Source organism: Opisthocomus hoazin, chromosome 3 (genome assembly GCF_030867145.1).
Source record: "Opisthocomus hoazin isolate bOpiHoa1 chromosome 3, bOpiHoa1.hap1, whole genome shotgun sequence".
Taxonomy (NCBI): domain Eukaryota; kingdom Metazoa; phylum Chordata; class Aves; order Opisthocomiformes; family Opisthocomidae; genus Opisthocomus; species Opisthocomus hoazin.
In genome coordinates, this window is record NC_134416.1 from 2,288,769 (window position 1) to 2,427,468 (window position 138,700).

Genomic DNA, 138,700 nt, shown 5'->3' on the forward strand with positions numbered 1-138,700 from the left:
TAAAGTCCTTTTTTCAATGGTTCTTGTGCTTTCTACACATGTTGGCCCCCAACGCCAGCATCCTACAGGACTCCTCCACCTCCAGGTCCAGATGGAGAAGACAAGAATGCAGAGATCCAGCTCCATATCCTCTCAGGGAAGAGGGAGGGAGCATTAGGCTTTTGCTGATGAAGCACACATGTGAAAATGTCATCACAGGAGGAGGCGATCCCAGCTTTGGAGTCACGAGTTTCCTACATCAGAGGAATATAAGTGGGAAAAGGATCTACTGCAGCAGAACAACTTACTGTGGGTGTTTTAGTAAACTTCGTATGGCTGTGAGGTTGGTGCTGGGTGCAGGAGGTCTGATGAAAGGGAAAACACTTTAAATTACAAAAATATGTCAAAGTCAGATGCCATTTTAACCCTGGCTTGGTAGATACGAGACAAAGAGGCTCCCTACTATCTTTTATATATTAACCCAACGTTGAAAGCATTGACCCTGGTTCACCCCCATCTAGGGGGGTTTAAACCCAGCTCTGAGTCTCTGAAGAGAAGTTCATCTGTCCTTTCGCCTCCTGTGGGGTGCATTCTCCCTGAGCGAGGGACTTGTCTGGCTGCCAGGACCCCCAGTCCAGCCCCATGGGCTTGGTCACCCTGCAAAGATGTGGAGGGGGGAATGAAAGCGTTTCCAGTGAAACACAGACCCCCAAAGGAAAATTGAGGGAGGGGTGTCCCATGTTAAGGCTTTACTGTTTAATAGCTACCAATGAGCTCCTCGAGCACGAGTGATATCTTTGTTCCCATTGATGTGCTCTTCCAGAAACCCTTAGTGGAAACCCCCTTGGAAACCCAAACCCAGCAGATCAAAACATGCTGTGTGAAGCAGAGATGACTTCCTTGAATGATTTCCTTTTTTCTCCCAGGAGACAAGCTCCCAAAGGATCCAGCCCGAGCCCCGCTCCTCATCCCCACCTTACTTCCATGAAATAACTCATGCGACAAAGCCACCAACTCCCATTACACCATGCTGGAGATGGAGACGATGGCTCACAAAGGGCTGTGGGGCTGACCTGCATGCTTAGGCGCTCAGTTTACCTTGGATTAGATCGTACAAGAGCCAAATGATCTCTCCCAGCCTTAACAGGTCCTGATTTAGGTAAAAATGACCAAAACTCAACCCATTTGCAAGCCCAATCCAGGGCTTGTTCCTCTCCATGGCTGGTGCACCCAGTCCACCTGTGGTTCGCAATAGAGATGCGCGACAAAGTGTTTTCAAATCAGTGCTTTTTAATCCATAAAAGGTGAGAGTCCATGTACAAATTAACAAAAAAAAAAACCAAACAAAAAAACAAAAAATCAAAAGCCAAAACAAAACCATCGCTGTTAGGGAAATTACCCAGCTCGCACAAAACACAACACCTCTGCCAACGGCAACGGAGGAGTTGGGTGGTGCGGGTGGCAACGCAATGCGCAGGCTCGCCGGTTGTGCATGCTGCTTCGAAATAAATACATCTCCAGCTTGGAGACGTCGGCAACACATTTGGGATCGGGGGAAGATGTTGCCGGGATGCTTTAATGGCAAGGTGGCCTTTTCTGTGAACCCATCTCTGCTTCCTTACCACTCCCGCGCCAAGCAGCTGGCAAGATTATGTAGAAAAGCTGACTGCACCAGATGGCCTCGTGGTGGCAGCCAGATCCGTAATCCGGTCTGATGATGTCTCGGTCTACAGAGAGGCCTCTCGGTCAATAACACAGAGCTAGAAGCCCTCCTTTAATTCTCCTTAAATAAAACTGGGGCCAAACGCTTGGCACACGGGCATTGAACCACCTACAAGAAGTCATAGTACAACCCTGGCGGGATGCCTTCGCGACGATATCCCGCTGCCAGCGTGCGTTCACTTCAGTAAAATACCGCTACAAATTTGTCACGACTTAAAAAGTACAAAAATACAATTGCATCTCTGAAGGGTATTTTATACCTACCAAGATCATCCAAGCACTGAAGACCAGACAGCTCTTTAGCCTTCAGAAAAATAATGCACAAGGCAGAAATGGGATTGAGAAAATTTTGCCAATATATCTAAGCACTTATTCAGAGTCTCCCAGCATTTCCAGTACAATTACCAAGATGTATGTATCCATCAGCCCAGCTCGGGTACGAATGCTGACAGCACAGTGTTAGGGTATTAGCAACGTGTGCAAGATCCAATACTAGCACAAATTTAGTAGTTTAATAATCTGGAGGAGCTATCTTCCTGGAATTTTAATCTCATACCAAGAAAAAAAGCAAGGCTCTTAGCTATTAATCTACTCACATGTTTAGGGCAATCCACCTCTACTGATTAAAAAAGCGAGACAACAAATGCACGTTAAGTCTTTCCCTTTTCTTCCAAAGAAGCACCCTGTGCAGCTGGGCTGTATTTGCTGGGCCAACCAGGGTATCCGTTAAAAAAACCCTAAAAAGCACTAAAAAATAGTCAAACCCATCCTAACTTCAACCCATTTCATTAGGACATTCCCAACTGGTACCGTGGCAGTGCTGCCTGGGCACGTCTGCGCTCAACCCCATGATGGGATCACCACGAGTCATCCATGTCCAGGCTATCTGCCCTCCTGAAAAGGGGGAGTCGAAGGTGACCTCCAGCTGGAGCTGCTGAATGATTCAGCTCTGCCAGCAGCTCGCGGTGAGTGGTGGCAGTGATGCCATCTTCCACCTTGCAGAGAAAGCCTAGGAGACACTAAAGAAGGTTACAGCTTTTGCTTTAATGGCTGGGGCTTGGTTTGGCTGTTCCTCGCACTGAGCAGAAGACACAAACCAGTCCCTGCTTCATACCAAAGCACAGCTCCCCCCGACCCCTTAAGAGCAAAAATACAAAAAAAAAAAATTAAAATTAAGAATAAATCAGTGTTTCCCCACATTGTTTAGCTGAGGATCATTTAACGCGGGAGTTGGGAGATGGAAGAGTCCGGTACTGTGCATCGCTCGCCTCTTCGGAGAGGATCCGACCAGCGGCATGTCCCCGGGATGGGGTGGGGGGGGTCCTTGCAGCACCGACACCAGCGCAGCCTGGACAGGCCACCAGTGCTTGCGAGGGTCCACGGGCAGCCAGCCCCGGAGCTCACGGGACATGACCTAGCCTGGCTGCCGCTTCAGTACATGGCCTCGTTGTCTCCCACCGTGGTGAAGGGGACGCCGTAGGTGCTCTTCTTGCTCCGCTTGCTCTTCTTGCTCCAGACCAACAGCGTGCTGGCACTTTTGCTGTTCATCAGGCTCTTTCGGCTGTTCTCCTTGTTGCTCTTCAGCATCCCGCTGCCCGAGGACATCGCCGCTGCCTTCTTGTCTGCCTGTTTGGGGAGTGGAGAGGGGTGTGAAGCTGGACAGCTTCCATGTCACAGGATGTGGTTTAGTAGGCATGGTGGTGATGGGTTAATGGTTGGACTCGATGATCTTAGAGGTCTTTTCCAACCTTAACTCGATGATCTTAGAGGTCTTTTCCAACCTATGATTCTAAGCTAGGGTAGCATCTGGGCTGCAAACGTGGTGCTTGACTTCAGCCCTGCACCTCCATCCCACAAGCAAGACACTGGGGAACCTCTGCCCCCCATGGAGCTGCCTGCTTCAGTGCTTGGCTCGACACTAAGAGTGAAAGAGCAAAGCTTTCAGCCCCTGGAAATCCTGCTTCGTATTTCCTAAGCCAGCTGCAAACAAACCTGCCATGCCGGACACAGTGCAGAGCCTTGTTTAAGCAGACCACAGACCATTTCTCCCCCCAAGACCTGCAATGTCCCACCTAAGGCTTGGGACGTGACTTACAGCTTTCGGTCCCTCCGAGCCTTGCAGGGTTATCACCCCGATCTCCACTCCCTCTTCCCCAGTGCTCTTCAGAAGCTGCACCACCTCAGCGTGCTTGGACCACTTGCAGTCCTTGCCGTTCACCGAGATGATGTAGTCTCCCTCCTTCAGCCCAGCTTCCTGCGGGGGAAGGGAGAAGATGCACATTTGAGCTCATGGATGCTGTTGCATGAGGTCTGCTCAGCATCCATCCCTCTGTAGGACCCAGTCCTGTGGAGATACAGGCCACAGGGAGGGCTGGGGTCCACCCTCCACGGACAGCACAAGACAACCGATGCCTCCACCACCCTAAAGACTTTACAGCTGCTTTGCAGTGTGCACGCAAAAGTGGGATGCTCTATGGACTAAGGAGCTTTTTTTGAAGCTATGGCGATTGCCACACTTGACATCCAGCATGCTATAAAATCCCAGCCCCGTGACTTTTTACAGCCTTGGAAAAAGTGCATCCAGCTCTGAGTCTGACTCTTACATAAAGATTAAATGCCGTGGGTCTCCAGAAAAAGATATAAAAAAAATATTGCCTGCAAGCCTGGATCCTTGAGGAAACACAGCAGGCTCAGCAAGGTTCTCTGCACACTCTTCATTCATCAAGGCATCAACAAGGCTCTTGACATGCTTGAAGGAAAGCACATGGCAGCTTGGGGCTGTGGGGCCAGCATCGGAGCTAGGAGAAACCCAGCCAGGACATGCTGGACCAATTGCAGTGGAGGTTTAGAAACTTGTCCACATGGGGACACTCGCAGATTGGCGACCATCTGGAGACCAATCCCACCCCAGCCAAGTGCAATGAATGTTAGTAGCCCAAGGGGACAAAACTGCTGTCCAGATATGGACATATATGGTCTTTCAGATTATTTTAGTCTCCTATAACAGGATGTGATCCTGCTGCTAAGCAGCGTGTTGTTACAGAGATGCTGGGCTCTGGACGGCAGGGTCGACGCTGAGCAGTGCTGAGAGGGGAGACCTTTCGGGCATCCAACCGGGATGCTCCAGAAAGCTTCTGCTGGAAAACAAAGTTGTCCTTGATCCATCAGAAAGCCCATACAGTGAGTGTTCACTGAGATAACTGGCGTTTCAGACTTGCCATCTTGTTCCATCCACTGTCACCTCCCAAAATGGGGGAGAAGGGACCTGGGTGCTTGCCAAAGAGAGGCTGCCAGCAGTTAAAAACGGAGCTAACCTCCGTATTTTTTCCATTGCTGTCTCCTAAAAAACTCTCAATTCTTTCATGACACCCATCTGCAAGCCCCGGGTTGAGATCTGACAGGGATAAGTCTCCACTTGAGCACACCAATGCAGTTGCCAACTGAGTGTAAAGACCTAGAACCACCTGGTACCCCTCAAAGCAATGCCCAGCACCCCTTTTCCAGCATCCCCATGGGGACAGCAAAGGCCAAGGGTACTCACAGCCGCGCAGCCCCCCGGGATGACACCGGCGATGAGGACAGGGGAGTCTCCTCGCAGTGTAAAGCCAAAGCCGTTCTCTCCTCTCATCAGGTGGACTCTCCGCACCGGGTACCACTTGTTTTTGGCCGAGAAAACCGAGAGGGGCCCCTGGGGTAAGGCAGAAACACGGAAAGCACCTTTCAGTGTCAGAACAACATCCCGAGGATGGGCAACCTTGCAAAACACCCACTGATAGGGAGGAGGCAGACCAAGAAAGCTTGTCTTTTGCATTTAACGATGTGATTTTGAGCCTGCCCAATGTTTTACCGTGCCTGCACGTCCAAAAATGCAGATTTATGCACTATAAGCTACAGGTGCTTAAAGGTCCATGTCAGACACTGGCTTTATGAGCAGTACCACAGGTCCGTGCAGGTTGGGAAGGACCTCACGAGGCGTCTCATCCAACCCTCTGCCCAGAGCTTAGGTCTGGACATCAGCCCCCAGCACTGCCCCGCTCCTACAAGGCAGGAGGATGTGGTCTCAGGACGGTCAGCGAGCTGGCATCAGTTTAGACACAACAATCCTGAAACAGAAAGCTCCAGTGGGCAGAGCTGGCTCCTTAATTCAGGAAATAAAACCCATTGCCCAAGAAGAAACAACGAGGCTTGAGGTTTTTCACCGCTGCCTGGCTCTGGGAGACACAGCCCAGCTGGGGTGGACAGCAGTGTGTGTGAGGTGGTGGGTCAGGTCACCTCTTCAGGATCCACACACCCACCCCCTCAGAATCACAGAATGTTCGGGGTTGGCAGAGACCTCTGTGGGTCACCCAGTCCAACCCTCCTGCCGAAGCAGGGTCACCCAGAGCAGGCTGCACAGGACCGCGTCTAGGTGGGTCTTGAATATCTCCAGAGAAGGAGACTCCACAACCTCCCTGGAAACCCTCCCCAATCTTTCCTATTTTCCTGTCTTTTTCCTACTTTCCTATCCCCACAGGAGCAGGATATACCTGCCTGTCCTGGGGCTGCTCAAAAGCAGAGATGCCCAACGTCTCCCGGGGCTCAGCCAGGTCCCACAGCAGCCCTGAAGCTCAGCCCTGATCCCCAGGACCCTGTAAGCCTAAAGAGGGTAGGGGCGAAGGTCCAGTGGGATTTTCCTAGTGCCTCCCAGCTGGCACCACCCTGCTCTGCTCCCCCAACAAGCTTCCACTACAGGGTCCCTTCGGTCCTTCTTGAGTAAAGCCCACCCAAAATGCCTCTGTCCACTCCCCTGTGCACTGGAGGATCTTCATGACCCATTTAGATCTTGCTGAGACAGATCTGTGCCCTCCCACCCCTCCTCCTGTCCAGGTCCGTGCCTGTGAGGAGGCAGCTCGCCTTCCTTGGAAAGCAGCCTGCAAGCGCAGCGGCTGCACCGGGAGAGGGAGAAGAGGCTTGCGGGGAGGAAGGAAACCAGGCAAGCAGAGCATGCAGGGGAGGGAGGAGGAGATGTCTGCTCCCTTGGGGCAACCTCCATCCCGTAGCTGTACGTACCAGCCTGTGGAAGAGGTCGGTCACCTTCACCTGGGAGAAGTTGGGGGATTTGATCTCTGGTTTCTGGTGCGTTTTGGCTAGCGGTAGGGAGAGAAAAGCACATATGTCGGGGTCAGGTAGTTGCGGGCAGCTGCTGCCTCTCCATCATGCTCCCCAAGAAGCGGTGATGTGACCCACAAGAGCTGGGACCTGCTCAGGCAGCTGCCAGACACTCAGCCCGAAACCCCGACTCCCACCAGTGATGCTCCACCGCTGTGGAGGGAGCTCTGGTCCGCAGCGACATGCCACAAACTCACCGCGGAGTTTGCCCACCCCATGGAACCTGCCACAAATCCCCTCCCCAGGTACACCCCCAAAAAAACACTCACGGTGAATATCCGGGGCATCTCCGGTTTCAAAGAAGTCCTCCTCATGGTCGATTTCTGAATACTTGCCCAGCGAACGTTTGTGGGCGAAGGAGAGGACCTCCTGGAGGATATCCATCTTCCTCAGGATCTTGCACAAGCCGTGGATCCTCATGGCTTCCTCGTGCTTCATGATGGCTTTCTTCAGATGAGCTTTGCCTGCAAGGGAGCAGAGAGATCGCAGCCCGAGCAGAGCGGAGCAGCCCCGTCGCCGTTCCCTCTCCGCTCGCTCGGCTGCCCACGGATGACAGCAGCCTCCGCGGCTGTGTCACCCGACGTGACTCAGGGACAGCCCAGTCACGTTCGCAGCCCTGCCAGGCGTTCAACGTGCAGTAAATGGAGTAGGTCCCAGCCGTCAGCTCGAGCCCCCGATGTAGGGCTGGGAAGGGACCTTGAAGGGTGACCTACTTCACTCCCCTGGTGCCGGTGGCGGAGCTGGCAGATGTTCCCAAAAACCACCGGTGAAGGAGCCGCCACCACGTCACACCGCCCCCAAAGTCCCTCCTAACACTTAACCTCAATCTCCTCTGCAAATTAACTTCTCTCCATCGCCTTGCGTCCCCCGAGGCAGGGACATGGAGGACAATCGAGCTCTGTCCTCCCGGTGACAGCCTTTTAGCTTCGGGAAGATGCAACACGTCTCCCTCATTTCTAGGCTAAGAAAAGCCTTCTCCTTCCCCTTCAGGTCCTGCTTTCCACCCTTTTCGGCCTCTGCTCTTGCTTTTCTTCTCTCAACTTGCCTTCAAAGTGTTTCCACCCTTGTGAAAACGGAACGGCCGAAAAATGGCCAGAAGAGATGAAATCATGACGACCCACAGATATCAATGCAAACATCTCCTTTGCGACAGACTGCAACCAAGATACCCGTATCCAGCGCTAAACTACCAAAAAAGATATATATATACACACACACACGTATCATAGAAACACGTGTGCCTGCAGCAGCTCCAGTTTTAGGACACACGGTGGCAACATAACCCAGGGAGACGGCTGGAGTTTGCTCCAGACTCTTCTAAGAACCACAGCCAGTGGCCTGAAGACCTCTGCTTTCCCCCACGAGAAATTGCAATCAAGGAAATATACTGAGGCTGGATGGAAAGCAGGGAGGAAGAGGCTCTCTGAAATAACTGTATCAAACGCAATCAATCGTATTTTACCAAAGCACCCATAGCCAGGCCCATCCATGGGCAAGCAAATAACTACATTTTACTGATTTTCATCAACGCCTGCAATTTTCAAGAGATCACTGGGAACAGAGGTCAAGCATGGAAGCTGTGAAAGCTTTTGGCTCCCCTCTGTTCAGAGGAATACATCACATCTGATAAAACATAATGTTATAATACTAGGAGACAAGGGAAAAGGAAAAAAATATCCTTTCAGGGAGATGGTTTTGATAGTGCAAGTTTCTTGCCTTCCTGTAAATCAAAACCAGAGCTGAGGCTGGTGTCTGCATTTCATTTTTCACTGGCAAATGTTGAATGGAGCCCGTTCCCCCCAAGAACGGGAAGAGCTGGAAGCTGGGTTGATGCAAACTGGGAAACCAGATAACAGCAGCTGAGGGTGTTGGGGTGGTGTTACCATCACACTTTGGTTTTGGGGTTCATTTAGGGAGTCTCCTCACGCACTTCCTCCAACTCCCATCCCCAGCAGTGAAACCTGGCCGAGCAGCTGGAAGGAGTTTGCTGGGGTCGGCGACACGACAAACGCATTCCTGGTGGGACCCATTTCCTTTCCTACATGTGCAATGAGGGGAAAGAGCACCGAAAGGCAGCTCATGGAGGAAGCAAACAGGAGCTGACGCCCCAAAATCAGGGCGCTGAGCTTGCTCTCATTGGAGCCTCCTTGGGGAGAGGCTGCCAAAACATGACTTCAGCTGAATAAGCAACGCTCTGTTTTTACCCTGAAGCTGAAAATCTGCATGGGAGGAAGCTCTCGTCTCCCAAGCCTTTCGATGCAGCTAAAAAGCCACCCCCTAGCATCTGCTGTGTCTTCTTGTCATCAAGCCAAATCAGCAGCGAGCCCAAGCCAAGGAGCTTCCAGGATCAGCGTGTCCCTACGGATTTCTCCATGCTGTGAGGTGACATTACCTGGCTCAGAACACCTCGGCATTTGAGGTTTTATCGTCAAACTTGGCTGGACAGGTTGGTGCAAGCACTGTGAGTTGGTCCTCAACACCGTAATAAGGAACTGTGACACTGTCTTGTCTTCCCAGGGAGGCTTTTCTCAAAGAAGGCCAAAAAAAAAGGTGTCTTTGCATGGAGACATCCCCCGACAGCTCATCACATTCTTTTGTGGAGACCATGCCTACATGGGCAGCGTTCCAGCGGGGCTCACTGCCCGTGCACCAACGGTTGATCGCAAGAATCAGGGTCTTTGCCCCAATGGATGCACTTACCCAGCTTCCTCCTCTCCTCAGGGTCCTGCAGCAGGACACGGAGCGATGGTCCCTCTGGCATGGTGACGTGGAACTGGATAAAAACCTTCTCCTGCTCTGGTAGTTCAGCATCAGATGCCGCTGTGTGAAAAATGTGGGTGGGGATGGGCTTAGACAGAAGTCAGGGTGCTGCCTGGCCACCCACACCCCATGGCAGTGGTGACAAGGCAACCACGAAGCCACATACATGCTCATGTGGCCCTGATAACTTCAGCAGCAGCTTCCTCTCACCCAACCACAGCCTCCAATGACCACCAAGACATCACCGATGGAGAGGGATGAGTTATTACATTCAAAGCTGCACCAGGCTTTGAAGCCAAGTGCAGGATTTCTCCTGTGTGCAACACAAGTATCCGGCTCTTTCGACTCCTTCCATCCTTTGCTCCGGTCTGGAAGCAGGATTGGAAATCAAGAGCCCTGGGTTTTGCCCACCTGGAGGTTGATAACATGGAGCCAAGTCTGACAACAACTAAAACACAAGAGCTGGGGAGATTAAAGCGGAATTTGGGAGCTGAGCTCTCCTTGCTGTGCCTGGGACCCCTGCATGGGCAGAGAGCTTGCAGTGCAACCAAGGTGGTCCTTCGATGGAGAAACCAAGACTGACAGAGCTTGCATAGGCACTCCAAGCACCATGCTGGGCTCTGTATGCGTGATTTTTACACCTTTATTTCCAGCCAAAGCTGTCCCTAATCCCCTTTGGCTGACAGGGAGCTCAGGGTTGGATGGCAGCCTCCTCATCTGCGCACAGAGTGTGATACGAAGGAACCCAGCGGGCTCCAGGGAGCTTTATGGACTTGCTGGTCTGAATGTTAGGAGATCTCAAAGCTTGATGAGCACCCCCAGCACAGGCACCCAGCAGGCTGGGAACCAGCAGCTCCAGGGCTGGCTCTCCCCATGCCAACCCTCCCCGTGCCAGCATCCCTGGGGGATTAAATTGCAGCATAAGGAGTTTATTGCTGGCTGGTTGTGGGAGTAAAAGTTTTGTTATTCTAAACAAGGGGGTCAGGGAGAGGCAGCGAGCAGGCACGTGAGATCTCAACAGCATGCTCTGGATGGAGCAAAAAAAATCCCCAAACACCCAAATTAGGCATCTCCTGCAGATCTGTGTTTCCCTCAGCACCTAAGGTCAGGCAAACAGCCTCAAAATTTTAGGGGAAAGGTTTGTCCTGTCCCTTGTAACCCCATACAAACCTGGCCCCAACACCATCCTCTACTATTTCTGTCTTTAAGCTGCTCCAGCCCCACGGGTACCTCTTTCTCTCTCCTGTCTCTGCCCCAGCAGATCTTCTTGCTCAATCCTGCTTCTGCAACGCCTACACGGCACAAGCCCGGCAGCAAGATTTCGGGCAGGCTCCGGAGCGGGGGAGGATGCTGGGACAGTCTGGCAGCCGTTGCCGTCACCGGCACAGCACTGCTTTCGGCAGCCATCCCCCAAAAAGTCCCCCAGCCTGTCCTTGGCCACCCCATCAAGTGCTGGGTTGGCATCACAGGTCACAGCATGCGTCGGCTGCCCACCCCCAGATCCTCTGCCTGATCTGAAATCGCTCGCACGGGTGTCGGCGATGGCGCAGACGGAGATCACGGGTCACATCCTACGTCCACGCTCCAGCTGGCTTCATGGAGCCACGTCAGCCCGGCTCTGCGACAGCCACACGTACCCTGCTGCCAGCCCCTCACCACCCTGGGGTGCCCAGGGCAGCCGCTCACGAGGCTGGCAGTTAAATCTGAGTTGCCCAGACCAGTTTGTCCAGGGATATCCTGGGGTTTTTTGAGGTTTATTTTTAGTTTTTGAAGCCCCTGGCTGGACCACCACAAGGACCAGGTGCCTCAGAGGATGCTCAGCTGAGGACATCAGCACTTGTGTGGTCAGCAGGCACCTGACCCCCTAATTCACCCATCAAGCCCCAAAGGGGACAGCAGGTGACATCCCTACAGCACCTTGTTGCTCACCTTCTTGGAAGGACTTTGCAAACCAGAAATATGGGGGAAATCTGCCCTGTGCATGAATCGCTGAGTCAGTAAGCGAAATCAATAGCTCAGAGAATCCCAAAAATTTCAGATTTTGTATCCATCTACCCTGTGCATATGCCCTTTCACCTCGGTTTTTTTGCAGTCCTCCCAGACACCAGGCTACCACTTGGAGCCAGAACTTGGCTGAGCAGACAGCTGCCTCCAAGCTGTAACACTCACCTGGGCAGTCGCAGAGAGCAATGGCAGCGAAGTAGTGGGAGAGGGCTTTGAAATGCTCCGACTTGACGTGGACCATGGTAGTCCAAGAGAAGGGAACGTAATCCTTCACGTGGGCTTGGGTCATTGTCTGATGCACCAGCGAGTAGGCGCCTTCCACCTGTGGGGTGTCAAAACTAAGCCACGGGTTGGGATGGAGGATGTCCATCGTGAAAGAGTGACAGCAGGCTCTCCTCTCCTTGTGGGTCTGCTGACCAGAGAAGGAGCTTCCCCAGCAGTGATAACCCCACCAGGTCCTCTCCTCCCCAGGGCGCTCACCTTTGCCGCCTCCTGGGCAAGCTGCAGCCGGGAGAGGAAGTCGTGCTGGGCACACAGCAAGGTCATCTTCTCAAAGACGCACTCCTGGACCTGGGCAACCATCAGCCGCACCAGCATGTTCAAGGAGGCTGCGCTCATATCCAGGCTGGGAGCATTGGAGAAGTTTTCCTTCAAGTAGTTAAAGGCACCTGCGTGAGGGAGAAGTTCCTGGTAGCTACCGGGCTTGTAAGCAGGAGGGTCAGACTTTTGGACCATGAAGGTTTTCCCACCAGTGGTGCAGGAGTAGAAGAGCCACCAACCCTGCTCACTTATCAAACACCTCACCATAACTGGCGGGTAAAAAGGTTGGGTGACACTCCCTTGCTATCTAAACCACCTTTGTGCCCACAGCTTTCTTCTCCAAAGACCTGTGTGATCCCAGTCCCAGGGTCCCTTTTTTCCCAGCTGCTCACAGATGGATCAGCATCTCTCCTCTCCCTAGCTCAGACATCTCCCAGCTCTCCTCTCCCTCGTTAGGATGTCCCAGTGAGGGAGAAGAGAGATGCTGATGTACCCCCTTCCGGTCACTGTCAGGTCATCAAGGTTCATGGTCCCTTGGAGATGCACTGACCCTACCTCACAGAATCACAGAATGTTAGGGGTTGGAAGGGACCTCTGTGGGTCATCTAGTCCAACTCCCCTGCCAAAGCAGGGTCACCTACAGCAGGCTGCACAGGACCGCTTCCAGGCGGGTCTTGAATATCTCCTGAGAAGGAGACTCCACAGCCTCTCTGGGCAGCCTGTTCCAGGGCTCCATCACACTCAGAGAGAAGAAGTTTTTCCTCATGTTCAGCTGGAACTTCTTCTGCTTCAGTTTGTGCCCGTTGCCCTTTGTCCTGTCACTGGGCACCACTGAAAAGAGTCTGGCCCCATCCTCCTGACACCCACCCTGCAGATATTTAGAAGCATTTCTAAGGTCCCCTCTCAGCCTTCTCTTCTTCAGGCTGAACAAGCCCAGCTCCCTCAGCCTTTCCTCAGAGGAGAGATGCTCCAGCCCCCTCCTCATCCTCGTAGCCCTCCTCTGGACTCTCTCCAGTAGCTCCTCATCTTTCTTGAACTGGGGAGCCCAGAACTGGACACATCTCTCTTTGCACGACTGCTCCCTCCCTTCCTTGCACTCATGAGGATTACTCCTACCCCATGGAAATGCTGCCTGCATGCCCCCGGGGAGCTGGGGAATGAAGGAAACCCACGTACCGGCCGCCTTCTGAAAGGCGTCGATGGCCTGGTTGAGCCCCGGCAGGGATGCACGGTCCTGCCGCGCTCCGATCTGGGTGTGCAGGGCTCCGATGTTGAAGAGCACGCTGCCCTTCTCGAAGGCCAGCGCTCGCTGGTGGGATGGGACCCCTGTCAGGGAGTCGTACCTGGGGGAGGGAAGAGTCAACGGGCTGCCCATCCCCGGATCCTCACCCACGGATGCAGGAGGGGCCTGGAGGGGTTTCAGCACTCTGCATGGGCTTGCAGCCATCATTCCCATCGTGGCTCATCCCCATGGGGCACACACTTTCCAATGCCTCCCTTAATTAATCCACCCAGGGCAACGGGAAAACCCAGCTCCTTGCATCTGCTGGCTGCAACTTTGCTGCCAAGGAAACGTTCGCATCATGGAGGCTTGGCCCTGGCTCCCTCCCGGCTCGCGAAGCCCCAGGTGGGATGGGGAAAGCTGCACAAACCAGTGGAAGAAGACACCCAGGCTTTTGTTGGGAGGGAAGAAACGGTTGTCGAGGAAGTAGAGCTGGTTATAATACTCCATCAAGAGCTCAAGCCCTGCTTCGTTGCGGCTCGGGGTGCGCATCGCCTGCGGAGGTGGGAGAGGAGACACGTTGGTGGGAAGAGAGGGGGAATACGGAAGGAAAAGTCAGATTTACAGAGCTGCACACGCTGGCCAGCCCAGGGGGAAGAAAATCCACCGGAGCTGTTAGATCAACAGGATCAGATCAACATCATCAACATGATCAGATCAATAGTGGATGAGGGGCAGTCCCTCGGCCCAGGTTCAGTCATGGGAAAGGTCGAGGAGGCACCAATTCGGTGCTGGGGCACCCAAATCCAGAGGCAGCAGCCTGGGAGCTGTGTTGGAGGCAAAGCTCATCTAAAGCAAGCTGGGATTATTATTTTGAGAGAGAAACTCATGCAAAGTCTGCTGAAATAAATGCTAGGGAAGAAATAGGATTTTTTGCTCTTAATAAAACCCCTTGAGCTTTTGACTTGACATAAGGAGGAGGGTCAGAGCTCTCCTTATGCCTAGTTTTAATCATGGGGCTTTTCACAGCTTCTGCCTTTGCAGGGCTCCCCTTCCACAGCCTGAAGAGCACACATCAGGCACTTCACAAGGGATGAGCAAGCCTCTTTCTTTCCACTCTCCCAGATCAAAGCTTCACGGCAAGGTAAAACTTGAAGTCACTTAAGAGAGTTGTTTCATAGGAAAGGAGAAAACTCACCTTTACTGGACTGCTTTATATTTCCTCTCCTCCAAGCGCCAGCTGGAGAGACAGCAGTCATTTAGCCTTGCTGGGAGGGAACTAATATTCATAAACCAGTAATAGATTGCATTATAACTTTTATTACTCTTCAGTTCTGGGTTAGCAGGGCATTAAAGAACCGGGAAAGAAAACAACCACTGAATGGTCTGCAATGTTTTGTAACCTATGAACTGAAGCCAAGGTGCTCTAGCGTAGGAATCCCGCACTCCGAGACACAAGAATAAGTGTACACTTTGGAGACAGGTTGAGGGAACCCTGGAGTAAATGTGGCACCTCCAACGAGCATTTCTGGACAAGCCAAATCAAGACTTTGCAACTCAAGGGACACTGACCTGCCGTAGCTCCATGAACTCTTTGATCTCTTTTTCAAACAAGACGCCCTCCTCTCCATAGTGTTCACTGATGAGATCCTGGATGGGGAAAGAAGAGAAAAGAAAATCCTGATTCACCCTTGGAAATAGATATTCAAGCTTTAAAGGGTGACTTTGGGCAATTCTGTATAGGCAATCTGCAAGCTCCCTCTGCAAGGAAACTTGTGCCAGGGAAAGCCATCTCCTCCCTTGCCTGGCTCTTGCTCTCCAACATCTCCAGACCCTCATCTCCCACTTGTACCATGTTTTAAGTCCAGGTCCTCCTCATAAATCTTTTTTTTTTTTCCCACTGTTCCAAAAAAGAAAACATTTTTCAGCTGCAGCATCTCCTGTACAGCGCCCAACCATACCTGAAGAGCACGATTGCTCCCCTCCATTGTCTTACATCGCATCGAGCGTGCAAAAACCCCGATGCTCACCTTCAGCGGTACCAGCAAGTCCAGCTCCTTCGTCTCCTTCAGGCCCAAAGGGATCATGGGGACGCTGATGGACTCACTGGAAGAAGACAGCAACCTATTTGGTGGTTGGTTTAAAAGCCCTGGAGAGACCTTGTGTGTTGGGGGCTAAAAATCAAGGAGCTCTTTGCCCTAGGCTTGTGCTGCTCCTATTAAAGGGTAAAAGTAGAAGATGACCCAACTCCGCTCAGCAGAAGGATTCTCTTCCTAATGTGATATTGGGAATGGCAGCGCAAGAGGATGGGTAGGCAGAAAATAACCTGAAACCATCACCCTTCTTCCTCCAGCTTCTGCTTTTCTCTCCATAGCAAGTACAATAGCAACAAAATAGGCTCCAGTAATGAAGCTGTTCTAATTACCAGCAGGGAACTGGGCGTGCTGTGAGCACAGGTCATGGATTTACCCACTCCTACGTGCTAATCTGGGCTTCGTCGCTGATAAGGACTTGCTCGGGCTGCAGCCCTGCAGCTGATATTGAAATTGTCTCCCTCTATTACAAGCAGTTGTCTAAGAATAGCTCTTCTCACAGAGTTTGATACTGTAAAACACTGAAGATGACGACGACTCTGGGAACACCCAGTTGGGGAGGGGTTTGTTGTGGAACATTAAAACAGGGCAGCTGCGCAGCACCGAGGATGCAGCGCTGCAGGATGACAGCCAGGAAGGACCATCTTTGGGGGGATTTAGCAGCTATTTCGATTTTCTGCTGCCAAGAAGTAAAGAAATGGTCTGCCCAAGCAGCAGAGCCTGGAGCACGCAGAAAATTACAGTCCTGTAGAGAGTCCTAAACTGGACCCCTCATCCGACTAATGTACACTGAGATGGGGAACAGGAACCCGCCGCGGTACCTGCAGCTCACATCGGCTCCACAAATGCTTTCCCTGACACCCATCTATCCCTCGGGAATGTCCCCAACGCCGGCACTGAGCCATGTTACGGCATCCCCAGACACTTGGCCTCCCAGGGGACTGGTTTAGAGAGACAAGAAAGTTTGGCAGAGAGTGAGATGGGAGGCGGGTCAGGCAGGATCAAGCCCTTGCCAACTCAGGTTTCCACAGCAGCCCCCTCTCTCCAAAAAACATTAATAATTCATTATTAGCTCATCACTCATCAGGTTAGGGAAGAAAAGCGGCAAAAAAAGTTGCAAAAACCTGGGGAGCACGGCAGGAAGGTTGCACCCACGTTTTCATCTATTCATATTGAATAAACAGCTTCAAGAGCTACAATTAGTGCGGAAAAGCCATTATCGCTCCTTCCTTAACAAGATTTCCACTTGAATCCAATGCCCAGAGCAAACAAAGAGGCTTTTGTTTGCCCTGGGAAGGGTTTTGGGGTTGCCGCTGCTGTTTTCTTTATAAACTAGGACAAACAAGTGGCAGGTTGGAAAAGCCGAGCATCACTGATAGAGAAGAGCTTGGGGAGGACACCTGTAACACGGGAGAGACCATTCCTACTTCTAGCACAGAAGAAAAAGCACCAGCATCCAGGATTACATTACAACAGAGCCTCTGGGTGCAGCAAAGATGCAAGGGTGGTGGAGATACAGGCTCCACTGGCTTTCTCCCCATGGGAGACCCCGCAACCCTAACACAATCCTGCATCCAGATCATCCTGGTCCTACATTTAACATCATGGCAGCAATCTGCAGGATGGACTCACTGACGTTCTCCTGGTCTTTGCACCTCTCTGTCACCAGCAGCACAGAAAACCTCCCCTGAGAAGGACCATGCACCAGGAAAAGTACGTGGATGGACAAAGAATCAAAGAACAATTTGGGTTGGAAGGGACCTTTAAAGGCCATCTAGTTCAACCCTCCTGAAAGGAGCAGGAATACCTTCCCCTAGACCAGGTTGCCTGGAGACCCGTTCAACCTGTACTTGAATGTTTCCAGGGATGGGGGCATCTCCCACTTCTCTGGGCAATCTGGTCCAGTGTTTCACCAGCCTCAAGGCAAAAAATTTCTTCCTGCTATCCAGTCTAAATCTCCCCTCTTTTAGTTTAAAACCATTATCCCTTCTCCTATTGCTGCAGGCCCTGCTAAAATGTCTCTCCCCATCTTTCTTACAAGCCCCCTTTAAGTACTGAAAGGCTGCTACAAGGTCTCCTTGGAGCCTTCTCTTCTCCAGGCTGAACAGCCCCAACCCTCTCAGCCTTTCCTCGTAGCAGAGGTGCTCCAGCCCTCGGATCATTGCTGTGACCTCCTCTGGACCCGCTCCAACAGGTCCCCGTCTTTCCTGTGCTGAGGGCTCCAGAGCTGGATGCAGGACTCCAGATGGGGTCTCACCAGAGCAAAGCAGAATCACCTCCCTCACCCTGCTGGCCACGTTTCCTTTCGTGCAGCCCAAGGTATGGTTGGTCTTCTGGGCTGCGAGCGTATATTGTCAGCTCATGTGCAGCTTTTCATCCACCAGTACCCCCAAGTCCTTCTCGCCAGGGCTGCTCTCCATCCCTTCATCCCCCAGCCTGTATTGACACTGGGGGTTCCCCCACCCATGTGCAGCACCTTGCCACTTGGCCTTGTTGAACCTCATGAGGTTCACAGAGGCCCACTTCTGGAGCTTGTCCAGGTCCTTCTGGATAGCATCCCATCCCTCAGGCGTGTTGACAGCACCACTCAGGCTGGTGTCATCTGCAAACACCAGCCACCTTGGGAAGGGAAGGAGTGGTAGTGGTTCCCACGTTGCTGTAGTGTCCCCGGTCTATTCTGCCTCGGGGACTTCTGCTTTTCTCACCCAGCAAAACGGTGCTGCCGAGCCACCACAGAACATTGGTTTGCTGCTGGGGAGCGTGCTAGGATTACCGCTTCGGTGAGTCAAGCCCGAAGTGTCTGGGTAAGCGTTTCAAACTGACAGAGCGTTTCAATTAACAAGAGGTCTAACCTTCAGAAAGAGAGAAAAATAACCTAATACCCTCGTTGGCCAAAGAAATCAGTGAGTGATCCACTCCGGACACAGACAGAATAGGAGGTTGGGCACCTCAGCAGCCATATTTTTAATTGCTTCTGATAAATACCCTATTTCACCTGCTGGAAAATTCCCATGCTCTGGTGGGATGGCTCAGGAAAGTGGGACAATGCAGTTGAAGATGGTTGCTTCTGACTTTTCCATACTGCTTTGGGACTTCAGTGTCAAGAGAATGCACCATCCATCCCCAAATGCCTCCTAAGTATCTGCCAGGAAAAGCTGTTGAGTTTGCTCTCCTTGCAGCTCTATAGATGAAACGTGGATGTTCCCAGGATGAAAAACTGTTTCCAGCAAATCTAGCCCACGCCCAAACCCTCTTCTATTCTCCAACCTCTACTTCATGGTCCCTGCCAGAGGGCCAAACCTTCTGCAGAGCAATGGGTACAACAAAAGAGGCTGCCTCGCTCCCAGAAAAAGCAAAAATGAAATAATAAAATCCCAGCTGAACAAGCTACTGTTCCCACGCTGCAGGCAGGCGCCTGCCCAGCTCAGCTGCCTGGTCTACCTGTCGTTCTGGTAGACATCCACGCTGCTGTTCAGCTCCTCCAGCTCCTCCTTCAGCAGCTGCAGGTTGGAGTTCACGTAGCTCAGCTCCAGGGCGACCGTCTCTTTGACCTTGTGGTTGCTGGTGGCCCTGCAAAACAGCACCATGCTGAACAAACCTCTTCCCCTTTCACCAACGACTTTATTTATCAACATTTGACTGCACTGATAAACAGCAATGAAGTTATCCAGTGGTGCAATACCACATGCATCCATTCAAACCTTCTCGCAGAGCCGTGTCTCTTGCTGTGCACATGATGGGAACCAGGGAAGCCTGAGCATCCAGACCACTGTGCTGTGGAGGTCAAATCCAGGCACAACTCATTATGGTGTTGTAACCTGCTCTTTTCTCCCCCAGACCAACCTTCTCCTTGCCCATCCATGCTCTCACTGCTAGTACTGTCTCAGAGATTTCACAGAATCACAGAATGTTGGGGGTTGGAAGGGACCTCTGTGGGTCAACTAGTCCATCCCCACTGCCAAAGCAGGGTCACCCAGAGCAGGCTGCACAGGATCGCATCCAGGCGCGTCTTGAATATCTCCAGAGAAGGAGACTCCAACACCTCCCTCAGAAGCCTGTTGCAATGCTCCATCACCCTCAGAGGGAAGAAGTTCTTCCTCATGTTCAGATGGAACTTCCTCTGCTTCAGTTTGTGCCCATTGCTCCTTGTCCTGTTGCTGGGCACCACTGAAAAGAGTTTGGCCCCATCCTCCTGACACCCACCCTTAAGATATTTATAAGCATTTGGCTATAAGCACTCAAGGTGATCACCCACAACCAATAGAAGTGCTTTATAGCTGGGTTTGAAGAAGAAAAACTTCTTTTTGTGTGCAAATAACCCTTCTGCAAGAGCAGAGGCTCCCTGTGCTCGCTCATTAGCAGAGCCAGGCCCTGCCCTCCCTTACTCTCTCATGCACGTCAGGAGATGTAAACACCACGGATTGATTTCAGCTGCCTGCTCCCCCCAAGCCAAGCTCCCAGGCTGATTATACCCTTCTTATCTGCTCCGAAGGAAAGCAAGGAGAGATAACCCAGAGCTGACAGCGTCCAGTCCTCAACTGAAAGGGGCTCTGGCTGCTCATGCTAAAATCACATTGGGATCCAGGAAAAACAACACAGCTCTGCTCGGCCGGGGCAACGCTTCCCCCCAGTTTTGCAGAGCACGGTGCCTTTGACTTGTGTTTTTTGTAGACAGCATCCTTCAGGGACCTTGTCCTCACCTGGCTCAGGACAGCAGCAGGAGCTATGCTGTTTTTCCTTTAAGGTGCTGGTGCTTTAGCATCTCCTCCCCTGACTCCTCTTTGCTGGGGTTTCCCAGAACTGATGCATTTTTTTATTTTAAACAAACAAAGCAAAACCACAGCTGGTCCAAAGATCTCCACAACCGCCTTCATTTAAACATCCTTTGGCATTTCTGCTATTCCCCATATAGTATCAGCACAACAACCCCCCTTTTTCCCCTATAAACCAGTATTTAGTCACTGTTTTAGCCCTCCATGCATCACAACACCTCCAGGACACAGGTGCATCGCTGCTGTCCCTACAATTTTCTTCCCATTGAGTTAAAGAGTTTCCCCTTCTTGCTCCCAGCTGGCAAAAGTGTCTTTCTCTTCCCCCCCCCCCTCAATTTCTTGTGTTACCAATAGCTGATTTGTAACCCAGCAGTACCAGGGTAACATATATATATATTTCTGGCCAGTGCTCTCACCCCTGCTCTGTAGCAGAAAGCCTATGTCAGCTTCCAAAGCCCGATTTTGCTCTGCAGGATTTCGTATGCACGGGTGAGTTTTTCCAGGGCTTGTCACCAGGTTAAGGTTTTAAAGCCCAATGCCACTTCAGTCTGTGCTCTGCAAGTACCACACGCAGCAATTAAGAGCACTGTGCCCTCAAATAGTTAATTTTGGGGAGCACTCGATCCTTTCCATGAACAACCCTGCTACTTCACACTCCCCATCCTGGGCAAGATCTCAGCGTGAGCACGCAGAGTCTACGTGTCTCCGTCAGCCTCCTCCATGAAGTTATCAGCTGCTTGCTTAGCTAACACCAAACAAAGATTGCTGATTTTTTTTTTTAATTTCTTTTTAAGAAACTGGTTTATTGGCGACACCTTTATCTCCACCATTCCTTTGCTCAGCCCCAGTATTTGAACAAGAACGGAAAAGCTTTCTGCTGCCTCTGCCCATTTATTTATCCAGCAAACACCGCGTGCATTTCTTCCAACATATCATTCATGGTAACCTCCGTAGGAAAAGGAGCCGATATACTGAACAGAACAGTTCAGGAGATTCTTTTTTTTAAAGCATTGAGGTTTTAGTTTGCCTTTTTTTTTTTTTTTTTTTGCAGAGGCACAGAATCCAACAAGTTCAGCTGCAAACTCCGCTCCAAGCTGGGCAACCCACAGCTTTTTCCATTTGCATTTAGCACTAGCCTAGAGAGATGCAGAGGAAGTTTCTCTGTGCAACTCAAGTCTATAATTTTTAAGCAATAAACTTTAGACTTACGACATAATCCCCCCCCTCAGCCTTTAATTTCAGGCACAAGCTTGGTATTTTTTTCCCTGCCCCCAATTTCCCATGTTCCATAAGCTCCAAGCACTGCAGCGCCCAGAAACCCACATTATTACTCAGCTCCAAAGTGGACTTGTGGGAGGGAGGAAAAGTGGCTGCTACCAAAGGACATTCAAACTGCTGATCCAGCTAAAAAACAAAACAAAACAGCACCCCCCCCATCAGTGTATTTCCCTGGCCGAGTAATTAAGATGTGTTTCACATCACATTTTTGCTCCCTCCCCTGCATGCGGCTTCGATTCCCACTGTTTGCACCAAAACCACGGCCAGGCACGTTTTTGCTGAGCCAGCACATTTCCCTTCTTTTTGTAATAAAGGGGAGTTGCATGGAGCAGCACACGCTGGGATTTCATGGCTTTTTTTTAATTAGATGAGGCATGGCAGCCTGGTTGAAGCAGCAGGGTACAGGGGCTGTAACCTCACCTCCCCCAGGAAGCCCAGTAAAATACCATTTCTTCCTATAGTTTGGTGGAGAAACTATTACTCCCTTCTTCCAGCTGCATACACCACTGACGTTAAATCATTCGAGTTCAGAAGTGAAAAGTCAATCTTCGCTTTATTGGGGGGGGAAAATAATCAGCAAACTGGAAAAATGCACAAAATCAGCTATTTTAGGGCAGCCTTATGACATTTTCTTATATAAACAGACCTGCCCACCCTGCATGCGTCTTCCAGTATCCTACAGAAACATGAGAGTCACAAGTGACAAAAAAGGTCATCCTCAGGTTAAAAAAAAAAAGATAAAACAGCTGCAAAAAATCACACAATTGTTCATGATGGACTGTACATGGGAAGGCATTAATCACAGAATCACAGAATGGTAGGGGTTGGAAGGGACCTCTGTGGGTCATCTAGTCCAACCCTCCTGCCGAAGCAGGGTCACCTACAGCAGGCTGCACAGAACCTTGTCCGGGCGGATCTTGAATATCTCCAGAGAAGGAGACTCCACTACCTCCCTGGGCAGCCTGTTCCAGTGCTCCGTCACCCTCAGAAGGAAGAAGTTCTTCCTCATCTTGAGCTGGAACTTCCTCTGCTCCAGTTTGTGCCTGTTGCCCCTTGTCCTGTCGCTGGGCACCACTGAAAAGAGCTTGGCCCCATCCTCCTGACACCCACCCTTCACATATTTGTAAGTATATATTAGGTCCCCTCGCGGCCTTCTCTTCTTCAGGCTGAACAAGCCCAGCTCCATCAGCCTCTCCTCGTAGGAGAGATGTTCCAGTCCCCTCCTCATCCTCGTAGCCCTCCTCTGGACTCTCTCCAGTAGCTCTTCATCTTGCTCGAACTGGGGAGCCCAGAACTGGACACAGTACTCCAGATGAGGCCTCACCAGGGCAGTGTAGAGGGGAAGGAGAACCTCCCTCAACCTGCTGGCCACACTCTTCTTGATGCATCCCAGGATCCCATTGGCTTTCTTGGCAGCCAGGGCACACTGCTGGCTCATGGTTAACCTGTCATCCACCAGGACACCCAGGTCCCTCTCCACAGAGCTGCTCTCCAGCAGGTCCACCCCAAGCCTGTACTGATGCATGGGGTTGTTCCTCCCTAGGTGCAGGACCCTGCACGCTGGCTTTGCTTGTGCTGGACCAGCTACAATGCGAAAGCTGCGCAAAGGTGGCAGCTTTTGCACCATCCCATAAATGCATCTTCCAACAGGGTGGAGAGCCACTGGACTGCGCCCATCTGCAAGGAAATGCCTGAATTTTCAGATGCTGCTCAGGTGGAAGCACTGGGATGGGGATTTTTTTTGGTACTAAAGCTGGATTTGACCCACCTGCTGGAGGCATCAGGCAGGAGCTCTGCAGTCCAAGCTCAATCCCAATTAAACGAATAGAATCCCAGAATCATCCCGGTTGGTTGAATCTTCTCCAAGATCATCACGTCCAACCATTAACCCAACACTGCCAAATCCACCACTACACCATGTCCCTAAACTCCACATCTATAAGTCTTTTAAATACCTTCAGGGATGGTGCCTCAAGCACTTTCCTGGGCAGCCTGTTCCAATGCTTTACAGCTCTTCCAATTAAGAAATTTTTCCTAATATCCAACCTAAACCTCCCCTAAGCACAATATGAGGCCATTTCCCCTTGTCCTGTTGCCTGTTACTTAGGAGAGACCAACACCCACCTCACTCCAACCTCCATTCAGGTAGTGGTAGAAAGCAATAAGGTCTCCCCTGAAATTATTCCCATTATTCCATCTGCTCACATCTTGTTTTGTACCAAGCTTTGAGCTTTCTGATGCAAATAGTGGAGGAGCCAATGAGGAGAGGTGCTCTGCTTGACCTTGTACTAACGAACAAAGAGGGACTGGTTGAGGATGTGAAGGTTGGAGGCAGCCTTGGCAGCAGTGACCATGAAGTGGTGGAGTTCAGGATTGAGCGTGGAGGAAGCAGGGCGATAAGTAGGATCAAAACCTTGGACTTCAGGAGAGCTAACTTTGGCCTCTTCAAGGACCTACTTGGAAGAATCCCATGGGTCAGGGCTCTCAAAGGCAGGGGGGTCCAAGAGAGCTGGTTGCTGTATAAACATCACTTCCTCCACACTCAGGATCAGTGCATCCCCCTGAGAAAGAAATCTAGGAAAGGAGGCAGGAGACCCGCATGGTTGAACAAGGAGCTTCTAGTGGAGCTCTGGTGGAAGACAAAGGTCCATGGAACGTGGAAAGAGGGGCAGGCCCCTTGGGAAGAGTACAGGAAAGTTGTCAAAGCATGCAGGAATGCAACAAGGAAGGCGAAGGTCCACCTGGAATTGAATCTGGCAAGGGATGTCAAGGACAACGAGAAAAGCTTCTTCAGGTACATCATCAACAAACAGAAGAGCAGGGATAATGTGGGGCCGCTGCTGAACGAGGTGGGTGCCCTGGTGACAGAGGATGCAGAGAAGGCAGAGCTACTGAATGCCTTCTTTGCTTCAGTCTTCACTGCTAAGGCCAGCCCTCAGGAATCTCAGCCCTGGAGGTAAGAGAGGAAGTCTGCAGAAACAATGACCTTCCCTTGGTCGAGGAGGACTGCGTGAGCGATTATTTAAGCAATCTGGACACCCACAAATCCATGGGCCCCGATGGAATGCACCCACGAGTGCTGAGGGAGCTGGCAGATGTCATTGCTGAGCCACTCTCCATCATCTTTGAAAAGTCCTGGAGGACAGGAGAGGTGCCTGACGACTGGAGAAAAGCCAGTGTCACTCTAATCTTCCAAAAGGGCAAGAAGGAGGATCCAGGGAACTACAGGCCAGTCAACCTTACCTCCATCCCGGGAAAAATAATGGAGCTCATCATTAAGCAAGTGGAGGAAAAGAAGTTTCTCAGGAGTAGTCAACACGGATTCACCAAGGGGAAATCATGCTTGACCAATCCGATAGCTTTCTACGATGGCAGACTGGCTGCGTAGAGGAGGGGAGAGCAGTGGATGTTGTCTACCTCAACTCCAGCAAGGCTTTTGACGCTGTCTCCCATAATATCCTCCTAGGGAAGCTCAGGAAGCGTGGGCTGGATGAGTGGTTGGCGAGGTGGCTTGAGTACTGGCTAAATGACAGATCTCTGAGGGTTGTCATCAGCAGCACTGACTCTAGTTGGAGGCCTGTAGCTAGTGGTGTCCCTCAGGGGTCAGTACTTGGCCCAGTCTTATTCAACTTCTTCATCAATGACTTGGATGAAGAGTTAGAGCGTACACTCAGCAAGTTCGCTGATGACACCAAGCCGGAAGGAGTGCTGGATACACCAGAAGGCTGTACTGCCATCCAGCGAGACCTGGACAGACTGGAGGAACCTGATGAAGTTCAACAAGGGCAAGTGCAGGGTCCTGCACCTGGGGAGGAACAACCCCATGCAGGTTGTTCAGGCTCAGGGCAGACCTGCTGGACAGCAGCTCTGTGGAAAGGGACCTGGGTATGCTGGTGGATGACAAGTTGACCATGAGCCAGCAGTATGCCCTGGTTGCCAAGAAGGCCAATGGGATCCTGGGGTGCATTAGGAGTGTGGCCAGCAGGTTGAGGGAGGTTCTCCTTCCCCCCTATTCTGCCCTAGTGAAGCCCCATCTGGAGTACTGTGTCCAGTTCTGGGCTCCCCCCAGCTCAAGAAAGATGAAGAGCTACTGGAGAGAGTCCAGCGGAGGGCTACGAGGATGATGAGGGGACTGGAGTATCTCTCCTATGAGGAAAGGCTGATGGAGTTGGGCTTGTTCAGCCTGGAGAAGAGAAGGCTGCGAGGGGACCTTAGAAATGCTTATCAATACCTTAAGGGTGGGTGTCAGGAGGATGGGGCCAGACTCTTATCAGTGGTGCCCAACAACAGGACAAGGGGCAATGGGCACAAACTGAAGCACAGGAAGTTCCATCTGAACATGAGGAAGAACTTCTTCCCTCTGAGGGTGACGGAGCACTGGAACAGGCTGCTCAGGGAGGTTGTGGAGTCTCCTTCTCTGGAGATATTCAAAACCCACTTGAAAGCGGTCCTGTGCAGCCTGCTCTAGTTGACCCCGCTTTGGCAGGGGGGTTGGACTAGATGATCCACAGAGGTCCCTTCCAACCCCTACCATTCTGTGATTCTGATTACATTAAAATTATAGTTTTTCATTAAAATGCATAGCATTTCCATTGCACCAAGTAGGTGGCAGGCAATTCTAGGATGAATGCTGCAAAGGCAAGGGAAGACCGAGCAAACCCCAACCAGAGCCATTGAAGTGCCAGCATCAGCTACCTCCTAGACATCAAGACCATATTTCCATCCGCAGCCAAATCCCAGGACCAGAGGGATGTTTCAAGGATCAGGACTCACCTGAAGAGGTTTTCTGCTCCCGCCCGCATCCTCATCTCCTTGTTGATCTGCTGGTTAATCCGCGCCCGGCGATGCTGCAGTTTGCTGCGCTGCGTCTGGGCAAAGGGGTCGCAGCCCTGCTGAGAGAGAGGGGCAGGGTCTCACCAAAAAAAACCCCACTATTTAGGAATTAAAAAGGGCACTTTCAGAGCCCGACATTGCACTTGAAATAAATGTTTTATGATCTAATACAACATGATGCTTACAGCAGTATCTTTTCTCGGCTGTTCAGAAAAGGCTTCCCAAATGCAACCATGAACTAAGCATCTCCTTTCCATGGTCTCGCCATCCAGACATAAGAAAAGACCCAGGGGCCTACAGATGAGTTCAACAGAACCCTCAAACTCAGGAACAGACGTGACCCCACGTCTATAAGTGCTCCCATCTCCTGCCGGCTATAGGTGATTGAGCGCAGGCAGCAAGTCAAGAGTTCACAGGGGTGGAGAAATAAGTTGCAGAAAGCAGTAAATTAATTCCATCCCCGTCTCCTTCCTCCGCTTCAGCTCGGAATTTCTGCAGACAGGGAAACATGTTTAATCTCTGAGTTCAGGAAATAACAGACAGCAATATCCCTCTGTCTCGCGGGGGCAAGAGGTTATTATGGGATGCCTCAGGCAGAGAGGTTGCCACAAGGAAGGTCTCCAAATCCAGGGCCACAAAAGCCCTGCCCAAGCAGAGATGTTTTCCATTGCATGAGCAGAGGTTCAGACAGATAAAAGGAGTTCCTAAAAGACCCCTAGATAAAATAAAAATAAACATGCTGTTTGGGACGACACAAAGCTGGGCAATTTAAGAGGATGAAGACCACCGAGCCTGCTGTTCATAGAGCAGCACAAAGCATGGGCAGATCCCTCTAAGACCATATTAATATCCACTGCAACACTGAAAGAAATTACTCCAAGCCACTCTTTCACCCTCTTAGATACGCACAGCAAACAGGTTTTCTATCTTACTTTGCTCCCCACTGCTTTACCTCTATTACTGCTGGTGGACCCCTTGCCTCCACATCAAGAAAGGCTTTTGCCACTCAAGAGACTACAGAGCTCCAATACTACCCACTCCCGTCCTGTCCAGAACAGTTTCTCAGCTAATTTCTTCCATGTAGAGATCTTGGTGGGCTTCACCAGGTCTCACATCATCCATAATATGTTACAACATTATCAAATCCAAGAAGCCAGGGCAATGCTTGGTTACCTCTCCAGAAGACACTGTAGGTCCCAGTGTTACTCTGGGAAAACTTACTGCTAAGAAATTATTTGATTTTTCTGAGGAAGCAGGAAAGGGGGGAAAAAAAGCAATCCTTGCTCAAAAAAAGCATGAGATCAGCTTTGACTAGTAAGTAGGGAATAGAAAATTCTGTATTTTCGTGGACTTCAGCTTTCTGAGAATGAACTTCTTGTATTTGAGGTCCACTAAGTGGTGCCACGTTAGAAAAGGGTCCAGGATTAACATTGTTGTTTTCATTTCAGTGACAGATTGAAGCTCCTAATTGGTACATTGAGACTGAGGAGTCAGAGTCACTCCATCTGGACTATAAATCTGCAGGCTGAGTGCTTTACAGTAATCCATGAACTTGTTGAAATTACTTTAAGGGACAAGTTGCAAGCAGGAGGCCCCAATTATTCTGGAAAAAGCAATTAAGTGAAAGGAAATTAAGGAAAAAAACCCCAACAGCTGCACAAATCTTGGGTCTAGACACTCGGGAGCAAATACAGGAAAGGTCAATCCAGAAGAGCCACTTCTGGATTTGCCCTGGGTGAACTCATCCATTCTGCACACATTGTTGGTGGATCCCCAGGGAAAAAACCCAGAAATTTTAAGAAAAAGGGAAAGGATGAGGAATCCCACACCACGACGCTCACAAAGGGACCATGGCAGGTTTTCTCCAGCAAGAAGGAGCTGGGTCATTGCTGAGCATGGCCCTTGGGAAAAGAAAAATCAAACCAAAGAAACGTAACCATGCAGGCATTACTCAAATCTGAGCACCCAGAGGCTCTCAAAGCAAAGGAGACAGCACCAAACTCTTCTCTAGAAAGTAGGCGCTCATGCAGATATAGTCCAAGATATTGCACAAGTATTTCTTTTATCAGTTAAAGGCTGATTACAAACATTGTGCCTTTAATGATGTTACTTCGGATACTGCGAGACATTAACCTATATATGGAAATAGGCTCCATTTTTCCCTTAAGGGGAAGAAAAGAAGCTGTAAAGAAAAGGTGATACTTATTAAAATTTCAATAGCTCCTCAGGTTTATGGATGAGAGCTGTGTGTGCTTGTCAGCTCCAGGGACATGCAAGGCAAATGCATATGCAAATATATCCAAATACATGCAAGCAAGCAGCATCCAGGCCCCTTCTCTCCATCCGGAGCCCTAAAAATCTACCCCAAACTCCACAGCCCTGGTAGCAACTATTGGAGGTGGAAAGCACCTCTACTCTGCCTCCAGCTCTTCATACAGAAGCTTTCATCACCTTTGAGACCTCTCTACTTCTTGCAAAGGTCTGCTTGAAAGTGGTTAGAGGATTTTAAGATTTTTTTTTTTTTTCAGGGGAAAAAATGAGCAAAGACTACCTGAATACATAGACGGGAGGTCAGAGGAACTGCAGGTGACAGATGATGGAAGAGGCATAAACAGAAGGACTATCCAAAACCACAGAGAAGGTCCATGAACGCCTTCTTGGGTGGAGGCAAGATGAGAAGAAACCAAGTAAGAAAAGTAGTGAGATGCAGAGTGGCACGAGAAGATGCTAGTTTGGCTCTACAAGATGTTCAAAAACAATGTTAAAACCTCTTCACTGCAAAAGCAATTAAAGGGTTTAGCCAATTGACTTGGCAGCTCCCCAGTTCTCCCAGGCCCAGCTTGAGACAACACCAAGGGGCAAAATTAGAGGTGCTGCTGAGTCAAAGCTGATGAACGAGACCCCTCTCAAGCACGCAAATAGAGCAGCACTGAAAATCTTTAACCATATTGGCTTTCCACAAGGACACGAAGGAGCTGCCCTCCAGGAACACTTGCAAGCCCTGATGCAGCTGGGGACCAAACATGATTCAACAATATCCAGGACACCACAGCATTCAGATCTGCCTAGACTTTGAAAGGGAGGCGCTGAGCTCTTCTTCCTGGTATCCAGTGACAGGACTCTTGGAATGGTTCAAGGCTGCATCAGGAGAAGTTTAGACTGGACATTAGGAAGCATTTCTCTACTGAGAAAGTGGTCAAACATTGGAACAGGCTTCCTAGAGAGGTGGTTGATGCTCCAAGCCTGTTAGTGTTTAAGAGGCATTTGGACAATGCCCTTAATATGCTTTAACCTTTGGTCAGCCCTGAAGTGGTCAGGTAGTTGGACTAGACGACCATTGTAGGTCCCTTCCAAGTGAAATATCTAGTCTATTCCATTTTCCCTCTGAGAGACACTAAGCCATTTGTAGCGCTGCAAGGTTCTCCCCACCCATCTGAACACTGAGTGTCTTTTCAATCTGATTTAGTGTGATTAACTATCAACTCCCATCCAGGCTCCTAAGCCAACAGCAAAAATGTACGAGAAAGGCAGGTATTGGAACACCTGATACAGCACCAAAGCCTTGTGAGGATGTCGAGTCAGGATCTTGAGACTTGCTGCCCTGAAGGACTTCATGTGAAGTCCCCGCACCTTGCTTTCCTCCTCGCCCTTTATGAAGCTGGGTAATTGCAGTAACCCACAGGACTGCAGCACATCTCACCTCCAGAGGATCTGCTGTTGGTCCCAAAGCATCATCTCTAGCTGGCATGGAACAATATAAGCATTATGCCAAGGCCACCACGGGGAATAACTAAGCCTCATCTGCAGCTGCTCCTAGAGCATTGTAGAAGTGATGTTATTTCACCACTATTGGAGCAAGAAGGAAATTCAGCTCCAGAACAAGATGCTTAGCCCAGGTTAACTTACACATGAAAGGTAACATCACCACAAGCAAAAAAGCCCATATTTAAATCTAAATGTAGATAGTGGAGATAGTCAAGAGCAGAGCACGTCCATCCTCCAGCAGCTTGCGTTCAAAGGAACCCAGTGCTTTGCTTGTGCCCATACTCTCCGAGTTGCAACCAAAAGCTAAAAACTACCACATAGAGCTTCTAAAGTAATTGGTGACGGATTTAAGCATACCTTACATAAAGGGGAAAAATACACCAAAACCCACTGTTAGGTTATAAAAGGGATTTTCTTTGCCTAATTCTTCTTTGTACAAGCTCTTGAGGTCAACTCTCCTTTGAGGTCAGAAGAAAGATGTGGTATTTTAACCAGCCTCTTGGGCTTTGGGGTGCACCTAGCAACATCAATAGAAGAGTCAAGTTGGGTGCTTAAGAAGTGGCCAGGTTGAATGTGCGATTTCTTAGCTTTCCTAGTTTAAAGCTTTCACAAAGGAGACATGAGCACATAACTCTTCAGGAAGAGGCCATAAATTGTGTAGCAGCCAGGGAACGGCACAGCTTCTATGTACGCAGAGTACAACATACGTTAAGAAAGCCATTAAAATGAATGGGGTGTGGGTCATTAAGTTATATGAGTTGTATCCAGCTCTGAAGTTTATTGCCTCTGACAAAGCAGGATTAGAGCCAGTATTATTGTAGCATGGCCATTTTATGCTCAGATGACATCTGCCTGATAACATTGCGTTCAACTCTGGGCGTGGAAAGATGACAGCATTATGGAAAGCACTCAACCCATTCCTTCACACAAGAGAGAGGAGAGAAGAGGTCAGAAGACCCCTTCCAGAGGAGGCCAAGACAAACACATCCCCTTTGAGGGACCGTCAAGGCTTCTGCCAACTGAAACCCTGTCTTTGAAGGGAACATAAACAATGATATAACAGTGTTAGTAACTCCCCGACACCTCTTCCAGTTCAAGAGCACCCATCTGGGAAGTTAAATAGGACAATTAGCTAGGTTTCCTTTTATAAGGAAGTCTTCAGGGAATGTTTGCTTAGAGATGATCACCAAGTGTACTTTGTACTTCATATCTCCAGTAAACACAAGGAGATGAAGCCTGGATACATCTTGGGTGACAGGACACACCTAGAGCATTATTTGTGGCCCTGGTGCCAAAACAAGGCCACCACGTCCCCGCTTTCCCAGCACTCGTGACAAAAGAAGCTAATCACCTGTAGGAACAGGTGGATGCCAGCAGTCCAAAGGTCAAAGCCACACACAGAGGGACTAATTCTTCCTCTTTCATTTCTGCTAGAAGAACAGGAGCTCTGTGACTGGAAGCAATAAAGCAAAAGCAAAACTCAAGCATATGAAGTAATCAAAGGATGACTGAGCTGTTGGTGACACCTGTGAGAAGGGAAAACATGACCCTAGGATATGCTGTTAAAGTTATAAGCAAGAGAGAAATGGAGATGCAGATCCAGTTGCCTAAGGAGATTCTGTATCCCTGTCTGGTGGAACAGGCAGAGATCAGGAGCATGCTGGTAAGAGCCAGTCATGGATCTCTTCAGAGAAATGGGGAAGTGGTCTGTAGCTGGGAGTTAAGTTATAGCCCCAACAGGTATCACAGCAAAAGCTCTCACCTACCTGCAGAGCTTGGCTGGATCACAGGATGTGCTCCACACCCTACCTGCAGAAACATGGACCAAGCTGTGCCATCTCCAAGACCGGCTTTAGCTGCAAAACTGTCATAGAATCACAGAATGGTAGGGGTTGGAAGAGACCTCTGTGAGTCATCTAGTCCAACCCCCCTGCCCAAGCAGGGTCACCTACAGCAGGCTGCACAGGACCTTGTCCAGGTGGGTCTTTAATATCTCCAGAGAAGGAGAACCCACAACCTCCCTGAGCAACCTGTTCCAGTGCTCTGTCACCCTCAGAGTGAGGGAGTTCTTCCTCATGTTCAGCTGGAACTTCTTATGCTTCAGTTTGTGCCCATTGCCCCTTGTCCTGTCGCTGGGAACCACTGAAAAGGATTATTGCCAGTTAGAGTCGCTGGAGACTGCCCACGGAATAGCAGGAGAAACTAAAGAAGCTTAATTTGCACGTAGACTGAGACATCCATAATACAGCAGTGGTGAGATGAGTCGTCACCTGGTGCTGACCTAGGCTACAGAGCCAGCCCCGCCAAGCAGACAACCTTCACATCCCCAAGGACAGGGAAGTCCAAGGAGAACGCTGCAAGGAGAACAGAGCACCAGCCAGCCTTGTATCGCTGTCATGTGGGTGTACAGACACAGACCCTTGGTGCCAGACAGTGCCATACATCATAGAACAGTTTTGGTTGGAAGGGACCTTAAAGATCATCCAATCCCGTCATGGGTGAGGGACACCTTCCACCAGACCACGTTGCTCAAAGCCCCCTCCAGCCTGGCCCTGAACACTGCCAGGGAGGGGGCATCTCATCACTGCTGAGATCAGCTCAGGAGGTGGTAGATACCATGAATACGTTACGCACAGCCCAGCTACATCTAGCAAAGGGACCAACAATGCTCATCTGCTACATCCCCTGCAGCCTCAACTGCCTTCAGCATTTCCATTATCCCAAACTGCTGTATATGTGCCTTAAAGCCTCAGGGATTATTTTGTTCTAATTTTTTAAGTTATCCCTCCCAGAAAGTCAAAAGGCATCAAAAGTGTTATTATTCAAACCTTCCCCAGGGAAAGAAGAGGACATGGTTCAACTCTTCTGTCGGACAACCCATTGGGATTTCACTCATTTGACCTCTCCAGTGCCGCCTTGCTCCCTCCTCACACCAACCAGTTGCTGAGGTTGGCTGCTTCGGGCATAAATAACACCCCTCAGATGAAATGGCAGGAGCTCTGCTGGAGCCTGGCTCCCCGTGTCTCACCTCCCCTTCATCTCCTCCTACCCAGACAGTTTCCACAAAAGCCACCCCAGGTGCTACTTCTACATGGAGAGAGAGAGAGAACTGGCAGTCAGAATAAAATAATAAAAAACCCTTTGGAGCCAAACATGAAGCCAAAAAAGGGTACAAAACAAGCGTGAGGTATCTCATTTGGACATCCGATAACCACACGGACCACTCTTCAGTTAGAGCCACAGCAACCTCTGGACATCATGAGTCACACCATCCACAAACCGTTCTCTCATCCGGAGGGGAATTCCTTTAGGTAGGACTGGGATTCACCAGCAATGCCAAAGCCGTGTCAGATAGGGTTTGCTGCTAACCCTAAAGGGTCCCATCTTCAGAGCGGTCTGCTTAGCAGGTCCTGGGTGGTGAACTCCTACAGCATTCACCACCACCAAGTGAGTGGCCAACCAACATTTCCAGCTCTACCAGTCTACGATCACAACGCAATTAAAGAAAATAGCACACGAAGAAGCATAAGGTGCTAAAGCACAAGGAAACCAGATGTCTTGTGCCCAGGAAACCTGCAACCCCAGCAGGGATGGTGAATGAAGAGCCGAAGATCAGCGCTTGGGAGGGTCAAGCACCAATCCCCATATATAACTCGGGCAGAGGTGGGCAGCTCCATGAGAGCTGGTCAAGTCGAAGCTGCATTTACTCACCACTAACTCACCCAGCTTGCGTCAAGACACGTTACAGAATATCAACCTTTGTTCTGCAGTTAAAACGAGAGCAAAATACCTGCGCAGAGACAAGAAACAGCCAAACATGACAAATTCCACAGCTCTAGCAAGCGCTGACGCACAAGCTAGTGCTGTCATTAACTGAGGTACCCTTGATCCATGATCCCAGCTCTGTGCATTGAGCACACGGTCTCCAGCTACAACTTCGTCCCTACAGGTTTTACCCAGCAATTGCTTACAACATCTCCCACTGGAAAATAAAGAACAAGGTAGGCAGGTACTTACTTTCACCCACTCTCAGAAGCAATAATCACAGAATGTTAGGGGTTGGAAGGGACCTCTGTGGGTCATCTAGTCCAACCCCCCTGCCCAAGCAGGGTCACCTACAGCAGGCTGCACAGGACCGCATCCAGGTGAGTCTTGAATATCTCCAGAGAAGGAGCCTCCACAACCTCCCTGGGCAGCCTGCCCTAGTGCTCTGTCACCCTCAGAGGGAAGTTCTTCCTCGTGTTCAGCTGGAACTTCCTCTGCTCCAGTTTGTGCCCATTGCCCCTTGTCCTGTTGCTGGGCACCACTGAAAAGAGTCTGGCCCCATCCTCCTGACACCCACCCTGCAGATATTTATAGGCATTTCTAAGGTCCCCTCTCAGCCTTCTCTTCTCCAGGCTAAACAAGCCCAGCTCCTTCAGCCTTTCCTCATAGGAGAGATGCTCCAGCCCCCTCACCATCCTCGTAGCCCTCCTCTGGACTCTCTCCAGGAGCTCCTCATCTTTCTTGAAGTGGGGAGCCCAGAACTGGACACAGTACTGCAGATGGGGTCTAACACAGAGTTTTGTCCCCAGAAAAGGGATGTTTCCAAGCACACAGATGCTCCAGCAGCTGGAAAACTTGTAGAAATAAGGTAACCAGAGCATCAAGCCCTCAGAGCCTATTTTCTTTCCAGAACCACACTGGTCTAAAAGATATTTTGATAGAGTCAGAGCTGTCAGCTGGGATTATTATTCATCTTTGCAACTCATGAGTTTGAGTCAGGCCAGCACAGGACAAGCGGCCAAGTGACCCTGGTTTGGCCACATTAGCCTGCGGGATAGAGAGCAAAACAAAAGCCACAGAACCACCCCACACACAAAAGCAGGCTTGAAAATTCTCTTATTCGAAAGATTATCGATAACTTCCTTCTCCTCCAGCCAAGGGCATTTCAGAAAGTAACATGCGCTGTTACTACAAGACAGCCAGTAGGTCACAACAAATGTTTTTGCTCCCTGAACATCTATTTATATAAAAAAAAGTCCTTCTCACCAAACTAATCTCCTGGAGCACTCCAGCCGCAAGCTGTTTTTCTGTGGGAGACATGACCAGCTAAAACCTCTAAAACCTTTTATTGAGAATATGGTTACATCACGCAGTCTTTTAACAAACGAGCGGAGGATTAAGGTTTTAAAATTTCCCAACAGAGTGCCCTCACTGTTGGCTAACGCATTCAGTGAGAGGAAGGAAAAACTAGAACAGGGGAGGAAAAAATAAAAATATGGGGCACTGTGGGTTTTAAACTGCAAAACCTGCATCCAGAGCTTGAATTTTAGGAGCGTGAAACTGCTCTGGGGAGCTGGGGGAGGCACAGGGCATCGTGAGAGCCGGGGCAGGGCGCCAGCAGGAAACAGATGTATTAAATCTTCAGCCCCAGTACATGAACTCTGGCATCAAAAAAAAAAAAATTAAAAAAAAAATAATCACCATCATAGCAGCGCTCAGGACCCCCTGCAAGGGAGGAAACACGCAGCCACCCCATCCACAGCCCCGATGTTCTCAGGGTGAAAAATTCTAACTAGCAGAGGCTACATTGCTAGTTTTTTTAAAATAAAAACCTGATATCATTATTAGGAAATCTAATCAGGTGTTTTGTTTTTTTAATTAAAAGAAGTTATCACGTTATGACAGATGCTGCATATCCCCTGCCTGTTTTTCCCCCCTCCTCTAAAACTCTGCAACATTTTCCTATGTTATTCTCCTCTGTGCCACTGTCCGACAGATCCACACAGAGTAAACTGATTGCTCACCCAAGGGAAACAGTCAGTCTGTATGCAGAACAAATTGGAAAAAAACTCCTATTAATCTTCCCTCAAGTGGCACCTGCTATTTAGACAAGGCCTTGGGTAAACTCCAGCCTGGTTTAAGGTTGCAACCTCTTTAGCTGCAGTCAGAGGCCAGGCTCAAGTAACTCAAGATCAGATTGATCCTTGTTCGGATGAGGTTGCAATCTCAACCCTTGCTCAGGGAAAAATAAAAAACAATAAAAAAAATAAAAAACAATCACACCTGAGTTTTGCTTTTTCGGTTGTTGGGTTTTTTGGTTAGGTGTTGTATTTTTTTTTGCCAAACGGCTGCAGAAACACGGCGCTCCGCTGAAGAACAAGTTTCGAAAATGATAGACTTGCAAGAAGAGATCAGATTACAGGGCAAACTCACCGCCGGTTTCTAAAGCTGGCGGCCAGGCGACAGACCTAACGGGAGACACACTTCACCAGCCCCAAAAACTAATGTTTACTCATCTTTTCTCACAACACAGCGCTCTTTAAAGCCTCCTCGAGCCCAGGAGTGTGCACGGATGCCCAAGGAATGGTGGGGAAAGTCAAGCAGTGGGGTCGCTGGCAGCCCCAGGACAACCCACGTTGGTTGCACCTTGCTGTTATTAATTAAACGAGTGACGCCAGCGCAGCTATCGGCCCCATCTCGCACGCATAGCCCAGGCTGCCGTTGCACCCACTTTCCTTGCGGGCAGCTCCCCAGGGAAGAAGCTTGTCAGTGAGCAATACTCTGCCCGGTACCTCTGACTGTGAAGTGGAGGACAGAGAAAGCTTGGCTGGACCATCTTCCTAGGGGCAGGAAGGAGAAAAAGCCAAAATACAGGAGAAATTGGCTCAAAGGAGTCAGTGAGAAGCTTGGAGATGGAGCCAGCAGAGGAAGATGTGATCACAGAATCTTCGTGGTTGGAAGGGACCTCTGGGGATCATCTAGTCCAACCCCCCTGCCGAAGCAGGGTCGCCTAGATAGCAGAGTGGAGCTGAAGAGATGATGAGCTATGAGATGGTTGTGTAGGTTTGCTGATGGATGAACTACTGGATACATTAGTACCCCACATCACACACCAACTCCTTCCCCAGCCAGCTCCTTGCCATGCCCTGACACCCTCAGCACAGTTTGATGGCCAAGATAGACCTTCACCACCCACAGGGACCACCATCCCTATGGACCAGACAGGGACACCCAGTCCCACTGAGCACCAGCTGGGTACTTTGCCATCCCACTCCCACCCACAGCCCCCTACCGCCGTGTCTCACCTTCCGGGTGCTGCCGCTCTTCAGAGCTTGCAGGACAACAAAGCCACTGTCCCGGTCCCCCTCCCCACTGCCAGCTGGGCTCTCCTCCTCGGGGGGCATCATCTCCAGGGGCGCAGCATCCACGGGCTGAGGGCTCCTGCTTGACCCCACGGGGTGGCTCTGGGGCTCGGTGTCCCCTCTCCTTGGGCTGTTCTGGTTCTCCTGGCTTAGTCCCATACCCCACCAGCTCCCCGGGTGGGGGGGGGGGTAAGTTCAGAGTCCGGTTCTGTCCTGGGTGGGGGCTTAAACCCCCCCTACCCTTGCTGCAAAGCCCCCCACACCTAACTTCTGGCTGGATGCAAGCCCACAGCCTGCTTCCCCCTTTGCAGAGCTACCCCAAATGGGGGGGGGGGGGCAAACCCCACAGACCCCCCCCTTTGCAGAGCTACCCCAAACGGGGGGGGACCCCCACAGACCCCACTTGCAAGAGCAACCCCAATTCAGGGGGATACAACCCCCCCCCCAAATCCCCTTCACAGAGCTACCCCAGTTGGGTGGGGTAAACCCCGAAGACCCCCCGTTTCGAAACCTATCCCAGACGTGGGGGGCAAACCCCCACACCCCCCCTTCCAAAGCTACCCCAAAAGGGGGGAACTACCCCAAACTCCCTTATAGAGACGCCCCAGCCGGGGGTAAAACCCACAAACCAACCCTCTGCAGGGCAAAGCCCCCCACTCCCCGGCGACGAAGCACCCCCCGCTCACCCCTCCATGCCCCCGCACGGCCCCGCCGCCGGGCCAAGGAGTGAAAGCAGCGCTGGCCCCGCCGCGGAGCGGGGCATAAGCAGGGTGGCGGGGCGGGGCGAAGAGCGGTTGCGACCAATGGGAGAGGGGGAAGGCGCGGATCGGCGGCGGCGCTGTCCAATAAGAGGGCGGGGAAGAGGGGGGCGGGGCAGAGGGAGGCGGGGTGGGGAGGAACGGAGCGGCTCGGGGAGGGGCGGGGCCGGGCCGGGCCGGGCCGGCAGGGGCTGTCGCCCGTGGCAACGATGGGAATTACAACGCTGAGGACGTCACGGGCGGGGCGGGGCCTCTCGGGGGGCTGCGCCCCTCCCACGGCCCAGCTGAGCGCGCCCCCCTCTCCCCCCCACATCTGGCTGCGCGTCCGCTCCGCCCCCAGCCACATCTGGACGACCCCAACTCCAACCAGGTACACCCCGCAGCGTGCCCTGGTTGCCCAGAAGGCCAATGGGATCCCGGGGTGCATTGAGAAGAGTGTGGGCAGCAGGATGAGGGAGGTTCTCCTCCCCCCTCTTCTGCCCTAGTGAAGCCCCATCCGCAGTACTGTGTCCAGTTCTGGGCTCCCCAGTTCAAGAAAGATGAAGAAGTACTGGAGAGAGTCCAGCGGAGAGCTACGAGGATGAGGAGGGGACTGGAGCATCTCTCCTACGAGGAGAGGCTGAGGGAGCTGGGCTTGTTCAGCCTGAAGAAGAGAAGGCTGCGAGGGGACCTTAGAAATGCCTATAAATATCTGCAGGGTGGGGGTCAGGAGGATGGGGCCAAACTCTTCTCAGTGGTGCCCAGCAACAGGACAAGGGGCAATGGGCACAAACAGAAGCAGAGGAAGTTCCGTCTGAACATGAGGAAGAACTTCTTCCCTCTGAGGGTGACGGAGCACTGGCCCAGGCTGCCCAGGGAGGTTGTGGCGTCTCCTTCTCTGGAGATATTCAAGACCCGCCTGGACAAGGTGCTGTGCAGCCTGCTGTAGGTGACCCTGCTTGGGCAGGAGGGTTGGACTAGATGACCCACAGAGGTCCCTTCCAACCCCGAACATTCTTGGATTCTGTGATTGTATGAATATCCAGTTTCCAGCCAGACACGGGAAAATCCCACCCTGCTTTTCCCCGCTGAGCCATCTTGTTAAGCCATGGAAGGGTTTTACTCTCAAGCGTGCTCATAAAATAATGGTTGGACTAGACAACGGCATGAAAGCCAGCAAAATTTTATGGAAAAATGTCCAGACGTTGGAAAAATCCGAATCCCAAGACGCACACGGGAGCCTAACGTGTGCTGAGCTGGGTTGTCACAGGCGTGTGTCACAGTGAAAAGGTCCTTTAGTCTTCACTGGTGCCTGGCTTCGTTTCTATAATGAAGTTAATGAGACCATGCTTGTGAATGATGATTCCTATTCACGTCAAGAAGACATGGGGCACACCGTGCAGATTTAGCTGTTTAACGAGGGGAATGAAAATTAGCCCGGCATACATTAAACCTTTTAGAGTGCATGAATTTATTTTATAACTGCCTGAATATATTAAAACATTTTCACATTTCCCAGCCAATATTTTCCTCGTCGGGGCTTTGAGGGTTGCACGTGATCCCGGGAAGTGTGTACGTTAGGAAGGATTTTTCTCTCCCTCCTGGATTTCCCAATCCAAAAGGAGTCCTTGGACTAGAAAAGCTAAATTACTGTTTAATCCATGGTGTCACAGAACCATGCAGGGACCCCATTTACAGCCTGGTTTTCCCCGAGGATGAGCCAGATCCCCTTTGTGGTCCATCTTTCCCCACCACAGAGCCCTGGATGGAGCCATCCTGCTCCCCTCTCCCCCATTCAGAAGAGCATCTGTAAAGGGAAAATACATTAAAAAATATAACAGCTATCTTATTATTAAGAATTTTAATTCAGGTTGTGCTTGGGTAGGATGTATGAGCAAACAGGAGCTGGTCTAGGTTAGGACAGGTTTCTCCCAGCTCACCCACCCTGCAGATCCCACTGCTTCCCATCATGGACATCTCAGCCGCTGCGGAGAGCTTGAGAGATACTTTCACCAAGCATCAGGGCTGAAGAAATCTATGAGAGCCGGAGTGAAAATAGAAGAAAATCAAATATACGCCAGTCCCCGGGCTGGCAGAAGGCGGCTGAGAGAAAACAAGCCCTGGCATGAAGTTGTCCTCTCCTGCTCCCTGCCCCGGGGCCGGCTCCCATCCCTTGACAACTTTTACTCATCTAGCAAGAAAACTGGCTTGGATGCTTTTACCCTGAGTGGTGCAACTGGGATCAAAGAGGCTTTCCCAGAGCCAGCCCTGCCTCCCGGGGTTTCCGCTCCCAGCCGCGAACCGGGCGACATCTTCCCAGGAGAACGCGTGGCCCCGCTACTCGCCCCGGCTGGGGGATGTCAGTGTGTGGGCAATGCCTTTTTTTTGCCCCAAAACTCCAGTGCTTTTGGGAAAGTCTCCCCTGCGGCGTCTTTGCACCAGCCCCTTCCCAGCAGTGCTGCTTGCACTGGGTTGAGGATGGTTGAGACCTTTTTTGAGGCTCAGCTGCGATGAGGTTCTTGATGGCAACGTGGGCAGGTGATAACAATAGACTCACCTGCATGAATAGGGCTGGAGAGGAGGGGGGTGGGTGACTGCTTCAGGAGGAGGGTTATGGGCACCAGCATGCAGTACGCTGCAGGATCTGACCTCAGCACCCAGAGGCTAGGCTCAAAGACCTATCCAAAGCCAGCCATGGGGCTCTAATGGGTAAGAGGCAGATGAGAAAGGCTGGATTTTGGGATTAATTTAATCATATAGTTGAAGATGGGATATATCCTTGAAGGTAGATTTCCCTAAGTTGTTTTCAAAGCAATGCGTTTGGCCTATTTCTCCACCTGAGCTGTGCAAAGAATTTCCTCCCTAGCAGGTCTCCTTACTAAGGAGCTGCTGGCTAGGGTTTCTCCTCAAATTCAGCTTTTGGACTAAAACTTCATTTCCCAGGGTGCATCTTGGGGTGGGAGCCTCCAATCAGGGCTGAGGGAGTCTTTAAATAAGCTGCTTGGAGAAGAGCATTGCCCTTAGGGAGGCAGCTGGGTAAGTGGTGGGGTCTTTTCCAGTCTGGGTGGCTTGGAGGGAACATGTTGCTCTGTACTGAGTGAGTGTGGTCCCAGCAGCAGCTGTGAGTGCTCATGGCTTGGCAAAGGCTGGTAAAATACAGAGGCTTTGAATGGGTTTTCTACTCCTTAAAAAGTTTGCAAGTTGTCTCATGGTACTCTGTAGCTTGTTCTTCTCTCTTTGAGAAGTCCCCTTTTTTCTCAATGTTAAAAGTCTTTCATGGGTGGGGACTACCTTGGCTTTGTCTGAATATGACCTTTATTTCTTGAGTTCTTTGAGGCCTTGAGTTGCCGGGGGGTTCAGTGATTTGGGGGGGGGGAGATGTGTCTGGCTCCTCCAGCCGTGAGAAGGAGAGGAGAGGTGATAGCTGGGTGATGGTGGCCCAGCTGCCTTGCTTTGGTGATGGAGTCAGTATGTCCATTTTGCTCTTGTTTCTTTGCTGTGTTCCGCTATTTTTCATTGTGGTGGCTTTCTCAGCGTAACTATGTCCTGGATAACACATACTACATAACCTGGGCTGCTCCAAGGGTGCGAATCCACCCCAGCACACAACACCATCTACCCACAAGAACCTGTGAATTCCTACACTATCTGGGGGGACTTTCCTTTTATTTTAGCAACAATTTTATTTTTGCTATCTCCAACAGCAGCTCTGGGACTGAGCTCAAGCCTTCTCCATTTGATGTTCTACTTGGGTCCTTCTTAAAGCTGAGCTTGACCCTGTGGGTAACTGTGAACTTCTGGGTTGAGCTGTGGAGCGAGAGCCTATTTGGGTTTCCCCTGAGAGCAAAAATGGGGTGCTACTAGCCATGCGCTGTCTCCATATTGTTCTAGTGACCATCCTCAGGAACACTGCCTTAACACCCCGTCTTGCATCTTTGAAGAGCTGGTGGATGACAGAGCCATGGGGGTCTCCAGGGCCAGTGGCGCGAAGAAGAGCAGCAGGTGGGTACCATGGGGTAGGGCGGGGGATTCTGGGGGGCCTCCAACATTGTGTTATCGTGTTTGCTGCAGCTGGCTCTGTTGGGCAGCTCAGCCCTAATGTGGTCAGCAGGGAATCCCTCCACATTTCCTTTTGGGAGCCCTTCTTTGGTGCTGCTGACATAAGGATTAGGTGGTGTGGTATCACACCATAGCTTATTTCCACCACTAAAGGGTTTGCTGCAGACATTGCGTGCTTGGTCTCAGTGGGATGAATTTGCTCTTGTCCCCAGGAAGCGAAAGAGTGAGTCAGAGAAAGGGCAGGAGGTACCAAAGGTGCCCAGGAGAAAGGCTGCAAAGCAGGAGCCGGAGGAAACACCATGCACAGTGCAGGTACCATCCAGCCCTCTCCATGCCCAGGCATTGGGGTGATACTTGTGACTGTCCCCAGTGTTTTGTGGGCATCAAACTCACTCCATGAGCTTCCTTCTGTCTTCCACTGCTCTGTCCTGACATGCAGCTTCCTGCAGTAGAAGGGAAGAAGAAGAAACCACCAGAGGTCAAGGAGAAGCCACTGCAGGAAAACATCATCAGCAGGTAACTCCTTGGCTGGTTGGGGGAGGTGATGGTGGCAACCAGGGAGGAGATGACATCAGTGGGACTTTGCTCCCAGTGTGCTGGGGATCTCCATCTGGGCTCACCCCAGAGTCAAGCATGAGAACACCACATCCAACTCTTCTCTCCTTGGGCTGCTTTGGCTTATCAAAAAGTTTTTTTAATCAGAAAAAAATTGTGTTCTTTCTCCGTCTTTTTTTGCCAAGAAGCTCTCTGAAGCAAGAAGCTGCAGAAGGAAAAGTTCTCAGCTTGAGCCTGCAGGATGGGATCCAAGCAGAGGAGGATGCTACGCCTGGGTTTGTACGTGGTGGTCTCTGCGCCAAAGGATTAAGGAGCACTCATGTGGTTTGCTCTCAAGGGAGCTGTGAGGATGTTGTCCTACAACTTGTGGTTGTGTGCAAGACCCTAAAAGGAATCCTTTGAGCGTCTTGAATTAGAGTAAATTGCTTGAAGCTCAGATGCATGTAGCATTAGGGTTGAATCATTCACGTTTTGGTGTTGGACCAAGAGCATGAACTGGCACTAACGGGGAGCACCAGGATATGGGTGACTCCATCACCTCCCAAGCATGAGGTTGGGATTGGTCTTGTCCTGACAGCATCCCTTTCTGAGGCATTTGGTCTTCACTGCTGTGCTTGGATGATGCTGGAGAGCACGGATCCTAGCTGGTTGCCCCTACCCTTTGCTTTGTCCACGTTAGCATATTGTCCTCTTCGTGTGCAAAACCAGCAGAGATGCTTTTTCGCTGCCCCATGATGAGTCCCCATCCCTCTTGCAAACAGTGTCTGAAATGTCAGCAAACTCTCCTGGGTGGATGCAATTGGAGTTGCAACCTTGAAACCTCCCAAGAGTGTCTGTGGTTGGTGTCCTGGTGTTGCTGGTGTTCCTGGTGCAAGCACCAGGTGTTTGCACGCAGCATCTTTTTTGGAAGATTATGACTGTCTGCTCTTGAATTTACCAACCTGGTTTCTGACAGTGGCTGGAGGATTGTGAATTTGAGAGCAGGCATATTCCCAGGGAACGAAAGTGTATATTGCCATAACCAACCTGTAATTAACTCAGGGTTTTTCCCCCTTTAATGAGTTAACCCAGCAGCTTCTCAGCAGCAGCTTTCAAGAAAAATCCCTGTGTGGTTTTGGCCTCCCTTGAAAGCCTTCAAAAGAGAAACTTGCAGAAGTCAGAATTTGTAACGAGATCCTCGATGCTTGGCAAGCATCAGGTGAAGCTGTGATGGGTTTCAGGGTGCTGTGTGATTAGACGTGGCCTTGCATGGCTAGGAGCAGAAGAACCTGGCTTCAGCTTTGAGAACAAGCATGTGAAAAATATGATAGTATTTCTCATGGCCACGGTGGGTCAGCTCTCAGGGCTTTGTTTGAGTCCCCTCTGAGCTCATTTTCTTCTAGATCCTGTCCTCATTTTCCCTATACTTTACTCTTTCTCCTTGCCCTTCTCTTCCTTGCCCTCTGTTCACCCTTATTGTATTTCCCACCTTGTGGCTCTGCTTCCCACCTCTCTTTCCCCCCTGCCATCTGCCATTAAATGACAAGGGTCATTTAATCTTCTAAGGACCAAGCTGGTGTGGATGCCCATAAGCTGTCATTTGATGCATCTTTGTTTTGGAGCCCTATGTCCCTTCTGCTGTCCCGGACTGATGTTCCTGATAGCAGCAACACATCTAATGAACATGATGGTTGAGAAGGGGTGATAGTTTTCATATATTTGCTCTATAAAATACCTTCTCGATGTTGTTGGGAGTAAGACAGGAATTTTCTAACCCCATAAAACCTCAAAGCTCTCCTTGTGGTTGGAAGAGCTTGCAGTTTTGAGCTCCTGGTTTCCAGCCAAGTTGGCTGAGGAAGGGCAAAGTGATCCCAATGGGTCATGGGTACTGTAGCCTACCTGGCTGCCATCGCAGGGGCTGGCTGATTGCTTGGGGCTGATGCTGCTTTTGGGGTACCCATGCCAGCTAATATCTCTCAGATCAAGACTGTTAATATCTTCCAGGAGGAGACTGAATCAACCCTCTGCCAAGGGCCATCAGTGGGGCTGAAAGAATATTCAAGGTAAGTTGGACTACTTTCTGAATGCTTTTTGCCCAGAGAACTGGAAATTTTTCCTTTCTCTTCTCGCCATGGGGTTGCACAACTCTGGTTTTCCCTCCTGCATCACTGAAACCACCCTGCTGGTGATGCCTTCACTGGGCAGCTTGGCTGTGTCCTGGTGCCTTGCTTGCCAAAAACATCAGGAGTGGAAATTGAGGCCCCATCCTGGAATTTGAGGGTGGAGAGGGAGGCTCTTGGCCCCATCCAACCTCCACGAGGATGCTCGAGTCAGCAGGGCGCGATCGCTCAGATGCACATACCTACATAAATATGGAGGTAGGCGGTGGGGAAATGCTAGTGGGGACAACCGGCCTCACAAAGCCTGGGAAAAGGGTGTTTCTTTCCCTCATCCCATGCTAGATCTGGGCAGAGATAGGAAACTAAATTCATAAAGCTGGCCCTTAGCAGGCTAATCCTCTCTGTCTTAGAGGCAGGGGCTTTCATGTCCGGTGAGAGGCCTGTAATAAGACCTTCTGGGGAAGGAGCTGATCCCAAAAGGTGGCAGGACTTTGCCTTCTGAGTCATGAATCTGCTTGGCTGCTAATGAGATCGGAGGGGCTGAGCGTGTTTTGCCAGGCCATTTGCCCTAATGAGTTTAGTGGAGATTGTGCAATGTGTGCTCTGGCTGTGTGGAAAAAGCATCTGGCCCCTGGTTTTTTTGGGAACTTGCTGTCTCTGTCCCAAACAGACTCGAAGGCTTTCCCGAGCTTTGCGTTCCTCTGATGTCCCACAGCCTGGTAATTTTGTGTCAGCCTAAATGATCTTTTAGAAAACGGCCAAAAATCGCTCTGTTTCAGAAATGTTGTCTGTGGGATGTTTTGGCTAAAAGTAGAAGTTGTGGCACTGCTTTCTTTGTGCTCACCTGGATGTGCAGGACAGATGTCACCACGCTCCTTGGATGGAGAAACCTGGCTTCCCAACTCCCTTCTGGGGGACACTGGGGCAGCTGGCCGTGCTTCCAAACTGGTCCTGCTGAGGCATGCCAGGAGGGGGGAAGAGGCAGGCAATGGGTCTGACCCATGGGCTGCTGAAAGGGCCTGAGATTGGCTCTGAGTTTGCCTGGCATGTGCTGGAGGAATGTGGCTATGTTTGCTTTTCACCTGCTGGCCTGGATAAGTTTGTGTTTTTTTTGTGGTGGTGCTGATCACAAGCTGGGGATGTGATGTTCTGCAGCCTGGCAGGCATTTCACTCAGTTGGGAGGTGGCAATGACCAATCAGGGACAGCCCAAATTTCTCTATGGGCAAGGGGACACCATCACCTCAGCCCTGTGGAGAGGCAGGCTCAACCCACAAGATGTAGGCTTGGTTTGGGCTGTGCTTGCTACTCCCTCATTCATCTCTTGCTCTGCTTTTTTGGAATGTGGGCATCTCAAAGATGAGGTTTCCAATTCCCTGCCTGGCTTGGAGAAGCCTTGGGAGAAAGTAATTTATAGGAGCAGGTTGGTGCTTTATAATCTTTGTGTGTCCCACAGTTTCCTGACCTGTTTGCTGAGCAAGGAAACATTCCTGTGTTCCCCACCCATATTTCTGATGGTGAAGGTCATGGAATTGGGTGTTCCCGGTCCTGCAGCTTGTTGTGATGATAATGAGACTGTGTCCTTCTCCATCATGTGAATGCTCAGGCTGCCTCCTCGGTAGAGGACAGTCGGGGAGCTTGTCCATACAGTCCCAAGTGATGTGTCCGATCACAAGGTCTCCTCCACCAGCGTGTCTACAATGCTCAGCCTGATGCCATCTCTGTCCTGCTTTCTGCTGGTGCTGCCAAACCTTGGAAACCTGTCCCCTTCTTGGGACAGACGTGTCTCTGGAGATGTTTCCTTGGGGCCTCCTCCACTTGATCTGGTGACCTTGTCCTGCTCATTTAAGCTTCCTCATTCCATAAGTTGCAACCTGGGGCTGGTTCCTATGGGGGACAGTCACTGCTGCTTTGGGATGCCTCCATCTGCCACAGCACCCATGGGGCTGCCATGCTTGAAGGGAAACAAGGGCTTGTTTGGGGAGCAATCCCTTAATTTTGCATGTAAGAGGTGGAGGCTGCTGCTCCCCAATGTGGTGAGAAGTGGCTTTGCTTTTGCTGTAGGTCGCAGCGCAAACCTCGGGGAGCAGGACCTGCAGCAGGACGGCGTCTCTCGGCAACCAGGGCTGGAGTTGGGGTAGGAAACCCAGGGAGAACTGTCATTCCCCAGAGCCAGTCCTGCATGGGGCGCATCCCTCAGCACCTCCTGTATGCAGCTGGGCTTTGGGATAATTGTCCTCCATTCCCAGCTTCAACACTTCTTGCCTTCTGACTTCTTCCCACAGGTCCCAAAGCCAAGCGATGGTGGGGCTGCATCCCTTTCTGGAGAGCCTGGGGCTTTGGAGGTGGATGTGGGGGTCACTGATATGAGGGGGGGTGAGGAGGAGGACCTGGATCCCCCTGTCCCACAGCAGCAAGGGGATGCCCGAGACTCTAAAAGGAAAAAGGAAAGAGAGAAGAAACAAGAGCAAAGGAAGCAGCAGGAGAAGGGATTGCTGAGAAAAGCAGGGAGAAAGATGGATGAATTTGAGGAAAGTCCCAGGGATGTGATGGAGGTCATCAAGGATGAGAGTGCTGATGGGGACAGGAATTTGGCAGTGGGACAGGGCAGAGCCAAGCGAGGGAGCAGAAGCACCCGGGAAGAGGGTGATGGGAGGCAAAAGCAGAAGAAAGTGAAAGCAGAGAAGTGCAAGAAGGTGAAAACAGAGGAGGTGGAGAAGGTGAGGAAGAAGAAAATAAAGAAGGAAAAAATGTTTGAAGATGAGCAAATGCTGGAGAAGACAGATAAGGAAGGAGAAAAAGGAGTGGGAGAGGGACAGGAGGAGAGACATGGGGTGAGAAAGGAAAGTGAAGATGGAAAAGTAGTAAAGGAGGAGGAAGAGGAGGTGGAAGAGAAAGGGGATGAGGGATGGGGAGAGACCCAGAGTGCAGAGGTTGGGCAGGAGGTGGAGGAGGATGAGACAGGGAAGGGAGTTGTGCCAGGGAAAGAGAAAAAGCGGAGAAAGAAGGAGAAAAAGCCAAAGGAGGAAATAAAAGAGAAAGGGGAGAAGAGCAAAGAGATGAGTGAAGAAGAGGAGACCCCGAGGAAAACCCGGAAAAGGAAATCTAAGGAAGAAGGAGAACAAAAGCACAACAAAAAGGCTAAAAAGGAGAAAGAGGAAGAAAAGAAAGAAGAGGCAGGAAACAAGTGGAAATGGTAAGTGTCCTGTGTGCCTTTGGCCTGTGGGCAGGTCTAACGCTCATTTGAGGTTTTAGTTTTATTTCTTAGGGTCAATCTGTGAAAATTCTTTGTTTATTACTATTTTTAACTGCGTTGCTGTATGTTCTTAGGCCCTGAGCTCAGCACTCTTGGCAAGGAGGAGGGGTTGAGAGATGATGAGTGGTCCTGAATACAAAGTACTATTTGTACAATATTTTTTTTTATTCCTACACGGTATATAAAATATATATTCCTCCTGAAATAGCTTTGCTGCTGCCCAGCCTGGAAAGGGAGATGCTCATGGCTGGTGGAAGATGATGATCAGCACAACCTCCTGTGATAGCTTCCAAGCCATATCGGGGAGTTGTAAAGGATAAAAGGAGTTGCAATTTCTTCCCCTGCCCTTTGCAGCAGTTTTTGAATGATCCAGGCAGGCTTTTTGGTAGGAGAACGTGGGGAAAGGGTATACGAGCGAGGCGGATGGATGCTTTATTTTTGAGGTGGTGGGGAGCGGTGGCTTTAGCCACTTGATGTCACTCTCTCCCAGAGCACCCCAATATCTGGGGTAGAGAAGGAGCATTTAGGGGGCTGGATGGTTGTTGCAGTCCTGGGCTGTAGGGAGCTGCTAGGATGTTTCCCCAGACACGGATGCCCACAGGTGTCTGGACCTTTGGGACAGCTCTTGTGGGGCTCAGGATGGCATGAGGAGTGGAACTATGCAGCTTTTTTTCCCCCCAAAGTGATGCCTTGTTTGAGGGGCTGAAGCCTGGCATGGAGGCGAGAGGCTGGTACGTAGCATCAGCTCGATTTACAGCAGTTTTGCCCCAAAACACGTGCAGGACTACATTTCCCATAAGGCTGCACTGCCCTGGCACGTGATGAGTGCCACAACCCGGACTGCTTGGACACGGTGGTGGCTTTTCATGGCGATGCCTTGGGCACCACCATCAACATGCCCCAGTGGGTAGCGGGGCGCTGGGGCAAGATGCTTGGGGTGACCTGGGCTTCCACCAGCCTTGCCATCTCTCTGGGTGGTCTGCAGCATGTACCGGCATCTCACCTCCTCACTGCTTGGCCACAGGGTCTGTCACCCTTGGCTCACCCCCATTTGCCTCCGTCCAGGCTTGGGGAGCTGCAGCAGGTTAGTGTGGGCGATGCGTTGCTGGGATGGGTGAGCGCGTGGCTTTGGGAAGAGAGACGGAGCCCTCGCAGCGTCCCGCAAATCACCCTGGCCGCTGCCTGTCTCCGAGACGCTTTCAGCCAAGATTTCTGTTGCTCGGTGATTTTTTTCTTGAATATATTTTTTCTATATTTTCCCGGCACAATGCATCTTTTGCTGCAGCTGATTTATTCCACCCCACTTCCCGTGGGGTGAAGAAATGTCAGAAATACTTCCGGGGCACCACCGAGCAAGAAACACAGTGGGATTTTTTTTTTTTCTTCTCCGGGTTGAAATCTTGCTCTGACTTCCCAGCAATCCTTGTTTTTCCTGGAGATGCTGGGGTTAAGGGGCCGCTGCCAGCCTGGTTTTCGCTGAGCTGCAGGGCGCAGATCCCCTGCGCTGCTGCCAGCGATGCTCTTCCAGAGGACTTCTGCTTCTGCACCTGACCTGCGTTGTCTCTTTTTAATGCTGTTCTCTTGATCTTCAGGGTGGGTGTTTTGGCTACTTTTTTAATATTTGCTTAAAATTGTTTTTAAAAACCTTCATTTTCACAGCTAAGACTTGCAGTGACTTTAAAATCCCGTTTGCTATGGAGGAGGAAGAGGTGCATTAAGATCTTATTTGCATTAAAATCATAGATATGAATATTGCATGTTGCATGTCTCCAGCATATGCACCCGTACCTCTGAACCTCTGGGGTTTTTTTTAGGTGCTCTTTAAAAAAAAAAAAAAGGAGACAGACAGTGAGGGCTGGGGAGGGAAGGGAGGGTACATTTTAATGTCTGGAGCCCCTTCTGTGCAAACTGAGCAGACTTCGTGGCTCAGCAGTGGGGTCTCTCCGCGTGTGCCCGTGAGTTTATCTGACTGATGCATCCCTTCACTCTCCCCTTGCATCCCTCCGTGTCGCTGCACCGAGCTTGTCCCCTTCCTCAAGACGCCTTTCCCATGTCAAGGAAGGTTGCACTGCAGCCTTCCTTGTTTGAAAGAATAGGGAAACTGAGGCAGTAGCAGAGACATGAAGATTCCACTCAGGTTTTGTGGGAACCCTTGCTGGTCACAGAGCATCTTCCTGGTGTGACATTGGGCGAAGGTCCCAGACCCCAGGGTGGGGTTTCTCTCATGAGTCCTTGTGCATCTGTCCCAGGTGGGAAGAGGAGAAGAAAGAAGATGGGGTAAAATGGACACAGCTGGAACACCGAGGACCCTACTTCGCCCCCCTCTATGAGCCTCTGCCTGATGATGTGCAGTTTTATTATGATGGTATGTCTGCCTTATGATGGGACCTGGGGCATCTGGAATTGTCCTCTGCCTGGCCGAAGAGCCAGTATCTTCTGTTGTATGGGGGGAAGTATTGCAGACCACAAATTGTTAAAGGGCCTAAATATCTCATTGGATAAACCCTGAACCATGGGTTAAAGCTGGAGAGTTTTGCATGTGGTAGAGGTTGTGGGGTTATTGGGGAGCTAATTGGGGAGCTTCCGTCTGAACATGAGGAAGAACTTCTTCCCTCTGAGGGTGACGGAGCACTGGAACAGGCTGCCAAGGGAGGTTGTGGAGTCTCCTTCTCTGGAGATATTCAAGACCCGCCTGGACAAGGTCCTGTGCAGCCTGCTGTAGGTGACCCTGCTTCAGCAGGAGGGTTGGACTAGATGACCCACAGAGGGCCCTTCCAACCCCTACCATTCTGTGATTCTGTGTGATTCTAATGAGCCCCTGGCAGTTGCAGAGTGCTTCATGCATCTCCTCCATGCAGAGCACCCTGGGACAGGGTGAGGGTTCCTGTGTGACAGCCTGCAGTTGGCTTGAGGGTGCTGTAATGTGTGGATCTGGGACTTGCACCTCTGCTCACAGTCTCTCCTGGCTGCAGGAGATGCAGTGGTGGGGCTGGGCCCTAAGTTTCTTGAGAGGAAGCAATGCATCTTGATGTTTGAATGCATCTTGATCTTGAAGTCCTTGTGCACCTCTTGTGAAGATGGACTGGAGGAAAAAAGAACACTTTTTTTTTTTCCTCTCATTAATATGCCTTTTGAGTTTGAGCTTTAAGTCAGATCACGAATGGTTTCCCTGCAAGCTCGGGAAAATGTGATTTTTTTTTTTTTTTTTTTTTGTTTGTTTGTTTTTGAGAGCTGTAGTTGGCCTGTCCCATGGCCACAGTCACTGACACATCGCTTGCCCTCCAAGACATTGCAGGGTCTGGCTGGGGTGCTTTGAGCTCTTGGTCATGGCTCCCAATAGTGTCCCCAGGGCCACTGCACATCACCTTACAGTAACTCAGTGCACCAGTGAAGGGGCTGAGAGATTGGCAGGACATGCTGTCCTGCTTGGTTTCCCACCATGCCTGCTGGGCTGTCTTCTGCTCCCTGCTCTTGGCTCCATCCCCTAACGGTTTTTTGACGGATCAAGGGAAGGGGAGGCAAGGACCTTGGGACTTCTCCAAGAGATGCTGGGAGGGGACTGCGCTACCATGGGGTCTTGGTTCTTCTCAGCTCCCTCACTGAGGCTTCCTGTTCCTTGTGGGGTTTTTACAGGAGGAAAAAGTGGCCAGTTTGGGGAAATGAGGTGTCTGGCAACGGTGTCACCAGAGGGCACTGCTGGGACATAGATAGGGTGTTGGAGACTTGGGGTGTGTTTTTTTTTTTTGGATCTGTGAGGAGGAGCCCTGGCAGCTGTATGTAGTCCTGTGTAGGATTTGGACCTTCTCTGTGGCCTCCGAGTTGTTAGAGACCCATCTGTGTTGCATGATTTGGGCTGATGGCTTTGGCCTGGCATCTTGGATGACATTGGCTCATTTGCTAAAAGGTGTCATTGTTCCTGCGTGAAAACAGATTTGTGCCTAGGCAACAGCCCTGAGTAGAGAAGGGACCATGGCTGAGCTGGCATATGTAGGTTGTCGTGGGGCTGCTATGAGGCTGCGACCCACCATGTCCTACAGTTCAGGTGGAGACCAGGAACTCCAAAAACCAGAGTGCCTGGTGCAAGTAAGATCGAATCATCCCCTGGAACTCTGCAGGGTTCTTTTCCTGCAGCTTGCCTAGAAAAGCTGTTTCAAAGTACTGGCTTCCTAGGAAGAGCCACGATGTTCCTGGCATTCACTAGACCTCATTGCTCTAACTAAAGAGCTCAGGAGAGGATGGTGGCTTTGCCATCTCCGAGAAATGATCCAGGATCCACTGGACAACCATGAGAGGCTCTTGCATCTGTATCTGTTGCACAAATCTCATCTCTGACCTTCCCACAATTGCTCTCTCCGTGTGGGAAAATACTTGAGATGAAACCTCTCCATGTGGGATCCTGGCTATTCAGCGTGGTCCTGCAAATGATCATGGTCAGAAAACAAACCTTTCTGTGTTGCCCTACGGAACCATTAATTTGGCGTGGTGGCCACTGAAAGCCCTGCGGCTCAGTGACCTTAACGTAAATCAGGATTTCCATTCTCCTGGAAAATAAGATGAAGTGTGGGAAGATGAGCTGCAGCAGCATCCTGCTGTGACAAGTGCCCTGGGTACTGATCTGCAGACAAGGCTGTACCTGGTGCAGGAGGTAGCTGAAGGCTTGCTGGTGTCTGTTCTCACCCCATGTCCCTGTTTTGGCACTGTGTTGAGCATGGGGATGTGTGAAACATCTGCCTGGGGCTGTGGGGGTGGGCTCTCCCCATAACTGATGCTGAAGGTCTTCTCCCTTTCCTAGGCAAACCCCTGAAGCTGAGCCTGGCCTCGGAGGAAATTGCCACGTTCTATGCCAAAATGCTTGATCATGAATACACGACCAAGGAGACCTTCCAGAACAACTTCTTCAATGACTGGAGGAAGGTACCTTCCCTGTGAGGGCTTCCTTGCTATCTGTCCTCCTCATTAAACCTCTCATCCACAGGCAGACCCTAGGCCACACTGTGGGATGGAGGGGATGAAGGTTTTTTGTGGCTTAGTTGTAACTATGAGATTCTAAGTTATGTGATTTATTTCCTTCCTTCTTGTGGGTTTGGGCTGGGGCTTGCTCTCTGCAGCATCCCTGAGGTCTTCATGTTGGTGCTTGTGCTCCCTCTGAGTTTTAGCGATGCTACCTTAGAAAGCAGGTGCTGGGTCTTGCATGTAGCTTCACAAATGCTTTGGGGCATTTGTCCATCTGAAGGATTGACTTCATGGTCCCGCAGCACCACAGCTCAGTCACCAAATAAAAGCAAGACCCCTACTAGGGCAAGTTTACATGCCCCTAGATATCTTTGGTGCTGATTCTGCAGACTTCTTGTAGTGATGCTTCGGGAGTGCTGGTTTCTACAGTAGAGGTTAGAGGTTGCCACGCCACAGAGCTGTCTGCGTTTTGCTTCTCTGTGGGTGCAGGCTCAGTTGACCAGAGGCAGCCTGGCCTCCTGCTGTGGCAGCTCAGTGGATAGGGTAGCTGGGGTGGCTGCTTCCTTCTGAACTTTCTGAAGAACTGGCATGTGGGTTTCCATTTCCCTTTCTGTGAAAGACAGGCATAGGTGTCGCCTCCTGGCTTTACCCAGCCCCTCTCATCTCTTGCTTAGGAGATGACCTCGAAGGAGCAGAACATAATCAAAGACCTGGACAAGTGTGACTTCAGGGAGATCCACAAGTACTTTGTGGACAAAAGTGAGGCACGAAAAGCACTCTCCAAAGAGGAGAAGCAGGTGAGGACTGTTTCCTATGATGTCTGGGGCTGGCTGATATGTTTTGGGACCAGCTTGGGATATTTCATTTCCTGCTTGTCTCCTTCCCTGGTGTTATGCCCTGACCTGGGACCTCTTTGGCATTTGGACCAGCTCCATTTCTCCGTGACCATCACATCCCTATTGGTTAAGTTTATCTGCAAAGACTGCAGGTTTCATGGCTTTGCAGGGGACCAGTCATCCTCAGACCATAATCCGGTGTTCTGTTTAGAGGATGGTGGACCCTGCTGAGGGGCTGGTGGCATACAGGCTTTGTTCTATCAGCATCTCATGCGGGGACAGCATCACCATGAGGATTTACAAAGTTGGTGGAGATAAGCTATTTATTGGGAGTGGGCTTGGACCCGTGCTCATGTCTTCCTCCAAGCCCTTGAGCTCTGCCTTTCCAGCCTTGCTTTCTCCATGGAAAGGAGGGTAGTGAGAGGCAGGCACAAGTAGTGGGGCTTGTTTTCATCCTGTGGGATGATGGTGACATGGTGTTCATTTCAGAAACTCAAAGAAGAGGCGGATAAGATCCAAGAGGAGTACGGGTACTGCATCCTAGATGGGCACCGGGAGAAGATAGGCAACTTCAAAACTGAGCCGCCTGGGCTTTTCCGTGGCCGTGGTGACCACCCCAAAATGGGCATGCTGAAGAGGAGGATCATGCCAGAAGATGTTACTATCAACTGCAGCAAGTGAGTTGCCACATGAGCTTGTGGGGTTGCTTTTGGAGCTGGGGTAAACAGCACACCTCCTCTGCCTGGAGCTGCTGTGGGGTTTTGCTATTTCCTGCAATCACTACTTTGCACACCCTGAGGCTTGAACTCACTGGAGCCCTTCTATCACCTCCTGGTCAACTCCAGATATCTACTTAGCAGTTAGGTCTGACTCTTAGTTTCTCTGTGGATGTACAATGGCCAGAAAGCTGGTCAGCAGCTCCCAGCTCTCACTGGTGCCCACACTGTCCACCCAACACCAACTGCAAACACTGCAGTGCTCCTATGACCTCTCTGAAGAAGGGATAACTCTGTGCTCCTCTTCCAAATAAACTATTCTTCCTTATTTTGTGGGTTCATTGTGTTGGCTGGAAGCATCAGGATACTCACTGGAGGGAGGAAAAGCAATGATTTCATTAGGAGTGTTTGCCCTCTAAATTCTGTGAGTTGGATTGGTCTTAAACCACCTATATGAAGACCTTGTGGCCTTGATTCAAAACACTCCCCACCAGGCCAGAAAGTTCTCCTGTTGTCCCCAGCATCCAAAGGATAAAGGTCTGATCATGTTGTGGAGCGGTTTTGGGTGGGTTGTACGTGTTCTGTAAGTAATGCTGCAATGTGTTAGCTGTCCTTGGCTCACTGAAGAACCAGTCGAGCTGACAACCTGTTTCTTCTCCTTCATCTGAGGGCTGTAACCCTACTCTGCCCACAGGGACTCCAAGATCCCAGAGCCACCAGAAGGGCACAAGTGGAAGGAGGTGCGTTTTGACAACACAGTTACCTGGCTGGCCTCGTGGACAGAAAACATCCAGAACACTTTGAAGTACATCATGCTGAACCCCAGCTCCAAGCTGAAGGTTGGAGTGATGTTGCTGTTCGGGCAGAGCTGTTGCCTTTTGAGCTGCTGGCTTTTTGCCAGCTGGAAAGATCAGGGGAAAGCAGAGTTGTGGCATGTCAACAACAAATAGTGTACATACCCTGCTTCTCCCTCCCACCCCCCTCAAAAAAAAAAGGGGGGGGTAAACTAAATTAATTTGTGTGCCATTGGGTAGTGAGGGGAAAAGGACAGAGATGAGCAGTAAGTATCAAGCCTGTTCCAGGGGATGGATTGCTACTGGCAGAGCCATCCCTGTGCTGTGCAGCTCTTGTCCAGGGAAGGTTATCGAAAGCTAGGCAGGGGCTGAGAGGGTCCACAGGGGTTGTACTAATTTATGCCGGTAAATGGAGGGTAGGGGGAGGTGGGATCACCATCTGTAGTACCCTGGGAGGGTGGGAGTGAACACCATGGGGAGGGAAAAGTGATTTAAAGTTATTTCCAGTCCTCAAAGCAAATAAGGACACTGCATGCAAGTTGGGCAGAACTGAGCGAGTGCATTGTGTCAGTCTGTGTTGGTGGTGTCCAAGCAGCAGTAGCCACATCCATGCAGTGCTCAACCACTTGGCTCCTTCACTTGCTGTGTGCTGGCTGCCAGCTGGTGGAGCACACCTCCAGACTATGAGCAGCTTGCGCTCTTCCCAGGATCCCAGGTCCAGCACAGCGAGCAGAGGGCACAGAAAAACAAGATGATCTGGTTTTGCTCTGATTTTTCCACTTTGTGGATTTTTGTCAAGAAAACGATGGAGTTTGAGCAATATTTAGCTGCTGGAGGTGTTGCCAGAACAGGGTTTTACTGGTAGGGGTGGGAGGAAGATGAGGCACTGGGTGAAAATGTCTCAGCTTCTCTTTCCAGGGGGAGAAGGACTGGCAGAAATATGAGGTAGCCCGGCGCTTGAAGGATGTTGTCCACAAAATCCGTGCTCAATACCGAGCTGACTGGAAGTCCAAGGAGATGAAGAAGCGGCAAAGAGCAGTGGCCCTCTATTTCATTGATAAGGTATCTGTGGCCTCACCCTGACCCCCAGGTCCCCCATCCCTGTGGAGGCTGGGATTTAGCTTACCTCATCCACTCCACCCTGTAGTTTTTTTTTGGTGTCTGCTGGTTCTACTAGCCAGGGTTGGTTGCTCCTCGTGAGGCATCTAGCAATGATCATGGAGAATGGTGACTCATACTATCTGCTGATGCTTGTGTGAAGACGTAGTTATGTGGCAGGGCAGGGGCTGTACTGTCCTTCCTGAACTCTGCCAGCATGTGTGTCTCTGCATGATGGCAAAGGCCCCACTGGAGAGCTGGATAACTTTATTCTGGGGGGATATTTTAGAATTTTAGAGCAACAAAATAATCTGCTGGGGGCAGTCATTGCTTGTTTTCCACCAGGGTCCCAGCAGCCATTCAGTGAGGTGTTTTCCTGAGAAAGCATCCTTTTTTCTCCCCCCTGGTGTCCACACCCACTTTAATATCCTTGGAAAGGGGAATTGAGATGGTCTGGGGTGGATGACTTGCTGTGTTCTTCCAGCTGGCCCTGCGAGCTGGCAATGAGAAGGAGGAAGGGGAGACTGCGGACACCGTTGGCTGCTGCTCCCTGCGTGTGGAGCACATCAAACTGCACCCCGAGCTGGATGGGCAGGAGCATGTGGTAGAGTTTGACTTCCTTGGGAAAGACTCAATCCGTTACTACAACAAAGTGTCAGTGGAGAAGCTGGTGAGTGCAGAAGAAATGGAGGCAGCAGCCAGCGTGGCAATTTTGGTGCAGGGTTAGCTGGGTGGCGCGATTCACTCAGTGCTGAGTGAACCATGGCCTATGGCCATACCACCCTGAGATGACCCAGTCTTGTCATCAGTCCCAAATCTGTATCTGAAACCTCTTGCAAAGATGCCTTATGTGCTTTCACACCATGGTGGCAGCATGCATGTGAGATGATAGATGATAAAATGGTTTGGGTGGGAAGAGACCTTAAAGATTATCCAGTCCATCCCCCCTGCCATGGGCTGGGACACCTTCCACTAGACCAGGTTGCTCACAGCCCCATCCAACCTGGCCTTGAACACTTCCATGGAGGTGTCATCCACAACTTCTCTGGGCAACCTCTTCCAGTGCTTCACCACGCTCACAGTAAAGAATTTCTCCCTGTGAAGACACAACAGTGCTGGGTGATGAGGATACACACATGCTGACCGTGTCCTGGAGAAGGGGGAGAAACTGGGGTAGGGCTTTAAAGGTTTTTCTAGCCCATGAACCATGAGAGAGAAGTCCTACCTCCTACTGGAGCATCCTCACTTGACTGGTGGGCATTAGGACTTGAACTCCCCTTACTGATATTTTATTTTTTGCTGTGCCCATGGGATAGATGATTTTAATGGTGTTTGTGGGGAAACTGGAGTGCCAGGGATAGCAGAGATGGGGGAAAACAGCTTGTGGCACCAGTGGCTTTGAGGTCTCAGCAGAAACCCTTGAAGTTGAGGAGGCTTGCTGTGTGGGTAGGATCACAGAATGTTTGGGGTTGGAAGGGACCTCTGTGGGTCATCTAATCCAACCCCCATGCCGAAGCAGGATCACCTACAGCAGGCTGCACAGGACCTTGTCCAGGAGGGTCTTGAATATCTCCAGAGAAGGAGACTCCACAACCTCCCTGGGAAGCCTGTTCCAGTGCTCCGTCACCCTCAGAGTGAAGAAGTTCTTCCTCATGTTCAGCTGGAACTTCCTATGCTTCAGTTTGTGCCCCAATGTGTACTCCATGAGTCTGAATCTGAGTCTATTGGGATAAGGAGGCAGGTGGAGATGAGGGAGATGTCTGGGAGCAGTTTGCTCCTTGTCCCTGAACTGGGGCCATCCTTTCCTTCTCTCTAGGTGTTCAAGAACCTGCAGCTGTTCATGAAGAACAAGGACCCAGGAGATGACCTCTTTGACAGGCTCAATGTGAGTTGTCACTCTTAAGCTTTTGATACACCACTGATGGCCCAGAGGGAATAGAAGCAAACCCATGACACCCCGGTCCAGCCTGCAGGCTCCTAGGCTGTAGTGATGCATCAGCGTCATCCCTTACCCTGGTTTTAACTATCTCCCCTCCACAGACACCACTGTGACTCTTTGAATACCCTGTTGGGATGCTGTGATTTTTATTTATATTTTTATTTTTTTTCCATCCTCTTTCTGCACCAGTAGCATCTTTGCTTCTCTGAATGCAGGCTGCCTGCCTGCACCCACGAGTAACCTATGTCCCTGCTAAGGAGGCGGCTTTCTGCTCCTTCCCTCCTCTAACTCATCTGCTTAGGCTTTTTTTAGCCTAGGAAGACCTGCCCACGCACAAGTTGCTCGGGGCATCGCTGGAGGTGTCAAACCTCAGCCGGCTGACGCTTTTGCACGTCGCTGGGGCTCAGCAGAAGGGTGAGAAGCTGCCGGAGCACAGGGATGCTGGAGAGATGTGCTGCAGCCTGCCTTCCTGAGCCACACCCTTGCAAAGAAACCCACTCTTTCCTCTTCCTCAACACAGAATGTGGGGTGCTGCCACCCATGATCCTCCTATACCCGTTTTTCCCTACAAAGCCACTTGCCCGTCTTTCCTCCAAAGAGGCTGCTCCTCTCTGGTTATATAGGATTTATCTGTAATAAGCTTTCTTGGTACAAGTGAGGCTTCCTCCAAATCCCAGAAAACTCTTCTGAGTGTCTTCTGTTTCTAGTCCAATTGCAGCCACATGTGCTCTGTAGAATCGAGCTATCTGATGTGTTCTATGTGAAATATAGTGGATGTGAGATGTGCCCTTCTGGACATAGGCGGGCAGAAATTGTTGACCTCCAGAGAAATTCTTTGTGGATTTAGGTGGAATTTGTGCTAGTTTTTGGTAGCTGAGGTTCTGACCCCACAAGTAGTTCTGCAAACTACAGGAGATTTTTTTTTTTTAATGCTTAATTTGATTGCTTAGGCAGAAGATGGTCTGAAAAGCAAGTGCTTTATTGTCTTGGCTTCTGCTTGTTCTCTTTCTTCCTTTCCCCTCCACTTTGTCCTATCTTGTTTCCTCCAGACATCCATCTTGAACAGGCACCTCCAGAGTCTGATGGATGGTTTGAGTGCCAAAGTGTTCAGGACCTACAATGCCTCCATCACCCTGCAGGAGCAGCTCAAAGCACTCACTAACTGTGAGTTACTGACAGTGTTCATGATATTTCTGGCTGCAGTGTGAAGGCAGTGGGCTCGGGGATGTCTGTCCATTGCTTTGGGATCCCTAGAACTGCCTGCCCCTTCTTGGCAGGTGATGCATCACATTGTGGGGTGGTATGCAACTTAAGAGGTCATGCAGCAGGCTGAGAACCACACTAAGTGAGAAATAGTTACCTGCTCAGTAATAGTCTGACTAACTGATAGCCAAGATGTATTAACATTTTTCCCCCCCCTTCCTTGTATTGCTGGTTGGTTGCATTATTTTTGCCTGCCTCAAATACAGGAGTGATGAGGCACAGCATTAGATTCAGTGATGCTTAAGTGTCCTTCACGAATTGCAACAACCAATATTGCTCTCCCCGGGAAAGGCAACTTGCTGTTGTTCTGGTCTGTTCCCTGCCTTCCCCAACTCCCAGAAGGAAGACAGAGTGATTCTTCCATTTATTTCCAGCTGAGGACAACGTTGCGGGAAAACTCCTCTCCTACAACCGAGCTAATCGAGCCGTGGCCATCTTATGCAACCACCAGAGGTCTACACCGAAAACCTTTGAGAAATCCATGCAAAACCTCCAGATGAAAGTGAGACAGACCAAACTGAGAGCCCCCAGACCTGATTTCACCTTTATCTTTATTTTGTTTTTGGGGGGGGGGGGGGGGGGGAGAGGGAGAGTGAATAACCTAATGCCTAAAGAGATCGCATAGATCAAGTGTGGCAGGGAATGAACCAGGAGTAGTGACTTTTTTAATTGGTGCAAAGACATCAGCCCCAGGGTGGAGAGGGATGGCGTAAGCTCAAATGCTGGATGAAGCACACCTGGCACAGAATTTGTTTGGTTAAGTGTTTTGTTTTGTTTTTTCGTTGCTTGGTGTCTTCACCAAGCTGGGTGCCTTTCGTGATGGCACAGCTTTGATACAGTTGGGTAGGGATCAGGGTTTTCCCGTCTGGCTTTGCAGGAGGACCAGCTGAAATTTCACAGTTCTGCTATGGAAATATCTCAAATTACTGCTTAAAGTTGTCCTCAGCTTTTGTTCACACTCTACTTGTGAGCTTGGGACTTTGCAGAGACGTCCAGCACTGTCACGAGCCAGTCAGTCTTGGGCAGTTGCACAACACAAACAGATAAGAGCTGCAAATGTTTTTGCTGTCGGTACTGTGAGGAACTTTTGCAAGATGCTAAGAAATGCTTGAGCTCCAGCAGGTGCTGTAGGAGTAAGTTTTTGGGGCTGGAACAGGGCTGGTGAGAAACTGAGTGGTGTGGCAAATGGAAGGGAAAGGAGTAGTCAGCTGAAATTTCCAAGAAGGACAGGAGCATGGGCTGACTTCATATTTACCTTCACAGATCGATGCCAAGAAGCAACAGGTGGAGGAAGCCCAGCAAGAGCTGAAAAAAGCTGAAGAGGAGTTTGAAGACACAAAAGATGCCAAAGCAGAAGCGTAAGTGACTCTTCCCTCTTTGGAGGTATCTCTGGCCTGCAGATGGGGATGGTGCAGTCCCTAGACCATCAGAATAGAAATGCCCTTGTTGAACATCGGGTGCCTCTTGACCCATGGCAGCCTGGCAGATGGCTGGAGGTCTTGTGGATGGTTCCTTGCAACAGTGGGATTGCAAAGAGCTCCTTCAGGGGGATTTCTTTGCGATAGGGCACACCTCACTGAATCCTGAGACTTCAACCCAAGCTGCTGGGTTGGGAGTTGTCCTATAAATGTCATGGTTCAAAGGATGCCTAGCTTGAGGTTGGAGCTGGGGATACACACAGACTGCCCTCGATGCGTGTTTTTCTTGTAGGACACTGGAGTGGTGGATTGTGGCCTATCTGATCTCTACAGTAGTCATTGCATGGCATCTATCCACATTTGTTCCCCTCTCCCAGAGCCCAAATGTGACTTGCTGACCAGAGATGGGAGAAGGCTGGGGGAGAGAAACAAGGGTTGTATTTTGTGTTTTACTTGGGGATTTCTTGTTTTCTGCTCAGGCCTTTTGTTGATGAGATGCAGAGTAGGTTGTCAGAGATGGTTGTTGCTCATCGAGCCTGGATTTGAGGAGGTGATCTTTGGGTGCTGGCTCTTGTGCTTGCCCAGCCTTAGTGGTGGTAATACCATTTTTAAAAGTGTCTTATGAGGACAATATACTTGGGAAATGGGTTAGTGCTGAAAGGTACCTTCCACTTCACCATTCTGCAGTACTTCTAGGTTGAAGCCTTATAGGACTTGAGTTGAGTGTAGAGGCTGCTCTGAGCTGAAGCTTGTTGGCTTCCCATCGTGCTTTCAGGGAGTAGCAGACCAGAACTGCTCTGTATTTCACCTCTACTGCTTCTTCCCCTTTAACTTGCTGTCTATGTTATTCTTCCTCTGCCCTTAGCAATGTGGAGAAGAAAAAGAAGCTGTTGAAGCGGCTGGAGGAGCAGCTGGCCAAGCTGAATGTCCAGGCCACAGATAAGGAGGAGAACAAGCAGATAGCTCTGGGCACGTCCAAGCTGAATTACCTGGACCCCAGGATTAGCATAGCTTGGTAAGTCTTGGGTGTGCTATAGAGCAAATGTTCCTCTAGAGATATGCAGATCACCTAGCACTGCCTGGGGAGGGGGATAAACACACACCTGAGCCTTTGAGAGAAAGGAATAAACTTTGTTTCTGCCCAGAGAAACCTGCCCAAGCCCTGGAGGTGTTCCAGGAGGCCAGCAAAATCCAAAGCTAAGGCTTCCCTTGCTGCAAATAACTGGAAGATGTTCCTTCTGGGTTTAGGGCAAGAAGGGGTCACTTTGCATGTCTATTGGCAGTCACACCAAGTTTAATTTCTTAAGGAGCTTGGGGTTAAGGTATTTGAGTGGGTGAAAGATGCTGCACACTGAGTGGAGAGGACCACTGTGGTGGGAGCAGAGCGGAGTGGGTAGCACATCCCCACTGCTGTCTTGTGGTCTGTACAGGTGCAAGAAGTTTGGCGTGCCCATTGAGAAGATCTACAACAAGACGCAGAGGGAGAAGTTTGCCTGGGCGATCGACATGGCCGACGAGGACTTTGAATTCTGAGGCAGTGCCTTTCATGCTACATCATACTCGTTCGGTGCTATTGGAAAACTTGTTTGAGGTGCTACTGCAGTCATTGCTGGAGTGGGGTTGGGGAACCGTAACACTCATTCTGACTGTAGTGATGTTGATGTGAACTTTTAATTCCTCTTTGGGGTTGCCAAATGCCTTAGATCACTTCTTTCCTCCTCCAGAGTCTAGGAAGAAGATTGAATGAGACTCTTAATTGTGCTGATGAACAAGATTAGACCTAGTCCTATCTCCTAGAGATAGTCTATGTAGTGGAGCTGTACTGCCCTTTTCAGACTCTCCGAATTGGCTTGATGGGGAAACACAAGGCAATGACAGCACTGAAACAGGCAGCTGCAGTAGAGGACCTGGGTCTGGGTCAGGGATGCGCTAGGAGGACGGGAAAACTACCAGAATTTTACATCTCAGGGTATTTTGTGCCACTTCACCTGCAGGAGAGGAGAAAATTGCACATTGTACAAACGTAATCAAAATGGGGAAAAAAATGTTGTGGGAGGGAGCAAATGTCATGGCAGTAGAAAGGAGGGGAAGATGCTGGATTAAAAAGCAGGTTTCATACTAGAGGGATGAAATTCACCCTGACATGAACAAAGCTTACTTCAATCATGCCTATTTGGTTAAACTTTGGCCTGGGGGAGGACATCTGGCTTGGGGCTGTGCTTTCTTTCCGCCAGTTGGCTCTGGCTCAGCTCACTGTATCAGTAGCGGAAACTAAACTGTCCAATCTCAGATTTAGCATTAAGAAATGATGATGCTGGCTGTGGGGCTGGACAAGGTGCTGGTTGGTGGGATGTGAGCATGCTGGAGAGTGGTACCAGTCTTGCCAGAGCTGTGCTTGTGTGGGATAACAGCTTTGTCATCAGGCTGCATCATCCCCAGTCTGCTTCTGCTGGGCATGGAGCAGGCAGGGACCGATAGCATAAACTGTTGGTGCTTGCTCCCTAATTGGCTGCTTTTCAGAGAAAAAAAAAAAGTGATATTGCCATGTACCTGGCAACAGTTAGCCTACATCCCAGTGAATACCAGGTGTGAGCAAGCTGTTGCATTGGCAACAAAGCCTTCTGGCATCTCAGGGCTGATGTTCAGGTCGCTATAGTCCGAAGCTCTCGGTGTTTCGCATGTGTTCATTTACAGCCACTTGTTCTTGTGTTTAAACTATTGCGATTTTGGTTGGAATTCAGGTACTTGAAATGCATTTCATTAAAACTGAAAGTGATTTTTCTGAGTATCGGTGGCTGAAGGCTTTTTGCAGCTCCTCCAGGTTGCAGTTCTGCTGTGAACTGATGTGCAGAGCTCTGAGCCAGGGCGCTCAGTCTCTGTGATGGGGTCTGTGTGTACTCTGTTGTCTGCAGGGGATTAGGCCTGATAGGAAATCCTTTACCTTCAAGCCAAGAGCCTGCCTGCAGATCTCGAAAACCACTTGTGCTTGGTCTCAGAGGGCTCCTAGGCAAAACTGTGCCAGCAAAATTGAATTGCTGCGTGACAGCAGAGTCGTGACGAATGTATGGGGGGGAAAATGCATGAGTGAAGCCAATGCTGGTTTATCTCTCATCTGCACCAGGGTGTGCTAAACCACTTGGCTGAGACATGGCAGCTTGTGAAACTCTAGCTGGACTGTCTTTGCAAGCCCCAAGAGCTCATGTTAGTTTTAATGAGGCAGCTGACTCCTAGAACAGGGATCTGAATCAATCTGGCACATATAGACTAGTTATCAGTTGCACAATAAATAGACAGGAGCTGCCAAGCATGCCTTGACCCCTGTGTTGGATTTGTACCTGTGAAATGGAGGTAACCACTGTGGTCCCAATGGATGGAGATGTTTTCCTGCCCATTCTGCTAAATGCTTTCTGGCTTGCAGAAGAAGTTAAAGTGAATATTTGCCACTGACTGTGGCTTCCATCCCAAATAAAGGAGTAGTTCTAGCCAAGCCCCTAGTGAAATGGTGCTCCTGTTTCCCAGTAGCAGAAAAAAGGAGCAAGATGCAACTGGATGGATGAGCACTGTGAGTGTTTCCATTGAACCAACAGAATTTTTTTTTAAGTGTTTCCTAGAGGAAAAACTGTCAAGCAGCATGTGAGAAAGGAGCTGCATTAGTAAGAGCAGCTGCAGCAGCTTGAACAGCTGCTGAGGGAGCAGTGGAAAAGTCACCCCAGGAAGCAAACCCTGCTGCAGCCTTGGGGGGAAATGAGTAACTTGGTCCTTGGCCTCTCCTTAGCAGGTTCCCATCAGTGCTGGGTTAGTGGGGTGGAAAGTCGAGTGTCTTACGTGGCCCTCTCCATCCTCACCCTGTTTTTTTGCTGGGGTGGTGCATCCACAAAGTGGGTGCTGGCAATATTTCACCTTCACAGGGCTGTTCTTTCCTCGACAGCTTCCCTGTCTCTACCCAAGCATCCTGCTTCTCTCCAAAAGGCCATGCTTGGAGCATAATTGAGGTGGTTCAACTCCAGCGAGAGCTCAGCTAATGAAGCTGGAGGTCTTGTGTTTTCCTCTTGTACAGCAGGAGATGAGGAGGGCTGGGCTGGCAGATGGCCTCTGTGCAAGATTGAAGGACTTGTTGGCTATGCTCAGATGCTCTGAATGTCAGGGCTGTGAAGACCTGCCAGTGTCAGCTAAACAGTAATTATTGGCTGTTCGGTAGGAGCTTAAGCGTCCTTTCCCTGAAGGGTGTGTTGTCCTATGATTCAGTTCTACAGGGTTCAACCATTTCTGTAAAAAGGTCTTAGCGAGACCAGATATTTGAAATCCCAGTGCATGGCAGGTATTAAGCAAAAGCAAGGTGGAGAGTTCACGTGTTTTTCCAGGTATCAAATAACTCACACTGGGGTGAGTAACACAATGTATTTGAAACAGCTAAGCTTTAAAGGGAATCTGATAAGTCTGGGGAGTGTCCTCCTGGCCCTTAGCCATAAGCAAATGAGATACAGGTTGGAGGAGTTGAGCTACTTGCCAAAGATATAGCAGTGGCATGAAGCAGCAGTCTGGCCTAATGCCCTCTCCTTCTCCTGTTCCCCTTCTGCAGGGGAATCTCTTTTCTGGCACTTGGAGCATCTCCTGCCCCTCAGAATCACAGAATAGTAGGGGTTGGAAGGGACCTCTGTGGGTCATCTAGTCCAATCCCCCTGCCCAAGCAGGGTCACCCAGAGCAGGCTGCACAGGACCTTGTCCAGGTGGGTCTTGAATATCTCCAGAGAAGGAGACTCCACAGCCTTCCTGGGCAGCCTGTTCCAGTGCTCCGCCACCCTCAGAGGGAAGAAGTTCTTCCTCATGTTCAGGTGGAACTTCCTGTGCCTCAGTTTGTGCCCATTGCCCCTCCTTCTTCACTGACGTTGATGTATGCAGAGTTGTTTCTCTCGCGTATTCTCACTTCTCTCCCCAGCTGCAATTGCCCAGTTTTGCTTTGTTTTTTTCTCCCCTCCATAAATATGTTATCCTAGAGGCACTACCACATTGCTGATTAGCTCAGCCTTGGCCAGCAGCGGGTCCCTTTTAGAACCGGCTGGCATTGGCTCTAATGGACACAGGGAAGCTTCTAGCAGCTTCTCACAGAAGCCTCCCCTGCAGGCCCACCACTACCAAAACCATGCCACGCAATACGCTTCTGCAGTGAAGTGCCTGTTAGGCACAGAGAAACTTGTGCTTTGATGCCTAAGACACTAAATAGCCCAAAGTCAAGATACTAGCATTTTGCCAGTATTTGGCTAATGAAATATGAAGTCAAAAGCTTAACTTTTTTTTTTTTCCTTTGTAATGACTTCCTTTTTCATTTTAATGAAAAAGAAAATTGCAGAAAGGGAAGATCTAGTTTCGGGCAAAATCAGAAGTGGTACCTTCTCCTATAACAGAATCACAGAGTGTTCAGAGTTGGAAGGGACCTCTGAGGGTCTCCCAGTCCAACCCCCCTGCCGAAGCAGGGTCACCCAGAGCAGGCTGCACGGGACCTTGTCCAGGCGGGTCTTGAATATCTCCAGAGAAGGAGACTCCACCACCTCCCTGGGCAGCCTGGGCCAGGGCTCCGTCACCCTCAGAGGGAAGAAGTTCTTCCTCATCTTCAGCTGGAGCTTTATCTGCTTCAGTTTGTGCCCATTGCCCCTTGTCCTGTTGCTCGGCACTACTGAAAAGAGTTTGGCCCCATCCTCCTGACACCCACCCTTCAGATATTTGTAAGCATAAACTTCTTCGGTTACTAATGTGTTTTCCATAAAAGCCTGTTGTTCACACTGGTTGAGAGAAGACTTCAAGGCAAATTTACCAGGACCAAAACTGACTGCTCAGGCTGGTACTGGTATGGGCTTAGGGCTGCTCGAGCTACATAATGATGCTTAAAAAAACCCCCACCTTCTGGGGGCCAGAGAGTTTGTGTCCCTGCCTGTGGGCTGAGGGTGTCCTGCATTGTGTGATGACACAAGGACAGCTCTGATACTGTGACTGTTTGAGAAGATAAACCTCTGGGTGGTAGGAGGTTATGAGAAGTTCTTCTTGTCTTTGGCATCTGCTGCCCATGCCCAGACTTCTCCCAGAAATGCTGAGGTTGGGAGGGTCTCTGGAGGGCTAGAGTCCAACCCCTGCTAGGAGGAGGGCCAGCTTTGCTTGGGATGCTCAGGACCTTCTCTAGCCAAATTTCAGTATCGCTAGGGAGGGAGATTCCTCCACCACATCTCAGGGTCTGTGTTTTAGCAATTAATCACTGCCCTGGCAAATTTTTTTTTTGGCTCCTTATATCTGGTTGGAATTTCCCTTGTTGCATCTTGTAACCATCTGCTTGTCCTTCCTATATGCACCTCTGAGATAAGTCTGAATCTGGCCTCTCTATAGCCACATCTCATTAGATAGCTGAAGACAGCAACTTGATCTCTTACTCTGCTCACCTCCAGCCCCACATCTGCGACTTTGCTGAACTTCATGAGCTTCTCTGAACTTCATCTTCCACCGAACACCGGTGTGCTGAGCCTCGGAGGAATGTGTTAGGAGCTTGTGGCTGAAGGAGGTGGGACCATCCCAATCTATATCTTGGAGATGTGTATGAACAATATGTCTCCCTGCATAAGAAGTTCTTTGAGCAACTGGAGGCTACAACTGAGGTCCATTCCTGCCTGTTTCTTCTGTATCAGCATCCTCAAGAGATGAGAACACAAAGCCTGAACGCTGGCATCTTTTGCAGACACAAAAGCCCTTGGACTGAGCTGTGCTCATCAGAAACCTTCCCACGTTGTGCTTTCTTCTGGGGATGAGTCAAACTCTTGATGCGCAGCCAACAGATTATTGATCCTTGTTGATTAAAAAAGTGCGTCAACCTCCTGTTTCCCAGAGCTGCTTTCCGTAGCAGTGGGGGGGCTGGCAGCAGGGTTGGCAGCCCTGCTGCCCTGCCTATCAGGGCTGTGTGGGGTGGAGAAGGGGTCTTGGTGGGTGATCTGAGTAAGGGCAACCATCAAAGCTGCTTAGCTGCTCTTTCATCTTCTTAATGACAAGGCCTTCATTCACCCGTAGGTGGTTGGGAGAGATGGGCTTTTGGCTGATTCATCTTAATTGGTGTGGAGAGGGAAGTGGGTGTGATGAAAACTCCTCAGTGAGGAGCGTTCGCTGTTGAACTGCTGCTTATGCTCTGTATCTGCTCCCTGGTGAGTGATCAGATTACGAGGAAAACAAAACAGCTGTAGTCTGGCAGACTTGAGAGGTGGGAAACCCCTGTGGGAATGTGAGGAAGAGAAATGTGAAGGGTTTCCAGAGGGTATTTCCTCCCCTGTTTTGAGACCTGATGCTGCAAAAATGAAAAATATTGGGAAAAATAGAACTGAAACTTCAAAAGGGGAATGCTTTTGTCAATATGAGAGGAAAGGGATAGAAAAACATTGAAGTTGAAACTATTACTGCTGTGCTTCAGACCCTCTGTCTCTGAACACAACCAACGGAGGCGTTTTGCTTTTCCAATGCAGTTTAGCAGGAGAGATCATGCCTGTGGTTTGGCATAAATAAAATATGTGCTTAAGGAGCTCCCTAGATTTACACAGTTGTAGTCTGTGTCCATCAACAGCTAGCCAAGTTAGGACTGCTGTAAAATAAGCTCAAATTGGACAGACATTAGCCTTTGCCACGTGTTTGTAAATGCAGTGCTGCTGATGCCAAGGAAAGTGGCTGCAAAGGAAGTAAACAATTAACCTGTGAGAAATGTGATCCTCTGATATAATAATTGACTGTCTAATGAGGGGCAGAGGAAAGGCTTCCAAGGCAAGGATAATACTCCAGAACATCAGGTTTGTGCCCTGTGAAGCAGAACTCCTGGCACTTGCTCTGTGCAGCTGTAGAAGGGGGATGGCTGCCCATCATGGGTGTCCTACAGGGAGTGAGTAGATGACTCATAGGCTGGTTCTTTCTCTGGCTTCTTTTTAGCCATAGCAGTAAGATTTTTGGACATCTGAGCATATGTGCTATTCAAAAGAAAAAAAAAATCAGGAACGCTCAATTTAGCCAAGCTTGTCCCAAGCTCTGAGAATGGATCCTCCAGCCCTCAGTCCTGAGCTGCTGCAAGATGAGGCATGAGGAATTCCAATAAATTACTTAATTAATATTCTTAATCCAAGTCTGGATTAAGATGCAATTATGAATGATTGGCTTGACTCAGAAATAAGCCTTTGAATAACTGCTTTCGCAGCTGCAGGAGGGCTCATAAATTCCTCCTGCTGGCACGGGCCTGAGAGGAGTGTGATGAGAGGTCTCAGCAAACTGAGGTAGCTTCCAGTCATTCTCTGGAGTTGCCCCGTATTGCAGGAGGGTTGGTGAGGCAGATAGCTGATGCCTTTCAAAAAAAATTACTGTTTCTACCTTGGTGGGTTGCATCTAGGCTGACCCTTGTGTTGTAAACAATGCAGATTATTTGTCTGCCAAGGTGGGTTGGACAAGGAAATCTCTAATCCCTTCCCACAGGTCACCTATACATGAGTGAGTTCTCTGTCTGTTTTTTTAAAGCTGTTCTGTGTAATCTCTTCCATCTATTTCTCAAGCCATAGCTGGACTCTTCAACTCCTGAAAGCTTTGTTTGCCAAAGCAGAAGGGAATGGGGTGGTGATGATCTCAATCAGCTTTAATTAAGGCTCAATTTCCTTCTTGGTAGTCCCTCAGGCAGAAACAGTTTCTGACTTCCTCTAGTCTGTTCTTGGTGCTGCAAACCCCACTTCTGTCGGAAACAGGACCCCAGAGGGTTGGGGGGATGGGGGGTGTAGATCTCCACCTCCCCCTTTGCTGTGCATTCTCAGACCCAGCACTGTCCCCATTTCTGGATGCACAAGGTTTCCCCACAAAAAAAGGCATGGGATAACTTTGAGTACCTGCAAAAGCAAATTCAAAAAGAGAGTCCAGCAGAGGGCTACAAGGATGATGAGGGGACTGGAACATCTCTACTACAAGGAGAGGCTGAGGGAGCTGGGCTTGTTCAGCCTGAGGAAGAGAAGGCTGAGAGGGGACCTTAGAAATGCTTACGAATATCTGAAGGGTGGGGGTCAGGAGGATGGGGCCAGACTCTTTTCAGTGATACCCAGCAACAGGACAAGGGGCAACGGGCACAAACTGAAGCACAGGAAGTTCCGTCTGAACATGAGGAAGAACTTCTTCCCTCTGAGGGTGACGGAGCACTGGAACAGGCTGCCCAGGGAGGTTGTGGAGTCTCCTTCTCTGGAGATACTCAAGACCTGCCTGGACAAGGTCCTGTGCAGCCTGCTGTAGGTGACCCTGCTTGGGCAGGGGTGTTGGACTAGATGATCCACAGAGGTTCCTTCCAACCCCTACCATTCTGTGATTCTTTTGGCTGCTTTTCCAGAGCTGATGAGATTTGAAGGCAGTGAGGGGGGGTGACCCAGCAGCTCTAGCCTCCCTTCTTAGCCTAGGCACGTGACACAATCTGATTTTTGTTTTGTATTGGGCTTCTCTTCCTTTTCCCTGGGGACCCTGTACTGGATGGCTACTGCCTCACGTCTCATCCAGTTTTCTGCTTCATCCCAATGACTTTCACAGGGGGTCACCAACCCCAGCTTTGCCCTGATGTAGTGATGCGTGCCACGTGATCACGCAATGGGGTCTTGGCAACGCTGGCAAAGAGCTGAGCATCTTCGCAGTTCTGCATGAGGTCTGTGCTTTAACAGGCTGTGTTTCAGTCACAACTCCTTCCATGATGTCCTCCTGTATTGCTCTTAGTTATGTTTGATTTAGTTTCATTTTCCTTGCAGCCAGTTGGGTGGGCTTTGGCATGTGGCCTCTTTAGCAAGAAGCGTGACTGGACTGTGGCTGCACAACCCTTGACACCCTTGCTGTGCAAATAGATTTGGGTTTCCCTTCCCTCTTTTTTTTTTTTTTTTTTTTTCCTCCCTCCCTTCTCTGTCACCTTTGAAAGAGCTTCTACATGGGGCTGTGCTGGACTGTCTGAATAGTGCCTTTCTGTGCTGGAAAAGGTCAACAAAAAAACCTAACCAAACATGAGTTAATTCTGTAAATAAAATAGCTCAGTCCAGTTTTTCTGCTTTAGGACTCTAAGACAAGATGGTTTGTTAACCCTTAGCATCTTAATTTGGTATTGCTATTGATAGTAACAGGCAGTAAACTTTGCACTGAGTTTGCAAGACCTCAGGATTGAGGCTTATTAGGTTTGCTCTGACCGAGCTTGTCTTGACCTACCTGAGGCTTTTTGTTTTTTTTCAACTTGGCTGAGTGGTAAGAGCAATTTTTCTAATTGACCAAGTGGCTATGGCTCATTTGTATTTCTTTTGTTTATCTTTGTGTAGTGCAACTGTAGATAGCAGTAACAAACTGTTACTTTGTATAGCATAAGCTATTTATGACTCTGACCCAAGGACGTAATGTAGAGAAATGAGGGCTTGGTGCAACAGCAAAGGTCTTGAGAAGCGGAGATGTGTGGTATGGTGCAGAGGAGTGCAGATATGGGCTGATGAGGTAGGGCCTGGGCTGGAACTGGAGACTTCTCAGCTGTAAACCACTCACTCAGCTGAAGAAATGCAGACCTGGAGCTGGACCAGACTGGTTTTAGGGGTAACAAATAGTAGAAAAGTAGTACTTAACGTATGTAAAATGCACTGCATATAGTAAATTGAGATGTAACACACAGCTGCAGACCAATGAAAAAAGCATGTAAAAAAAAAAAAGTTACTAAATGTAATTGAAATGACTCTGAGTGGATCCTGGGGAGAGGAAGAAGGAGCCATCAACATGAACATCTTATTTTTCCCAGCCCAGGGCTCCAGTTGCTGACAACTTGTTGCAATGCCACCAGCATGAGATCCCCAAGAGTGGGAAGGATGGGCATAACACCAAGAAAAGGGGTGGAAATCACTAAGTGTGTGTGTAATAATTTTAATAATAATAATATCATTCTGCATAGGATTGTTCTTTGTTTTCCTATAGTAGTTAGATATAGACCAACAATCATTCTTGGACGAAACTGTTAAGATTTCACTTATACTAGCAACATATATACACATCCATGGAGTGCTTTCTCTTTGCCTGTAAGATGAGATTTTGAGGTTGTAGCAGTAGCATGGTGTCATGGTTTAACCCCAGTTGGCAACTAAGCACCAGACAGCCACTTGGTCACTCTCTGCTGGTGGGACAGGGGAGAGAATCAGCAGTGTAAAAGTGAGAAAACTCAAGGGTTGAGATAAAGACAGTTTAATTGGTAAAGCAAAAGCTCTGCCTGCAAGCAAAGCAAAACAAGGAATTCATTCACTACTTCCTATTGTTCAGCCATCTCCAGCAAAGCAAGGCTCCATCACATATAATGGTTACTTGGGAAGACAAATGCCATCACTCTGAATGTCCCCACCTTCCTTCTTCCACCAGGTTTAAATGCTGAGCATGATGTCGTATGGTATGGAATATCCCTCTGGTCTGTTGGGTCACCTGTCCTGGCTGTGTCCCCTCCCAGATTCTTGTGCACTCCCTACCTTCTAGTTGGCAAGCCAGTATGACAAGCTGAAAAGTCCTTAATTACTTAGCAACAACTAAAAATATCAGTATGTTATCAACATTATTTTCATCCTAAATCCACGCTACACCAACTACCAGGAAGAAAATTAACTCTATCCCAGCCAAAACCAGGGTACATGGCATCTTTCTGCTGGTCTGTCTTTGGTTCTCTTGGGCTTCCCTGATCTTGCTGGTACCATGCCAAAATTAGAGCTGTGGTAACAGAGCTAGTCAAGCAGAACTTGGGCCAGGTCACAGGAGGGAAATCTGCATAGTTCCAGGGGGAACAAGTCTTCAAAGTGCTAACCCGAGGCTCCAGGATTGACTCCAATTGGATAACCAAAGATGGGGTTCCCGGTCCCTCAAAGAGTGGCTCCTCCTTGCTGGATTTAGCATGTATATCTCCTTTACTCTAGGACCAATGCACAGCGTGCAAGTCTAGGAGTCCCCATCCCCCAGGAGTCCCCATCCCCCTTGTTGGGTGGCCTTGCTTCCTCCTACACTGGTCACCACCTCCTCCCCACCTTTTATCTCCTGCTTTCTTTCAAAGAGGAACCGCTGCTATTGGTAGCAACTGCTTTTCTTTTGGGTTATTTGGAGATATTAGGTAACGTGTGCTTGGGCAAAGGCAGTGCGCAAAGCTCAGACAGCAGATCTGAGTACTGGGCTCTAGCAAGGCTCTGCAAGTACGTGTCAGTCCTCTGGTCTGGGCTGTGCACAATGGTGCAACACGTGGTTTGACCTGTGTCAGCCTTCGCATAGGTCACCCTCCCAGCTAGGACTCCAGGGAGGTTTGTCAGCTGCATCCCCTGAAGACCGTGCAGGCAGAGAAGAACAAATAGAGAATAGGGCTCTCCTGATGGTGTGTCTGGCTGCTGTCTTCTGCATGGATGTTGGTGAGTTGTTCAGGGTTGCTGCAAGGCTTGGGCTGGGATGGAAAGAGCTAGCATTTTGGAGGGAGAAGCCACATCTGTAACTTCTAAGTCCAGTGATCTTTAAGAAGTCAGTAGATAGTGATAGATGAAGAGCTGATCTGCATGGTCATATCTGCGTCTCCTTTGTTCTGTCACAGAAAGGCACTGCTGCCAAAGGACTTGTGCTACAAACACCCTGCAGCCTTGGGCTGCCCACAGAGCAAGCCAAAATCTGTCACCTTCCCCTGTTCTCATGATGCGCAACCAGAGCGAGCTCTGTGGGGTTTCTCTGCAAAAGATCATCTTGAGATCTGCAGCTAATACTTCTTGGGTGGGGTGCAATTAAGCTTTGAGCTAAAACCTGAGTGTAACCTTCACTGTTTTTCTGGACCTATAGCCATTTGTGAAATGCTGTAATGGGGTAGTTGAAAATCAACATCTGCAGAAGAGCTCTGCTGTGCATTCACCTGGAAGGAGGGTTTTCCTAGAAGGAAGTGAGTTTTTAGCAATTTTGGGTGTGGGATAATAGAAGGGGTAGAACTGGCTCAGCCAAATCTTTCAGGTCTTATTCTATGTCCTGTGGCCTGCATGAGAATGGGAACAGGTCCAGCTGGAAAGGGTTTTCTTGCTTTGACCTGATGCAAATCACTTATTTTCCCCTCCTGTAGCCAACTTGCTGATGTGCTACACCTGCACCAACGAGACCAGCAATGGTCGGTGCCTGATGACTACCCATGTACCAACAATGAGACAGCCTGTGTGACTACAGTTAAGAAGACAGGTGCCAATGAGTCCCATGGCCATGAACAGTGATTTTTCAGCCCTGCTGCCCAATGCTCCTGTGTGTCCCAGCCTTGGTCTCAGTGGGTCTGTGTCCTTCCCCCCTTTCTGCTCCAGTGTACTCAGGTCTAAAACAGTCCCCTTCCATCAGGCTTTGGGGGAACTGAAATAAGGCTGGGTTACAGCCCATTTCTTTCTTTCTTTGAAGAGTGAGGTAAAGGATAGTTAAACGAACATAATAACCCATACAGATGGGTGATCTCGCATGCTGCTTCTACAGTAAAGCCAGAATTTGCCCTTGGGAGAAAGATTCATGGGTTGGTTTTACTCTTTTTTTTTTTTTTTTTTTAATCCAGGCACTCAGCAACAGAAGTTGATCAGCAAAAGCTGCATTTTGCATTGCAATATGTTTCGAGACTATTATAAATGCTGCAGTTGGGACAACTGCAATCGCAATGAGGCATCTGGCATGAGACCTCCCATAGTGGTGTTGGGAACTGCTCTTCTGGTCAGTGCTATCAGGCCCGTTCTCTGGACTGGACTGTGATGAGGTCCCTGTTGAATAATCCATGCAAGCTTCTTCACCCTTCCTGGTCCCCCAGCATCTGCAGTCGTTTTTCTGATCTGTCCCCAGAACATCTTCTGAACATCTGATGTTCAGGTATGGAAAAGCCAGTCTGAAGGTAGCTTGAGCTTTATGGAGAAGAGATGCTTCTGTGATTCTTTTATGGCTTTGTATACAACAGGGCTCTGCAGCCACCATTAAAAAAAAATAAAGAAAACACTTCCAAGATGTTTGTTATTTATTCTCTTCTTTTTATTGAGTGCTGACTCACAGCAGGGCTGGAGTTTTGCAAGCAGCATGGTCAGGTTGTTCACACAATTACACAGCGAGCTACACAAATGGAGGTGAGTAGGAGGAGGACATAATCCCAATCAGCACAGCCCCAGATCAGAGTGTGTCTCTTACTGTTTCAGCCAGGCAGAAATTTCTGAAGGCTTATAGAAAAAGATCTGGAAAAATAACGAATTTGCATCTCCAATGGTATTGTTCTAGTATGCTGTCAGGACTCCAGTCTTGACAAGGTCTGGGACAGCACAAGGAAGGTATATTAATAAATGAAATGCCCTGTGTCCACTCTTCGTCCTGGGGTCAGCTGGTACTTATCTGTATAGCTGAGCTCTCTTCCTCCAAAATTAAGTGGCTGAATCCAAAATATCAACTGGAAAGTAGATGTGGAATTGTCAGGAATGGTCCCAGTTGGTCAGGCCAAAACTGTGCTTAGGAGCAGGCTAACAATTAAACAGTGCGGACAACTGTGGGACAGCCCTTGAAACTGTACATAGGCTCTCCATGTATTATTAGTATAGACATAGATGCCTGCATGACAGCTCTTCCGTAGTTTGATTCCAGCCCTAGGGCAGCTGGTAGGGTGATGACCTCCTCTGGAGCTTGTGACACCTGGACATCACTGCTTGATACCCCTATTAATGCCTCCAAGTACAGGTAAAATCCTGTTTGTAACTTAACCCATACCCAGCTGGGATTTGGGCAATATAGGAGTCCCAGAAACACCATAAAATCAGGTAACACTGGTAAAGAGAGATTTGGGATGCACCTGGGGCACCATTTCCCCGCCCTGCTCGAAAGAAAGGAAGCCGAAGGGCAGGTTCTCAGAAAGATTTCAACACTGTGCTGTAACCTGGCCCCAGGCTATGTTCTTGAGCCCAGGTAACGCTGCTCCACAGCAGGACTCCTACAGCGAGTACCTGGCCACCTTCACAGCACCCAGGAATGGGGAGTGCATGGGAGGTTGGGTAGGAGCAGCCACAGGGACTGAGTCCTTCAGTGACTTGGCATGCAAAAAGTTTAAGCCCATGTTAGTCTGTAGTAAAGCTACGGGTGGAATTAGCTCCAAGATCCCGTTGACTGCTCTGGGAGTTAAGCACTGAAACATCTGTGAAGGTCTGAAGTGGGGACATGTCTGTGTCGGCAGGGTCACCTACAGCAGGCTGCACAGGACCTTGTCCAGGCGGGTCTTGAATATCTCCAGAGAAGGAGACTCCACAACCTCCCTGGGCAGCCTGTGCCAGTGCTCCGTCACCCTGAGAGGGAAGAAGTTCTTCCTCATGTTCAGACGGAACTTCCTGTGCTTCACTTTGCGCCCATTGCCCCTTGTCCTGTCACTGGGCACCACTGAAAAGAGCTTGGCCTCATCCTCCTGACACCCACCCTGCAGATATTTGTAAGTATATATTTGGTCCCTTCTCAGCCTTCTCTTCAGGCTGAACAAGCCCAGCTCCCTCAGCCTCTCCTCCTAGGAGAGATGTTCCAGTCCCCTCACCATCATCGTAGCCCTCTGCTGGACTCTCTCCAGTAGCTCTTCATCTTTCTTGAACTGGGGAGCCCAGAACTGGACACAGTACTCCAGATGAGGCCTCACTAGGGCAGAGTAGAGGGGGAGGAGAACCTCCCTCGACCTGCTGACCACGCTCCTCCTGGTGCACCCCAGAATGCCATTGGCCTTCTTGGCAGCCAGGGCACACTGCTGGCTCATGGTTAACCTGTCATCCACCAGGACACCCAGGTCCCTCTCCGCAGAGCTGCAATGGCATGTCCCCCACCTCACATGGATGCATCAGACATGCCTGAGGCCAGGATGCTAACTTCCCTGCTATCTGGCTCGGTGAGACTCCAAATGCCAAGTGGCCTGTTGTGCACCCTTGTCCATCATCACACTTACCCATCAAACCACTCCTGCCAGCGGATCAGTGGTGGACCACTTCCTGTGGCCTTGCAGGTCGTCTTCCTGTTGTCAGTGAGGAACAGATTTGTATCCATGGAGCAGGTTACTCCTCTCCAGCTCTGTGTCAGAGAGGAGACATTAATGCCATCCATCTTTGGAACTGAGGGAATAAACTGACTCAGAGATATTTATTTGTTAAAAAAAAAATAATTGAGAATGCCCCTTATTAATCGTACTGAAAAGTAAGACAATTATTTTTCCCTTCTTCCTTGAAAAAACAGTCAGATCTGGTTAAAGCAAACTGCTTGATCAGTGCAGACCTTTGCCAGGGTGCTCCCACTGCTGCAGGACACTGAGTCTTGGCTTCCCAGGCTGATTTCCAGAGTGCTTCAAAGAGTCATCCATGCAGGAGGACACCACGCAGTGAATCACGTTGGGCAGACCTGGAATGGGGCTAGCTCTTCAGTTGCTGCCTCGTGACATCTGGGAGGACTGACACACCTTCTCTGGCATCCACGGTGGCATGCAATCCCTGAGTCTGGCAGAATTTCATCTGTTGGGCAAGCGATGCGGCTTATCCTCTCCACGCCCAGAAGGTATCGTTGGTGCTCGTGGTGGTATCAGGGCTGACTTCATCATCCTGTTGATCTGGCTTTATGTCAGCTCTAATGGAAGATCCAGTGGTTTAATGTTGGTGTCAGAAACCTCAAAAATATATGCAAATCAACTGAAAAATAATCTTAATAATCTACCCTCGCACTTTTTTTTCTTAAGAAGGAAGATGCTATGGATTTTGGTGTCCCTTTGAACTTCCTCTGGCCACGCCTTCACTGTGATGAGCAATGATTAGTCCCATCAGATGCTCTAAATGTCTCTGATGAGCATGATCCCTGCTTCAGGGATGCTTGCTCATCTGACTGATGTTCTGTCCAGAAACTCATGTTGGTGCCCAATCATTTTAGCCCTCCCCTCATCCATCTAAGCTCTTTCTTCCACATGTTTTCTGAGCGTCTGCCTCTGCTCCTTCTGCATCTCCATCTTCTAAACCGCAGGCTGTGTAGCTACAGCTGGATCCCTGTTCTTTTCCCTGCAGACTGAGTCTTGCAGGGTGGAGAAGGAAGGGGTGAGCAGACAGCTGATTGCCCAAGCAGCTTTATTCAAAGGGGCTGCTCCTGCTTTGTCCTTTCTGCTCTTTGGTGGCCAGGCACCTGGTGACTCACGGATATTACTGTCTGCTGATATTAAGCACCAAACTTCCTGGTAACTCTTTCCTTGGAAGCAGAAGTGGGACAGGTAGTCAAATGTAGGCCCCAGAAGGGCTGAAATTATCACCTCCAGCTCCACCCAAATTGGAGGCATGCAGAGAAATTGTAAAGGCTGAGAACGTTATATCTGACTGGTATTTAGCAGGACTTTGCATCGGATGCTCCATATCGAAGGGGGGACAAAGACGTTTTTACCCTTTGCTGAGATGCTGCAAAGCTGGAAACCAACCTCCAATGTCCCTGTTCCCGCATCTGAACCCCAAAGCCATTGCTTTCTTGCTGCAGCTGCTCTTAAAATCAGGAGGCAGAGCGTTTAAGACTTTGTAGATAACCAGCAGCTTTTATAGGCAAACAGGAAATTATAAGACATTTCCAGTTTATATTGCCAACCATGAATATACAGCTATATCTAACCTGACTGTACATATAGGGAGCTCTCCAGGTCTAACCCTGGAAACGCACCTGGCAATAAGCCACTCAGATGAAGCCATTTGTTTATGCCACTTCTTACCATTTTGCTTTGCGTAGCTGCCTTCACTGAACTATCTGGCCACAGATGCGATGATCAGATTGGAGCTGAACAGTACAAAAACCTCACTCAGACATCAGTAGCACTGCTAGCCTGACCAGAGATCAATTAAAGTATTAAAAGCAATAAATGGAGTGAATTGCCTTAGTGCTTTCACTCCTCTCCGGACCCATCAGACCAGCCTGAAGGCAATGCCAAGGTGAGAAAACAACCCACATGCATTCCTAGCCTGTCAAATAATGCGTGATCCCTGCCCACTCTTTCAAAATTGTTGTCTTCATCATCACTCGGTCCAAAGGCAGGGAAGATATATATCCTGTTCCCAGGTGAGGGTGCTTTTGCTGGGCTGCGGAGACGGCTGAGATAAGATGAAGGCCATCCTCCTTGCCGTGCTGGCTTTGATCCTATGCGCAGATCAAGGTGAGTTATCATGGTTTGCTACCAATAGTTGCGTGTTTTAAAGTCAGGGAGGCCTCGTAGCCAATGAAAGAAATCATGGAAGAGGGTGTCTTAGCTCCTGCAGTGGTGCAGCTGAAGGACACAGTGGGTTTCTTATCTGTAGTCTCAGCTTTGATGTGTGAAAGGTTTACATTCTGCAGGGACATTTCCCTATAGACTCATGTGCTACTGGATTTTTATGAAAGCAAGACAGAAAAAAGGAAGCAGTTGCCACTGTTCTGCCTTTGTTAAAAGACTTTCCAGTGACTTTTTCTGTTGAGATGATGCAAGACTATGGTTACTTCTAAATCTTGATAAAGAAATGCTTCAGCCTATAACAACACAATATATCAGCAACTCTGTGCACCTTGTTCCTGCTTCGGTCAGTGACTCCGTTTCTAGCAGCAGCAGTGGGACAGGGCCAGACCTACAACTTCTGGCCTTGTGCAACCACCTACTGAACACCCCTGTTTTCTGCTCATCTCAGAGACCTGACAAGCTTGCTGATTTCAGAGATTGTGGAAAAAAATTGGGGAATTATGGAGAAGCTGGATTGTGGACTAAGCAACCTTATGCTGGGATATTGGGTGGAGATGTATATTTGCATATTATTTGCATTATAGATTACATATTTTATTTCACAGAGAGATGGCAAATGAAATCAGAGCCCTTTTAAAGTATATGATCTTATAGCCCCTATAGACAAGACAGTTAAGCAACCAGAGAGAATAAATGTTATTCTCATTTTGTAAAGAGTAACAAGGTTTGCCAGCGCTTGGAAATTTGCCACATTGTCTGGTGCAGAAAAATAATTTCTTGGAACAGTTATTTCAGTCTCATTGGGGCCTAAGAATACCTTTCTGCTATTTAGCTTTGTTCACTTACCAGAATAGCAGTCCTGACAAAATTTCCAAGTATTAGCAAAGCCCAAGGGACAGCAGATTGTCTTCAGTGCCAAAATGAATACTGCCCTAATCCAGATAACCTAGACAGTAAAAATGGAGTGTTAGACTGCACTTGTCTTAGGACTGAATTCACACAGCAAAGAGTTAAAAGCCCTTCTCCTCACCATTGTTTTAACTCATGTAATGAATCTACATTTGAGGACATTGAAGTCCCACCCAAAGACACAGGCATGAGAGACTGACTTCTTTAGGCTGTGGAAATCCCAATGAACCCTACTCAATTGTCAATTCTTACTGCCCAGTTAGGCTATAGTTTACATTATAGTGTCTCCAAGAACTGGAGAAGGTAACCCCAAGCCTTGGAACAGCCCTGTAGACTCTTGCAAGGGACCCTGTACCCTGGACCCTTGCATCATCAGTGTGTGTATGCACAGAGGTGTGGGCCTGAGCACATGTGTTGGGTGTAAATGTGTAAGTGGACAACAGAGTAGGGTGGGTCTGGGTCTTGCAGACCCATCACTTTCAGAAGACCTTGTGCATTCAAGAGTCAACAGAAAGAAGGTGGTAATTTTTGCTGCCAGGACTAGCAGCATTTTGTCTCCATCTTCCGTATCCTCTCTTCTTCTGCAGCAAAGGCCCTGTATTGCTACACCTGTGAGTGGGAACAAAGCAACTGGAACTGTCTGAAAGCCAAGAAGTGCTCTGACAAGGATGAGTACTGTGTGACCAATGTTGCCTCTGTAGGAATCGGTATGTGCTGGCTGTGTACCCTCTGACAAAGACTATGGAATGGGATGTGGGGGTTTGCCTGTATTTTTTATGGTTGCCCTTTGTGGATGGATGTGCTGAGGGATCACGAGGAAGCACATGTGGGAGGTGGAGCCCTTGCTAACCCAGTGCTGAAGTTCGGACGTTTTCACATCTCTCCCCCATCACACATTGAGATTTCCCCCTTTAGCCTTTGTTTTAAACCTGCATGGAAAAGTCAGGGGACACTGACAGAAGAGGAAGGACAAAGAAAGGATCCTTCAGAGAAAGACTAAATAAATTTCAACTTTCATTACACAAGGAGATAGAAAGAAGCAGGTAGCTAGGTTGGGTGAGAAGGTCTAGAGAAACGTAGAGGGGAATAAAATTATTTTATTCAAGCATAAAAGTCTTGAAATGTGCTTTCAATCCAGGCATGGACAATGTCTTGTAGATGCCACCGTACCACTAAGAAAACCTTGACATGAAAGTCCATGCTGGCAGGTGCCTGATGCCCAGAAGGGGTATCAAATACCTTGCGCAGCTGGTCACCAGCAATTATTGGGCTGTGCTGGGATCGGGGTGGGTCTCATTGGCTATGCTGGTCCTCGGGGCTGTAGAGGACAGTGGGACTCGTTAGCCTATCTCCCTTCCATACAAGATTGAGGAGCACTCAACAAACTCTCATTGCTAATGCTGCTCTCTCTTCTTTGGGCAAGGTGTTTTGTCTTTGTGGAAGCGGATCACCAAGAAGTGCTCCGAGACCTGCCCACACCACAACTTCAGCCTGGGCCTGGCTTCCTACACCTCCTATTGCTGTCAAACCTTCTTGTGCAACCTGAGTGCATGCCCAGGACCCAGGCTAGCTCGGCCGTGAGATGGAAGGGGGGGCCCTGTGCCAGTGTCCTTCTTCACCTGCTTGGCGGTGGTGGGAGAAAGGGGCTTCTGAAGGCCTGAAGAGCATGGTCAGATTCCTCAAGGAGGGTATGGACAGCGAGCACGCTGCAGAGTAGATAAAGTATTATGGTCATGACCTGCTGCCCTGTGTTGCATCCCAACCTGTAGCTTCTCATTTGTTCACTTGCTTCTCGTGACTGACCTCTGTCCCCTGGCAGCTTGATGGAGCAGCAACTGTGCTATGTCCTGCAGCCTTGGGGAGAGAGATGCTGCTTCTGCATGTCCTGTAAGTCTCTAGAAGGGTTTCTCCTGCAATCTTACCTCATCTCAGGTGCAGCTGGGAGCCACAGAGCTTCCAGACACAGGGGGGGGGGGGGGCGGGCCAAAGTAACAACCCCTCTGCGCCAACTCAGAAGGGAAACTGCAAACTCACAGGGTTGCCACTGGGGAAATGAAAAAGGCAGCCCTGTGTATAAAATCCTGAGCCTGCAACGGGTGCTAACCACAGCTCTCCCCCGTTCCACCCCTCACCCCCTCCGTCCAGCCTCTCACTTCCAGCTCTCAACTAGTGACAATGACATCCCCCTGTGCCCGATTAACCATCAGACACATACCTCTTCCTGTTGGCTCTGCCTGCCATGCCACATTTTTATCAAAAAGATTCTTATCTGCACAGCCTGCATGTCTGTGCACATCTGCGCACATCTGCTTCTCTGTATTCTTTGTCCCCACCTCCACTGCCAGCAGCTGTACTTGGTCATCCCTTTCTTCACGTTGCCTTGCTCGCTTGTGGTTGTTGTTTGAGCCAAGTGACCTTACCCAGGGCTAGAGCTGCAATGTGTCTTCCAGCAAGCCATTGATTTACCCGTCACTCTGAGATCCCCCAGAGCAACCGCAGGGTAACAAAAACTATTTGCAGCTTTTGGGTTGAGCTGATGAGGAACAGTGGTGGGGTTTATAAGAGAAGAATACGGATTTCAGAGAAGCCAAATATTTCATGTAGATGTTTCCAGAGGCTGCAGAGAAACAAGGGTAAAAGGAAGTTGAAAAAATGAACAATGATGGGAGCTCAGAGACTTTTCATTGCCGGAGGTGCTGCTGAATGCCTCTCCCTCCTCCCATGCAGCACTTTCTGGAAGAGTTTTGCTCTGGAAAAAGCATTAAAATGCTTAAACTTGGGTCAGCCTGGGCTCCCAAATCTGCAAAACATTGCTCAGCCAAGGCATGACGCTCTGCACTGTGCTTTCAACTCAGCCCTGGTAAACAAGGGGGACAAAAGGGGCGTTGAGCCCTGCTGAGTGCGTCTGCCTTGGGCTGGTGCCCATGGCTGCTCTGGATGAATGCCTTCTTCTGAAGTGCTGCGTAACGGGAGTCTTCAGAGATGTGAGCTCTCTTTTATTAATCGACTTCTACTTTCCTTTACCCCTTTCTTCTCGCAGTTACAGCAAGCTACGAGGGCAGATCTCCGTGCTGAATGAGCTGCACTGGTGCACCTCCCTTTACCTCTTCATTAGACTGTGATCTCTTTCATAACCTATTTAGGAATTTGCATTTTTTGTCCTGTTTCAATCTGAGCCTCCTCCTGTCCCTCAGCCCGAATGGTCAAAAGCTCTGGTTTACTCCTCACACAATATTTTCTCATAAAAAAGAGACTTGTGTGTGTTTTTTTCCTGTGTGCTGGAATTATTCAGCTCTCTGAAAGCAGTGAGGAATCCCAGTTGGACAGACTCTAATAATTAATATTTCATTGTGTTGGATTTACACATCCTGCAGTAGCAGAGACAGAGTGGCCCACAGCCTGCAGGAAAACACAGTCAGGTTGTTTTTTTACCACTTTAAAGCAAAACTGGCTGACTTTTGCTTGGTTTGGTCTGCCTTTGCTGCAGAAAAGCATTCTTGTTGCTGACGGCTAATATAAGGGGAAATAAATCATCCTGGGTATAGATGAAGAGCAAAGGGTTATTTCCCTTGCCCAAAGGGCACTGCAGCTCAAGGACACTGAAAGCTGTCCCCCTCCCACGGTGCAAATCTACCCTGGTGGCAATTACTCCTCTCCAATACACCCGAGATGCGTGAGGAGGAGGAAGAGGCGGGTGTGATTCCTAACCACTAATTCTGACCAAGAATTAGGGCCATTTGGGACCACAGAGAGATGGCAGTTATTAGCACACAGATGAGGCTGTCCAGAAAATTACCCTGAGCCTGTGCCCCTTGCTGTGTCGTTATGCAAGGCAGCATTCACCCTTTGGGTTTGAAAGGTGCTTGGAGGACCCTAAACAGAAAAGGGTTGCTCACTGGGTGGAAAGGAACTGGTTATTATCATCACTACAGGCTGCACTGAGGTTCTCTGACCCCATTCAAAGATCTGATGGTGATGGGAGAGATGGGAATGGGGTGAAGGAGCCCTTCTGCTCTCCTCAGCACAAAGCAGGGCTCAGGTGCAACACCGAAGTGGTTTGCAGCATCCCACAGTGCAAAAGCGACAGCTCAGCTGGAGATGGTCCAGGGTGTGGGAGAAAGACGCTACAGAGAGGTGGCACAGCATTATTGCAGGCTTATGGGGAGGGGACACCCAACCACACAGACATGGGGACAGAGGGTTGTTGTCCCCCAAAGGGGCTAACAGACCCCGGAGCAATGCATGGAGATAGGTCCATGGAGAAAGAAGTGCCCGAGCGTGGCACTTAGGCAGCACAAAGCAAACACAGAGTCCTTTCAGTGGCTTAAGCTGGCAGGCACATGCAGCATTGAGATGAAGCAATAAACGATTACAAATGACATAATAAATGCCTTGTTGCAGATAATAACTAGCAGTTTAAATACCTAAGGGACTTGTTGAATGGACGTCCAGGGGCCTTGTGACGTGACTCCTTTGGGTCCAGGCTGTAGGACAGTCAGACTCGCTGTGTGTGGTTGTCACCCTTCCCGTCCGCTGTCAGAGCTACCAGCTTGCAGCCTCGAACAGCCAAACCCACGCGATAAATTTAGCCCTGCGCCAAGCTGTGTGTGTGGGCAAGGCTGGAGGAGTGCTGGGAGGGAGGCTGGAAGCGGGATGGAGCTGTCAAGCCTTGTAGAAAGCAGAGCAGCGGTGTCCTGGGCAGGGGTCCCCAGGGGTGGGGATGGCAGATGAGGAGAACCAAGGCTTCCTGCGGTCAGTAGCCACACCATCTGTCCCATGGCCACCCACACCACCGAGATGAGTATCACGCCAGGTAGGAAAACACCAAACCACCTTTCTGAAGTGCAGCAGCCCCTGATGTGTTGCCTAATTCTCTGCAAGGCTTGGGGCAGGGGGTGAGGACTGTGTTCCTTTTGTGGGGTGGCCATCACCACCGGGCTTCCGGTGAGACCTGATGGGTTATGCAACCCAGGGAGGAGGGAGACGGAGGAAGAATCCTGGCTGTCCCCAGCAGGTACCAGAGTGTTCTGCAGGGTGGACAAACACCTCTCCAGGCTCGTGACGTCTGCCTGCTGGGAGTTTGGGTGGAAATGTTGCAGAAAATTCAGCTCTGGTGGAAATACCAGGTCTTAGGGGAAACCAGAAGTTTTCCTAACCAAAGCCAGAAGCTGAAATGACAGCATTTCCCACGCACTGTTTGGGGTCAAGACACATTTTTTTTGTGATACAAATCAGAAGAGGTTTGTTTTTAATTTTTATTCTCCTTTTCACTATTTACTTTTGACTTCATAAAATGAACTTGATTTCAAGCATTGCAAACTGAAATGGCCTTTGGGGACTCCTGCGGTGGCCTTCATTGATGTATCTAAATGCTGGATGCCCCAGTTTGAATTGCAGAGAGCTGGGCACTTCTGGGTTGACTCCCTCCTCCAAGGACAGGCATCGATGATGGCACTTGAAAGGCTCAGTGGAGACCCCCAACTCTTTTCAGAGGCACAGGGCAAATGAATCACTGAGACCTACCACTTACATGCCTAAATTAGTTGCCTTGAATCCCAGCCTCAGTGAAAAAGAGAAAAAAAAAAAAAGGGTGGCAAAACTATCAAAAAAACCCCACCTACAAGAGGAAAGTTGATTGAAGTTAGCACATTTCCCTAAAACTTCCATATCTGGTGCACTGATGAAGATTTTGAATGATAAGGGGGGGAGAAGGGGAAACAAAAAAATAAAAATCCACTTTCCTGGGAAATCCTGGATGGTTTCCAGCGCAGAGAGCCGGGCTAAGCCCACGAGAGGGAGCTGGTGTCTCTGTGCGGCGCCGGACTGACCACAAAACACTGTCTGCCCACAGAAAGCCTGTGCTCCTGGAGCAGCTTCCAGGGGGAAAACCAACAACCACGCAAGGGATGAGATGGCTCGGCTGGAAGCAGCCCAGGGAAGGGTGGCTTCAGGACCGAGCTGCCGATGCCAGCCGTGCCAATCTCCGCTTGGTGACTGCGAGCCCTGGCCAGCCTCCAGTGTCTGCTCACTCCCACACCAGTGGCAGCTGGGGATCTGTCTCCCAGCATATTATGCTGTGCAGCATAATTCTGGTGCACCTAATATCAGCTCCTGGGGCGTCTGTGCTAGAAGAGGGGGCTTCGGCAACTGGACTCCAAAGCTGGTACCAAGCCCTGCGAGGTTTCAGTCCAGAGCCTGTGGCTGTGGGTTGCTTGGAAGTGGGGTGCAGCCCTCTGTCCGTCCCTCTCTGACAGCTGGGGTGCTCTTGGGAGTCCCCAGAATTGCTGGGATGGTATTGGACTAGCCTGGGCAGCATGCAGGGAACCTTATTTTCTTGGCACCTATGAGGTCCTGGGGAGTAAACAGGTGATCAAATCGGGTGGGGCTGCACCTTTCTGTCTCATCGGTGACTCTGTCCTCTCTTTCTGATTTTCCTACACATTCCCTCTTTGCAATGACCCCCTGAAAATCTTCCCGCCCCTCTAATTCTAAACTCTGCTGATTCCCCCCATTCCTCCCATAAATGATTACAGCCAAAAAGGTAGACTGGCACCTGCAAACCATGATGCAAGAAAATAATGGAATTTCCACCTTTTTTCTCCTCACCTGTGGGTTTTAACCCTGTCTTCAACCCATTGCCTGATGCCTTCAGCAATTTTGTGGCAGTGGAGAAGAAGTCCACGAAGGTCTTTGGGGACAGGGTGGTCCGGAGAGTCTTCAAACCAAGCTCTACCACCACTTCCCCGCGTCTGACATCAGGAGAGTCATTCGGTATCTCCAATTCATGTAGTTAAGATGGAAATAACAATGCAGGGCTTCTCGCCCCGACCTGGAGGGCTCTTTGGATCTCGGCACTCAGTATCTTGGTGATGTTTCACCCATCTGGTCCAGAGACGTCCTTACACAGGGACCAGGAAGGGTCAGCCTGCCCACCCACTGCAGATGTCTGTGCACTCAGAGCTTGCTCTCCCAGACCTCTTCAGCGCTGTACTGCTATAACTGGTGTGAACACTCATCCTTTCCATAATGCAACGCAGAAACCTGTCATGGCAAAGCTGGGGCTGCTCCCACGTTGCTCACTCCTCCAGAAATGCTGTTCTTTGACTCACTGTGGTGTCGAGGAGCGTTTGTTAGGAGCTCTTTTAGGAGCTGGGAATGCAAACAGTGCAGAAAGACATCTCTCCCACACTTCCCAATCACAGAGAAGCTTTTAGAATGGGTGGATGTAGACACAGAGGTGAAGGCAAGGGTGTGGGCATAGCACAGTGCACCAGTCACTTGGCTGCTGCCTGATTAGTTGTCATCAGGGTTACAGGTCTCATGACGGGCTGAGGCTGCTCAGTAGGTCTGATGGGGTCCAGGATCCTAACTTCAACTCTGAGGCTCCTGACAGTGAGAACAGAGGAGCTCCAGGGCCAGGATTCGGTCCCTGGAACGAGCCCAATGCCAGGAGGAGATGCAGCTCCCCATATCCTCAGAAAGCCTTGAAAGGCAGCAGGAGGGCTACACGCCTCTGCCTTCAGCAGGCAGGCTGCCCTCCTCCCCAGAACTGGCATGGGTGAGAGGGAGGGCTGAACACAGCATAGCCCATGTTACGGCAGACAGAAGAGCAAGGAGGAGGCTTGGGAATGTGCTGTGCCCTGTCCTGCAAAAGCTGGGAGACTGGCTTGTCTGCTCATTAACCAGCTCCCAGATGGATGTCAGTAGTGGTGAGAAGGGAGGGTGGTGCTTTACCCACTCCCCACAGCACAAAAACCTCCCCAGGCAGCTTGCTTTCTCCTTTCCCCATGCTCAGAGTGGTATAAAGCTTTCCCTGGGCATGTGAACCTTTTTGCTGGGGTGAATGTATCTAGAAACAGACGCCCTCCCCAAGGTTTGCTGCCTGCTGTGGGGCTGAAGGATTTGAAGGAGCAGAGCTTGATGAATTTGTAGGGTTCTGACCATATTTCATTCCCCAAAATACCCACCGTCACCAAGGTGTGGTGGCAGAAACCCAGTGCTTCCCCTAGATGCTGTCCTGCTTCCAAGGAAACGGGCAGGAGTGGTGCTCAGAACCTTACAGACATTACTGAAATGGCCCTACCTGCATGGCGCCTTCCTCTTCTTTGGAGCAAGGGTTGGAGGCTGTCACAGCAGCGTCCCTGCAGATAATCTCACCTCCCACTCCAGACTCTCCACACTAAACGCTGCACTGCACACATTGGCAGGAGTGCGAAGAAGCAAATGGGTGAAACCGAGCTCCTGAGGCTTAATGCTATGGGAAAAGGCACCATCCAGACAGGTAAACAGCACAGGGCAGTGTCCGTCCTCCAGCCCTGAGGCCCAAAAACAGGGTGACCACATCCGAACAGCCAATTGACCCTGGGTTGTCCCCTAGGCATGGTCTGGGAGGTGTTTCTTGGCATGGGTGAGCACTGATAGTGGGCAAATATGTGAGTCCATGGCCTGTCCTTGACTTATTTACTGGTGTAGAAGTCGGCTCACAGCTCTTTTAAGTTATCAGAGCACTCTGTGGGTTCAGCCAGGATCCCACCATGTTGTACAACTGGCATGAGAAACCCAAAGCAAGCACTGCCTCACTCCAGCACGTGTAAGGATTGCTTGCTCAGGATGGCGTATTGCATCCTCCCCTTCCTGGCCACCCTTCCCCAGCAAAATGAGATAGGATGAGAGTGGGTGGGCAAGACCCATCCCACCATCAGGATGAGGTGGCAGTGAGGGCACTGAAGATGTCACAGCCTGGTTTTGGCTGTGGAAGTGACTCCAGAGACATTGCTTGGTGCACTGGATGTGTCAGAGAGGAGAGGAGATACCTGGTATGTCTGCTGTGAAAGCCGTACCTAGAGGAGTCGGGGTGAGCTTTTGGCTGCAGAACAGGTCTCCCAGTGCTAAGCCCACCCCAGAGTTAGAATCACAGAATCGTAGAATGGTAAGGGTTGGAAGGGACCTTAAAGATCGTCTGGTTCCAACCCACCTGCCATGAGCAGGGACATCTGCCATTAGACCAGGTTGCTCAGAGCTCCATCCAACCTGGCCTTGAACACTGCCAGGGAGGGGGCAGCCACAGCTTCTCTGGGCAACCTGTGCCAGTGCCTCACCACCCTCATGGTGAAAAATTTCTTCCTAATATCTAATCTAAATCTGCCCTCTTTTAGTTTACAGCCATTCCCCCGTGTCCTATCACTACACACTCTTGTGAAAAGCCCCTCTCCATCCTTCCTGTAGGCCCCTTCAGGTACTGGCAGCTGCTCTAAGGTCACCCTGGAGCCTTCTCTTCTCCAGGCTGAACAGCCCCAACTCCCTCAGCCTGTCCTCGTAGGAGAGGTACTCCAGCCCTCTGATCCTCTTCGTGGCCCTCCTCTGGACCCGCTCCAAAGCATCCATGTCCTTCTTACGTTGGGGGCTCCAGAGCTGGACGCAGGACTCCAGATGAGGTCTCACGAGAGCGGAGTAAAGGGGCAGAATCCCCTCCCTCACCCTGCTGGCCACACTTCTCTTGATGCAGCCCACAACACGGTTGGCTTTCTGGGCTGTAAGCGCACATTGCCGGCTCATGTTGAGCTTCTCATCCTCCAGTACCCCCAAGTCCTTCTCCTCAGGGCTGCTCTCGAGCCACTCTCTGGCCAGCCAGTACTTGTGTTTGGGATTACCCCGACCCACGTGCAGGACCTTGCACTTGGCCTTGTTGAACTTCATGTGGTTCATGCAGGCCCACCTCTCCAGCCTGTCAAGGTGCCTCTGAATGGCATCCCTTCCCTCCAGTGTGTCAACCACACCACACAGCTTGGTGTCGTCAACAGACTCGCTGAGGGTGCACTCAGTCCCACTGTCCATGTCGCCGACAAAGATATTGAACAGCACCAGCCCCAGTACCAACCCCTGAAGCACAGCATTCATCACTGGTCTCCACCTGGACATCGAGCCATTGACTGTAAATCTTTGTGTGCGTCCATCGAGCCAGTTCCTTACCCAACGAGTGGTCCATCTGTCAAATCCATGTCCTTCCAATTTAGAGATAAGGACATCATGGGGGGGAGTGTTGAATGCCTTGCACAAGTCCAGGTAGACGATGTCAGTTGCCCGTCTTTTGTCCACCAACCCTGTAATCCCATCATAGAAGGATACCAAGTTGTTCAGGCACAATTTGCCCTTGGTGAAGCCATGCTGACTGTCCCAAATCATCTCCTTGCCGTCCATGTGCCTTAGCATGGTTTCAAGCAGGATCTGCTCCATCATCTTGCCAGGCACAGAGGTGAGGCTGATGGACCTGTAGTTCCCCGGGTCTTCCTTTTTTCACTTTTTAAAAATGGGGGTGATGTTGCCCCTTCTCCATTTGGTGGGGACCTCCTCAGACTGCCACGACCTCTCAGATATGATGGAGAGTGGTTTGGCAACTTTGTCCACCAGTTCCCTCAGGACCTGTGACTGCATCTCATCAGGCCCCATGGACTTGTGCACCTTCAGGTTTCTTAGGCAGTCTCGAACCTGGTCTTCTCTTACAGTGGGCGGTTCTGCATTCTCCCAGTCCCCGCCTTTGCCTTCTGCAACTTGGGTGGTGTGGCTAGAGCACTTGCTGTTGAAGACTGAGGCAAAACAGTCATTCAACACCTCAGCTTTCTCCACATCCCGGGTGACCAGGTCTCCAGCTTGCTTCCGGAGAGGGTCCGCATTTTCCCTAGTCTGACTTCTATCGCTGACATACCTATAGAAGGCTTTCTTGTTCCCTTTGCCATCCCTGGCCAAATTTAATTCTGTAAGGGCTTTAGCTTTCCTAACTTGCTTCCTGGCTACTCAGATGCTTTCTCTGTATTCCTCCCAAGCTACCTGTCCATGTATTGAATTTGTTCCTAGAATTTGTTTCTGTTGGTGCTTCCTTCATCCCATCTTCCATTCAGATTGAACAAGAGTGGGTTTTCCTCCATGCAGGGAGGCAGGAGTGAGTGGTTGTGAGCAGAACCAGGGCCTGATGCCAAGTGCTGTGTTTACAGCTCAGAAATGGGAGGGCACTCCCCTGGGTTTTGCTTTCAGAGGAAAGGAAGCTTCATGAGCCACTTTTCCCATCAGAGATCCCGTTTCCTGCCCCTCACCTTGCTGCTGCAACAGTGGTCAGGTCTCAAAGCAAAACTGGCAGGAGCAGCAACCACAGCTGCTGTGGGCTGAGAAGCCACTGCTCTCCCAAACCTGTAACTTTGGGCATGCCTCTTCTCACTCAGACACGATTTTGAGGGTCTGGGAGCTTTTGCTGAAATTTTGTAAAGTCCCTTCCAGGCATAGTTGTCTTTTTCGTGACATTTTAACAAGTTGGGAGTGAGTGAAAGCCTGGTACACAATGTGTGCAATCGAGATGAGGCGAGTTGTTCCTACTGTGCCCTTTCCTTGGCAAGCAGGAGGGCGTCTGCAAACCCAGGGTAGCTTTTCCAAACTGGTATTGCTCCCTGGATCAGAGTGGGTGGCTTTGGTTCCCACGCCCTGCACAGGCTGTCATACGTGAAGTTTACAATTTCTTGTTCGCACTGGGTGGCTGGAGAGCTGGGTTTGGAGGGGCTGCTCTGACTGTGGGTGGATTGATCATAGCATGTGAGCTGCTCTCACCATACCCCACGAGTGGTGGGGATGGGGTGAGAGGAGCCAAAGCCCAGCTGAATTGTGCAGAGATGATTTGAGGTGGACCAATGCCTTTCACAGAATCACAGAATGTTAGGGGTTGGAAGGGACCTCTGTGGGTCATCTAGTCCAACCCCCCGCTGAAGCAGGCTTGCCCAGAGCAGGCTGCACAGGAACGCGTCCAGGCAGGTCTTGAATATCTCCAGAGAAGGAGACTCCACAACCTCCCTGGGAAGCCTGTGCCAGTGCTCCATCACCCTCAGAGGGAAGAAGTTCTTCCTCATGTTCAGCTGGAACTTCTTCTGCTTCAGTTTGTGCCCATTGCCCCTTGTCCTGTCGCTGGGCACCACTGAAAAGAGCTTGGCCCCATCCTCCTGACACCCACCCTTCAGATATTTGTAAGTATATATTAGGTCCCCTCTCAGCCTTCTCTTCTTCAGGCTGAACAAGCCCAGCTCCCTCAGCCTCTCCTTGTAGGAGAGATGTTCCAGTCTCCTCACCATCCTTGTAGCCCTCCGCTGGACTCCTTCTGCCCAACGACCAGTGCAGATGTAACCACCCGTGCAAACATACCGCAGCAAAACCATGCCCTGCTTTTCCAAAACAACAGTAAGTAAAAAAAAACCCGAAACATAGCCTTGAATTTTTGGCTAGCCCTCCTGGGAAAATACCCTTCTGCTCACCCAGTGAGGAATAGGATTGCATTCCCAGATACTGTCCTGTTTGGTTCTCTGCCCTGCTGAGTACACCCATCGGGCTGGGATGGTTTCAGCCGGGGTATTTCCTTGATCCTCAACTCCTCCGCCTGCCATGGGCTGTCCTCTGGGGACAGCCCTGCTCTCCTTGTCCTCCTCAGCCACAGTTGCAGAGGTTTCAACATGGCTATTACTTGAGGTGTGACAGGTTTCTAGACGTAACAAGGGATGGCCCAAGCTCTTGTTCTCACCATGCAACGCGGGTTTTGATGCCGTACCTGGCTGGGTCAGCAGGAGTGGGTCAGGAGAGAAACCGGAGCATCCTGATCCTCCCACGCATGTGCTAAGTTTTTCCACTCCCAATGAGTTTTTCCACTCCCAGTTGGGGTCCACTTGGAAAAAATCAGGCCCACTGCCCCTAAAACAAATTAAGAGTAGAGCAGTGGTCTATGGAGCTTATCACAGCTTTCCCATAGACAGACAGAAAAGTGCGTTTCTTGTTTTACTCTCAGCTTTCACTTAATCTTGTAAATTTCAGCTATTGGGTTTCAGCACAGAGGATCACTTCCAGGCCTGAAACACCCATCATGCAGAAGATGAGTCAAGAACCTAAAGCAAATTGAAAAAAAAAAAAGGCAATTTTGAAAACCGTGACTCTTTCCTTGCCTACTGGGGTGCGGTGTGCGTTCTACTCTTTATAATGGGTAGACGTGGAAAAATGTGTTTCATACAAAAGTAAAATGGACAACTAGACTAAGGCTTTCTTGGTTCCCTGTGGATGGCTGTGGAGGCTCACACAAGGCCAACTGCTGCCATAGCTATGTCCTAGATGAGTTTCTGTCATATATGACTGGCCTGGCAGGTTCAAATGACTGCTCTTTACACCACCATGTATCTCTAGGATCACAGAATCACAGAATCACAGAGTCACAGAGTCACAGAATGTCAGGGGTTGGAAAGGACCTCTGTGGGTCTCCTAGTTCAGCCCCCCTGCCAAAGCAGGGTCACCTACAGCAGGCTGCACAGGAACGCGTCCAAGCAGGTCCTGAATATCTCCAGAGAAGGAGACTCCACAGCCCCTCTGGGCAACCTGTGCCAGTGCTCCATCACCCTCAGAGTGAAGTTCTTCCACATGTTCAGCGGGAACTTCCTGTGCTTCAGTTTGTGCCCATTGCCCCTTGTCCTGTCACTGGGCACCACTGGAAAGAGACTGGCCCCATCCTCCTGACGCCCACCCTGCAGATATTTGTAATCATTTCTAAGGTCCCCTCTCAGCCTTCTCTTCTTCAGGCTGAACAAGCCCAGCTCCCTCAGCCTTTCCTCGTAGGAGAGATGTTCCAGTCCCCTCACCATCCTCGTAGCCCTAAAGTTTAAAGTTTAATCTAAAAACCTCCACAAAACAAACACAAAAACTCCACAGTGATCAGCAAGACAGTTGTGAAGACAAACATGAGAGCTGTCGCCTACTCTTCTTCCTGTAGAAGCTGGTCAAAATCTTCCATGGCAAATCTTTTGATCAGCCTTTCATAAACATTTGTACTGGCAGAGTTCAGATCCCTATCACAGCCCAAGATTTCCAAAGCAAGACCAGAGCATCACTTGTCAGGATCAGTGTGAACACGTGACAGGGGGAATGGTCCTTTTTTAGTGCCTGTGTATTGGCAACTCATGTCATGAAAGAGGAGCAGAAGGGCTGGACCTCAGACAAGGGGAAATTCTTACTTTCAGTGGAAAAGGATTGACAGATATGGGAACTATCAACTGAGCTGTGTTCCAAGTGCAAACTTTAATAAACCTGTGAGGATCATTTCTCCCCAAATGCAGTTGTAGCCAGTGGCATCCTTCTTGGGGAGGACTTGCATTAACTCTTTTGGGGGAGCCCCAGGAGGGTAATGGGTTTTCTCGTTCACCTCTTCTTCCTCCTCCCAACCATCCTTCTTCACTGCCCTTTTTCCTTCAGACCCTGCAGGTCTCCAATATACCCCCTCCTGGCTGCAAAGGTGCCACCTCAGAATAATAAACCTTGGCTCTGTGTCCAAGAAGGGTGATTCACATCCACAGCTCTAACCTCTTTCCTCTACAAACAGGGTAGTTACAGCCAAATTACTTGCAAGGAGCAGCCCCATGTCAGGGCACTCTTTGAGACAATGCTTGTTGGGGTGTGCCCAAGCCCCGTTGATGGTCCAATGGCATGGGTAGTGTTGGGCCTGGGCTTGTGCCCTGTTTGGTGAGCTAGTCTGGATCTGACTCTTCAGGCAGGGCACTGACAGGAATGTGAATCACGGTGGCTGACGGTCCAATGGCATGGGTGGTGTAGAGCCTGGGCTTGTGCCCTGTTTGATAAGCTAGTCTGGATCTGACATTTCAGAGAGGGCCCTAGCAGGAATGTGAACCACAGTCGTTGACATCATGAGTGATGGTGCTGTATAATATCTCCCCATGAGCCTCCAAGCTGATGGGGCTGAATTATGTCTTAGGACCTTGGAGGTTAAGGGAATGTGACAAAATGGTTTTGTTTCCCTGTTGGCTGGTAGCTGCGGCCCCAAAAAACTCAGTTTCCACACCTGTTGTGATGGATAACAAGGTTCCTTGTGACCATCATGGCTGGCACGCTGAGACGGAAGTCTACCTTGATCACCTTGTATTTCAGCCAGACACGGTGGATCTGGGCTACCCATGTCCTTCCTAGCTGGAGGTTTGGTAGCCTCTGTCATCTACCATAAGGCTGACCTGAGGGCCTCCGTCCTGTTGTTTGGAGCTTACTAGGTCAGCTACAGACCCACATGTGCTTTGGGAAAGGGAAGAATAGAACAGGCTGTCTGCCACAGTCAGGCCTTAGGTGGAAAAGGCAAAATGTCACATGCAGGTCTTCCTTTTGTCCTGCGGTTTCGGGGTCCATGATCTCTGCTCTTCTGGTCCTTCCTCTAACCCTGTTGCCATTGCACAGCCAGGTGAAGCAACCCAGCCTTCCCTGACCTGTCAAGGAAGAAGGAGAGGACATGACCAGATCAGTCTGATGTTGTCCAGGTCTGGCCTTGACCATTTGCCCTTCACACACCATCTGTGTGACTCAGGGACACTGGGAGCACTACCCACGGCTGCCTTCTTCTCACCTTGTCCCATGGCCTCTCCTTTCCCTTTTGAGGCTGCGGTTTACAACCATGAACTGAAGCAGAGAGTTTCCTCCCTGCACCACAGAGGAGAGCTGTGATTGGAGCCATCCTCCAGAAAGAAAAAGGGAGAAAGTGGGGACAATCCACATTTAAAACGCCCCCAGACCTGGCATTTTGCTCCTCCCTGCCACTCCATCACGGGTTGAAAACACGCTTTGTCTGGCTCCAGTTACACAAAAGGGACAGGCCTTGCACAATGCGCTCCCAAGGTCTGGCACAAACACATGCTGTCGGCTGCCAAGATCGAAGTGGGTTAAGGTTTCTTCCTCAGGACTCCCAGGCTCTGTTAACTCTTTAATACCTTTTGTGACACCCTTTGGTTTAGCACCCACCTAGCCCAGTTTCTGCAGCAAGATTCACCCTGCTGCCCTCCCCTTTCTTTTTTTCATATCTCTGGGAAAGTAGTTCTGACACCTCCGCGCTCTGTTCCCTGAAGTCTCCTGACACCATCTGCACTTCCCACTACCCTGCTGTCTTTGCCCCGGCTTTTCTCCCAGGTCTCTTCTCCTCTTGCTTGAAAAAAGTGGGCTGCTCGCTGCTTCAAAGGACACCCGCCCCCCACCCTACCGCTGTGATGCTGGTTGGAGCCCAGAGCCCTTGCAGTGGCCCTGGGCGTGATTGTAATATCAACAGCACACAAGAATAGCATGTTTTTGGGACCTGGCCAGGCCCCAGTCTGTGTCCCAAAGCTTTTGCAGTATTCTCCTTCAGGGACATGGGGATAGGGGCAGGTGATGCCACAGATGCCTTCCCCATCCCAGCCCCACAGGATACCCTGCAGTCTGACACCAGTAGCTTGTTAAACTGGGATTTGTGGAACTGTAGAAAATGCTCCTCAGACCCTGAAGGGCTGTGGTTAATACCTGAACGGTGTCTGCACATAACGTGTACATTTTGCAGAGCACTAAATAATGCTCCATAGGAGAAATGGTAAAGCATCGATACTTCCCTCCTATCGCATCTGATTTCTTACCCTCACTTTGCCTGTCTTTATTTCTCCCCAAGCTTTGTGTGTCTGCTTTGACTTATTTTGCTCTGCACCTATATTTCTAAACTCCCTTCCTTTCTCTTTCCAGTTCTGAGTGAAATATTAATCTTGTTTATTATTATTAACCTTCCCTCTCTCTAATCTATTTAAATGCTTTCTCACATTTTCACTTCCTACAGACCATTTCTCACTTGCAGATTTTCTATTCAGCTGCACTTTGCTTTAACAGTGTCATTTATTTACTGTTCATTTATTTCTTTTAATTTCAAAACTTTCCTTCTTTCTTGGTGTGTCTGTGTTCATGCATTACTCCCTTCTCCCTGCTGAGGAGCTGCATTCTTCTGCTCAGTTGGCTCCGAGATGAGCTGAATTCAGTGCAATAGTTCAGTTTCGTTTCTGGATTTTTGACGTGGATGGAAGGAACTTTTGTTTGCCATTTCTTCAGCTGGCTGAGAGAAGCCTGGCTATTACACGTAAAACAAACGTGTAGACTAATACCTGCTATTTCCCCCCGTGCTCTAGCAGATCATGTTTCCTGCCTGATGTCATTCACGCATGCATTTATACAAAGTCTTGTTCAGAGAGTATGGCTTTTTCACAGATCATTTCCGAAGTAGGGTTGCTACATTAGCTGTCACATGGGTCTTTCGCATCCTTGCTAAAAGAGTAGATAATTAAAGATTCATGCTCAAGGTTAGGGCAATCCAGAGAACAGAGTGGAAGACTTTGAGAACTGGGTGCTCATCCGCTCCACTCTGCTCTGGGCACAGACAAATACAGAAATCGTTGGGGGCTGAAGCTGCTACAGAAAAGGAGGAACTGGGTAAAGGAAGAATGACTGGAAGCAAAAGACTTGTCACAGGGGTTTGGCATGGGGCCATCTGCCCAGGATCTTGCAGAGGGGTGATCAGAAAAAAAGCCTATGAACCAACTGCTTGAGGGGTAATTTGCGGAAATTAAATAGCAATTTCATGTTCTTCTGTTTCCACATCATTTGCAGCCTTACCAGCCTTGAGTCTGAGCTCCCCTTGGTCATTTCTCTCTCTAAAGACAAAGGGTTCTGGTCTTGGTCTGCTAAGATGTGTTCTTGACCAGAACTTGTTTTATTTCTCAGTAATTTTCGCTCCCATTTGTAGTTTTAGTCCTGCAGTCATTTCCATGCACTTTCTGCATCTGCTACACCCCGAGTCATTTGGCAAGAGGTGATGAAGTGGTTGTGGGAGTAGGAGGAGGGAGCCCAGAAGGACTGGAAAGGTCATGAGGGCTGGAAAAACCTGATAGAGTCCAGAGCTGCTCTACAGATAGCAACAAACATTGGTGACTGGAAACCCTGGATGCATCAAGAGGACAGAGAAGGAGAGCAAATCAAAAGCATCAGACCCCATCCCTGCCTGGATCATGGGAACCTAGGAGTGACAGTGTCCAGGCACAAATAAAGTCATTGCAGGAATGATACAAGCTGTTTTTCTGCTTAAAGCACTTTCCTTAGTAAAAGTGAGATAATTCTGAAGGACTACGGACAATCCAGTGAAAATCTCCTTTTTTGCTTCCTCTCCCACTTCCCACAGATATGAAACTTTCATATCATGGCAGAGAGAAAGGATGGAAAATGTCAGGCAACGCCTACTATCTTGCAAGCGATGAGCCACTCCAGACTGGCGCAGCTGCCTCTGCTTTGCTCCAGGTTTCGCGGTTTAGCCAAACAGAGTGAGAAGGGACTCCCGTGTTTGAATCAGATAAATTGTTCCCCAAATTAGCAATGCAGACATGGTCAGCAGGAGTAGGCCTTGGAAAAAAAGATTGAATCAGAATGAGATGTAAAAAAAAATTGCTACCTGAAGCTTCATAATAGGTTCCTACGCACAAACACACCCATGACTGATCACATCTTAAGTGCTGTCACTCCCCAAAACTGAAATTACTGTAATCAAAGGAAGTCAAAGTAAACGTGGTCCCAGTATAAAACCTTACCGTGGCACACATTGTTCAGGCTCTGAGGGCACAACGACCATGAAGGCTTTTCTGATTGCCGTGCTGGCAGCAGTCCTGTGTGCTGAGCAAGGTAAGGAGATATGGAAGCGGGGAGACCCAGATGGAGAGGATGAAAATACCAGAAAAGAAATTAAAGATAAAGCAGGGACAAGAAGGTTTGACAGCTTTTATTGCGATTGGTGAGGTCTTGGTAGTGCAGTTTTTCTTTGGCATCGGCTGTGTCAAGCAATATTTATTGTGGTTGAGCCTTAACTTTGTGATGAGTTCTGCCGACGTACCCATAACTCAAAGAAGATGAGCTCACCGCTCTGGTTTCTCACACCCTCAAGAATCAAACTGTGACCACTCACATCTGAAGACAGATATGTGAACTGAAAAGTCCTAATAGGAATTAAGCTGGGCTCACAGTTTTGCCTTTTTGGTTTTATTTTGTTCCTGAGTAAAACTTGAGAAGTTGTTGGTAAAGGTAAAAGGGCTGGTGTTGACACTGAACGTTCTGCCAGTGTTTCACTTTAATTTCCACAATGACATTGCAATTCAGAAACTAGGTAGCAGGCAGATATTTGAAAGCCGAAGAGCTCTTTGTTCGTAGGTTTGAAGAACTTTTTTTAAGTGTCTGGGAGTGAGTGTGTTTGTAACGGAATCCACAATGTTCTTTGCTTGTCCTCTTTCAAAAGGAGGTGCACTAGATGTAACTAGATGATTGTGTAGAAATATCCAGTTGCAAAACATTGGCTCTGTGCATGTATTTGCAATCCTGAGGAGTACTGAAAGGCTTTTTGCACTGTTAAGACTATTTCTGGCTGCATTCGCAAAACTAGAGCTAATGGATGGTGGAGACCAGATGCAGGCAAGGCTTTATAACAGCTATAATGGTTTAATCTGTTATTGTTTCCTGACCAGGAGGGATTTTCCTTGCATCAGTCAGTGAACATGAGTGCATTTCAGTTGCTTTCACGCACGTGCTGGGGTCTCGGCTCCATCTGCAGTAGGAAGTGGTTTGAGCAATATTGAGATTTGGCAGAAAAGCAAATCACACAGACCTACAGGGTCTGTACAATGCAATAACACTTGCTAGGCAGCGTGTTTGGGATTGCTCTGGCATGGTCTGCAAAAGGACAGTAGCTTACAGATCAGGCTGGGGAAGCTCCAGGAGGAGAGGTGAGAGGCTTAACTTATGCAAGTGATGGAGAAGCAGTGATTGCTGAATAGTGAGTTAAAGAAAAGTTAAACCCAAGATGCAATATCGGTGATTTTATCTGTTGTTCAGAGAACAGCTGCGCTCACAACACCTAGCACTAGAAAAGAGCATCTGGGTAGGTTTCAGAGCAAGATGGTCAGTTGTACGCTGGGGCACCAGAACCCAGAGCTGGCTCCAGGGCCATGTACAAGGCATCTGAGCTCCCTGTAGCAGAGAGGGGTGGCCTTTTCTTCTCCTACCTGGGGTAGATAGGGCCTAAAATGGCTTTAAATTCTCTTTTAAAACTGCTTCTGGAATTGTCTAACCAAATATAATGGGCAGGTTCAATTTCAGATATGAATTTGAATCAACAGCGGCTGGGCTTTGGAAAATCCCTGGGAGGAGTTTCCTTGTTAAAAAAAGGTTCAGGTTCAATCAAAAGGGACTCTTCTGTGCAGAAATGAGAGCCTTCTTGGGTTGAGAAAGTCAGGAACTGAATCAGAGAAATTTCAGCCTACAGGAGGGACCCTCCCTCATGTACAATTTGGTTACCTTTGACCAGGAACTCTCCACCACTAGTGACAACTGCTTTCCAGAGAGCAGCTCAACCGCCTCTGTCAGCCCTGCTCAGAAATGCGGAGTGTTGCATGGGACTCTGAACAGGAGGGAAACAGTTTCCACCAACTGTGAATCTATCTCCAGGGAATGAGATAGCACGTGCCTGTGTTTGTTTGTAGCATGGCTCGCTGGCTCAGCTGGACGTTTGACTCGATTTACTTCAGTTTTGTTCAGAAATAGGTATCTTACCTCCTTCTGTCTTTGTAATAGACCTGGCTCAGCCCTGCTAATAATATCACTGAGAACATGTTCCAGGTGCTGGCAGAAATAATCTCTCCATTGTCCAGAGAAACCTCTCCCAGGGAACTCCCTGTAATGTGGCCCTGTGCTCAGTAATTTAGCTCACAGGGCTGTCATAGGCTTTAATTAATTCACATCTGTACGGTGTTTTGCAGATGCAGTTTGAAAATCCTGAAAACTAAGTTCTCACCTGAGAACAGTGCCAGTTCATCCTCTTCTTGCCAGAACTATACTAGCCCAGCTGGGCAGGCTGCGAGCTCTGTTTTTGCAGATTGGCTGTCAACCAGGCCAATGTGGACCTGGGGAAAAAAGAAGGGTCACCTGAGAGTGCTGCTCAGGCTGGAAAAATATGTTTTCAGGTTTAATCACCGAAAATCGCAAGTAAAGAAAGAAAATTTCTTTTGCTCTGTTTGTTTGCTTTTTCAGCTTCACTAACCAAAGCCAACTTCTTCTTTCACTTGTCATGAAAAGGTGTTCATAACATACTTTTCACCTTGTATTTTCCAAGAAGGGACATGGCTTTTGACACTTTCTTCCCAGGAGGGTGTTGCTGGACACCACTAATGTATGTCGTGTGCGCTCTTTCCAGCTTCCTCGCTGTTTTGCTACACGTGCGACAATGAGCACTCGAACTGGAACTGTCTTAAAACCTATAAGTGTGAAGACCATGAGAAATTCTGTACAACCACATACAGCTCTGCTGGGTTTGGTGAGTATCAGCATCACCTCAAGGCTTTTTTTTTCCCCCTGCAGAGAAACTGATGGGCAATAGTTTTTTTAGGGCATTAGTTAGTCTTGTTGGAAAGAATTGATTAGTGAGGTTTAAGGATCACAATACGTAACATGAGCCAGCAGCGTGCCCTGACTGCCAAGAAGGCCAATGGGATCCTGGGGTGCATCAAGAGGAGTGTGGCCAGCAGGACGAGGGAGGTTCTCCTTCCCCTCTACTCTGCCCTAGTGAGGCCCCATCTGGAGTACTGTGTCCAGTTCTGGGCTCCCCAGTTCAAGAAAGATGAGGAGCTACTGGAGACAGTCCAGAGGAGGGCTACAAGGATGATGAGGGGACTGGAGTATCTCTCCTATGAGGAAAGGCTGAGGGAGCTGGGCTTGTTCAACCTGGAGAAGAGAAGGCTGAGAGGGGACTTTAGAAATGATTACAAATATCTGAAGGGTGGGCGTCAGGAGGATGGGGCCAGTCTCTTTCCAGTGGTGCCCAGAGACAGGACAAGGGGCAATGGGCACAAATTGAAGCACAGGAAGTTCCCGCTGAACATGTGGAAGAACTTCACTCTGAGGGTGACGGAGCACTGGCACAGGTTGCCCAGAGGGGCTGTGGAGTCTCCATCTCTGGAGATATTCAGGACCTGCTTGGACGCGGTCCTGTGCAGCCTGCTGTAGGTGACCCTGCTTTGGCAGGGGGGCTGAACTAGGAGACCCACAGAGGTCCTTTCCAACCCCTAACATTCTGTGACTCTGTGGTTCTTTGAATCCCTCAGTGGTGCTCTGTGATCCACCACCTGGTGTACATTCCTCACCACCTTGTGGCAGGGCTGGCTGGAGCACAGAGATTTTCATGAGCAGACCCTGTTGCTTGATTTGAGAGCTCGCACATATGCTTGGTGATGGAGGATAGAAAGAGGTTGGGTGTAAGTAGTGTGGTTTTAGAAACTGGAAATGGGTTGGAAGTGATTTTTTTGCTGTCCTATGGTATGGTATGGTATGGATTTCTATCAAGGACTTGCTAGGGTCATGCATTTGGTCCAGATTGTGTGGATACTCACCCAGCAGTCATCAAATCCACTGATAGCTGTTATTGCTGCATTGCAAATTAAGTATAGTGCAACATACCTCCTCCTGTTGTCCTCTGATCAGCTCTTGCAGAAGTATCTTAAATTATGGCTCTCCTTTCTTGTCTGTTCTCCATCCAGGCAAGGACGTGGGATACCGCATCACCAAGAAATGTTCTGTAGACTGTCCTGAGACGAATGTGAACTTCGGTGTGGCGGCTTTTTCCACCAAATGCTGTAGTACCTCCTTGTGCAATTTCAGTGGTGCCAACAGCATAAAAACCAGCTATGCCGTGATGTTCCTGGGAATTGTGGCCAGTTTGATCTGTGTCACCAGGGCAGGATTGTGGTGAGGGGTGGGAGAAGATGTGACAACCCAAGAAACAACAAGGTATTCCCTAACTGAGAAACCAATACTCTCTGTCAAGTATCTCTAACAGGGTCTATGCTAACCTGCTTGTTCCAAGACATTGATTCAGATCCCATCCACAAAATGGCACAGCAGTGTAGCTCCTATTTTTTCCCCTGTATCATTCATTGTTTTGTACGAATTTTCCCTGGGAAAGCTCTTTTGATAGCATGTGTGTGACAATCGTCAGACAAAATAAAGATTTATGTTATTCTAGAGTGTATTTGCTATATCCACGCTAAGATCAGCCTGAAAAAACAGCTCCGCCAGAAAGGGCTGTAGTCTGAATTTCTACTTTGCACTGAATTCCTCGTTCCTTCCGCACCTGGGAGTCTTCTCCTGGCTGCCTTTCTTGACTGACTCAGTTGCATCCAACAGCTCAAGACAGACACTCCATAAAGCCAGATGTTCTGCCTGATCACTCAGCACTAACAAATGGAGGTGTCAATCTGGAAAGGTCAAAGACGTTTGTGTTGCTCTGGTTGCAAGCAACAGTGAGATTTGTTGTGTAACTGCTAACACTCAGAACTAGGGTTTTGGCAGGTATTGGTTGTGCCCCTGGCTGTGCTGCAAAGTTCTTGTGTGATCTCTCCAGAGTGGATGTTTTCAGCTTTTAAAATAGGTAAAGATCCTGCACCAAGATGCTGGAGATGTCCAAGATGAAGACGGTGCTCCTGGAAGCAGTGCTTATGGAAAGGGGCCCTCTGTGCCTGCCTGGGGAAGATGATGCTGTCCGAGTGATTGCTCATGACTTCCCTGCAGGGAAGGGAAATATGGGCAGAAAGAGCCTGGCAGAGGCAGTGGGTGGCTGATCTGGTCAGGAGTTCTCTGCTTCTTCCCTTTACTCTGTTGCTGCTACATTTCTAGGCTCAGTGATGGAGCAGATGGGGTGGAGATCCCCTGCAGCTCTTGGAAGAGCAAAGCAATAGCTAAGACGACAAAATACATGCACTCTTGGAGCTGGAGGGTGTGTAATTCCCAGCTAAGCAGCTTACAAGTGCAGCACTGCATTTCAGATGAGCTTGTATAGAAATGGCACCTGGAAAAAAGCCCTCAAGTTTGCAGCCCAGCTGGATTTGAGGGGAGTCCTGCTCCACCAGCACTGAAAACAGGCTGCAAAGTGCATGTGCTTCTGTGCAACAGGGAGAAACCACAGCACTGGCTGAAGGCTGTAAAGATTGGATTCTGTTTAATCATCCTGTAAAGATTTAATTTCTTACACCCTCATTGTAAGAGCAATGAGGGTGTCCTAGCATTTATTTAAATACAAGATGGGCCAGCTGAAGAACGCTATGGCATTTCTGTGCTGAGGGACCAACAGAAGCTTGGGTTTTTGCACTTTTTAATCACTTTTCCCATCACTTTTCCTATGCATTAATCACAGTAATTTCTGAAATGATTTCCAAAGCTTTTGGCCAACTTGAAAATCCACATTTAGTAAAAGCATTTGAATTAAGCACCACAGTTACTTTTAAATTTCAGCCTTTGTTTCATGAAAAGTACATGTTTTCATCAAAATAAAGAAACTGTTTGCCCTTCTCACGTGACAGTTTCAACCAGGTTCAGAACAAGATGAACGAAACACTCTCTGTCCTTCTCCACTCTGCAACTCTGTCAAGGGAAATAAGTCTTCCCCTCTCATCCTCCACCCCCAGTTAATTCCCCTGTTACTCTTTCCAAAATCTCCTTGAAGTTCATGACTTCCAAATACTTGTCAACTGAGATAATGTCTTCTCCTTCTGTCCTTCTGGTGTTCTAATCACCTGTGTCTTTTCTACCCCCCTGGGTCCTTTTCAATCTATCTCACCTGACACTGGTGGGGGATGAAGATAACATTAACATCAGAGGGGCACGTGGGACCAGTTGGAAGAGTTGCAGGACCATCTAATGGAAAATCTTGACTATCAGAAATCCTGCAATAACTCCTTTAAGCAATACAGCATTGCCATTTCAAAATCTCAGGAGCTTGCAGGCGACAAGAGATATTTTAGTTTTTGCTTGGATGAGACTACAAGGGAAGGGAAGAAAAAAAAAGTGCCCGGCTGAGCTGCTATTTCTGTACCTGTTAATGGATGCTGTTGGCTTAAATAAATCTGAATGTGGGCTGCCTCTGCAGTGTAACGTACGGGCTGCAGAATGGCATCGCCTTGTGACAAGAGCCCACTTTTCTGCCATTACCTCAGACAGTCAGCAATAAAGTTGATTTACCAATAAAGACTCATGAAATCCCTTCTGGATTGGGGAAAATGAAATACTTCACAAAGAAGAGAGGGTTGCAGTTCCTGGCATGGAGGGTGCCAGCTTCTGTTTTCCTCCTGCCTGGTGCCTTACACAGGCGTTGGCCTTACGAAGCTGAACAACGCCCCTCCTTTGAGCTTGCTTGGTTAATTGCCACCTCTATTCCAACTGAGCTTCATGCTCTACCTATTGAGAAAGCAGAAATTTCCTCACCTTAGTCACACAGGTCTCCATACTAACAATATTTATGCATCCAATTTAGAGGTTTTGGAAAGAGTTACATCACCTCAAGAACAGGGAATGCCTTTTCGATGAGATAATGACTGTAGGTGGGTCGTACTGGAAGCCCAAATATTGACTGGGAGGTGGAAATCTGAGCAACTTTGTTATTAAGAAAAAAGGAAAACAAAACAGGTGGAGAGCAGCAAGGGGCAGAGTTGCTGGCAGAGGCTTGGGGCACACAGGTTGCTCCTGCAGCTCTGAGTGTCATGTGAAAGGGATCCAGATGGGCCGTTTCTGGGACTGTGCCTCCATCCCCATGACTAGATGGCAGAAAGACAACGGTGGGAGGTAAAAGCAACAACAGTCAGAACAAGATGGGAAAGATACTGATTTTATACAGGGAGATAGGATGAAACACGATTAAAAAGGAGGAATGAAAAGCACTGTATGGAAATACAGTGGAGTATTCCTATTCGGCATTTCACGTAATTTTGGCTGGCAATAATTTCTTTTTCTGAAGACTTAATGAGTTGAGATCCTTGATCAGGCAACCCCTCACTCTCTGTGCTTTAACTGTTTTTTGTTTTTTCTTCCTGACTTTTATTTTTTGTAATTTGTGAAAAAATTCACAGCTTGCTTAAAGTGTTATTTATACTTTTTAATTTAAGTGGTCATTTTCATTGCCCAGTGGAATTTATTTTCCAGTAAGAGAACATTTCCCCTCATATAAAATTTCCAATTCTTGAGCAGAAACATTTATGGTTTTGAACAGCAGTCTTAAAAAGGCCCACAGAAAATCATGTCTGGTCCCCTATGAAATGCAGAGGAAGGATAGTGCTCTTGTCATCTAGCTGCATTGACAATCCTGGGAGACATTTTGTAGAAATTTCAATCCCAATTTCGATTTCAAATTGGATCAATTTCCATATGCACTAAAACAGTATGAGAAGACAGGATCTTCAAGGATGCAGCCTGCTCTGAGACCCAAGCTGGCCTGGAAAAGAAAACATTCCTTTTCTTACATGATCACTGTTTTGTTTTTGTGTTTTGCTTTTCCTCCACTTCTCCAGAATTAGAAACTGTTGGGAAATTAACACGAGATGAACAAGTTGTATTGTGAAACAGCTAGGAAAAGAAGTGGGGGGAGAGTATACGCCTATTTAGATTTCCTCCAAAGAATACTTCCACACACAAGCACTGACATGTTACTCTCAATTATCCAACATCTGACACAGCAACCCTGTAGTTATTATCCTAGATCCAAAGCAAACATTGCAGAGGTATAAAACCTGCCCTGGGTGAGTCCTGCTTGTTTTGGAGGCTGCAAGACGTATAAAGGATGAAGACGTCTCTTCTTGTCGTGCTTATCGTAGCCCTGTGCACGGACAGTGGTGAGTCTCTAAGGATCGCTTTGCACTAGCAAGACCCCCGGAGTTGGGGCATGTTGTTGACATTGCAGGATGACAAGGGGATTTTGCAGCATGAATGGTAAAGCTGAAGGGTCTACAGAATATTCCAGTCCCTGGAATAAAAAGCCAGGGGATATATCCCTACCAGGATTTGGAAGAATGCTGAGGACCTGAAGTGGGGGATGAAATACCACTTCACCTGACTCTTGTAGTCCCAGCCCAGCATTTGGAGTGGCTCAGTATAGGCATCTGAGAGCTCTTGGTGCAGCTCCTTGAGAAGTGGGGTTAGCTGAGGGATAGACAGAGCTGGACAATCAAAGGGCCATGTATGCAATAAAGCTGCAAATTTGACATATATCTAACTGCAGGCTGATTATTTTTTTTTCACTTGCTTGTTTATTGGTTGCAATTACAAAGCATCAGTCCCTAATTTGGTAGAAATGGGCATGCCACAAAAAGACGCAATTGTGGGTCTTGTCTCTTTCTTGCAGCTTGTTGCTTTGAGGTACGAATTAGCCGATGCTGATCCCAGGTCTGGGATGGAGACACAGAGTCCCATTTTCATTCTGATAACTGGCTGGTTTTTTTGGGAAGGATGCACTGGGAACATGCACTTTAACTTTGCCTTGTTGGGCTCTGCCAAGGACTGCTGCCTTTGCCTCTGGAAGACGCCCTGTTTGCACAGGGGTGGGCTGTGGGTCAGGCAAGGGACAGAGGGTGCAGCCCTAAATATCCCTCTGACTATTCCACGGGAACAGTTGATTTCCTCAGCTTAGGGGGCTTTTGCCTTATTGCAAACCAAATTTTTCTTAGCCTCTGTTGTAGGGCTTTGGCTGCAAACTACTGGCCGTTCTGGTCCCAGTTTAGCAGAGCTTTTAGGCTCACACCTAATTTGTGGCTGTAAATGTTCTTACTGTGGGACTTCACAGGCTTTAAATTTGGCGTGTCCTAAATCATTGTGCTCAACGGGATTGAGAAAGTTGAGCACAATAAAAGGATTCTTTACTGCAGCTTATCAACTGTAATCCCATTTTTTAAAAAGATCACGTAATGAGACAGCAAACTTATCAAAGGAGTTGGTGAAAACTAACACATATGCAGCAGCACTTTGCTGTGCAATCTAGCCAGAAGACTGGGTGATGTTCCAATTAATCCTGAACCTGACTGATTTTAGCAGTGTAAATCCAGCATCTACTGCCACTTGCACTTGCTAATGCTTTACACGTGTAATTTGTTTATCTGGGTGTCTTGAATTATTCACATGAAAATCTTCCTTGAGGAATGCCCTAGTGAGGCCCCATCTGGAGTACTGTGTCCAGTTCTGGGCTCCCCACTTCAAGAAAGATGGGGAGCTACTGGAAAGAGTCCAGCGGAGGGCTACGAGGATGATGAGGGGACTGGAGCAACCCTCCTAGGAGGAAAGGCTGAGGGAGCTGGGCTTGTTCAGCCTGGAGAAGAGAAGGCTGCGAGAGGACCTAATATATACTTACAAATATCTGCAGGGTGGGTGTCAGGAGGATGGGGCCAGACTCTTGTCAGTGGTGCCCAGTGACAGGACAAGGGGCAACGGGCACAAACTGAAGCATAAGAAGTTCCACCTGAACATGAGGAAGAACTTCTTCCCTCTGAGGGTGACGGAGCCCTGGAACAGGTTGCCCAGGGAGGTTGTGGAGTCTCCTTCTCTGGAGATATTCAAGACCTGCCTGGACAAGGTCCTGTGCAGCCTGCTGTAGGTGACCCTGCTTTGGCAGGGGTGTTGGACTAGATGACCCAGAGAGGTCCCTTCCAACCCCTACCATTCTGTGATTCTGTGATTCTGTGAATATTCTTCTTCAGCTAGAGTAGAGGTCTCACTGGGTGCAGAACTAGATGACCCACAGAGGTCCCTTCCAACCCCGAACATTCTGTGATTCTGTGATTCTGTAAAAGCAGCCTGGTTTAACCTCAGGTTTGCATCCTGGGAGGGGCACATTTCTGTAGAAATATTATTCCTTTCCCCACCCTCATTGCAACAGATATTTCTGCAGATGCGATAAAATCAGAAGTTTTTTTCAGTAGCGTGAGCAATTTTTTTATGCAGCAGGACAGAGGATAAAAATTGTCCTACGTTAGTTCAGGATCTTAATAGATCTACAAGGTTAGGAGCCCACATGCCTCCAGAGACCCCTACAGTAAACAATGAATGAGAGAGAAACCTCCTGAACACAGACAGATGTCGGCAAAATCACCCCTGAAGTTGCTTGCACCCTCCCCTGGCCAGGACGGTCTCAGGACAGCAGTACTCTTAAATTAGCAGCGTTGGGAGGTTGGGATGAAACAGGACTTGGGCACGCAACAAGCTCCACTGTTTCCTGCATAGATTCAGGAAGCTTTTCTTGGAATGGGCTTGATTAAAGAAGCTGCATTAATTAAGGGATAAAATGAGTTACATGTCTGCAAAACGTAGCTGCATTAATTAAAGAATAAAATTAGCTACATGTCTGGAAAACCCAGTCTGGGGACTCTGCTCTGCTGTACGGTTATTCTGTGAGGAAAGGGTGGTTCCCAGTGGGGTGGAGCAGAAACGTGCCTCTGTGAGGTTTGCACAAGAAAAGAGAATGAAATCACTATGAGTGCAGACTATGGTCTAAAGGATGGTCTAAAGGAGGGTCCCAGACTTGAAAAAAAAATTTAGCCTGAAGCATCAAGGCAATACTGAATGCAAGAGCCAGGCAGGACAGACAAGAGAGTCTGGAGGTGGAACTGGCCATGACCAAGGCAGGAAGAAAATCACAACAGTCTTCGTATCAAGTCATAGTGAGCTGGGTGCCACATTTGAGGGTTTTGAAATCCTAAGGGTGTTAAGCATGGGAACAGAGGGAGATAAGATCCGAGCCACTGCAAGACCAGATGCCCAGCCTCTATGTCCTCTGCTAGGTGCTCTTCAGTGAGAGACAACAGAGGGAGAGTAGGAACTGTGAGGACTACGGACAACAAGAGGAAAATGAAGGTCAGTGTTGGGTGGCCATAGATAGGGTGAAGGGGCTGTTAGCTGGAGCAGGGAGAGAGGACTGTTTCCACAGAGACAGAGAAGGATGAATAGCTGCCTAAAAGGTATTTTTGTGACTTCCTATGGAATACAGTGACCCTGGTCACCTGGGATCACGGTCTGAGCTGAGGTCAGGTCTGGGCCAGTAGGACACAAGGGAGCAGAGAGCCTGTTTTGAGCCAGCTGAGCTTGCCTCAGGGCAAACAAGGGCAGCAATGAGGTTGGGACATTGCTGGCAAAGGCACCAACAAGGGCAAAGAAGTTTGGGCAAGGGAGAAAAAGAGTGAGGGAGGCGAAGAGCAAGGAAGGCAAAGGAGGGTTCTGGTACAAAAACAAGATGGGTATTAACTGCCCATAGATAGGGATAGGCTGGAAATGAGAAGAATGAGCCTAATCCCTGGTGGGTGACATTACCGCAGAGTGTTTGCTCCAGATAAACAGACGAGTAGCAAATTCACCTTATCATGCAAACAAACCTTCCCCAAGGATCTCTTTGCTATGAATGACTGCTTTAGCTGACTTGAGTGCAAGCTGGTTTCATTCATTCGTGTTAGCACAGCGGTTGCCCATGCACAGTGTTACAGATGTACACATTTTGTAGTGTTAGGCAGTCATCACTCACAGACGGCTGTAAAAAGGAGTTTGCTGCAGCCAGTGGGGTGGTTTGCTGAGCCTTGTCTTCTACAGGTCCAAGATTGCCTCCTGACACAGGTGTGCTCTGAAAATGCACAAGCCAAATGCAAGAATCCATCTTCCCGGCAAACACTGAGAAGCAGATCTAGGTCACTTGTCCATCATTTGAGATATGTTGTGGGGGCATGCAGCAAAATGTTTATGCGTAGTATGGCCAGAAGTGTTACTGTTAGGTGTGTGACTCCCTCTTTGTGTTCAAAAAAGTTTTTTTTAAATACTTCACTGTTGGTCTGTGTGCTCTGAGAAAGGAGGCATAGGCCAGAACTCTTCAGATGACTTGAAGAGAGTGTGAAAGAGTGTGGCCAGGAATCAGCTGGTGTCTTTCAATGTCAGAACTAGTGGCTGGCAAAAGGGACTGGGAGGAGCTAAACTGGAAAGAAATTACAAAAGCCAGATGTTTAAATGAATTCAAGTAAATATCCAGAAGGAAGATCCCTTGAGGGTTACTAAATGGGCAAACCACATCAGCGTCAGGAATCTGAGCTTCAAGTAATTTTGGTCCAGGAGAGTCACTGGGGCCAAGTTTCACGCACCCAGGAGGTTGTCTCCTGTGGCTGGTGGGCTTCACGGTTCCTCTACCTAGAGCAACACAGTTTTGTGTTCCTATAGGCATTTCTAGAGGTGTTTGATGGGTGTTGTGTGCTTCTTTTTGCAGCTTTCTCCTTGATGTGTTTCACATGCAAAGATGCAACTTCCAATCTACAGTGTCTCAGTACAACCACGTGCTCTGACAAAGAGAAGTACTGTCTCACAACCTATTCTACCACAGGTCTCGGTAAGTGTGAAGCTTTTCTAAGCCTCTGATGACAAGGGAGAGTTCATGTTAGGCTGACTGCAGAGCCTCCTCCCGCCAAGAGGTGTGGTGGAAGAATTAATGAGGATCACAGCGTAGTGAACAAATCTCGTAGCATGTGGGAACTCAGCATAGCCCGTCCCTGTTGCAATATATTGTAATAATACTGCACTGCTGATTAAACACACCTAGAAGAGGAACACATTGGAAGAGAGAGGCTTTCTCTGCACTAACCCCTTGTCCCTTCTCCAAGCTCATATATATGCTCATGAGGTGGTGGAAATGGAAAAGGCCGGTACTCTGGAAAGGGAAATATCAAGACATGGTGACAATGACGTCTTGCACTGTACAAATGCACTAAATCTGCCCTAGGCTGCAGTCAGCTGGCCCTGAAAACAGGATAGGAGTCTGACGGCCTACAGATGGTGTCCATCGGCCACATACACACAAATGATGTTGCAATGTGCCAAAGCCCAAGGGAAAACCAAAAGCATGAAGTACAGAACAATGTACTACCCACTGGATATTGCACAGCCAGTCTGTCACTGAAGTTTGTAAAAAACACAAAAGATAAAATACCTGACTTTTCTCCCTGTTTTCTCTCTCTTCCAATCCAGGCAACGACCGTAACCAGCGTATTAGCAAGAAATGTTCAGCATTTTGCCCAACAATTGATCTGAATATCGGCATAGCTGGTGTTGTTACCAGCTGCTGCGAGACTTCCTTGTGCAACATCAGCGGCGCCAGCAGTGTGAAAACCAGCTACGCGATGATAGCTCTGGGTGTCTTGGCCAGTCTCACCGGCATCCTCCGTCTGGGTTTTTAAAGCAGCTGAGAGGGGGAAGGAGCTGCTTGGCCTTGCATTGGAAGGGATCACACTCTCATCTGTACAGTGTGTGAATGCTGCCCTATTTCTCCCACCTGGAATGTCACATCCCATCAGAAAACGTTTTTGCTCTCTCCGTGCTCTGACGACAACGTACAAGAGCACAGCCCTACCTCAAAAAGGTGTTTGGAAGAGAAAGGCATGATGTGGAGCCCTGCACATGCAGAATGGGACCACATAGTCACCATCCCTCCTACTATTGGCATTTATAACTCCATGCATTTTTTCGCCTTCATTTTGTCCCTGCCATTCTCTTGTGCCATTTTTCCCTTTGTACCATTTTTCTGCCCTGTATCATTTTGCCCCAAGGAAGCCTTTAATATTATAGTTGTTAAACAGAAGCTGGGCACAATAAAGTGCTATTTTGTTCTGTTGTGTGACTGTGTGGTATGGTACATCAGGTGAGGCGGCTGGATGCATCCATGTTAGCAGCAACAAAAGCAGAGGTGTTAGTCTGCAAGACAAATTGAAATAACACTGAAATATATTGCAATTGCTTTGCATTTACTTCAGAAAGCCTGTCCCCAGATTTTCTTTTCTGCACTGGCAGAAGCGTCACTTCGTGACTCCATTTCAGAGTAAACTGTGTTCTATTTAACTTGCTTTCAATTTCTCTTCTGGGTCAGCTGACTGAAAGGAAACGCTGTTGAGCTCTCCAGCAGGCAAACAGAGGTGACAAGGCGGGACTCAGTGTGAAGGGATCTTGAGCATTAAGTTTTCTTTAAACTGATTTAAGATCTTCCAGTGGAAATTGCTTTATAAGCATTACAGATTATTTTGAAAGGGGAGAAAAATATCTTGCATGGTGCTTAAAGGAAAATCATCAGAAGAGAGAGTTTCTACTGTGTGTCTGCTGGAGTCTGGAAATTTCAGCTTCGTCTATAACAAAATATTAACTTTGAAAATAAATCTTTTATGTTTGCTAGTCAAGTTTCCTATTTGGGTTAAAATTAAAGGAACTCATTCCTCTGCGCTAACCTTCCTTGTGGATAATTTTAGCTAGGAATGAGAGATTTGCTCACTCAAACCCTTCCGAAGTGAGTCACAGGAGGCTGAAATGCTTTCTCCTGAGCTGAAGAAGCCCTCCACTACGATTACCCCACCAATGATCTCCCAGGGCAATTAAATGGGCACAGCTCACCCAGCTGATTTTCTCTCCATAGACTCATCCCACAGGGAGAGCAGCTACATGCTTTGCTCATTCTGCTAGGTATTTGCCAAGAGCAGAGGAATAACAACACCCAGAAACTGCCAGATCTTTATAACAGGTTTGCAGAGGAAATGTGGTCTCATGGCTCCAGCTCATGCCAACCTGCTCCTGCTCCTTCTTGTCCACCCTTCCTCCCATCCACATCCGACCTCCAGCTATGGACTCCCTGGCTGTTTTCACTTGCAGCCTTCCTTGTTGGCTTCTTTATCCAGTCTTAGTCTGGGCTTTACCTCCAACCTCTATTTTCTTGCTAGAGCCTCAGCTCATTTTTTCCTCCTCGGTGCAAATGCAAGGACTGGCCAAGGATACTCCATCTTTAGCCATGAGACTCTCCATTGTCCCCACAGTTTCTACTACACTGCCATCTCACAGCTGAGCTGGCTCCATTCTACTGTCCAATCTACTCTCTTTGCCTTTCTTCCCCTCCTGACAGATTTAGAGATATTCAAATGGCACACATGTTTGAACATCTTGAACGAGACAAGAACTGTTCTGTGGCCTTGGATGGGCATACCCTGCCGCACACCCAGATGATGAGGTGGTAACAGCTGAACTATTGGAAATAGTCTCTAGCCTTTGCTATCCACAGGTTTTAGGATTTCTTAGGGACAAGACTGGTTGGCATAGCCCAAGGCCAGGCTGGGGTAGTACTGCCAGAGGTCTTGTCCTGCTGAGCTTGTGAATATAGAGCACTTGGCATCCAGGTTTAAATAAAGTCATGTCTTCACAGAATCACAGAATCACAGAATGTTAGGAGTTGGAAGGGACCTCTGTGGGTCATCTAGTCCAACACCCCTGCCAAAGCAGGGTCACCTATAGCAGGCTGCACAGGACTGCATCTAGGCGGGTCTTGAATATCTCCAGAGACTCCACAACCTACTTGGGCAACCTGTTCCAGGGCTCCGTCACCCTCAAAGTGTAGAAGTTCTTCCTCATGTTCAGGTGGAACTTCTTATGCTTCAGTTTGTGCCCGTTGCCCCTTGTCCTGTCACTGGGCACCACTGAGAAGAGTCTGGCCCCATCCTCCTGACTCCCACCCTGCAGATATTTGTAATCATTTCTAAGGTCCCCTCTCAGCCTTCTCTTCTCCAGGCTAAACAAGCCCAGCTCCCTCAGCCTTTCCTCATAGGACAGATGCTCCAGTCCCATCACCATCCTCGTAGCCCTCCGCTGGACTCTCTCCGGTAGCTCCTCATCTTTCTTGAAGTGGGGAGCCCAGAACTGGACACAGTACTCCAAATGGGGCCTCACTAGGGCGGAGTAGAGGGGGAGGAGAACCTCCCTTCACCCGCTGACCGCACTCCTCTTGATGCATCCCAGATCCCATTGGCCTTCTTAGCAACCAGAGCACCCTCCAGTTTGGATTGGGAGGTAAGCTGGCATGTGAACAAAGGTATAAAAATGTGTGGGCAAATGGGGTAAAGGCACATGATAGAGTCTGCTTCTTCTGTGGAGGTCTTTATGGTCTGCTAATGGCAGTTGCATGGAGAAGTTATGAATGGCACTTGGAAGCCAGGAGTCCTGTCCGTAATGGAGCAGCTCCATCCATAGGCTCCAGCCTGCCTAGTTTCTCCCTGACCCCATATATTTTGCATTCTCTCCTGCTCAGCAGCACAACCCATGCATGTGGGCCAAAGACTGACCCACATCACAAGTTTCATAGAAAGGTCCTTGTCTGGAGGTGGGACCAACAATTGCCCTGAGGCATGGGAGGTCCTGAAACCATGAAAGCTCTCTTAATGAGCCCTCCCTCAGTGAGCCCTCCCTAAGCAACCAGTGTTGTGTAAAAGGAGACTCCTCTCTGTCAGCCTCCCTGAGAAATCCTGGTGTGACATCTCCCACGCAGATGCTGCTGCCTAATTCCACATCCCTCCACCTAGGGGTTCTTGTTTGTTGGTTCCCATGGTTGCATACTTCTTGGATGAGAGTGGCAAGCTGCCCTGCAGAGACATCTGGGATGCCTGAAGGGCTCTCAGGAAGAAGATGAGCATCTCACTCAAATAGTTGGGATTGCTCCTGGGAGTTAGCTGGCACTGTCTGCGTGGTTTATCTAAGAGCTTGGGTTTTGGTGCTCTGAGTCACTGCGCCAGGACCTGAATCAGCCAAGGGGGCCTTGCCCTGTCTAAACGAGGCACCTGAAGGAGGTGGTTTAACTTTGACACTTCTTTTCCCTCACACAGGGCTCTGTCACCACTGATTCTGAAAGACCTATGCTGCCTTCTGCTCTCCTCAAATAATTTGGCTGTCTTTTCCCTCACAACATGAAATTTCTTCCCTTTCTCTCTGTGTATTTGCCCAGATCCGATTAATACCCAGTGAATCAATGACAGAGCAAGAGACAAGATGGATGCAAAAGAGCAAAGCAAGGTCATCACTGGGTTTCAAGAGCTCGGGAAGCCACGGAAAATGACAAAAGCATCCCTTTTTCAAAATTAACTGCTGCTCTCTTGTCATATAGCCAATTCATTTCTCCATTTTGAGGTCCATTTTAGTTTTCCTGAATGGGTAGAGGTGAGATTACTTCACACAGGTGAGTCAGTTTCCTTGCATTTTTTGCTGCCTTCCTCAATCTTACTTCTCACTTGGTGTCGCTGGCGGGTCTGCTCCAGGTCCTCCTCCAGAGTGAAGGCTGTGATGCTGGGCAGCAGGAAACACCCTCCCCACACTGGCTGCTTAAATGTTGCCTCAGACTGCATTGAGTTTCATAATCTGTCCTCTTGAGAAAGAAGGAATCACTGCAACCCTGTCACTGTGCTGCAAAGTCACTGCTCTCCAGATGCTGGGAAGAGGGCATGCTCCAGCATTACAGTCTGCCTAGGTACTAACGAAGATGTTAATGTCCAGGGGACAGCTCCCAGATAACTGTTTGACATACAAAAGCTTGCTTCCTACTCAAGTTTCTCTCCTTAGTGCATGTTTGTTGGCAGTGCTGGGGATGTCTTAGCCTAACCACTCTCTTTCAAAGCTGACTTGAGGAGGCCTGATGAAAGGACAGAGTCAACATCCTATTGCATGACAGTTCCCGAAGGAACAAATGGATAATGGCAACATAAGAGCGGATATGGAAATAATTAGAGCACTCTCTCATTCCTGGAGGAAGGGAAAAGGAATATACATAACAGAAGTCTATGGGATAATTAATAGGACCAAAAAAAGGAAAAATGGTTGCTTCCTTTTACCCTCATTGCAAAATACCAGCAAGAAGACACACCCACTAATTATGAAGAACAACCTGTTTATAACACACTTTGGCAGTAAACTGAATTGCCCTCTGCAAAGCAGAGGACTCGATTTGATCATCACCAGCTGCTGACCTCACAAACCTCCAAAAACAAGAGCGGGGATGTCTGTTTTGTCATCAGGCTTGAATAACTCTGGAATTCACCACCTGATGATGTCATTCTAGGAGTAGTTTAAGAGAGCCTGAAAAGTATCAGAAAGTCACATGGATAAGGAAATCATTCAGTGTTGGAACAATTCATATTAGAAACAGACAAAAATACCCTACTGATGGCTACTTCTAGGGAATTGCCTGTTAAGTTATTTAATAAATGTCAGCAAAAGGGGAGTTTGGCAGTTTTTTTTCTTTTGCACATTCTGCTACCTGCTGTCCAGGAGTAATCTCACTTTGGAAGAAGCTCCATTGAGATGGTAGCTCGAGCTCTTACAAGCTGCATGTTGTATTAGGGTCTATTTCCCAGGATGTCCGAAACAGATTTTAAGAAATTCAGAGGAGAGCAACACAGAGGAATAGAAGAAAAGGGACTGATATAAGAGGAGAGGTTGAAAAAGAGACAGTTTGAAATATCTATTTTTTCAAAGTAGAGCAGCAATTCCAGGATGCCAATTTGTGGTATTGTAAATAGACGTCTGATTTCCGGAAGCTGTTAGCCATGGAAAAATATAGACCCTTTAAAGGATCCATGAAATAGAAGCAAAACTTCATTAAATAAAAAAGTGTATAAGGTATTTGAGAATTACAACCAAGAGAGGAGCAAGCAGAGGGACTAACTACAGGTAATGGAAAATTGATAAAGAAATGAAGACTGACATGAAAATTTGAGGAAAGTCTTCTGTTTAACTAACAATTAGCTAATTTCATTTAGTGTAACATACACTGATTTTATTGGAGGTAAACCAGCGTCGGCCAGTTGAAAGTCTGAACTTCTGGAACTGTGGAATAATTGAAGAAAATGAATGGTATGAACCCTGGTACATCACATGCTGACTATCCAAAGGGATTAGAAAAATGCACTACTAGGACTATTTCCCTGTGCCTTCAGGCTTCGCTGTTTCATCAGTGCAGCTGCTTCTTCTGCTGGGAGGAAGAAAATGAAGAAGCTCAGAGGAGAGAAGCTCCTCATTTCCCATCATTCATATGACCGGAAGAGGAAGGAGTATGTTCCTAAAAGGACTTTTCCCCAAGGTGCCAACCTGTTCCATGGGCTCCAGCGTGGAGAACTCCCACATGCACATTACACACCCTTGGGTTGATTTCATGTCCACCCGTGAGCCATCTGGAACCTGTAAAACTGCTGCTGTTCAAAAGGTATATAACCTGCCCTCCAAACCTCTTCCCAGTCCGGCTGAGAGGATCTGGTGGAGATGAAGACTACTCTCGTCACCTTGCTGCTTGCTGTCCTGTGTGTGGAGCAAGGTGAGCCTCTAATGTTGCTACTAGTTAAGATGAGGCTTAAAAATTCGGGAAAAAAAAAAAAGGCAAAAATTTATGGGGCTGTCACCAACTTTGCCACATGGCAATGCTGTAGCGGTGCTGCCACCGACTTCTTTTTGCACCTTGATAAATGTTTTGCTGCGGAAATGAGATTCTGATAAACTAATTCTGCTTTCCAGCAGGCAGTACTGAGTAATAGAGCTCTAAATGTATGGTGCTGGATGCCAGGTTATATTCATGCAGTGGTCTGTGGGATCTTCCTAGATGATGCAAGGTGGAAGTGCCAGAAAGCATAACAAAACATGTTTTTTATCCATAGTGGTTTTGAGTGTTTTACAGACTTTTCTGTACTGCTTCTTCCTCCATTGTAGAGAACCACGTGGTTTGCCATGTGTCTTGCTCCCTAGGAAATGCACCAGAGAGAATTTTTAGAGATTAAATCAGAGACAGAGGTGAAAGAGCTTTTCTGTGCACATGTCACATTAAAGGCATCCTTCTCCAAAAGGGAAGTCTGAGGTACTCTGAATGTGTGTCCTTCTTCTGAGACAGATACACATGTTGCTACATCTCTACTTGCACGTAGGAATAATATCCAGATTGCCAATATTTCCCCCACGCCTGATGATTTCCCAGAAACCATGATACATATCTAGCAGGGGTTGAGAAAGAGGCATCTAATTAATTCTTGCTCTCTGATGTATCAACCCCCTACTCCTACATTTTTTGGACAGATGGTACTGCAGCATGCCTGGAAGAGCAGAAGCTTGGCCAGTTTTGGAGTGGGGAAAGGGGTATCCAATTCTGAAAAAAAAAGAAAGGATTTTGTGCCCATAATTCCTAAATGCAGTGACACAACATGGACAGAGGAGAGTAATTCTCCAAGGCAACATCCTCAGGGTTACCCAGGATGAAGTTGAAAACTAAGAGAGATCCAAGACCCTACTAGCACACCTTCATGGTGGAATATCTTATTGCTGTAGTAGGCTGATGACATTTTATGTTGGCATCAGCTTCCAAATGGACTTAAGGACAATCTTTTATACAGCACCTTTCTGTAGCCCAGTCTAGAGTGGAGAGAGCTAGCAATTCTACTATCAAGGCTTTCACATTCACGAGTATGAGAATGCAACTTTCTGGCCTAATACAGGGACAAAGGAAATCTTGGAGATGACAGTTTCTTGACCCTTCTCAGGTACCTGGGGTGCCATTCAAGATCCTAATAAGCAACTTTTGATCAGAACTGTTCATCTCAGAGCCCATCAAAGAGGATCTGTTGCCATTTGGTTCCATGAACTCTCTGTTATAGAAATATGTCTAGAAGAAATCTTAAAAGGTCATGATCATTTTCCCTGCTCCAGTGCTGGCCCAAACCAGACAGATGTTTGTCTAACGTGACAACGTGTCTAGAGCCTGGAATTGCTGAGACCCTCATCCCTTCAGAAAGTTGGTCTCAATAGCTCTTAACATCTCTTTTCGTACAAGTGTCCTGTGTTTTCACCATAGGATGTGTAGAACAGTTTATTATTTTGTTTTTTTCAGCTTCTTTTTGCTTGCATGAAGGTTACTGTGTCTTTCCTCAGCATTTTCTCATTTTTATTAAACAAACTAAATGCTTCTGAAGTTTTCTAAGAGGTCATATTTTCAAAACGTCTGACCATTTCTTGTCTCTCTGCTCTGGTCTCTCTCCAAACGCTTTGCATATTTTTTGAAGTGCCACATACAGATTTGGTCGTCGGTGTTCCAGTTGAGGCCTTGTCAGTGTGGAAAGGCCACTTTGCATATCTTGCACATGACATTGCTGCCTATGTTCCCTTGGGTGACATTTGTCGATCGCTGTAGTGTGACATGGTTGACTCCTGTTGTTTATATTGCAGTCTTTGATTGTAGCTCAACCCGTTGTTCCTCATCCTGCATTTAAGTGGCCAGTTTTTATCTTAGGGTAATATATTTCTCTTTATTGAACTTCATCCATTATTTTCTTGATTCTTTTATTGCATCCATCTGTCAAAATCATTTAGAACTCTACTTACAGTATGTTTTCAGCTATTTTGTCTTTGACATTATCTGAAAATGTGATGTGCATCCTCTATCCCATCCCTACTATCACTCGAGATGATACCGTATAGACCTGAGCCCACAGCAGAGCTCTGGAGAACCTTATAAGCTGCATTGCTCCAACTGGTTTGACCAATAACCATTGGTAAACTACCCTGTGAGTGTGTTTTCACATCTGGTTTACACCCATTCTGTTGCGTTTTCACTAGCTTGTGTTTCCTGCGCTTGCTCATAACACTGTCATTCAAGATTGTGCAAAAAATTTTGGTAAAACCTTATTGTATTTTCTCTACCCTTGAAATGAAGAGTCAGCTTTTCTAGTGATGAACAAAGCAAAAAAGCTATACAATGTTATGAATGTTATGGCCCTCTCAGCACCAACAGTTGATATCTTTTCCCTTCCCTTCCCTTCCCTTCCCTTCCCTTCCCTTCCCTTCCCTTCCCTTCCCTTCCCTTCCCTTCCCTTCCCTTCCCTTCCCTTCCCTTCCCTTCCCTTCCCTTCCCTTCCCTTCCCTTCCCTTCCCTTCCCTTCCCTTCCCTTCCCTTCCCTTCCCTTCCCTTCCCTTCCCTTCCCTTCCCTTCCCTTCCCTTCCCTTCCCTTCCCTTCCCTTCATCAGGAACTTCACACTTTATGAACTCTCTGACCTACATTGCCCTTCCACTTTCTTGCTGCCAACTTCTTATCGGGCAAAACTGTACTCACAGGAACACGTCCTTAAGTTGCTTTCTGCCCTTTCCATATTGACAGACTGTCCCCAGACTTACCAGGAACTTAGAAAGCATTTTGCACTGTGTTTGCTTCCTTTTCCAAAAACATCTGTGTTTTTAAAGTAACTCATTCCCCCTCCTACACACAAACCCACATACTTTGCTTTGGGTGCTTTCACAAGCTCAGAACCCAACCGCCACCATAAACCCTATAAAGCAATTAATCTGCCTAGCTGGAGAATGTTCTGCAGGCACTATGGTGTGGTTTCTCATCCAGACTGTGTTTTTGCTCTTCTTCATTTTTATCACTACTTTCCAGATGCTTTCCAGAGGTCTGTCCTATCTCCTTCTGCATTTGAGGGCAAATGTGTACGCCCTTGACAGATAAGACAATTCATTGCTGCCTGGCCTCCCTGCCAGTCATCTTCTGTATCTGTGCTATAGATGTATGAAATATCTCGCCAAATCTGTGATTACCAGTTAAACCATATTTTCAATGAAGAGTTCCCATTTACCGTCTGTCTTACAGCAGCACACAGAAGTTTGACAGAGCATCTGACTACTCTCACCAGGCTTCCTAGGACTGTTAGGCCAGTTCAGTTACTGGCATTTGACCACAAGAAAGGATATGCGACAGTACTCTCTGATCCAGATGAAAAGAAAAGTAGGACACTGGGCACTGTCCACCTCCTCAAAATGCTCCAGGCATCCTCAAGTTCTCCCTGGCCAGCCCTGCCTAGGCCTGCACAGGAGAAGCAACTGAGCAGTAATGGGGAATTCATGTGACAGAGCTCTCAGGACAGAGAAGCTATTGCTCAGCAATAATCTCCATCATAAAAGACCCCAAATCCTTGAATTCCACTCACATCTACTGCTGCCAGAGATTGCAAACAGATCAATAACACTTCGCAATCTGAGACATATAACACAGAAAGGGATTTAATATTGCTGCCACGGGTCAAGGGATAAAGAAAGTCACTGGTCATTCACACACAAGCATTCAGGCTATAACTAGGAAAATGGAGATATCTAGATTGTAGGTATTGTGGTTCCTAAACCATGTAATGTGCTTTTGCTTCCCCTCCCCCAGCTTACACATTTATGTGCTACGTGTGCCAAGAACAGGAGTCCAACAAGAACTGTTTGACCATTTCTATGTGTGCAGAGGAAGAAAAATACTGCGTGACTGTCCGTAACAACGTTGGAACAAGTACGTTTCTGAACAACACCTTGTTCGTGCTGTAGAAGAGCAGTCCCAGGAACTGGCTTTCAGTAGTCCCTGATCACCAGCTGTTAGGAAACACTGACCTTGTTGCTCGCTATTGCAGTCACTGCAGTATTGATACATACTTGATGTTGTTACCAGGAGTTAGGGAAATGCTGCAGATACATAAATTGGAGCACCAAAGAGTGAACTCCAGCCTGGGGCTGTGTGCACTTCTTCACGGTTAGCTCGTCCCAGCTTTCTGTTGACTGCTCCAGCTAGCTCTTGCTATGGCAATATTCACTCCCAGGGTTGTTTTCAAAAATGTTTGGGAAAAACCACACCACGGCTGACTCCCTCTGCCATGCATAATCCTTCAGGTCTCTCCTTGGGGCTCTGCACCCTCAACCACCTCCATGTGCTTTCAGACCAAATATCAGGTCGTATGATACATTCCCCCTGGTTTTATGCTGTGGGAAAGCTGACCTGGTGGCAGCGACCCAGCCTGAGCATTGCTTCAGGCAGCTTGAACAGAAAGCCACTCATACATGCTAATTCCCCTTTAGGGACAGACGAAACATGGAGCCCAGAGAAGACCAACATTGTGTTGCAGCAGGATGGACATGGCCAGACTGTTGCTAGTCGTGAGCAGAGGACATATTTGTCTGGGAGACTAGTGCCTGGTGTTCTTTTATTCACCAGTGCAGATTTAGCCATGGAAATATTTTAACAATGATTCTTATATTCTCTTCTTTCTTTTTTTTTTTCACTCTTCTGCATTAGAACCCAACAAGCCTAAATATGTCATCTCTAAGATGTGTTCTTCAACGTGTCCAGCGACAAGTCAGCAACAAAATCAAACCGATCAGAGGGTTTCTTGCTGTGAGAAACCATTATGCAATGTGAATGGAGTCAGCAGCAAGAAAAGCAACTATGGAGTCATGTCCCTGGGTGTCCTAGCCAGTATCACTTACATCTTTGCATGTGGACTGTGATGGGTTAGGAAAAGCTCCCCGTGATGGCATTGTTGGCTGAAATAAAAGTGTTTTGCTCTGGGATTATTACTGCTCTCAAAGACTCACGCTTTGCAGCTGAGCTTCCCCTGGGATTTTCGAGACAGTCTAAATAAGTTAGGTGCTGAACTCCCATTGATTTCCTAAGCCTACTTGATTCCTAAGTGTCCCCAGAAGTTCAAGTCACCTAAGAAAACACATAAAAGGCAGCCCTTTTGACATGTTTGGGATTCAAATCCTTACAGCTCTGAAGAGATGCTTTTTTGTCTTGGAGTGTGAAAGCACTGTGAGGAATAACAAGCCACCCTGCCTCAAACACAGGTAGTAGCGCAATAGTTCTGTCAGCACAGAGGGGATGTTCAGTATCTTCTGTTCACAGTAATGCTGGTTATCACACGTCAGTCAAGCAGTTCATAAACAAGTATGTAGAGGTAAAGCTTATTTCTGGCAGTATTTTGGACATTCCTCCAGTCTCGGTGAGTTACAATTTCTGGCTCTCCTGGCTCTTTGCTCTCATAGAGCACATTTTGAAATCAGCATCCTTTATTGCCCACCTCCAATGTGTTGGATGAACTTGGGGAAAAGGCAGAGAGGAGCAAACGTGGCTGAGGGATGAAAGGCACTGGCAGGGTATCAGCAGGGAGATGAGAGAGAGGAGGGAAGAGAGGGCAGCATCTGCAATGGGAATTGTCCCTACACTTCCTCCATATGGACCTGGTCCAGCTGGAAAAGAAGATGTCCCCATATCTATTTCCCTCTTTCTTTGCAGGGCCAAACCAACCTGACAGCTGTTGCCAACCACAGTCATTTAGAGACTGTGAGATGGTTTCTGCAAAACCATATTCCTGGCATAGAAACGATTGATTGTGCTGGGCTTTGTTTGGTTTTGCACTCCAGGCTGTCTGCTCCCTCCTGTCCCAGTGAAAGATGCAGCTGAGGGGAGACAGAAAATCTCTGTAGGAGGCTTGGGGGTGTCTACAGAGAAGAAGAAGGGCGGGCAGCCAAAGATTAACACAAACAACCTTGAGCTTCTTGGTCATAGACCCTGCTGCAAGCTCAGTTTTCTGGAAAACAGAAGAAAAAAGGGAAGAGTTGGCAGCATCACTAGCTCAGCTGTGTTCTGGGGGAAACCAGAGCTCATTCAAACAACTCAAGTTTTTCGAGTTTTGTTTGGATGAGTTGTTGTATTTGATGGCTAAATGAGATCTTTGGTTGGTCTGAAGCATTGCCCTAGAATTCTGCTGTGTTTTGGTTGCATATGTGGAAGGATGCACGTTTGTGAGATGTTTCACACTGCCTGGATTACAAAGCAACTGGTTTCCTGAGAGGGCGATCAGCCAAAGATCCCTCATCAACCTCATGTTTTGTACTGTGAACTCTGAAGCCTGGTGCCTGGTTTTAAACATTTTGTTTAATGGACAGGAGGGAAACAAAGCAAATGAAGGAGGTGACACCACAGTGCTGGGCAGGGACAAGAAGACGCCCATTGACCTGAGCGTACTGGTGAGCCGTGTCCGGGGATGACAGATGTCAAAAGGGCCAAATGTGAACTTGTCAGCAGAACTGGCAAGAATATTCTCTCACCAAAGACAACCACAAAAGGAAGGAAAGCTACAATGGAGAAGGGGAACGGAAAGACTTTTTGAGCCAAAAGGAAGGAACAGATGTCCAGCTGTTATGGGCAGGGGCTGGCAGCAGTGGCAGGGGCTGAGGTGACCATGCTGCATCCCGATGCCATGAGCACATGCTCCATGAATACCCCACATAGAGGGAAGACACTTCTTCCCTGCAATACATCGGGTGCTTTCAAAAAACTCCAGGAAATACGGACTCCGGGCCGAAGCCATTACTGTCCTTACCACCAGGCAAGTTGGCGTAGGAAAGGGGAAGCAGAAGGAGCAATTTATATCTCAAACACTTTCAATGGACATGAGAAGGCAAAGACCTGGTGGGTGAGACCATCTGGCAGGGAGGAAATGAGTCAAGGGTTGAGACACGTCCACTGGGGCTGGTGGCGTGCGGGGGACCACGATGGGCAGAGCAAAGGAGGGAGAGAAAAGCTCATCCAAATAGTTTCTCAGAGCAGCAGAGTGGGAGTTTCTTCAGGGTCTAGAGGGAGGTGTGGTCTGCTCAGAGCCCAGCTGAGCCCAGAAACGACTGCTGAGAACTACCTTCTGTGGCCTTCCACTTCTGCACTGGGATCCTTGGCAATTGGATGCTCTTTAAAAAAGCTGTTCTGCTTAGAGGGACTTTCTCCTGCCAGCATTTTCCTGCATGCATTGTGCCCACTTGCAGGCCCTTATCACCTTTCTAGCTCTTCCCCAGCTCTTCCCCATGCCAGTCGAAGTGCTGCCTGCTGATAGCACCCAAACGGATGTTGCCTCCAAAAAGATAAAATGGACAGAAGAGTTCCTAGGTCTCCTTGTCTATAAATTTAGAGGGACCCTTTCCTTTCTTGAAATTTCTGAATGCCAGAGCACCTGACCACACCAGGATTATGCTTGCCTGATGCTTTGAAGGTGAAGTGCTTTAAGGTTTTCACTGTGTTTAAAAGGATTTACTGGTTGCATTGCCAGTTATACCAGCACCCACCTGGTTCCTGGACTGAAAGTCCACAGTCACGAATAGGAGCTGAAGGTCTCTGAAAAGTGAGTATGTGGGTGGGATTTATGAATGGACTTTGTCAGAGCTGATGCTCTGAGTGGGAAATCACTGAAACTTTCAAAGAAATAAAGAAGGAAGGGGGACACTTAAAAAATGTCCTTCTTGGTTGGGGGTGCGAAGTGGAGTGCATGGTGGTCTGGTTAATGACAAGTTCACACTGGTGTCTGCCTTCCCTGGGCTGGAGGCAGGTGCAGTGGCTGGAGGAAGACCAGGGTCCCTGCAGCCCAGGAGCTGAAGTACAGACAGCCAAATCTCCTCTTCCCCTGAGGAAAGATTCAGTCACATTTACCTTTTCAAATGAAGTTGCAGTGTGACTTTTGGTTGGTGGTGCTCTCCAGGCTTAGCTGGACTTGCTGGGAGAAGACATCCAAGTGATGCTTGGAGGTGTCACTTCAGTGTAGCATTTGCTTTGCAAACTCACAACAACTTTGAGTTGCACACCCAGAGTCAAGAGATGTGGTTTTTCTTCCAGCCTGCAGTACGTGCAGAGCAAAAGGGAAGACAGGTGTGGAGACACTAACCACATCTAACACAAGAGTAACAGAGCCATTTTGCTGCCGCAGATGTTCAGGAGATTAACATGGATTAGCCAACTAACACTTCAAAAGCAAGAACATTCAAATGAAGCAGGGCACAGGTCTAAGCAAATAAAATGCGTTGTTTTCAATACATATATGCACATCAGTGAGGGGCATCAGCCAAACTAAGTGGTGTCCAGGCACAGAGGCACTGGGAAAAGAAATCTTTGGCATCCATTGCAGCTACCAAACACCTCGTTTCACCTGCTCCTGTTTCTTCACAGTAGGGAAATCTGGGTATTTCACAAGACTGGATGCCACCAAATGCAGCACACGTCATTATAAAGGGGATGGGGGGGGGACTCTGGGGACATACAGAGCAGTCAGCCCAGACCCCAGTCTTTGAAAAACTCTGAAATAAATCATCGAACAATTTGCAATGGTGTAGGGGCTATCAAGGAGATGGGGATGAACAGCAAGAGCTTTGTGACAGATGGGTGTTATTCCCACCTGTGACAAGATGGCAAAATCTGTAGTTAGGGTAAAAATGGTACCTGTCACATAGCTCAGTATTAATAAGACTTTTGGCATCGTATCACACGACAGTCTCATAAGCAAACTATGAAAACACAGTCTAGCTAAAAATATGAGCAAATAACTGTCAACAGTTTGCTGTCAAACTGGAATGATCTATTAAACAGTGTCCTCTGTGGCTTGCCTTGGCTCTGGTATGATGCAGTGTTTTAATTACTGGTTTGAACGATGGATTAGAGAGTAAGTTCATTGAGCTTTATTGACTTCAGCTTGCAGGTGACAAACTAAGTGAATCTGCAAATAGGAGAATTCTGTGTGACTCCAATAAAACTAAGCGATAGTCTGAGAAAGAGGATGTAACTTACGAAGGATAAGCATAAAGCTCTACAATTAGTGCAGATCTGTCATCTGCGTAAGTACAGGATGAGGAAATCTCCCTTGCAGCAATCTGGCAGAAAAAGAAGTTGCGGTGGGTGTTATAACAGATCACAAGTTTAACGTGTCAAACTTAGGGAAAAAATGATCACAAACAAGGCAGCCTTGTTGAAACTCTGCAATCCATTGAAAACTCTTACACATTGGACTGGGAGGTGTAAACTGGTGTGTGATGGGATAAGATCCTTCCAGTTTCATCTCCAAAGGGAAGGCTGTCCATTGTCCCCATTTTTCGCTTTAGGGTTCATACAGCAGCAAAGGAGATTTTAGATGGGGTCAGCAAGGTTTCCTAGCATCTCATGTATAGTGAAGAGCTGGAGAACTGCCTCCAGCATCAGCAGCTTGAGCATCATTATCAAGATGCATCTAAGGATGACTGATAGAAAAATACTGTCCTCAGCATCTCATTGGTGTCTCGACTGGGGGTGGAGAATGAACTCGGTTGCCTCTCCTGATTCCCCCCATCTCCTTTCTGTCATTCCCATGTAGCTGTTGTGGGTACTGGTTCCCTTCACTATGGCAGAACTGTGGTGTTTGGGCTTGACTGTGCTTTATCGTAGAACCAAAGAATGGTTTGGGTTGGAAGGGATCTTAAATATCAGCTAGTTCCAGCCCCCTTGCCATGGGCAGGGACACCTTCCACTAGACCAGGTTGTTCAAAGCTGAATATACAGCAATGTTTAGCAGCAAAGGTGACCCAAAGATGCTCTTCCACTGTCATCATGTAGGAACTTCACTCCAAAGGATGTTCAACCCCCAGAACACCTCCAGGGTTTCCAGGATCTCGGTCAACAGTAAGAGCAATAGTAGTGCCGAGGCCATGAGTGGAGAAACAGCTTTGCATAATATGAATGACTTATGGCTTTGTCCTCCTTCAGCTGATTTCTCACCTAGGCAAACCCCTAAGCACCACACAAAGCATTATCATCATGGGTGGAGGTGACAGGGGTTCAATCTTCCTTAGTCCAGGAGGGCCAGGAAACAGGCACTGGCTCTGTGCCTGTGTTCACAATAGCTCATCTGGAACCTGCCTCCAGCTCCAGGGCCTGCTCCAGCATTAGATGCTAATCAGCAATTAGATAACCTGCAGACTCTGCTGCTGGGAATAAGAAGCTCCCTTCTGCAGTCTACAGGAAATTGGTGTGATAAAACTCACTGCAATATGTTTTGGGACAGGAAAGCAATTTTATCACACAAAATCTCTAACAAAGTTGATTTTGCCCTTTCACACTCATCCTTACAGATTTAATTTGATCACTGTCTCGCAAGAACCAACATACGTGTGCCGAGATCATCTGGACAGTGTCACTTCCATGCCACAGGTAGCCAAGAGATGACAGCTATGCAGTTCTCATCATGCCTCTGAGATTCTTGGCAGAGCACAACAAACTGATTTTGGACTTGCCTTTTACAGCCTTTAGAGAGAGGTAATGTTGTTTTGGCTGCCTTTCCCTTTTATTTTGCCCCTCTTTGGTGAAATTCCTGAATCTCACTGTTCTTTTATTTTCTTTATCTGCATGTTTTATGGCTCCCACCCTGTTCTTCATCTTCTGGAGTTTCTTATCTAAGGTCAGTTTGTTCCTCCTCTTCATTTGAATGAAGTCAGACACAGGGTGCTCTAGAGCAGTCAACACATGCCTTTCATATTAATCCTTCCTCTGCTGTTTCTTCTAGGTGCTTTCACACACTAGCGCACTCCCACTGCTATGTCTTTCATGCCACACTTGACACTTCTGCTACAAATCTCCACAAGCCCAGCACCTCGCCTACAGCTTCAGCACCGTTTGCGCAGCCTCCCTGGAGCCTGGTGAATTCCCTGTTTAGAGAGAGGCACATTTTCGGTGGAAGAGATTGGGGAAGCGCAGGAAATGCCTCTTTCCAACCCTAAACAACCGGGCAGTGAGGTCCCTGCTGTGAGAGAGGAGATGCCCTCAGGCACAGGAACCTTTGCAAGTCGCTGCAGAACCTCACTGATGGTTCAAAAGAGGCCAGGACTGGAAACTAGGCTGCAACCTGGGTCCAAAGTTCACCCAGAAGATGGAGATAGGACTGCAGACAGATATACCTACTACATAGGTCAAACACCATCCAGCAGTCAGGGGTAGAAACAAGGTCACAATCTGAGTATGGTGGCCATCTAGGACTGCAGATAAACGACCTACATCCAGGAGATGGCTGGAGATAGGCATACTTACAGCATAGCCCTGGAAAGGGCAAAAGGCTCAGGCTTGGGCACTCGGGGCATGGCAACATGAGTCCACTCGTAGGGAAGTCAGTTTATAATGCTGGAGCACTCCAGAGCAACCTTTCTTCACAGGTAGCCTGGTCGCTCCAGACATGGCTGTATCTTCCAGCACACTTCAAGCAGCCTGGAGAGATCACAGCAGCAATCAGAGCTTAACTTTTTGCCTGAGTAATGACCCCGGCTTAATGTTTCACAATTATTTTCCAGTCAAAAGCCTAGAATAAACAAGCAAGACAGAGGGTGAGTCATGCGGACTCTGGAAGGAGGAGGTGTGAGAATACCGAGTTGTCCAATACCGACAAAGCATGCACCAGCCAGCGAACCACCTTCACCTTAACGGCTCTGTGAGAGAAGGAAAACAGAAACATTGATGTCGATCAGAAATGAAAGTTCATAAATCTGACAGCCTGACCGTGACTGCAGGTTGTGGTTAAAGTGGGCAGATGACGGTCCTATTCCCGTAGATACAGCAGCCCAAAGACGTACCCACATTTTCCGAAACCTCAGTAGCTAACTGAGAGCCATCTCAGGTCTGTCCCCGTGGGGTGCAGCAGGGAGTGGCCTGTCAGGGTGATGGAGCACAGTGAGCTGTTTGGCACTGTAGACAGTGAGAAGGCTCAAAGAAGCACCTGTGTCTTGGTTTGCCCATGAAATATCTGTGTCTGGAGTATCCTTGGATGATCCAAGAATGTTCCTGAAGGTCTTCTGGGCAACCAAAAGGGGCTTCAGGGGGAGAAACATCCAGCGGTGGGATGACGGGGAAGGGCTGGCGTATGAAGTCAGCCTTCTTCTTCAGCCAGATGGAGCAGGATGGTGTGAGCGGGAGTCTCAGGGATGGTGCATCACAGCTCCAGCACTCTTTGCTGTGCAGGAGGCTATGCCAGCACCTGGGGCTGTGAGGGCCTTTATGCCATGACTACATTGCAGTATAGTGCTCTGGGCAAAGAGACTTGTCTGTCTGAGGGGAAACACACCTTGCGACAAGGATGGAGATCCTGGACTCCTGCTTTTTCAGGCTAGAGAATAGATCACGTCCTCCCAGTCCTCTTCTCTGCCAAACTGATAACTCCCCAGTTTACAGTGAGATAGCTTTGGCAGGTGGGACAGGACTTTTCCACAGAGCTGTCCCCATCCTCTCCGGCAGAAGCGAAGTCTGAACACTTTTTATCTCCAGAGAACGACATAACTACAGAAAAGAAAGTACTTTGTCCCCTTTCTGTGGCATCTATGCAAGGTGGTTTTAGCAGGGTTGCTCCACAAACCAACTCTGCTCCACTAACTAGGGAAACACCTCATTTGCAAATTTGACTGCAGTTTAGGTGCCTCACAGAGACTCACGTGCACAGCCCTGGCCAGGCTCAGGAAGTCTCACCCAAGCCCTGAAACAGAAACGCGATGGAGAAGGAAACTCTCTGCGAGCCGCGTGGCTCCGCAGAAGCCAAACCAAGCTTCTCGCAGGTCCAGGTTTCAAGCTCAAACTCCCAAAGTGCCAGTTCAGCGCCGAAGCCTTGCAGACCTAGTAATTCCAGTTTTAATTGCTGCAGACATCTCTGCTAACCCCATCCCTCGACTCGTGAAGGGAGCTGCCATAGTCTTAATTACCTAATTTTAAGACTAGCCATTCCTCCCCAGCATGCAAACAAACCTTGAAATATTTACTCTAGCACCAGTTCCCTTTATGATGCAGCTGCTTTCTTATCTCCTGTTCCTTTAAACATGTTTTTGTGCCTGTGTCCACCTTTCCCCGGCACAGACCACATTCCTGCTGCTGGACTCTACTCCTGCTGCCTTTCTTACCTCCTCCTTCTTCTTGCGGAGAGACATTTTTTTGCCCTGCACTCACAGTATGAAGCCAATGGTTCAGCGAAGCGCTCCAACAACCCCCAAACTTGCAAGTAGAGGCTGGAGCTTTCAGTGCAGTGTTTTGCTTGTGTGTTGGTCTAGAACAGAAAGCCCTGCTGTCAGAGTTGCTGTGTTGAGCTTTGCAGTCTGCTATCCCACACCATAGCCTCGGGAAGGAGGTGGGAGACACGGGCTTAGACCAGCAAGCTTTCAGAAGGGCTTCCTTACCTGGCACATCTTTCACCACTGCAAACTGGTCCCCAATCCCTCTGACCACCTCTTTGCTTTGCAGCATCCTGTAATTACAATCCTGTAATGGCCCCACCCAGCCATTTCAGTAGTATTGGGATGACATCAGGTCCCGTGGTGAGTTGTGTCCCATGTGAGTCTTATGTCCTCTCTCTTCCTTCCTAGCAGCAGACTGGGCCTCTCCAGGAAACCGTGGAACTGATCATGTTAAATTTGTGTGTGGGAGAACAACAGAAAGCCGTAGGCCTTTGTGCACTTTGCTGAGGGATTAGGGAGCGTACAAGAAACCAGAGGAACAGGAGAGCTGAAGGAATGTGCCATGCCTTCCTGATACCTAGAAATTAAATCTCAGGTGGTGCACCCCAGAGTGGAGATAAATGCTCTGAGATTGCTCGTATGTAGGCTACAAAAAGCCAGACTGACTCTTAGGGGCACAACATGAACCCGGTCTGTATGACATAGGGGTCTTTGGAGTGTATCTGAATTACAGCTGCTCAGGCTCCCGCAAAGCTGAAACTTCCCAGTTTTTTAATATTTGATTTGAAAACCAGAGAATGAAACAGTCCCAGCAGCCCATTCCAGTGGAAGATATTAGACCACAGAAACACACTGCTCACAGTCAGCTCCTGCTAGAATAACCGGCAACGACAAAATAAAATGAGCCATAGGAGAGACAAGGGAAGTGGGGTTTTGCAGGCATGGATTTGTTTTCCAAGTAGAGGACTCTGAATGCACTCTGACAAGATAAGAGCTGGAATTTCTTCTGACAGATGCATTTGCCAGGAAATGCTGATTCTGCAGAATTAAACCCATCTGTGGCATACAGAGTTTGTCAAGCCTGCTTGTTTCTTGCTGGCTTGTCAGCCGTCTCCTCCATTCCCAGGCTTTCTTGACAGTCAACTCCACAGGGTCCCTCTACCAGTGCCCTCCCTGCAGCTCATTTCCTAGAGGATTTAACCGTTTCTGTGTGACCTACTGAATATGGGCCACTCCTGCAAACCTTTCTGGTGGACTGCCCTGTGCTCTGAAGACCCATCCTGCCAAGAAGCCCAGGCTGTCCCGCGACACCCCAGCTGCTGGGTCCTTGTACCTTGAAGCTTCCCAACACGTTTTTAATCCCATTTAGGCAAAGAGCTCAGGAATTTGCTTCTCTTTGTGCTCGAGTCGTGCATGGGGGTTGTGCACATAGAGAGGTTATACATGAAAATATACGGCGGCTGTTCAGCCTGGAGAAGAGAAGTCTCTGGGGTGACCTTTTTGCAGCCTGCCTTTACCTGAAGGGGCCTACAGGAAGGATGGAGAGGGACTTTTCACAAGGGTGTGTAGTGATAGGACAAGGGGGAATGGCTGTAAACTAAAAGAGGGCAGGTTTAGATGAGATATTAGGAAGAAATTGTTCCCCATGAGGGTGGTGAGGCACTGCCATAGGTTGCCCAGAGAAGCTGTGGCTGCCCCCTCCCTGGCAATGTTCAAGGCCAGGCTGGATGGAGCTCTGAGCAATCTGGTCTAGTGGAAGATGTCCCTGCTCATGGCAGGGGGGTTGGAACCAGACGATCTTTAAGGTCCCTTCCAACCCTTACCATGCTATGATTCTATGAAAAGGGGGTGTCATGCATGCAGGGGGCTTGTGCATTCAGGAGGGAGTCTTGCACGCAGGAGATCCATGCATGAAGGGAGTCCCTCACGCAGAGGTTCACACATGCAGGGCATGCGTGCATACATGGTGGTTATGAGTGTATGGGGGGTGTGTGTGTGCGTGCTCAGGGGATCTGTGAATGAAGATGCACGGAGGAGGGGAAGAAGGCATGAACGCAGCAAGTCCTCGTGCACTCCCTCTTGAAAGGAGTCGTGGATGTAGGGGGTTGCGCTTGAAAAGGGCTGTGCACTGTGGAGTCCGGCATGCAGGGAGCCCTCCCACTGCCGTCTCTTCCCTCAGGGAAAGAAAGGGGACCCGAAACGGGGATGGAAAAAGCCTGGAGAGAGCCAGCTCTGCTCCCGAGCCCCTCAGCGCGCCAGCCGCCGGCACAACGACCCCGCCACCGCCCCCTTCCCCGGCCCCGGTTCTCCGGAGCGGGTAAACGAAACCAGGCGAGGCCGGGGGAGGCGAGGGGGGAGGCGGGCGCGGTGCGCGGGCCGGCCCGCTGGGCGGAGCCGCAGCCCTTTCCCCACCTCCGGCTCCCGGCCCTGCCGCCAGCCCCTTGCGCGCAGCCGAGACGCCCTGCGCATCTCGCTGGGTTCACTCCCCCCCCCTTTCTCCCCGCCGTCGTCGCACCATGAAGGCGCTCCTGCTCGCTGTGCTGGCTGCGGTGCTGTGCGTGGAGAGAGGTACGGGGAGTTTCTGGGCGGGGGGGTGGGGAGATGCCCCCCAGTCACCACCTCACCCCGAAGTCCCCCAGTCCCTGCCCAGCCCTGTGTTTGGGATTGAATTGGATGGGGGAGCGGGGGGGGAATTATGTGGGGGGTTTCTGCGTCTTGCTCTGGAAGTTGGGGGTGTGCAGGGAGGGTGAGGGTTGCAAAGGGGCTTGGGGGGGGACAGAAGCAGAGCCTTGCCGGGGTTTGGCGGGGGGGGGGGGGCGGGTGGAGGGGTGTCTTTCCAAGACCTGCCTCGCAGCAGTGTCCCTCTTGCAGCAGGAACTTCGGGGCTTCCGTGCCTGTAGGTAGAGTTGTGCATCTCCAGCTGTGCATGGAGGTATTTTGGAGCTTTTCCTAGTTGCAGCGCGAACAAAGACCAGGGCCGGCTCCGCTCCCCCGTGCAGCGCAGCGAGCTGGGATAACGGCCCCGAAATGGGCTGAGATGCAGCCGAGGGGAAGGAGGGTGGAGGGGAGATGGAGCCTAGCCCCGGCGATGGCTGATGGAGCAAAGTCTGGGCAGAGCCACTCGTGATCCTGGCTCCTGCCCCCTCCCCCCAGCATCCTGCGGGGCAAGCTGCGGTGGCCAGCGTGTGGGGTGGTGACCCCCACGGGACCCCGCCGTGTGGAGCGCGTCTTGGAGCTGCCACCGAAGCTTGGGGAGAACGTGCTTCCTTTGGTAAACTGCAAGTTGTCCAAGTAGCAGGGGCTGCAGTCCCCCCGCCTTCCCGTCGACTCCATTCCTGGCTATCCAAACTCCATGGGGCTGTGCGAAACCCCATATTGTTTCCATATGTCGATGCTCGGAGAAGCCAAACAAAGAGCAAACGGGAGAGTTCCCAGCCCTGTGAGCCCCCTGCTAAGGAAACGCAGGCCCTGCTTATCTCCTGAGGACACCGGTGAGAAGAAACTTGTTGTTTGCTGCCCTTCCCATGCTCCCCTCCCGCTGGGGTCCGGGGAGCAACTGGCAATTCAAGCGTTCGGTCTCAGTCGGAGCCTGGCTGGCATGTGATCTGTTCCAGCTGGGAGGATGGGCTGCCCAGGCCAAGACAGTAAAAGGGTTTCACTTCCCTCGCTCCAAAAAAAAACGTTTCAGCTTTAAAGTTAAGTTCTTCGCCAAGCAAAAGGGTTTGGTGGGGATAGCTTTACCCCCAAATGCTTCCAGTACATCCAGAGTCTTTCACAGGAAAGCTTTAACTGCTGCTCAGAGTGCCCTGAAGATCTGTTGTAAGGATCTTGTCGAAGCGCAATGGGAAAGGAAAGAGCATTCGGTACAGGGATGGAATGGAAGAGCTGCCGAAGCGACAGCGTTTTTCACCGCTACCTCTGAGCCTCAGAGCGGGCTTTTAACGGCTTTTTCCTCCCCCCCCCCCCCTTCCCTCATTGCTCTTTGCAAGAATGGCTTCAACCTCTTGTCTGAGGAATTCCCCCCAGATGATCCGCTCTGTTTTGGGAGCTCTTTGTTCCTCGGGAGAAGCTGAGCAGCAAACAAATAAACGCATAAATTCCTCCCGTGGAAAAACGCTGCGTTTTCTGGTCGGTGGAAACACGGCTTCGCTTTTGCATTGTTCGGTCCTGGGCTTTTTTTTTTTGTTTTTCTTTTTTTTTTGCGGCCTTGAGCTCCAACTCTTTGCTCTGTCTCCAGCTGCCTAGAATAATTCTCCACCCCTCTCGTGCCTTTTGTCTAAAACACCCAACCTGTTTGCTCTCTTCGCTCTGCAGCGGGTTATTTAGCTACCTGTTTGGCTGGGGCAGAAGTCGGCACTAGGTATGACTGCATATTTCCCCTCTTAACTACGTTGAAAGACTTGCCTTTCCTGGAAAGATTTTGTCTGTACTAAGACAACGGGTAATAGGTAGGTGTGACAAAGAAAAACACGGGGACGAGTAGGAGATGCTGTGGCAGGAGCAGAGATTTAGTCACCTGGCAGAGAATTTCATGCCTAAAGGCACTTTTATGTGTGCGTAGAAATATTTCCGATGTGTTTGTATCTGGAACCTTAATGAATAACACGGCACCGCTCGACTCGTGCGTTCAGCATGGTGGGCAAATACATATGGGGACATGTGTCCTGCCGTAATGCCCACAGGAAGCCTGTAATCCACTTCATTCCTGGCTGCAGATGGTTCCTGTGAAATGGGGTGAGTCAGTTTGCCTCCTCAGGGTGGTTGCAAGGTGAAGGGTTTGAGGCAGGTCGCCTGAGACTTGAGAGCAGAAGCACGCTGGGGACAAGCGAGCAGGAGAGAGCTGGGCTTCTCTCTGAGGTCCCAGACTGAATTTTAGCCAAGTAGGTAAAAAATGCCACCCATGGAAATGCTCTGAGGGCTCAGTAAGGGCCAATGACAGCCTGTAGGCTCGATGGCTGGCTCCATCCTCCTCCCCCCTCTCCTAGATCCAGAAGCAAGGTCCAGTGATGAATCTCTCCTGGGGCTTTTGACTCAACTGGTGGCTCTGTAATCCTGGGTGCTCTGTGCAGGTTGTGGCTGCTGCGTTGGCACGCTCAGGTAACTCTATTTTGTTGCAAGGATTATTGTCAGACTGATGATTCTTGGAGGATGCATGAGACAGTGCAGGAAATTCTTGCTTAGAGGGTTGTGGTGTTGGCTTCGTCTCCAAAGCAGAGGTGGCACATTCAGTATGTCCCACTAACTTGCTTTGATCTGTTTCTTTGAGATTATGTTTTTGTGTTCTCCCCCTGCCTTGACTGTGGCCTCCCAAAAGTCATTCCTCAGAGCACAGTTGTTATTTTTTTTCTCACTTTTCCCACAAAAAGCTTTTCTTTCCTTGAGAGAAACAGTACTGAGAAGAACCTCAAGAGGTCGTGCAGTCCCACTGCAGAGTGGGACAGCTGCTGACCAATATTTGTCCAACTTGTTCTTCAAAATAGTCCATGACAGGGACTGCTGAGCCTCAGCAACCTCTCCCAGGGCTTCACTGACTTACCTCCTTCGGATGAGCTGTTTGTGGTGAGACTGAAAGAAGTAGGAGCAGGACTGACGCTGCCTTGCACTTCCCATCCTGAATCAGCCCCAGCTCTGTTTTGCATCCTGTAAACACAGAAGAGAAACGCGGTGCTTTGTGGAACGGCTTGCTATCTAAGCGCTCGAAAATCAGAGCCCCTGAAGTATTGGGAGCAGACCTGATCTGTCTGCGTATGTAGGTCAACAATTGCAGTGTGGATGTGATGTTTTTATATGTAAAATACAGGGAAGATCGTCTGTCCACTGCATATGTCCCTGCTGAGTCACCAGTCTGGGCTGTTTGTGCAACCATTTCCCACCGCTGAATGCTATTTTCCAACCTTGCCCTTTTCCTGGGGAGACCTGAACCATGAGGGATGGGAGCTAGCTGGTGCAGTCCATCCTGCTGGTGTAGGGTAGACCATTTTAGGGGACCTGGCATGAAGGCAGGCATGCTTTTTGGCTATCCCCCTGCTCCAAATTCAAAAGGTTGGTTACATACGCTTCCTTCGTAGTGCTATGACTCCCTGGGTAGTGGGACAGAGCAAGTTCTTGCAGGTCTTGCTGCAATGCTGGGTTTGCTCTAGCTGAGAAATCATTTCCACCAAGTGCTCAAGCGTAGCCGGAGCTTTGTGCCCTGCTGCCAAAGGCAGGTCACAGAAAGCTCAAACCCGTGGTCACACCTAGAGCATTTCCCATCAGCGTTCACGGTAGCTGAGCTGAAGAAGCCCAAATCTCAGGCTCCAGATCGCCAGCCTGAACTTGCCTGTGTTGTTTAGTTTCAAGTTTGCTTGAACCCGCTCTTGGTGCAAACAGGAGCGTGCCATAAAATACCAGGCTGACCAGTAGTTGTATTGAGGCTTTAGCTGACAGTTGATCCTGTCAGGAGCTCGAAACATATCCCTTGTGCTTGAACCCTTCACTTGGTGAATTTTTTTTGGGAAAAAGCCTGTCGCAGATTGATACACCTGGAATAGCAAGCGTGTCCGTGGTCAGATGTGGTAAGTGCCATGTGTCAGAGGTAGGGACCACCAAGTGGGGAGGTCTCCTCACCAACCCCTAACTGAGTTTTACTTTTGCCTTGCAGCCCACACTCTCATCTGCTTTTCGTGCTCGGATGCATCCTCCAACTGGGCCTGCCTGAAGCCTGTCAGGTGCGGGGAGAATGAAAACCACTGTGTGACAACATATGTTGGAGTGGGACTCGGTGAGTGGTGACAGGACCTTCTTCTGCCCTTCCTGGCTGCTCTCCTGGGTCACCTGCTGAGCTGCAGGAAAGCTTTCCCTCCTTTGACTGGAGAAAGGGGAAAGTTCTGCTTAGCAGCTAAGTGTCAGACCATCCCAGGAGAATTTTTACGAAGGATGTGCTGCCAGACGGAGTCACATTGAAGCCCATGTGCCTGCACTGATGCCGAGAGTCTGAGGGGAATTTTGGGGTGGGAGCGGGGAGGTTGCCGATGAAGAAGTGAAAGGGTGAAGGATGCTGCAGGCTTCCTCTGTAGGAAGCTCCAGGGTTGCCCTGCCTGCTTTTGCCCTGTGTTCAGGTTGTTTGTCCTTGAATCTCATTTTTGCTTCTTTGCTCTCTGTGGACGAGGTGGGGTTGCCAGGGAGGGAGACTTGAAAGTTTCCTCCCTTAAGTGCCAGCAAAGATCTGGGGAGGGGGGCGTATGCTTCCCAGCTGCTGCTCCCAGGGAAGCAGGCTGCTCTGGCAGGTCTCATGGCACCATTCCAGAGACCAGACCCAGCTCTCCCTTGCTCTCCCTTGCAGGAAGGAGGGGTGTTGTATGCCCAAGCTGCACAGTCTGCAACGTGGGTGGGTTGTGCATGCACAAATGGAGGCTGGGAGTTTTTATAAACCTATCTTCTTAGCACAGTGCTAATGGTTTCCCATTTCCTACTGCTAAATGCGTGCGGTGCCTCTCGCAGCCGAGGCTCGAAACGCAGCCTTCACTCACGAGTCCCTCCCTGGTGCTC

General features: G+C 49.2%; 7 protein-coding genes across 12 annotated transcripts in view; 6 read left to right on the forward strand and 1 right to left on the reverse strand.

Annotated features, from left to right (window-relative positions):
- Positions 1–1,251: 1,251 nt before the first annotated feature.
- Positions 1,252–37,865, reverse strand: RHPN1 (rhophilin Rho GTPase binding protein 1). 2 transcript variants are annotated; one of them, XM_075415447.1, is made up of 15 exons: positions 37,187–37,865; positions 26,292–26,407; positions 18,910–19,038; positions 15,406–15,481; positions 14,948–15,025; positions 13,806–13,930; positions 13,330–13,496; positions 12,094–12,281; positions 11,779–11,935; positions 9,550–9,669; positions 7,119–7,313; positions 6,751–6,827; positions 5,243–5,389; positions 3,797–3,955; positions 1,252–3,327 (listed from the first exon to the last, which is right to left on the reverse strand). In XM_075415447.1, the coding sequence occupies exons 1-15, from the start codon at positions 37,400–37,402 to the stop codon at positions 3,133–3,135; spliced, it is 2,145 nt and encodes a 714-aa protein (XP_075271562.1). In that variant the 5' UTR covers positions 37,403–37,865; the 3' UTR covers positions 1,252–3,132. The 2 variants fall into 2 exon arrangements, with proteins under 2 accessions (XP_075271562.1, XP_075271561.1); XM_075415446.1 differs by having other exon boundaries at positions 26,292–26,410.
- Positions 37,866–48,785: 10,920 nt separating this feature from the next.
- Positions 48,786–74,930, forward strand: TOP1MT (DNA topoisomerase I mitochondrial). 5 transcript variants are annotated; one of them, XR_012763360.1, is made up of 15 exons: positions 48,786–49,032; positions 50,198–50,313; positions 52,741–52,862; positions 53,576–53,698; positions 54,227–54,414; positions 55,148–55,292; positions 56,166–56,309; positions 56,830–57,015; positions 58,162–58,230; positions 59,334–59,448; positions 59,922–60,049; positions 60,811–60,905; positions 61,831–61,980; positions 62,396–62,556; positions 74,539–74,930. XR_012763360.1 is itself a non-coding variant. In XM_075415448.1 (14 exons), the coding sequence occupies exons 1-14, from the start codon at positions 48,935–48,937 to the stop codon at positions 62,496–62,498; spliced, it is 1,782 nt and encodes a 593-aa protein (XP_075271563.1). In that variant the 5' UTR covers positions 48,786–48,934; the 3' UTR covers positions 62,499–64,848. The 5 variants fall into 5 exon arrangements, 3 of the variants coding, with proteins under 3 accessions (XP_075271563.1, XP_075271564.1, XP_075271565.1); XR_012763361.1 differs by lacking the exon at positions 74,539–74,930 and adding an exon at positions 74,071–74,532; XM_075415448.1 differs by lacking the exon at positions 74,539–74,930 and having other exon boundaries at positions 62,396–64,848.
- Positions 74,931–79,091: 4,161 nt separating this feature from the next.
- LOC142360807 (lymphocyte antigen 6E-like) lies at positions 79,092–81,690 on the forward strand. The gene is made up of 3 exons (XM_075415452.1): positions 79,092–79,143; positions 80,697–80,816; positions 81,533–81,690. Exons 1-3 carry the CDS (start codon positions 79,092–79,094, stop codon positions 81,688–81,690), a joined length of 330 nt encoding a protein of 109 aa, XP_075271567.1.
- Positions 81,691–84,771: 3,081 nt separating this feature from the next.
- On the forward strand, positions 84,772–102,944 carry LOC104331128 (lymphocyte antigen 6E). Its single transcript, XM_075415207.1, has 3 exons — positions 84,772–84,922; positions 101,189–101,308; positions 102,528–102,944. The coding sequence occupies exons 1-3, from the start codon at positions 84,886–84,888 to the stop codon at positions 102,737–102,739; spliced, it is 369 nt and encodes a 122-aa protein (XP_075271322.1). The 5' UTR covers positions 84,772–84,885; the 3' UTR covers positions 102,740–102,944.
- A 3,630-nt stretch (positions 102,945–106,574) lies between these two features.
- Positions 106,575–112,009, forward strand: LOC142360717 (lymphocyte antigen 6E-like). The gene is made up of 3 exons (XM_075415209.1): positions 106,575–106,646; positions 111,041–111,160; positions 111,796–112,009. The coding sequence occupies exons 1-3, from the start codon at positions 106,595–106,597 to the stop codon at positions 112,002–112,004; spliced, it is 381 nt and encodes a 126-aa protein (XP_075271324.1). The 5' UTR covers positions 106,575–106,594; the 3' UTR covers positions 112,005–112,009.
- Positions 112,010–117,702: 5,693 nt separating this feature from the next.
- Positions 117,703–122,947, forward strand: LOC104331120 (lymphocyte antigen 6E-like). The gene is made up of 3 exons (XM_009936398.2): positions 117,703–117,931; positions 121,803–121,922; positions 122,700–122,947. Exons 1-3 carry the CDS (start codon positions 117,880–117,882, stop codon positions 122,909–122,911), a joined length of 384 nt encoding a protein of 127 aa, XP_009934700.2. The 5' UTR covers positions 117,703–117,879; the 3' UTR covers positions 122,912–122,947.
- Positions 122,948–133,579: 10,632 nt separating this feature from the next.
- LOC104331119 (lymphocyte antigen 6E) overlaps positions 133,580–138,700 on the forward strand; it is a 6,323-nt gene continuing 1,202 nt past the window's right edge. The window contains exons 1-2 of the mRNA XM_075415453.1: positions 133,580–133,741; positions 137,814–137,933. Coding sequence (XP_075271568.1) covers positions 133,690–133,741; positions 137,814–137,933 — 172 coding nt within the window. The 5' untranslated portion in view covers positions 133,580–133,689. The remainder of the gene's footprint in view (positions 133,742–137,813; positions 137,934–138,700) is intronic.

Excerpts from the sequence above, each read along its gene's own strand:
- LOC142360717 (XM_075415209.1), top strand. The coding sequence starts at position 106,595 with ATGAAGACGTCTCTTCTTGTCGTGCTTATCGTAGCCCTGTGCACGGAC. Across the intron at positions 106,647-111,040 it reads AGCCCTGTGCACGGACAGTG|CTTTCTCCTTGATGTGTTTC; the intron begins GTGAGTCTCTAA and ends TTCTTTTTGCAG. Across the intron at positions 111,161-111,795 it reads CTATTCTACCACAGGTCTCG|GCAACGACCGTAACCAGCGT; the intron begins GTAAGTGTGAAG and ends CTTCCAATCCAG.
- LOC104331120 (XM_009936398.2), top strand. The coding sequence starts at position 117,880 with ATGAAGACTACTCTCGTCACCTTGCTGCTTGCTGTCCTGTGTGTGGAG. Across the intron at positions 117,932-121,802 it reads TGTCCTGTGTGTGGAGCAAG|CTTACACATTTATGTGCTAC; the intron begins GTGAGCCTCTAA and ends CCCCTCCCCCAG. Across the intron at positions 121,923-122,699 it reads CCGTAACAACGTTGGAACAA|AACCCAACAAGCCTAAATAT; the intron begins GTACGTTTCTGA and ends CTTCTGCATTAG.
- LOC104331128 (XM_075415207.1), top strand. The coding sequence starts at position 84,886 with ATGGCCACCCACACCACCGAGATGAGTATCACGCCAG. Across the intron at positions 84,923-101,188 it reads CGAGATGAGTATCACGCCAG|CTTCCTCGCTGTTTTGCTAC; the intron begins GTAGGAAAACAC and ends CGCTCTTTCCAG. Across the intron at positions 101,309-102,527 it reads ATACAGCTCTGCTGGGTTTG|GCAAGGACGTGGGATACCGC; the intron begins GTGAGTATCAGC and ends TTCTCCATCCAG.
- LOC142360807 (XM_075415452.1), top strand. The coding sequence starts at position 79,092 with ATGAAGGCCATCCTCCTTGCCGTGCTGGCTTTGATCCTATGCGCAGAT. Across the intron at positions 79,144-80,696 it reads GATCCTATGCGCAGATCAAG|CAAAGGCCCTGTATTGCTAC; the intron begins GTGAGTTATCAT and ends CTTCTTCTGCAG. Across the intron at positions 80,817-81,532 it reads TGTTGCCTCTGTAGGAATCG|GTGTTTTGTCTTTGTGGAAG; the intron begins GTATGTGCTGGC and ends TCTTTGGGCAAG.
- TOP1MT (XM_075415448.1), top strand. The coding sequence starts at position 48,935 with ATGTACCGGCATCTCACCTCCTCACTGCTTGGCCACAGGGTCTGTCAC. Across the intron at positions 57,016-58,161 it reads AAGTGTCAGTGGAGAAGCTG|GTGTTCAAGAACCTGCAGCT; the intron begins GTGAGTGCAGAA and ends CCTTCTCTCTAG. Across the intron at positions 58,231-59,333 it reads ACCTCTTTGACAGGCTCAAT|ACATCCATCTTGAACAGGCA; the intron begins GTGAGTTGTCAC and ends TGTTTCCTCCAG.
- RHPN1 (XM_075415446.1), bottom strand. The coding sequence starts at position 37,402 with ATGGGACTAAGCCAGGAGAACCAGAACAGCCCAAGGAGAGGGGACACC. Across the intron at positions 9,670-11,778 it reads TGCTCTCTGCGACTGCCCAG|CGGCATCTGATGCTGAACTA; the intron begins GTGAGTGTTACA and ends TTTTTCACACAG. Across the intron at positions 7,314-9,549 it reads TGAGGAGAGGAGGAAGCTGG|GCAAAGCTCATCTGAAGAAA; the intron begins GTAAGTGCATCC and ends GCTCCCTTGCAG.